Source organism: Corvus moneduloides, chromosome 25 (assembly GCF_009650955.1).
Source record: "Corvus moneduloides isolate bCorMon1 chromosome 25, bCorMon1.pri, whole genome shotgun sequence".
Classification (NCBI taxonomy): domain Eukaryota; kingdom Metazoa; phylum Chordata; class Aves; order Passeriformes; family Corvidae; genus Corvus; species Corvus moneduloides.
In genome coordinates, this window is record NC_045500.1 from 4,916,893 (window position 1) to 5,044,886 (window position 127,994).

Sequence of the window (127,994 nt, forward strand, 5' to 3'; positions counted from 1 at the left end):
GGGGCTTCTAGGGTTACTGAGGGGGAAAGTGGGTGCCCCGAGTGTCACTGAGGGAGACACAGGTGCCTGGAGTGTAACTGGGGTGCCAGGAGGGTCACTGAAGGGGAAAGTGGGTGCCCCGAGTGCCACTGAGGGAGAGGCAGGTGCCTGGAGTGTAACTGGGGTGCCAGGAGGGTCACTGAGGGGGAAGGTGGGTGCCAGGTGCCTGGAGTGTAACTGGGGAGGAGAGAGGGTCACTGAGGGGGAAGGTGGGTGCCCCGAGTGTCATTAAGGGAGACGCAGGTGCCTGGAGTGTCGCTGGGGTGCCGGGGGGGTCACTGAGGGGGAAAGTGGGTGCCCCGAGTGTCATTAAGGGAGACGCAGGTGCCTGGAGTGTCGCTGGGGTGCCGGGAGGGTCACTGAGGGGGAAAGTGGGTGCCCCGAGTGTCATTAAGGGAGAGGCAGGTGCCTGGAGTGTAACTGGGGAGGAGAGAGGGTCACTGAGGGGGAAAGTGGGTGCCCTGAGTGTCATTAAGGGAGAGGCAGGTGCCTGGAGTGTCGCTGGGGTGCCGGGAGGGTCACTGAGGGGGAAGGTGGTCACTGAGGGGGAAGGTGGGTGCCAGGTGCCTGGAGTGTAACTGGGGAGGAGAGAGGGTCACTGAGGGGGAAAGTGGGTGCCCCGAGTGTCATTAAGGGAGAGGCAGGTGCCTGGAGTGTAACTGGGGTGCCAGGAGGGTCACTGAGGGGGAAGGTGGGTGCCCCGAGTGTTATTAAGGGAGAGGCAGGTGCCTGGAGTGTAACTGGGGTGGACAGAGGGTCACTGAGGGGGAAAGTGGGTGCCCCGAGTGTCACTGAGGGGGAGGCAGGTGCCTGGAGTGTAACTGGGGTGCCAGGAGGGTCACTGAGGGGGAAAGTGGGTGCCCCGAGTGTCACTGAGGGAGACGCAGGTGCCTGGAGTGTAACTGGGGTGCCAGGAGGTCACTGAGGGGGAAAGTGGGTGCCCAAGTGTCACTGAGGGAGAGGCAGGTGCCTGGAGCGTAACTGGGGAGGAGAGAGGGTCACTGAGGGGGAAAGTGGGTGCCCCGAGTGTCATTAAGGGAGAGGCAGGTGCCTGGAGTGTCGCTGGGGTGCCGGGAGGGTCACTGAGGGGGAAGGCGGTCACTGAGGGGGAAGGCGGTCACTCAGAGGCCTTGGGGCTGCCCTGAGGGACACGGGGAGGGGCGGGGCTGTGCCGCTGCCGCGTAGCTTTTTCCGCGCCGCAAGGGGGCGCCTGCCGCCTGTCCCCTCAGCGCCCTCAGATCCCTCAGCGCCGCGGTCCGTGAGGCGGGCGCAGGCGAAAGAGGCTCCGAGCGGCTCGAAAAAAGGTATTGCAGTGGTCCTGGGGCAGACTGGGGGCTCTTGCAGATGGAGGGAATGTTGAGCAGCGGCGTCAGAAGGCAGCAGGGTGTTTCGGTGGAGTTGCCGAGGGAGAAGCTTAGGTAGTTCAGACGGGACGCAACATCTTCGCCGGGGGAAAGCTGAGGGAACTTTGAAGTGAGAGCCAGGGGATTTTTGAGGTAAAATCTGTCAGGGAGAGAATAAAGATTCTGTATGGGAGAGCTGAGTTACTCTGTAGGTGACATTTTGGGGATAAAATCTGAGATAATCTATAGGGGACAGAATGGGCATTTTGGGGGCATAATCTGAGGTAAATTTTGAGGGACAGAATGAAACTCTTGGAGGGAAAAGCTGAATTACTCTTTAGGGAATATTTTGGGCATAAATCTGAGATAATCTATCGTGTACAGAATTAATATTATGGGGCGAAATCTGAGGTAAATTGTGAGGTACAGGAGGAACATCTTGGAAGGATGTTAGCATAGGGTGAGCATGTCTTTTTGCCCTGCTCCTTTAGGCTTTTTGCCCATCTTGTTTAGAGAAGTGTGGTGGTCTTGTCTCTCAACCTGTTTTTGTTTTTTACAGCATTTTTACTGGGGAGAAAACATCTGGATTTCAGCATCCACAAAATCTTTCTTTTTTACTCCCCAGGAACAGCAGCTGTGACTTCCATTTTAGCTGTTCCTCCATCTTCTTTTCCATAAATAAAATGCTTTTTCAGTCTCTGTTTTACAATTTTTCATACACCATTTTTCTTCTCTCATGCTTTTACAACTGTCTTGTATTTCTTTAACATTTTCCCCTGCAGCTGCAGATTGTGATGTCAGAGGTGTCTGTCCATCCTTGGTGCTCCTAAATGCAGTTGTGTTACCATGTTCTGGTGTCCAGGTAGGTGCCACTGCCCTGCTACAGCTGACATCTTATGGCAGATCTCCATGAATTATTTGAAAAGGAGAGTGAGTTGTAATCAGGTGTTGGCTGGCAGGATCCCAAACCCCTTAGGCATAAATGTTACACCGGGTGCTGTGTAGCTTCTGCTTTGGAACATGCTCAAGCTCCCTCATCCATAGGGAGAAATTTCTTCCATTAAACACAGACAGGAGGTGTTTGCTCTTTGCAACGAAGACTTTAACATTTAAGAGAGATTTATTAAGCATGTGTTGCCTTTATTTGTTTATTCCTGGGGTTGGTACAGGGCACCAGCTGTGAATTCCTCGGCACCAAGAGAGTAAAACCTGGTTTTGCTCATGTCTGTTGTGCTTCTTGGCCAGACTTAAAGCATTTTCCAAGCGGCAGGGCCTTTGCTTGCTGAGTTTTAGGTACTGTAGATAATAAATAATAAAGAGATAAGTAATTGATAATAATAATAGATAATAAATAATTAATGATAATGGATAATAAGTAATAGCTCAGAGAGATGAGCACTCACCAGCACAGTTCTTTGTGTGCCTGGGTAAATTCTCACTGCTACAATCCTGATGTTTTTCCCCTTTCATTTCTAATTGTTTTCTAACATTGGGCTTCTCCTTTCTAAAGCTCAGTGCTTCTTTATGACAGTGCTGTCTATATCCACAGTCTTTCCTACACTAATATTTCAAATCAGAGCATTGGCCTGGACTAAAAAAAAAAAAAGAAAGTAATTTCTTCAGGGTGTGTTTTTCTGTGGCAAGACTGCTCCCCAGTGATGTGAAGAGACCCACTTGCTGTCCCTGAAGGAGACAGCAGAAGGGATGGGAGACTTGGGCTTCCAGCTCTGCTGTGAGAGCCCAGACACTTGTGCGTTCTCCAGGGTTCTCCAGCCTAAGCAGGAGCAGACAACAAATAGGTATTGAGCTGCCTGGGAAGCACTTGAAAATCCCCCTCTGCTCCAAACAGTTTGTCCTTATGGACTGGGAGGAATCCCTGAGTGACCGTGTACAGCAGAAGAGGTTGATGTGGCTGGAGGGCTGCCGGTGTTTGGGGTGTGATGCCGAGAAGGGAAGCAGCAGGGCTGGCCGAGTGCCTGGAGAAGCCACAGCCCGGCAGACAGGCAGGGCTGCCTCCTCCTCTTCCAGGCACTCGGCTGTGGCTGGGGCAGGAAGCTGCTCGAAGAGCAGGGGAAGCCCTTTCTCCCTCAGCCCTGCACATGTGCCATTGTCCCTGCTAACAATGGGGAGAGGAGGGAGCGCTGGAGCTGATGACACAAACCCCAGGGCAGGAGCAGCTGGTGGCTGCTCAAGGGAAGCTCTGTGTGTGCAGCCACAGCCCCTGCCCTGCCAGCACTGCCCAGGTCCCAGACAGGGTTCCTGACAGCCTCAGGGTAGGACTGAGCCCTGTGCAGTGCCAGAAAGGGGAAAAACTGCCTTTGTTTATCATGGAATCACGGAATATCCTGAGTTGGGAGGGGTCATTGAGTCCACACAGCACAGCCCCAACAATCCCGCCCTGTGCCTGAGAGCGTTGTCCAAACGTTCCTGGAGCTCTGGCAGCCTTGGGGCCGTGACCATTCCCTGGGGAGCCTGGTCAGTGCCCCACCACACTCTTTTCCTAATATCCAACCTAAATCTCTCCTGGCACAGCTCCAGCCATTCCTTCAGGTCCTGTCCCTGGTCATCAAACAGCAGAGATTGGTGCTGCCCCTCAGGAGGAAATTGTAGACTGTATTTAACTGTAGACTGTGTTTAACCTGCCTCTCTCCAGAGTCTGGAGCTTCCCAGATGGCTCAGAGCATAGGGAGACCCTGCAGGCAGCTGCTCCCTGTGGTTCCTCTCTGGTGCTATCCCTAGGAACCTGTGTGGTGAGAGTTAAGCAGCCCAGCCTAATGGTTCCTTCATAAATAAGGAATGCTGTTAAACACTTTCTATTACTTAAGGTCCAACAGATAGGAAGAGAATAATCAAGGAAGCTATTTCCACTTTCTGTAACTTGCATTAGTCATCTCTCCTGAGACAGAGGGGAAAGCTTGGCTGGGGATGGGCGGCAGAAACTGGGCTGTGCTCCACACCTCTCTCTGTCCAGCACCTCCTGGGAGGTCCCCAGCAGCTTCTCCTTTCCAACATGAGTAAATGTCCCTAAAACAAAGGGGCTTAAGGTTTATCTGGGAATCAGTTCCCTCTCAGGGTTTCCAATGCTGCACAACCTGTATCAGCCCCCACAGGTACTCCCAATTTTAAAGGGAGTGGGGGTGGTGGTGTCACAGGTGTTCGGCAGGTGGAGGAGGAGTTTCACCATCTGAAGTGGCAGCTTTTCCCAATTCCAACTCTGCCCATGTTCACTCCCATTGAAAGAGCCCGTGGGATATGGCACCTTGCAAAGAGCTTGGAATACAGGCCCTGTGGCCACTGACCCTGCAGGTAAGAGACAGGTCTGCAAACTGAACCAGGAGTTACCTGCCAAACCTGCCTGGCTTAGCTGGCAGAGATGCCTCTCCTGCCCCCAGGGACAAGTCTCCCAGCTCAGCAGAGATCAGGTTTGCAGGGCATGATGCAGAAAGCAGCTCTCCCAAAAAAACCCAGCCCCTGCCAAGAAGTAACAGGATGTGATGGGAGGCAGTGAGGAGGAGGCTGGAGCAGGCAGCCAAGCACCCTTCCCACTCAGTCTGGAGAGCAGATGGAGCAAACTAAGAGTTCTCTACCTCAGTCAACCTCCTCTTCCAGGCTGAGCTGGCTCCTCGTGTCCTGGCTGGCTCCCACAAGGATTCCCAAGACTCTTGCAAAGAGATTTTAGTAGCCTTGGGCTGGAGGCAGACAGAGATAGTCACCCACTCCTCCAGATGGATATCGGGCTGCAAGGAGAATGGCTCCGCTCTGCTTGGGCAGGAGAGCTGCACTGCTGGGCTCTTGTCTGGTGGATGCCAGTAGGCTGGGAAGGCAGCAGTGCAGGCGAAGCAGGGATTACTGTGGAGGATCCTACGCTGTAGTGAATGCTCACTGCTGGCAGCCTCCCAGAGAAGCCCCCTCGACAGCATTCCCACTTTGGGCCACTCGCGTGACTGAATGTGAGCACAGAGCCGGGGGCTACAAGGCAGCTACAGGATAACAGTGTGCAGCAAACAGAGAGGAACAGGGGGAAGGGAGGGATGTTCCTGCTGGCAGCCGTGTCTCATTGCAGGGTTGGAGCTGATTGCTCACAGGCACTCCCTAGCCATGATCACTGTTAGACAGAGATCTTCAGTCTCTGGGGCTTCTCTTTATGCAGGACACAGGCACAAAGCAGAGGCACTTGGTAGCTCAGGCTATCAAGGCTGGGGCTCTGTGCCAGCCATCTCCTTTGCAAGGCTGACATGACCCCAGGCCAGTGCTGCAGCAGGAGTCCTGCCTGCCCGTTTTCCCTGGCTCTGTGCTGCCTGCAGGAAGCAGGGTAGCACCGTCTCCTCCACCCCTGCTCTGTGCAGCACCACCACAAAGCCCAGGGGCTTCCTATCTGGGCCATGCTACATTTAGCATCTGTGGGGCCTCGCTGGGCTCCCGAGGGCCATTCCGTACCTCCAATCAAGGGCACAGCTCTTCTGCAGCCTCCCTTCCTTGTCCCTCAAAGATGGGGTGAGAAGGGCCTGGGTTTGGCTTAGTGCAGTGAGGAGTAAACCCTTTGCAGCCCTCCTGTGTCTGGGGCAGGGGCTGAGCTGTGAGGCGAGCAAGTCACTCCTAGGGCTGTGATCTCTGCAGATCCACCACTGATTCCCACATGCCCTCCGTTACTCCTCCATGCTGTAACTCCCCCGCTCTAATGGCCTTGGAGAGGGTGTCAGGGGTCTCTCCACAGCACTGCTGCCCCCAGGTCCTGTTGTCCATGTCCTCACATCTCCTCTCCCCAGCAATTGGCAGTGTGGGAGCAAATGGTTTCTGTGTCAGCATTGTTTTGAGTAGGACCCAGGGTGTGCTGCTGTGCTGTGATTCATGAGCAGGAGGGAAAGGGAGAGACTCTCCAATTCCTGTGTTTGGGATAGGCTGAGGGCAGGGCAGATATGTTCCTCTTGGGAAGGATGTGCATCCACCTTTCTTCTAGAAGGGTGTCTCCTGCAGCAGGATGTCCTTGGGCAAGGCCAGGTTTTAATTGCTGCAGCATCACCAGACACCCGAGTCATGGTGCCCCTCAGAGCTTCTGCTCCCAGCCTGCCTCCTGCAGCTACTGAGCTACTGGGAGCAGTGAATCTCCCCCCGGGGGCTCCCCTCATGCCCTGGTTTTCTCTCCAGAGGGGATCCAGGGGCAGCTTGGCTGATCTGAGCTCCCAGGGGAGCTGTCTGTGCCCTGCCTCTTGCCTGATGGTCGGTCTGTCCTGCCGCATCCACTGGCTCCTGCTGGTGTCTGCACTGCTGTGCTGCACTGTGCCTGTTTGGCTGCCTCCTTGTCCCTCTTGCTGTCTGTCTCCCTGACTGACACCTGCCACGGCAAACACTGCCTGCCCCCCTCTCCATTGGTCTGTCATTATTAGGTTTTCTCCTCCCCACCCCTTTCCTCTGGCCGCTATCTGGAGGCCTCTGCATTAGGTATGACTTGGGTGCTTTTCTCTGGTTTGTGGATAGCAGCCAGGCTGCAATCTGCAGCAAAAGGACTATCCAGAGGGAAAACCTCTGCAAGGAGCCTCCTGCAAATACCTAGGCAGGACAGTGGCTGTCAGCACTGCCCAGAAACTGCACACTCACACCTGCCTCCTCAGCACCGCAGCCAGAGACTGATACGAAGCCCAAATCTCTCGCAGTGGGTCTTGGGTCACTGCATCCCTCTAAAAGCCAGTCCTTGGAGCTTGAATTCCCTGGTTCCCTGTGGGATAGCTGGGAGTGAGGCTGGGCATGTGAAGGAGATGCAGCTTGTGGAGATGTGAGGCTAAATGTGAAAAGGACACGTGTGTGTGTGTGTGTGTATGTGTGGTTACATGTACTGCCCCACATCACAGCTGTGTTTGGACATAGACCTTGTGCTTGCAATTTTTCCACCCTGACAACATTGCAGCATGCCTCGTGTCTGTCTCTTTGCCTTGCATCCATCTGCTCCCAGTCTCGGTATCTTTCCCTGTTGTTTTGCCATGCCTCTCATCCCATCCATAGCCAGCCCTGCCAGCCTGAGCTGTCCTGGGCCAGCAGTGTAGTGTGTCATTGTGCTGCCACAGTGCCTTCAATACCCCCCAGCCACCTTAGGGGGCTGTCCCCATTTGGGCCAGCACACCTGCAGCCCATGCAGCAGCCTGAGCCAAGCTTTTGTAGAATTAGCAAAACCCCCTGCACAGCCAGCTTGCAAAACCTCAGCAGTCAAGTGTCACCTGGGATCAGGTTCTGCTGGAGCAGAACATGACTTTCATATCAACTTTCCCAGTGTCAGCCCTTTTAGCAGAGCCCAGCCAGGGCTGTGGGAGAAGGTGAGGGCAGGGCAGGCCATCCTGTGTGTCTCTGTGCCTTCCTGGGATACCTCTGGACCCAAACTCCCAGGGAAAACAGCTCCCTGATGCTGCCCTCCTCTCCTGTCATGACCTTGCCAAAGAGCAGGGAGGAGGTCTTGTCCCAGGCTTCTTTCTGGATCCAAAGCCATTTTGCCTGTGCAGAAGCAGCTCTGCTTATCCCCTTCCCAAACATGCTGATGGGAGCCTGTGGGGAGCAAAACCTTGGTGTGTCCTCACTCTCACCAGACCTGGGCCTAAAACTGAAGGTCTGTGTCCAGTGATATCACAGACAGAGCCTGTAGATGTGACACATTAGACCATGGCTTAGTGGTGGATTTGGCAGTGCTGGGTTAGCAGTTGGACTCGTTGGTCTCAAAGGCTTTTCCCAGCTTAAATGATTCTGTGATTCTTTAATTCAGCTGTGTGTCCTGCCATTGCCACAATGGTTTCCCACATGAAGGAGAGCTGTGTCACACAGGCCTGTGGTGACTTGGTGCAGGGTGGCCTCTCTGGGCACCTGAGCAGAACTCATTTGGTGGCAGAGGATGATACCTGCCCCCTCCTCAGCAAAGCCCACGCCAGGCTCCTTTTCCCCTTCCCAACCCATCCTCCTTTCCCAGCAAAACACCTCCCACGCTGCCGGGGAGGATGAGGGTTGGCAGCTCTTCCACAAAATGATGTTCCCATGGCAATGGGGATGTGTCGCCCTTCCTGGGGAACATAAGGGGGGCGAGTGGGACCTTCCGCACCAGTGCGCACCCCTTGTCCGGGGCGGGGGCGTCCGAGTCCCGCAGAGGCAGGGCCCCCCCCGCACCGCCCCCCGCCGCAGGGCCGGGGGCCGAGCCTCAGTGACGCCTCCCGGTCCCCATTCGCTGGGTCCGCCCGCCCAGCCCTGCCCAGACTGCGGGAGCGCCGCGCCCACAGCCCGCCGGGCAGCCCCGGACAGCGCCGGCAGCCCCGCAGGCAGCGGGCAGCACCGGACAGCGCCCGCAGGTAGGCACCGACCGCCCGCAGCGCCCCGCGCCCTGCCGGGCCGGGAGCAGCCGCTGGGCTCGGGGCACAGCGCGGGGCTGCGGGCGCGGGGAGGGTCCGCAGCCGCCGGGCGCGGCCGTGGCACCGGGAGCATCTCGCCCCTCGCCCGGAGGATGCTCGGCCGGGCGGAACGCGCTGGCGGAGGGGACGGGCTCAGCTTCTCGCCCCGCTGCCGATACCCCCCACCCCCGGCTCGGGACTGCGGCATTCCCGGTGGGCGCGCCCGCGCGCACGCCCGCACCGCAGCCGCGCTCCCGCTCCGCGCTGCTGCAGGGGGGGAGCTCGCCCACCCCGAGCCCTGCTGCCCCTCTCGAGGGTCGCCCGATCGTCTTCCCTGCGCACCGCGTCCCCGTGCATCCTCTTTGCTGGCAGCCACCCCCTGGCACAGCCGGCTCCCTGGGGCTCTGGGGTTCTCTCAGCTCACCAGTCTGGCTCTGCACGTCCCCGTCCCCATCCCCGCAGCTCGTTTGTCACCCTGAGCCTGTCACGCTGGTAGGCACAGGGGGTAGGTACTGCCGTGGTGTGACCCCGAGCAAGTGGGGACCACGCCGGGAACTTTGCCCTGTAAGAGCTGGAGCCCCTCGAATGCTGCCATCCTCCTGAGCCCTGTCCCTACGCCAAACCCCTGGGAACATGCAGGAGTGAGAGTTACCTGGCTTGCTCTGCTCCCAGCACTGCTGTCAGGAGGAGAAGAGGGGTCCAAGGGCTATCAACCCAGAGCCTAGAAAATCTGAGTGCTTGGGCACATAGATGGGAGGAAGACCCCTTCTCTGGGAGCTTCTTTGCACTGATTTTCTGGAGGAAAGCCAGGCTATGACCTAGATAGTGTCCCAGGACACTCAAAGAGGAGCAGGTTGGTGCTGGGAAATGACAAAGCAAGGGACACGGGGGACAGTTTCTAGGAATCCAGAGGTTCAGGCATGTGCCCCATTTGCAACCTCTTGGTTGTCAAGATCAAACAGAAGGGAATTTTTCTTCTTGGCCAACGATTCCCCAGAAGGGAATTTTTCTTCCTGGATAAAGAGATTTTTCAGAGCTTCAGGGTGAGCAAATGGGTTTGGTATTTCCTCCTAGAATGTTATATGAAAGACCCAAAATTTGCTAAATAGAAAAATGCAGCTGGCTGTGGTACAGGCAATTCCTAGCTCTTCCCTGGATGCTTTGCCAAGCTCAGAGGGAGCAAACTGAGGGTCTGTTGTCCCCTCTGCCAACCCAGAGTCACGAAGGGGTGGTTTATCAGCTCCCCCTCTTGGACCTGGCCCCACATGGCCAGCCTGGAGGGCTGACTGCAGGGTGCTCGGTGTGTCCTTCAGCCTGGCGGCTGCCTCACTGCTGCTCCCCCACCCTGTCCCTCCATTCCGCATGTCTGTGGCTGGATTCCCCATGCGGCTGCTTGGCCAGGCTGCAAACCTTTAATTGATTCCTTGTGGCTGCATTGGGCTGCCTGGAATCAGCAGCCCTGGTGTTTGGATGGCACATCATGGGTCCCTTGCCCACACACAGCCTGGAGAGAGACAGGCACCAGGCAGGGACCCAGAAAGTGGATGCTGCCACTCAAACCCCTTCCACCCTGTGGCCAGGCAGGCTGAGCTCAGCTCTTAGAGGCTTCGTGCCATCCTTTGGTCGTCTTGGCTCCCTGTCCAGCTGCTGTGTCCCTCTTCCTCACTGCTCTTGGCCCCTTTCCCTCACTGCATCGCAGTGACTCATCCTTGCTGAGCTCACCCGCTGGAGCTGCGGGAGGACTGGCAGGACAGGCGCCTGCCAGCCCCAAGAGAGAGTCCCTCACCTGGCAGCTCCCTCTCCGTGAGCCACAGACCTCTGGTCAAGGTGTGCAGGCACTGGGGTGCAGCCTGATTTCACCTCTGCACCTTGGCTGGCCATGGGGCAGAAGGGGGAGGAGGCAGCGCACACAGGCCTTGCTGCGGGTCTGGCCATGCTCATTTAATGTCTGCTGGGAGGATCTGGACGAGGAAAACAAAGTGTGGATGGGGCATTGCCTGGAGATGTGGAAAGATGATGCTGGGCAGACACACAGTGCCTGATTCCCCAGCTGGTTGCAGTGCCAGCTGGGCTCTGTGCAGTGAATCAGACGCCATGGTGAGGAGGAGCAGGCTCTAGAGCATAGCTTGTGCAAGAAGGGCAGCCTGCACCACCGAGTGCCCACATCCATGGGGCAATGGCCTGGCTAACTGCCTCTCTCTCCCCCTGCCCAGGTTCCCCTCTCAGAGACAGCCCCCACTGGGCACCTCAGCGACAAGATGAACCCTACCGTGGGCATCGCTGTCATCCTGACAGGTACATCCCTCCCTGCTCCCTGCTTGGCCCAGAGCAGCCTGGAGGCTGCATGGGCACCCCCAGAGCTCTCTGTTCCCTGTCCAACCCTTCCTGCCTCTCCCAGTGCTCCAGGCCGCCCACTGCCAGATGATCAAGGACCTGAGTGCCTGCCTGCTGGGCCAGAACCTGCGCGTGGACTGTCGCTATGAGAACAAAACCGACAACCCCCTGACCTACGAGTTCAGCATCACCAAGGACAACAGGAAGCACGTCATCCACAGCACCATCAGCGTCTCTGAGAACATCTACCGGAACCGAGCCAACGTCACCATGCACAAGAACCTGGTGTGCCTCCACCTGCAGAGCTTCACCACCAGCGATGAGGGCATCTACATGTGCGAGCTGAAGGCCACCAACGACTACACCGGCAACCAGATCAGGAACATCACTGTTATCAAAGGTGAGACAGGCAGTGGCACCTGGCCTCAGCCAGCTCCTTGGCTTGGCAGGGCCAGCAGAGAACACCACAACTCCCTGTGGTGTCCCCAGATCTTCCCTGAGCTCCATAAATGTGTCCCCACCCTGACATGCCCTTCATGCTTCATCCCACAGATGGGCTCACTCTGCCCCATCTCACACTGCTTTTCCTGCCTCTCTTGGGTCCCACCTGAGGCACATTGCCTCAATATCCTCCCATAGAGAGGACAGTGGGGAGTCTCCACACCTACATCGCACAGGAGCAGTCCTCCAGGTGCAGAGCCCTTTGTCTCACCTGGTGCCCATCCCCTTGTCGCCTCAGTCAGGCACAGGCAGGGTTATGCTTCTCAGTGTCCCTGTGACCCCAAAGTTTGCTGCTACATGGTGGGAGGGAAACAGTCAAGGGGCCAGGATGGGACTTGCTGCATTTCTGTGACAGAGCAAAGGCAAGAAGCTGGGTTCCAGCACCATTAGAACACCCAGCCTGAGCCCCGTTCCCAAGGGATTTCATGGCCTGTCTTCTCTCCCTCCCCATTCCTTCTCCTCACAGACAAACTGGAGAAATGCGCCGGCTTCAGCCTCTTGATCCAGAACACCTCATGGCTCCTGCTGCTGCTCCTTTCCCTGCCTCTCCTGCAAGCCGTGGACTTCGTGTCCCTGTGAAAGGCGAAACACACACACACAGCGCTCGCACACGCACGCACACACCGAGCACCCCAGCCACCCCGCCTTCCTCGCAGCCCCTCGAAAGAGAAGCTGAAGCGTCTGGAAGCCGTGAAACCTCTCTGTGTTATCTCTATTTAGCCGTATATCTAACGCTAACCACCGTCCCGTGCCGAGGCCACCATCCCACGCACACGCGCCCCGCTCCGAAGCATGGTGGCTCTGCTAGGCAGCGTTGCTTCTCCCATCGCGCCTCCCCGCTCCATAGGCTGGCTGGTTTGCTTGTGCTGGGAGCACTGGAGGCCTCAGCCTCGCTTGTCCCATCCCTTTAACTCTTGGGGTTTGCCTGTTCTCAACTGGGGAAAGACAGCTGGATTGGCAGGTAAGAGAGAGGGGTGACGGGAGAGCGTGCAGAGGATGCCCGTGGTGGGTGCTGTGCCCACAGCCCCTGGAGGTGACAGGGTTCCTAGTGTCCCCACCTGCCCTGCCTGCCAGCCAGGTGACCAATGCCTCACCCTGAGCTGCCACAGCTGGGAGAGGGCACAAAATGACTCCTGTCTCAATGAACAGCGGAGCCATGGGATGCTGCTGGGCCTGGCAGGAGGGGAGGAGAGAGGGGAGCAGGTCCAGGAGCCACCATGAACTGAACCCCCCCTGCCTCCTTAGGGCTCCTCTGGGGCCCTGGGAATGGGGTCAGTACAAACGTGCTCTGGCAACAAGTTTTTCCTAATCTGTTTCTTACAGCTGAGCGGGAAGTGAGGCCTCCTCGACACCATCTGGTACCTTTGGGCTGCCCGAGCCAGAGACACCCCTCGCTCTCCCCGGGGAGCAGCCCTTAGCTGTGACGAGAGAATTGCTGCCAGCACCAGTGGAGGCAAGCAGAGCCTCTCTGAGCTAGCCACAGCCCCACTGCCCTCCCCAGGGGCCCCTGAGCTGCACCCAGGCTGGCTGGTGGGGAGGGGGCTCCCCTCTGGGAGTGTGACCCCAGGGTCTCCGCAGGGACTCCTCTGCACCGGCATCTTGTCCTCATAAGGGAACATCTGGGGACCCCAGTCCTTCCTCATGAAGAGGCAGAGCAGTCTTCCTGGAATCCCACTGTGCTCCTGGGAGGAGCCCGTGTGCCCCCTTCCTTCTCCCTCCTCCCTTTCAGCATTTCCCTGTCTCCCTTTAAGAGCAGGAAAGGACCTAAGGGCAGCCCACAACCTCGGTAAGGCCAGGATGGTGCCAGGGGTTGGCGAGAGCAGGGACAGGGATGGCCAGCACAGCTCAGATCCGCCAGCCCGGGGCTGCCCCGATGCCCACGGGACCCCGAGGAGCCTCGCCGAGGGGAGGGCACGGGGAAGGGAAGAGGCAGGCAGGAGCATCCAGGTCCATGGGGTGAGCCCCAGCTGTGCTACCCGTGCAGCCTGGGCTGTGCCACCACAGCTTAGAGCAATACACAGCAGCTGCTCCCCACTCCTTGCTCTTCTCCAGAGCTGCTTCCTTCCCCCGTGCCCATCCCCTGCCCATCCCTGCCTGCTTGCTTGCTGTCTAGTGCTGCTGAGGTCGTGCCCAGCTGAGGCCTGGCTGTGCCCAGCTCCCTGGGCGTGCTGGTGAGCGCCGGGGCAGGCACAGAGCCCAGCGGCAGAGCACGGACGCAGCTCAAGTCTCATTTTTTTGTGAATATTTGTAGTTGTTTCCACAGCTTGTCGTCAAAGAAATTCTGTTAAGGGAAAAGAAAAAAAACAGAAAAAAAAGAACCCTATGAAAAGCAACAACAAAAAAAACCACCTTATCATCCAGGAGTGTTCCTCTATCTGCACAATAAAACCCTACCTAGGTTGTGTGTTGGAGCCACAGGCGCCCATGTGTGCGGCAGTGGGGACAGGGGCTGTGTGGGGCTGGGCTCCAGGACCCTGCTGAGCGGTACAGCCCCCCAGGCAGCCCCCCTGTGCCTCCAGCACCCCAATGCCTGTGGGAGAGAAGCAGGCGGGGGGAAAGACTTGAGTTTCCTGGGCAGGGCAACCCCCTCCTGCTCACCCGGAGCATGGCCCCCGTGCCCAGACCCTTTGTCCCCTATCCCTGTCCCTAAACCCCTGGCTCCATCCCAGAGGCCACCTAGTGCCCACGGCGGTGGCAGGGAGGCAAAGCAGGGGACCCCAAGTCTGGTCCTGGCCCATCCATCCTCTGGGGAGGGAATTACCAGGGGTGGAAGTGGCCTTGCGGGTGGGGCTGGGTGTGCACGTGTGTCCCAAAGCTCCTGTGCCGGTCACACCAGAGTCCCGCCGGAGCCCGTGTGCCCACACGCTGCCTGGAGGGCTGCCAAGGGCTCCGGTGTCCTCTGGAGCAGCCACACGCTGCCCTGCCCAGGGTCAAGATGCCACCCCGGCACCAGGAACCAGCGGCAGGACCGTGCCACCACCCCCTAACACCATTGGTGACCCTGCGCCACCTCCCAGAGTGACGCCCCGACGCGTCCCTCCCTGTTTAAGGGCTGGAGCCAGGCGGGAGGGAGATGCCACCCTAATTACATCCCTCCCCATTATCCTCGGCAGGTGCTCGCTGAGTCACGGCCGCGCAGGTGCCGTACCCTGGGCGGGTCAGGCGTCCCGGAGCGCTGCCCCGGTGTCCCCACGAGGGGTGGCCACGCCACGCCAGCTGCCCCGTGCCCACCTCTGCTGAAGGTTTAGGGGGCTTTTCTCCCTACAGCTCGCCCCAAGGGGGGCAAACCCCAGTCCCACTCCTTACCTCACCCTCGTGCTCTACTCCAGGCCTTTTTGTGCCTCCCTGCCCCCCACACCAAGTTGTGTCCCCCCCGCTCCCTCCCTTAACCCTTCCTCTATCCTCTCCCTCCTGGACCTCCATCTCCCTCCCTAAATCTCTCCGTTCCTCACGCTTACCTTCAGTCATCCCTCTCCATTCCCGCTGCCCCCGCAGCCTCCCCTCCCGGCACCCCCTTGCCGCGGGCCACTGGCCCCCCCGGTTCACGTCCCCTTTAAGCCTCCCCAGGCTGGAATGCGAGAGGAGCATTTCAGCGCCCTGTGAGGTCAGATAAAGACACTATATTTATCTGGCGGTAACCTGAGCCCTGAATTTCTGCGGTGGTGTTTTTACGTGGCCCCACAGCCCTCGGGCTCGGCCGCCTCCGGCCACCGCGCTGCCTCCCAGGGCGGAGGGGCTGAGACCGGGGTGTCCTGTCCCCTGCAAAGGGCTCGGCTGCTGCCCATCTCCACATCGCCCATCGCCGGTGCCAGGGGGAAGCTCCCCAAGGAGGCAGGATCAGCCCCGAGGGCATCACCAAATGCCGGGCTGGTCGCCCCTCGCCGTGCCCTGAGCAGCCATCGGCCACCCGCGGCACATGCAGGTGAGTGCAGGGGGTGCCGTGGGGACACCGCCCCGGGGAGGGGGACACGGAGACAGAGAAAACTGCCCCCCTCTTCCTTCACCTGGATAAAACCAGGGGGAGAGGTTTCTCTCCAAGGAGCGGGTTCAGAGTTCACACACAAAATCCCGGCTTTGAGCCGCCCTCCCCGGCACCTGCCTTGTCCCCCGGCGTGGGCAGAGCCGCCTGCCCGGGGGTCCCTTCTTTTTTGCCACCCACAGACCTCAAAGCAGTAACTCATGCCCTGGGTTTTACGTCAGGGTCCCCCGTGGGTTTGGGGTTTTGCTGCCTGGGGGCTGGCCCCGGAGCAGTGAGCAGCAGGTTCTGCAGCAGGGTGGGGATGTGGCAGCAGCGCGGAGCGAGGCCAGGGCGATGACTCCCGGCCATGTGGTGTGAGCTTGGAGGGTTCTCAAGCCCAGGGCTGGCAGGGGAAGGGCCCTGGCCAGGCTGGTCCGGGCTGGATGAGTCACCTTGGGCAGGGCCTGTCACTTTGGGGGGTGGGAGTGGTGGGGGGCAGCGCTGGAGCTGGGCTGTGACAGAGGCACTGGGGTCCCCATCTGTCGACAAGGATGACTCCTGTCCCTTACAGGCAGCAAACATTTCATGGCACATTCCCCCCAGGGCTGCTCGTGGTCACCCTTCCTAGAGGGAAATGGGTACCTGGAGGAATTCTGTGCCTTGTTCCCCTTGGGGAATTGGCAGGAGGCTGTCCCACCCTGCTGGCACTCTCAGCTGGACACAGAGCCCCTCAGCCCCAAACCATTTGTACTCTGGAGCGTGTGAAGTGCCTCACACAGGGTCCCCTCTCTGCATCCACCACTGCGGAGTGCTGGGAGCTCCCACGTAACCTCCAGGCTGGGACATTGTGTCTCAGGGGACAGGGGACACAGCTCCGAGCCTGCGTAAGCGAGAAGCAGCTGTGCTGTGACACCTTGGATGGAGCCAGCGCTATGTAAGCTGAGCTGAGCCTGCTCTGGGGCTCCGTGGCCACTGAGGGGGACAGCTGCCACCGGGCACGGGCAGGACAGAGGGGACACCTGCCACTGGGCACGGGCAGGACAGCAGCTGGGGACAGAGCAGGGGCTCTGCTTCTCTGCCTCAGCAAGTCTCCTTGCTTTGAGCTCAGCTTCCCATTGGGAAAGCTGCTGGAGCTGGAAGCCAGGGCAGGACTCCCCAGCACCCTGAGCAGCCCCACAGTGTCCCACTCCCATGTCCTGGCGCTGCTCCTGCCTGGCCACATGACTGCGGACCGGACATTCCTGTGCCTCAGCTTCCCCTGACACCCCGGGAGGATGATGAGGGTGCAGGAGGCCTGACTCAGCCGTGCCGGCCCCAGGGCTTTGCCAGGCAGCAGGAAAGCTCAGCACAGTGACGGGCAGGGAGGGGCCAGGCAGCCCAGGAAGCGCTGGGAGGAACCGGGGTTTTCTCACACCCCCTCAGCTCCTCTGGCTCCTGGCACGCTCCGCTCTCCCGCCGTCCTGGGGTCCACTTGGATGTGACATGGGGACTTGGAAGCACAGGCAAGCCTGGCAGATGTGACACTCCTCCATGGTAAGGCCTCTCTTCCCAAGAAATGGGGTAGCTCATGTGCCTGGGGCCAGTGCCCACTCCCGACCCTGCATCCCTTCATCGGCTCCTCCGCATCCCCAGGGCAGGTGCTGCCCTGTGGAGACCTGTCCTGCTGCCAGGAGCACCTGCTGCCCTCCTGTTCCCAAACTGCTGCTCTCCTGGTGCTGCTGGTGCCAGAGGTGCCGCAGTGGGAGAGCGTGGGCACCTGGCAGGGGACGATGGCGTGGGGCTGTCCTGGCACTGTCCCAAGCCCAGATCATCTCTACTGGCGAGGAGGATGGCAAGCAGGGGCAGTCCCTGTGCCAGGCTGCTCCGTGCCCCAGCAGGGCAGACAGCCAGGCATGTGCTCTCTGGAAGCCCAGGGGCTCCGTCACTCTCATCCTGGCACTCCAGTGCCAGTCCCTTGGCTGGGGTCCCACTCCCTCTGAGCGAAATTCCCCGCTGTCCGTGTCAAATCCTGACTGGCAGAGCCACTCTCCTGATGAGGGCGGCCGCAGCCAGGCGGGGCAGAGCCGGGTGTTTCGTGGAGCCCTTGCCTGGGAGCAGATTATTCACTCTTCAGCCTCCGTCCCCAAACAGGTCCGTGCGCTCCACCTCGCTGCTGCTTGTAAATAGTTCCCTCTCGGCTGCGGGACGGCTGCTCCCTGGGCAATAACAACAGCGCCGCGATGCAGCCGGCTGGCTGCAAAGGCAGCTGCCAGCCAGGAGCCCACGGGGCTGGCTGCTGTCTCTCACCACCCTCTCCTAAAAGCATTCCCGGGGCATTTCCTCACTGAGCCTCCGGGGCTCTGAGCAGGAGGCTGGGTCCCCGCGGGGCCAGGCGGGGAGTGCCGCCGCGGCGGCTCCTCTTGCCAGGGTGCAGTGCCTGGCCCGTTCCCAAACCCGGGTGCCCCTTCGGTGCTGCCGGGGCCGTGCAAGGGACGGGCCAGGCACAGGCTCCGGCACCTCCTGGCTTGGAGCCGGGCCAGAGCCCTCCCCGGCTGGGCTGGGAAAAGCCTTTGAATCAGGGTCATCTCCCGGGTGACTGGAGACTCTCGGAGCCGCATGAGCCACTGTCCTGCCAGGGAAGGGACACCAGTCACCCCGGGAGCTGAGCACCAGCAACGCCAGGGCAGAGGAGCTCGGCTGGGGTCCTGCCTGCCCCAGTGCCACCCACAGCCCCAGGACAGGTAGGGATCCAGCCATCAGCCTGGCAGCGTGGGTACTGAGGGCAAACTGTCCTCCAGCTCCAGACAGCCCGTGTTGGGGGCTGTTGGCTGCCGCACTGCCCTGTCCCTGCTCCGGGCTGGCTCTGTGTGTGCTCTGGGGACCTCTGTCGCTGTACCCTGTATGCTCCTCTCCTGCCCTGTGCGGGTGCCACGGGGCAGAAGCCACCAGCTCCCCGTGGGGACCGAGTGCTGGCTCTGGCTGGCTGGCAGGGGCACAGCTGCCACCTCACCAGGAGGACTCTCGGCTTGAATTACCGATGGGGGCTCACGGGGCACAGCCATGGCAGGGAGACAGGAAAGCTGCCCAGATCCTGACCTCGCCTCAGTTTCCCTCTCGCTGAAATGCCAGCCCCCACCAAGCCCCAGCGCTCACTGTGAGTAACCAGGGGAAGGTGCTGGGCTGGCTGGATCGGTCCATCCCACCTGCCTGTCTCAGCCAAAGCTGGGCCTAAGCCCTGTGACCAGGCCACTGCCTCCCACCTGGAGGAGGCACTGGGGACATCTCTCCAGCCCCAGGAGTGGGACAGCCACTGGATGGTGTGGCAGGGATGTCAGGGCTGGGGCAGAGGTGACTGCTGCAGTTCCTTGGTGTATATGGGGATGTTGGGTGCTTCTGGCTGTGCCCTTCTGCGATATGAGGTCCCTGGGGGCACGGGGGTGGCAGTGCCAGCTGGGTCCTGCTGTCCCAGGCTCTCCAGGAAGGCTGGCAAGTGGCAGGAGCCATGGCAACACTGTGGCCAACAGCCCCTGGATCCCCTCTGTCACCTTCCTGCCTCTCCCAGGGGGTCTCCAGGGGAGGCAGGAGCTGCTGGGTGGGAGCTGCTGGGTGCCCTGCTGTGCTGACCAGGGCCTGTGGAAGCTGATCCCTGGGCTCTTCCCTTGCAGTCGATGCCTCCAGGACAGCCTGCTGAACCCCAGACTCCAGCATGTCCCAGCTCTCCTCCACCCTGAAGCGGTACGTGGACTCCTCCCGCTACGCCGAGACCACCTACAGCAAAGTGCCCAGCGGCTACAGCTCCTACAGCTCCTATGGCTCCACGCTGTCCACGACCTACGCAGACAGTGACAAAATCGGCTTCAAAGCCAGCTACCTGCCCTCCCCCCGCTACCACCATGCTGGGGGGCTGTCCCCCACCAGCGGCTATGACAGCAGCCGGCTGTACCCCGACCCCAGCATCCGCCTGAGCCCCTTGTACCTCCGCACGCAGCCACGGCCGCCCGGCGCCGGGCTCAGCGGGGGTGCCTGCTACACCTTCAGCGGGACCCCCGGCAGCCCCACAGGCTACCTGCCCTCCACAGCGCCCCTCAGCCGCCACAAATCCATCAGCCACTCGGACCTGGCGCAGGAGTTCTCGGGGTTGCACACCTCAGACAGCGCCTACCTGCCCGCAGCCGGCACGCTGAGCGCCCGCACCCGGCCAGAGCTCGGCAACCTGCAGGGTCTGTACCAGGCTGCCACGCACTCCGACTACGTCCGTGGCTACCTGGAGAGCTACGGGAGGAAAAGCCACCACAGCAGCCTCTCCACCGACCACCTCAGCTCCTCTCAGGCCACCCTGCCGCCTTCGGGCACCCGCTGTGCCAGCCAGCCCTGCGAGGGGAGCGATGACCACTGCGACGTGTCCGCCCAGGACCCCATGGTACGCGGAGCTGGCTGGGGGCGGGGGATAGAGCTGTGCTGGGGGGGATGTGGGCCGTGCTTATGGTGAGCCGAGGAGCCCGAGGCACCCGTGCTCTGCCTGGGAACGTGGGTGTGCTGCTCCGAGCCTCAGTTTCTGTGTGCGACCCTCCGAGATGCCCTTGCTGGCGCAGCAGTCCTGGCTGGAGCTGCTGAGGCAGCCGTGTGCGGGCAGGCGGGTGTCCTCTGAGGGGCTGCGCTTGCAGGGGACACTCCCCAAGGAGGAAGGATCAGCCTGTGCCCAGGATTGTGCCCGCTGCACTTTCTGCATGCATGTGACAGCAGGTGATGGCTCTGGCCCCATGTGGGGCTGACGGGGATTTCCTGCCGCCTCATCCCAGATAGGGAAGGTGACATGACCAGGCTGGGCACTCATCCTGCTGGCACAGCTGGTTTGTCTGGTGCTGGCTCTGCCACAGTGACTCGGTGCCCAGCGATGCCAGTTCCCTGGCACCATCCACTGCTGCCAGTTTGGGGCCCTGTGCCCCAGCCTGCGTGGCAGCAGCGGGTTCCCTGTGGCAGTGCTGCTCTGGGCAGCACCACACGTGTTGGCAGGTCCTCGGTGCCCCAGGCCCCCGTCAGTGCTGCGGCATCCCCAGAGCCCCGGCCCGGGCCGGGAGCAGGCGCCGCACACGCAGCCCGTGCAGGGGAGCAGCCTGGTAATTTTCCACTCAGGTTTCCTTCCAAGATCTGGCCAGGCTCTGCCTGCATTGTCTCCCGCTGTCTTTCCAGTGACCCTCCATTCACCCATGGTCTGACCTGCCCTTTGCTTGCCTGCGTCTCTGTCCCACCACCATCAGCCGAACCGGGAGGAAAAGTCCTGTCCTGCTCGCAAGAAAGCAGGAAAGAATCCCCCAGCAATCTTTCCCTTTGCAGCCAGTGCCCCCACATCCCTCCCTGTGCCCCTTCCCCCACAGAACCACCTTCAGCAGTGCCCTTCCGTGGTGTGGGACCTGCTGTGCCCACCTGCCTCATCCCTGGCCCCCAGTCCTGGGGGGAGGGAGCGGGCTGGGGAGTCAGGAGAGTGCAGGATCGGTGCTGTGGAAGGGAATTCCTGCCTCCATCTCCCACACCAGGCCCTGCTGGGGGGGCACCAAGGGGGGATCCAGCAGCTGCTGCAGCCACTGGCTCTCACAAAAGCCCACACTGCCACTGCCAGGGCAGGCTGCCCGCCCCATGTGCCCACACACTGCTGTGATGGGGTGCCAGCCTGATCCCATGGGATGCCCACAGGGCAGCAGGGGCTGTGCAAGTCCCAAACCACAGCCCTGTGCTCTGTACATGAACACAGCCAGGGCTGGTGGGTGGCAAAGGTGGCACAGGGCGCTGGGACAGACACCCATGCCAGGACAGGCAGGCTCAGTGTCACTGCCTTAGGTTTCCTTGCTTTGATGGGCACACCTGCTATTTTCCACTGCTGTGGTTTTTTCCCTCCCTTTCCCAAGCCGGGAAGCAAATGTCCCGATCGTAAACCAGACTTGGGTGCCTGCGGCCGTGCCAGGTGCCGGAAACAAGCGCAGGCTGCAGCCCCGGAGCTGCCATCGGTTCTGCCCCGTTGCCCAGCCCCGAGGGCAGTGTCAGCAGCACCCGCTCCCGACGCAGCCAGGGGACGGCGGGGCTGGCCCTGCGCCTCCTCCCATCCCTTTTTCCACCGCCGCCTCCTGCCTCTGCGCCACAGAAACCGCCCCCCAGAGGGGTTTGCAGCCAGGAGTGGGGGTGTCTACGTATGACCCTACCCTCACTGTCACTTCGAGCCTCAGTTTACCACCCTATGGGCAAAGGGAGGTGTGTGCAGGTGCGGTTTCAGCGAGGGGCTGTGCCTGCGGAGCTGCAGGGCCGCGCTGGCTCCCGGGAAGGGCAGTCTGGTAGGGGGCAGGACTGGAGCTGTGCCGCCCCATTAACCACCCCGGGTGTACATAGGGTCAGAAGGCCAGGGCCACCCACAAAACTGCCGGCAGCTCTCCACAGTCCCATCCTGAGCAGCTGACGTCCCTGGCCCTCAGCCAGTGCTGGCCCTGCCTGCCACCGCGGTGCCAACCGGGCCTGTGGCAACCTCTGCCCGCGGCAGAAGGTCACCGCTGCAGAGGGGCCAGCCGAGGGCAGGGATCTGGCTCTGGGTGATGCCGTCCCACCGGGTCTCCCCTTCTCTCTCCCACTCCAGCCTCAGAGCCCGCGTGCCGCTCTCTGGCTGGCGGGGAATTTGGTCCTTGGCCTGGGGCGGTCCATGCCACCGGGGCACGAGGTTCAACACGGGATGTGGCTGAACCACCCTCTTGCCATGGAAGAACCGGCTCGGCCGGCACGGTTCATCCCCACGGGGAGAGCTGCCCCAGCTCCCTGCACAGCGTTCGGGGCAGGCTGTGCACCGGGGCCATCCTGCCCCTGCTGTACCCACCCGCGCTGCCGGGCAGGGTGGCAGGAGCCCTGGATTTCAGGGAGCTGTGCCACAGCCCGGAGGCCCAGCCTGGGCACAGCAGGGCACCCACACAGGCTGCAGGAGGGCAGTGGGGCGTGTGCCCCGGCGTGCACAGCGTGTCCCCGTGTGTGTACACCGTACACAGCGTGGGGTGTGTACATGTACACACGTGTGAGCACACGCAGGCCCCGGTTACGACAGGCCTCCGGTTGTGATGCAAAAGAGCCCTGGCCCTGCAGATGAATAACACTGCAAGATGCCTCCTCAGATATTTTTGCTGGTGCCAAAAATAGTCTCCCTCCCTTCCTCCCTCCCCCCCGTCCCCAGCCAGCCCCTCCGCTGGCTGTGCCGAGCTCCGCCATGGACAGGGGAGGCTGCATCTGCAGCCATCGGGATTCAGCAGCCCCCGCCGCTGGATGGGGGTGCTTTGGGGGCTCCAGGGGAGGAAAGCAGGTTCTGCTCGGAGCCCTCTCGATGAGGCTGGAGGCTGTGGCTCTGTCAGAGCAGCCCAGCCGCACTCCCTTGCCCTGGTTGCCCATGGAAATTTCCCTGAGCAGGCAGAGAGACACCTGGGCACACACAGCAGGCGCAGGGCTCCGGCGCTCGTCCTGCCGCGGTCAGAGGGGTGAAGCAGCGGGAGACGCAGGACTAGGACGCAGGACACCCGGGCTCCCTGCCAGGCTCCGCATCTGCCCTTGCTGCAGGAGAGGAGCTGGAATCCTGCCCGTGCCGTGCCTCAGTTTCCTGAGGAGAGACACCAGGTGGGGTCTTTGCTCCACATAGGAATTGCGGGGAGTTTTTCCCCAGAGCAAGGCACTGAAATATCCTCTGAGCTCAGTGCTAATGCATCCCCCAAAGAGGGGGGTTCCCCCAAAATGTCACTGCCTGGGTGCCTGGCATTGGCACTGCAGGGACGGCACATGACCGGGAGCCTCACAACCCTGTCTGGCAGCCCACAGCCCCTCTCTGGGTACAGACACCCTCTGCACCCACATGCTGTGGGACCGTCCCACTTTTCCCAAGGCAATTTTGGCGAGTAACCCCCAGCTGGGGAGCCCCGCTCCCTGCCCAGTGCCTGCCCGGAGCACAGAATGCCCGGGGCCGGACAACCGGTGCCACCAGCCCTGGGCACGCCGAGCTGGGAGCACGGGGGAGCACTGGGGGGGCAGGCGCTCCTCCGGCTGCCTCCTCGCCCCAATTCCCCATTGCCTCCGCGGTGCGCGCACGGTGCCGGTGTTGGGGTACGGGAGCGCGGGGAGCCCCGCTGAGAGAGATGCCGAGGGGGCACCGCGGGTCCCGCAGCCCCCTCGGAGCCGGGGCGGTGTGGCCGCCCCGTTCCGGAGCGTGTCCCCGGGGCAGAGCCGCCCCTCGCGGGCCCCCCTGGCTCCCGGCGCGCTGTACCACGCGGTGCGCGGGGGCTGGCCGTCACCGAGCCGTCACCGAGCCGTCACCGAGCCCGGCTGCCGCCTCTCCACCCATTTGATGTCAGAGCCGCTCAGGTGCCGTCAGCCCCGCAGCCGGCACCGGCTCCGGCCCCGCACGCCCAGCACGGGGGGCTCCGCACCTGACCCCGCGCCCCCGGCTACAGCCGGCCCCGGGCGAGGGCGGCCCGGCCGGTGTCCCCTGGAGCCCCGCTGCCCGCGGCTGCTCCCCGCCGTCCTGCGGTGCCCGCCGGGGCCATCATGAGGGACTCCTACACGGTGACGCTGCCCGAGGAGCCCCCCGCGCTCCCCGACCTTCACAAGGACCTGCGGCCCCGCACCTCCATGCCAGGGTCCCTGCTGGTCTCCACCTTCGTCGGGCTCGTCCTCAACAAGACCAAGGTACGAGATGCCCGCAGCCGCCGGCCCCCGGCTTGGGGGCAGAGAAGGGGGCACCCCCTGCCCTCCCTGGGGAGCGTGGGATGCCCTGTGCCATCCCCCGTGCCCGAGGATGTGATGCCTGGGGTGAGTGTGCTCCCGGCTGCCCGTGGGGACAGCGTGTCCCAGTGTCCCACAGGATGGCAGGGGGCAGGTGAACTGCACGTGTCAGGACACCTGGGTTCCTCTCCCAGCCCTGCCCTTGCGGTGACCTTGGCCAGGTCCCCGTGTCCCACCGCAAGGAAGGGTCTGCTGGCCACACTGAGCCCCTTGGCAGCGTCACCAGAGTGAACTTGGCTCTCCCCAGAGCCACGGTGCTGGGGCAGATCTCTCCTGCAGGGATGGCAGAGCAAGGGGCAAAGAGGGCAGGGTCTGGTCACTTATGTAAGTCTGGCTGCTCCAGCTCTCCTGCTGCCCCAACAAGCACTTGCCACGCGGACCTGGATGGGGCAGGACAGTCCGGATCGTGTCCCTTGTCCCCATCGCCTGTCCCTTGTCCCCGTCCTGCAGTGCAGCCTCGGGGAGTCCCCAGCCGCGCCGCGTGAGCCAGCTCTCCTTCACCGCCTCTGAGCATGTCGTGTCCTAGATAAAGCCCTGTACGGGAGAGGGGGATTAGCTGGAGTTGAGTCACCCAGGGGAGGGAAATCCAGGGGGGGAAGTAACACCTCGGTGCACACAGGGCTTGTGCCACACTAGGGGAGCACCTGACACCCCGTCCTCAGCTCCAGCCCTCCCCAGGGGTTGTTCCAGGCTCTGGGAGGGCAGCCTAGGACCTGGCTGTGGGGGAATGCAGGATCTGTGGGGAGGTTTGCACCCACATGGGCAGGACTGTCCGGTCCCTCCTGCACACGGCGGGAGCTGCCCAACCAGGGCAACTGGATGAGCAGTGTCCTGCTGGGGATGGCTGGGGCACACTGGGGCACTCCCAGGGGTTGCTGCTCACCCCTGGCACTGTGACCTTCCCTGGGATAGGTGTGGGGACATGAGCAAGGCCTTGGGGTTCAGATCCTCCAAGGGATGGATGTAAGGTGTTGGGACACAGGCCCACCTCTCCTGCTGCCATCTGCTCGGGGACCAGAGCCAGGCCAGCTCCTCCAGCCGTGGTGTGGCACTGACCTGTCACATCCTGCTGGCACCCTGTGCCCATCCAAGCCTGTCTGCACCCAGGAAGAAGCCAGGGAGTTGCCTGGCACTTTTGGACAGTCACCCCCCGGCACTGACAGCCACAGGCAGCCACATCTGGGGATGCCCCTGTGCTCTGGGCACTGCAGGGGCACCCGATGGCACAGAGGGCACCCGGTCAGTCTGGCAGAGCCGCACGTGCCCACGCAGGGCAGCCGGGTCCCCACTGGTGCCGGTCCCTGCGGCGGTGGGTGATGCCTGTGCCGTCGCTAAGGAGCACGTGTAACTGGATCTGGGTTATTTTGGGCTGCTGTCAGGGCTGGGTGCTCAGCACCTCCCACACACACACCAGCTGCTGCTATTTCGGAGCTGCTGGGCCCCCTCCCCTCCTCTCACCTCCTCTCCTCCTCCTCAAGCCTGGGGTGGGCAGCTGGGGTGTTTGCCTAAGGATCCTTAAATCCTGGGCATCTGGGGGAGCACAATCAGCAGGCTGACCCTGCAAGCCCTGTCAGACCCAACCCTGCTTCAGGGAGGTTCATCCTGCTGCTCCCCTGTGCAGGGAGTGTCCCCCATCTGCCCCCTGTCCTGCATGCTGGGAGAGGGGTGGTGGCACCCCTAAACCCCTCTGTGCTCTCGGTCTCTCCAGCAAAGAGTGGTGATGCCTTCTGGCCCCAGCGCCCAGCTGCCCATGCCCATCTTTGCTTTTCCCAGCTCAGGGAGCACCTGGATCACCTGGAATTGCCACCCCGTGGCACAGGTGCAGCACAGCCTGGGCAGCGAGCGGCTGGGAAGGCACCACCGGGCACACAGCCCTGTTCCCCTGTTCGCTCGCTGCCGCAGGGCTGGGCTTGCACTTTCCCAGGTGGACTTTATCCTGCAAAACAGCTGTGCCAAAGTCTGGGCTGCGCTTGTGCAGGGTGTCCTGGAGGGGATGGACACCTGGCATGGACCAGATGGGCAGTGACAGGGCACTGTGCTCCTCCTGCAGCGTGGGGCAGGCACAGGGCACTGCCACCCCCCAGCGTCCCCAGGGGAGGCAGCCCAGGCTGCCGGCCTCACCTACAATCCAGGGCATGGGGCAAAAGTGCTGCCAGGCAGAGAGAACTTTGAGCCCTGTGCATTGTCCTGGGCCAGCAGGACGGGGCAGGCCGGCCGTGGTTTGTCACCAGGCCCTTGGCCCAGAGAGCTGCTCGGTGCTGGCTCTGCCCATGATGTCACAGCGGGATGGGGCCTCTGCTTGCCCCTGAGGGTCTGCTCCACCGGCAGGTCTGTGGCACCATGGCCTCGCTGGGCTGCCCACAGGCATGGCCAGCCCACCGTCCCAGCCCTGTTCCCTCTCTCTGCAGAGCTCCAAGGCCGTGCAGGGGCTGACCGGCCTGCGGAACCTCGGCAACACGGTGAGTGTGTCCCCAGGCCTCTGGCTCACAGCGGGCACATCTGTGGGGCAGGGGGAGCCCTGTCCCTTCACCTGGCCCCCAACACCCACACCCTCACCCTGGCAGCTCCCTGCACCTCGCTCCCCACGGTGCTGCCTGAGGAGGAGCTTCCCCTGCTCCCCACGGCTTCGTCCCCATCCTCTGCCCGCCCGCCCCAGGTGTCCCCCTGCCACGGCCTGCCTCCCTCTGCTTCCCGTTGCCATGGTTTTCTCTTCTGCCTCCCCCAGTGCTTCATGAACTCCATCCTGCAGTGCCTGAGCAACACCAAGGAGCTGCGGGATTACTGCCTGCAGAACCAGTACCTGCGGGACCTCAACAACAACAGCCGCATGCGCACGGCGCTCATGACAGGTAATGGCCGGCCCCGGGCCTGGCGGCTGCGGAGCCTTCCCTGCAGCAGCTCCCGCAGCACATCCCTGCCACATATCCCTGAGATACCCCACGTCCTGCGGGACCCCCACCCAGAGCTCGGAGCTCCTCTCTGGGCTGCCCAGCCAGGGGAGGATCAGGCCCTGAGACCCCAGAGCGCAGCCCTGAGCTGTCCCCTTGGGCCGCCTCCCCTGCTGAGCTGCCTCCCTGCCTGCAGAGTTTGCAAAGCTGATTCAGCTGCTCTGGACCTCGTCCCCCAACGAGAGCGTGAGCCCCTCGGACTTCAAGACGCAGATCCAGAGATACGCCCCACGCTTTGTCGGATACAAGTAAGGGGGGGGTGTAGGGTGGTGGGGGGAGCTGAGCCCCCTGCAGCCCCTCACTGGCCGTGCTCCGTGTCTTGCAGCCAGCAGGATGCTCAGGAGTTCCTGCGGTTCCTCCTGGACGGGCTGCACAGCGAGGTGAACCGTGTGCTGGTGCGGCCCCGAGCCAGCACCGACACCCTGGATCACCTCCCGTAAGTGCTGGCACTGCACAAGCCCTGCAAGAGTTCACTGCCCACAAGGCCAGCCCAGGGCCAGTGACCACATGGGTCCCTCTGGGCTCGGTGGCAGTGCTGGCATCCCCCAGGCCATGCTCAGTGCCCTGCTGTGTCTCCATCCTTGCAGTGATGACGAGAAGAGCCGGCAGATGTGGAGGAGGTACCAGGAGAGGGAGGACAGCCGCATCAGCGGTGAGCAGGGCTGGGGGAAGGAGGGCAGGCCTGGGCTGGGAGCAAGGCCGGGAACCAGGGGTCTCACCCTGCTCTGTCCCACCCCGCCAGACCTCTTCGTGGGGCAGCTGAAGAGTTCTCTGACCTGCAGCGAGTGCGGCTACTGCTCCACAGCCTTCGACCCCTTCTGGGACCTGTCCCTGCCCATCCCCAAGGTGAGGGAGCCCCAGTGATCCCTGTCCCCCTGTCCCACGCTCCCTATCCCCCTGTCCCATGCTCCCTGTCCCTGACCCTCACTGCACTCCCACAGAAAGGCTACGGGGAGGTGACGCTCATGGATTGCCTCCGGCTCTTCACCAAAGAGGACGTGCTGGATGGGGATGAGAAACCGGTATGGGGCAGGGGGGCTCCTTGGGGCAGGCTGGGCCCCTTGCCCTCCGCGCCTGTGTTGCCAGGACTGTGGGCTCAGTGCCCCTCACCCTCCTGCTTGTGCCGTTTGCCTCCCACAGACGTGTTGTCGCTGCAAAGCCAGGACGAGGTGCACAAAAAAATTCAGCATCCAGAAGTTCCCCAAGATCCTGGTGCTTCGTATCCTTCGGGCAGGAGGATGAGGACAGGGGGTGCTGGGGGGGGAGGCAGATGTGTTATTGCAGGCTCCCCTTTGTCCCTTGCCTCCTTGACGGGACCCTCCAGACCTGAAGCGCTTCTCCGAGGCCAGGATACGAAGCAGCAAACTCACCACCTTCGTCAACTTCCCACTGAAGGACCTGGACCTCCGGGAATTTGCCTCGCAGAGCTGCAGTGAGTCCCAGTCCTGAGCTCCTGATGACTCCTGGTCTCCTCGTGTCCCCGGGTGGTGGGGGGCAGAGGCGTGAGGGGTGGGAGGCACGGAATCCAGAGTGCTGGAGCTGCTGGTGTGGTGAGGGGCTCTGTGCTGGCACTTTGGGGGGCAGCAGGGCTGAGCAGCACCCCTGCTCCCCACAGACCACGCTGTTTACAACCTCTACGCCGTCTCCAACCACTCGGGCACCACCATGGGGGGACACTACACAGCCTACTGCAAGAGCCCCTTGTCCAGCGAGTGGCACAGCTTCAACGACTCCCGGTGAGCGTGGGGTGGGACAGGCGAGCAGGGACCCCCTGCTCTGGGCATCCCGTCCCCACTGCTCACAGCTCTCCTCCTCCCCTCCCCGCAGCGTCACCCCGATGTCCTCGAGCCACGTGCGCAGCAGCGATGCCTACCTGCTCTTCTACGAGCTGGCCAGCCCGTCCTCCCGCATGTAGCCAGCCCTGCTTCCCTGGGGACCCCCTGTGCCATCCCTCAGAGCTGGCTCCGCCAGGATTCGGGCATTCGGCCTCCCCAGAGCAAGAGGGAGGCGAAGAGGAGACACCCCTGAGGTGGCTGCAGAGGGAGGCTGAGGACAGCCAGGAGCAGAGCCCGGGCAAGGATATCCCAGCTCCAAACTGAGGAGGGCAGCTCGTGTCAGGACAGGGCTCAGGCAGCTCAGGAGCCTTCTGGTTGCTGGCATTTGGTTCTTACCTCGGGGTTTTAGTTTCTTTTTTTTTCCTTTTTTTTTTTTTTTTTTTTTTTTGGTGTGTAATAAAAATCCTGAGCAAGGGACTCTACAGGAATGGGGCCACCTGTCCCATTGACTCAACCAGGACCTCTGCTCCCCTGAGACAGCACCCAGGAGAGCCTCACACATCCCTCCTGGCCTCTTGCCACTCCTGTATCTGCTTGGCCGTCCCAGAGGATTCGTGAACTGCTCCCGATCTCCTCCCGGCACTTCCAAACCTCCTGGCAAAGGACTGCAGCCCTCCAGTGGCCTCCGTCCCGTCTCAGGCAGCACATCCCCAGCAGCTGCCCCACACACACTCCTCAAAGCAGCCCGAGCCCAGGCCCAGACTCACGGACCGGAGGGAGGAAAACCTTTTGTGGAATTTATATGTATTTATAGTGGACTTCGTTTCACCTGGAGCCCCCCGCCACTTCCTGCCTCTCCAGGGACTTGTGCCGGGAGCTGCTCCGGGGTGGTTTTTACCTGCCTCCTCATACGACGGTGCCTTAAACCATTTAGGGGAGCGGGGGCCGTGGGGGTGCACAGGAACCTGTGCGGAAGAGGGAGGGGAGGACAGCGGCTTGCCGGGACCATCTGCAAACGGGGCTTTTTTCTCCCTGTGATCAGGAGCCCCCCTGGGTGCCCGGGGACCCGCCCTGCTGCTCTGTCCTCCAGCTAGCAAATGCCAGTGGCCTTTTTAGCCTTTAATTTATTCTCCTCCCCGTCCTGCCTTGCCTGAGGTGCAGCGGGAGGAGACACGGGCACCATCCCAGCCCTCGGGGCAGCTCCATCCAACCCACACCCGGCCGGCTTTGCCGTCGCTGCCCTGCGGGCACGGGCTTAGCGCTGGCACCAGCATCCTGCCCAGCCTGGGGTATCGCAGCGGGGTTCGGGGGGGAGCAGGATGGGAAAGGGGGGCTGCCCGCGCCGGGAGCTGGGCTGGGGCAGCGATGCTGCTTGGCAGGTGGCTTGTTTACTGTGTAAGCAAGACGGGTGGGAAGTGTCTCATACATGGGAGACTCGTGCAGGAATAAATTTGAGCTTGAACAGGGCGTTGGGTGCGCGTGTTTTGTCTCTGCGTGGTCTGGCAGAGGGTGGGGAGCTGCCACCGGTGGAGACCCAGGAGCATCCACGGACCAGGAGCACCCAGGGCTGGCCTGGAGCGAGGGAGATGTGGGTGCAGGTGCCAGAAGGAGCCTTTCCAGCCCCACGGAGTTCCCTGGTGCCCACACTCTTCCCTCAAAACCGCTGAACAATGGCCCCTTTCTCCCCTGCTTAGGGACGGAGACGGGCATTAAGGGGCAGCGGGAATGCAGGTGGCAGGGCCCAGGCGAGGGAAGGAGGGACACGCTCAGCCCGGGGTCCCCAGCACAGCCCCTTCAGTGCTGCTCTGAGCGGTGAGGAGCCTGGAGGCAGCTGGAAAACCAAGGTCCCTTGTGGGGACCCCACCACAGCAGGGTCCCTTTGGGATGGGCTCGCAGCGGGATGGGCTCGAGCACTCATTCCCCTTTAAGACGCTGGTTCTCCGTGCCAGAGCCTGACCTCGGCATCCTCAGCTGAGCTGGATTAACGGGGCGAGGGGGAAGGGGCCTGCAGAGGGGACTGGGGCTGCTGCGTCTCGGGGCCCCCGCACTCCCGGCACGGCGGGCATGGCCCTCGGGTGGGCTCCGGCGCTGGGCTGGCACGTGTAGAGCTGGCACTGCCACCACCCCCGCCCCGGAGCCCCCCGGGGCTCATGGGGGCAGCTGGGGAGGAGGCGGCGGTGGGGCTGGGGGGCACAGGGCACTGGGCAGGATTTTAGCCAGGCTGCGCCGGGAACCGCCCGCTGCCATGAAAGACTTCACCGAAATCACGCTTTGCCCCGAGGCTCTGGACCGCAGCAAGGTAGGGCTGGGGCTGTGGGTGCTGCTGATGGTCCCCACCCACGGGTCCTCAGGGTGCCACCCGCGCTCTCTGTCCCACAGACCGAGTTCTGCAATCCCGTTTTTGAGGGCGAGGAGCCCCGGGCGGCACCGAGCGCGGAGAACCCTCCAGACAAGGATGGGACCGGCCCCGCACCACGCCGGGACCGCCTCGGTACCAGCCCGGGGGTTTGTACACACACCCCTGGCCGTGGGGCTGCCGTGGGGCTGGGGGCGGGGTGCTGGGCTCTGGGGCTGCCTGGGGACGCGTTAGCACCGCGGGGACGAGCGGTGGGGACGCATCCGGCCAGGGCTGAGCCAGCCGCGCAGGGAGGTGGGGGGATGGCTCAGCAGCACCCCGGCTCTGCCCGCTGTCCTCGCCTCCAGGCCAGCAGCTCTGGGGACAGGTGGGCTGGAGGTACCGCGCCGACTGCAAGTTCACCTGGCTCTGCGTGGCTCTGATGAGCACCATCCTGCTCTTCCTCATCTCCCTCCTGCTCGGCATCGTCATCCACCGTGAGTGCCGAGCCGGGAGGTGGCTGTGACCGGGGTAGGGGACACAGAACCGGCTCAGAGGGGGAGAGGGGCACCCAGGGGACACCCCGGGGTCTGCCCGCTATGGGGAGAAAATGACCCCACGCATAGGAGCAAGGTGGATTTCCACGTTCCTGGGATGCGGCAGGATCACTGCCCCTGGGAGAGCTGCACACCTCTGGGTAGCGTGGGAGCACAGGGCTGGGTGGGCTTCCTAAGCCCCTTCCCTGCACCGCAGCCGTCCCTCCCCGCTGGGGCTGAGCAGTCCCTGCTCTTCCCTGGGCACAGAACTGACGTCCCCACACCCACCCGGCGCCCCGGCCACAGCCCTGCCCGCCCGTGGCACTGCCACCACCACCACAGCACCCCCCCGAAGGGACCCTCCGGCCCCCGGAACAGCTGCCAGCCCAACCGAGAGCTGGCTGCCCACGGCCCGCGCGGCAGTACCGGGTAAGTCGCGCGTGGGGCGGTGTTTTGGGATGGGGGTGCCCCGCTCCAGCTCATGCCCACACCGTTGCCTCGTTCAGCCTGCGGAGGGACCCTGCGGGGCCCGGAGGGCTCCTTCAGCTCGCCCAACTACCCCGGCCCCTACCCCCCCAACGCCCTCTGTGTCTGGCGCATCGAGGTGGGCGCCGGGCTCGCCATCCAGCTGCGGATGGAGGCGTTCAGCGTGGAGGGCACCGCCTCCTGCCTCTTCGACCGCCTGGAGCTCTACGAAGAGCCGGGCTCTGGCGGCACAGCCCCTGCCCCAGCTCGGGGGGCCCCGACCAGGTAGGGCCCCTCACACCTGGGGAGCGCGGAGGTGCAGCGGGGCGGGGGAGCGAGCGGTGCCAGCCCTCGCTGTGCCCCCAGGTTTTGTGGCAACGTGCCCCCTCCGACCTTCAACTCCAACTCCGACCGCCTGCGGGTCACCTTCGTCTCCGACAGCAGCGTGGGCGCCCAGGGCTTCAGCGCCCGCTACCGCGCCGTGACCCCGGCCGAGAGTGAGTTCCCCGCCCCAGGGCACTGCCAGGGTCCCTCAGCGCCGGCAGGGCGTGGGGAGAGCCCGCGGGGAGGGGAGGGTGCCCGGTGGAACCCCCCCACCATTCTGGGTGTCTGGCTGCGTGCAGAGAGCTGCGCCTGGGACGAGCACTTGTGTGACCAGGGGCTGTGCCTCCAGCCGGGCTTTGTGTGCGACGGCTTCCACGACTGCACGGACAAGAGCGACGAGGCCAACTGCAGCCTGAAGCACAGAGGTGGGCGGGACAGACCCCACCTGCAGCCCCCAGCCCCCGCGGCACCGGGCGGGGAGTGGGGAGGTGGAGGGAGGAGAGAGGGGCAGCGGTAAAGCTGTGTGTGTGTGTGTGTGTGTGTGTGTGTGTGTCCGTGTGTCCCTCCAGAGTGTGGGGGGCCGCTGACCGCCTTGGAGGGACACTTGTCCACCCCAAACCACCCCCAGCCGTACCCGCACCAGCAGGTGAGAGAAGGGGTGCTGTGCGAGCACGGTGAGGGCGAGGGGGGTAGGGAGGAAGGCAACCTCCCCCCGGGGAGAGCTGGGGGGTGCCCCTGCCCAGCTTCACGGGTGTCGCCGGCTGCCCCCCCGCCCCGCAGCTGTGCCTCTGGCAGATCTCGGTGCCCCTGGGCCACGTCATCGACCTGCACTTCCACAACTTCAGCCTGGAGTCGCACGGGGACTGCAGCTTCGACTTCGTGGAGGTGCACGACAGCGCGGGCACGGGGGCTGCCAGCCTCATGGGCAGGTACAGGCATCCCCGACACCCCCAGTCCTGCTGCGCCACCCTGGGGACACCGATGTCATGGCTCAGCTGGGGAAACTGAGGCACGGGGCTGGCTGGTGGGGAGGAGCCGCCAGAAGGCAGGGTTTGGGGAGGTGCTGGTCAGCCCCCTGACCCCATCCCTCGTCCCATGACTTCGGCAGGTTCTGTGGCCACCAGCTGCCACCCACCCTGACCTCCTCACGGCATGTCATGACCGTCCTCTTCGTGGCAGACGAGGGAGTAGCAGATGATGGGTTCTTTGCCACCTACCACGCCCGCAATGCCACAGAGAGTAGGTAGCTAAGGGGGGCACAGGCTGCCCAGGGGGGCTGTGCTACCGCCATCCTTGTGGGGCTACAAGGCAAGGCTGGATAAAAACCTGGGAAAAACAGCTCTTGTTCCACAGCTGACGCTGCTTGGAGCAAGAGGTTGGGCCACGGGCCCCCGGGGTCCCTTCTCACCTGGTTTACCCTATAACCCAATAGCCATGGGGTGTGACCTGGAAGGGTCACCTGCACACAGGCGTGATCCATGACCTGAGGCCTGCCCCCAAATAACCCAGGGAATTTGGGATCTCCCCAAGCTGGACCTGCCAAATCCCCTAGCCAGTGACCAAGAAGAGCAGACAGGGGTGGTCAGCAGGCTGACTGCCAGCCATGCTTGCCCTCTCACCTCCCAGAGACCTGCAGCCCCGCGGAGTTTTCCTGTGGGAATGGCGAGTGCCAGGCGCTGGAGTCCGTGTGTGACGGCTGGCACGACTGCCCCGACGGCACTGACGAGCTCAACTGCACCGGGGTGTCCTACCCGGCCTTCGGTGAGTGCCACCCCTGGGTGCCCCACCCAGCACCCGGCCCCCCCTGAGCCGGTCCCGGTGGGCAGCACTGTCGCTGGCACGGGTGAATCCCCTCTCCCTGTGGCAGGGTCTGTCTGCGAGCCCGTGGAAGTGGAGATGTGCCTGGGGCTGGGCTACAACGCCACCTCCTTCCCCAACATCTGGCTGGCCATCCCAGACCAGGAGGGAGCCGCCGAGGTGCTGCAGGACTACCAGGTGAGCTGCCCGGGGCTGCCCTCGGGGCTGCCCTCGCCACACCCCAGCGGGCTCACGCCGCTGTCCCCGCTGTCCCGCAGACGCTGATGGAGCTGGCGTGTTACCAGCACCTCCGCCTGCTCATCTGCAGCCTCTTCGTGCCCAAGTGCACCCCAGACGGCGGGGTGCTGCAGCCCTGCCGGGCCGTGTGCCTGGCGGCCGAGCTGCGCTGCCAGCAGTCCCTCGGCCTCCTCGGCATCCTCTGGCCCATCAACTGCAACATCCTGCCCGATTCCAACGACCCCGTAGAGTGCTTCCAGCCCTGAGCCGGCAAGAGGAGAGGAGCAGGGGCTGAAGCCACCCTCCCCACCCCAAATGTCCCTCCCGTGCTCTTCCTGTTGTAAATACCCAGCTGCTAGGGTGGCCCCTCACCTGCGCCGGGTCAGCCCCGCTGCCCAGTGCTTGGTTCGGTGCCTGGATACCACGGGCTTGCCCACAGCTCCAAATTCCGAGAGAGCAGGTGACATATCCCACAGGGAAAGGCTCGTGCCGGAGGGGCTGTGCTGGGGGCACCAGGGAAAGGGCGAATGCTCCCCAAACGGAGCAAGGCTGGGCAGAGGTGAGCCAGGCTTGCAGGCACAAGAGCCCAGGGCTGCCCGTGTCCCACAGCCCCAGAGCCAGCAGAATAAACAGTGTGAGCAGCTGACAAACCCAGTGGAGCAGGTGACTCGTCTGGGGGGAGGGAACTGTGTGTGGATGCTGCCAGATCCTAGGGGAAACTGAGGCATGGGCCAAGGGAGGGAAGCCAGGGATGGGGTGGGGGATCTGAGCAGGGATGGAGGGGCACAGGGGAGAGCTGGCTGTGCCCTCACAGGGCTGGGGCCTTGCAGGGTCCCAGGGAGATGGATGGGTCTCAGAGGGGGTCCAGTTGGTGACCTCATGGTGCAGGGAAGGGACCCACCTGCCCCACCAAGAGCTGTGGCCCTGCTGGCTGTGCTGGCTGGAGGCCACCCTGGTGGCCACAGGCCTGGCAACACCCGTGGCCACAAACCAGTGTCCAGCTGGCCAAAAACAACAGTCCCTTCACACCTTGGGAGAGAGGAGACGGGCAGCTCCCTGCCAGCACCCAGCCTGGCCCCGGGCATCCAGGTCAGAGAGGATCAGCCAGCAATGTCACCTGCTCCACTGCAGGCACAGGGAGGAGAGAGCCAGCAGTGCCACCGTGCTTCCCGCTGCCCTGAGCGTGTGGGGAAGTCCCCAGCCTGGCTGGGGTCACTGAGAGCAAGACCCACTCATGCCAGCACGGCTCTGCCCCTGTACCCAGAGCAGCACTGCCACTGCCACCCAGCTCTGGGGCTTTGAGCCCACCCAGCTCCTTCGCTCCCTGCATGTCCCAGCTGCTGCCGGGCATGGGGACATCCCCAGCCACAGGCCCGCCCCGCTGGCCAGCGTGTCACTGTGTCCCTTGGACGCACCCGGCGCTGGAACAAGTTAAAGGCGAGCTGGAAGTGCCTCGAAAGCTTCACCACGTGCTCCGCACTCCCTGGGGCCAGCCCTGCCTCCTGGCACGGGCACAGCGCTGCTCTGCCTGCGCTTCCACCTGCCCTGCACGCTCAGCCCAACGTGCTGGGACTGCCCAGATGGATCCTGCGGCTTCCCCTGGATGCTCCCAGGGCTGGCACTGCCAGGCTGGCTGTGCTCTGCCATCCCCTTTGCCTCAGCTCTGCTGCCAGTCAGGGCACCCGCACAGCCTGAGAGCTCCCTCTTCTTTCTGCCCCTCCATCTCTCTCTGCCTTGCTGGATTTCCCTCCCTCAGCTTTTATCTTGTTTCCTTTCCCTCTGCTGCCTGTTTTCCCTGTTTTCCTGCCCTCCATCCTGCTGCCCACGTGCCCAGCCGTGCCCAGCCGTGCCCAGCTGAGGTGGTTCACAGCCTGTGCCTCCTCTCCCTCAGCCAGGCTGTTTGCAGAGCTCTCCCTTCCCCCTGCTTACAGCACTTCCGACATCATGGGATTATTTTTCTTTTTCCCCTTGTCTTGTAGCTTTTGGCTCCCAAAGCCCTTGATTTCCTTTGGAGTTTGGGAGGAGAGACGTGGGGAGGAGGGGGGGTGGAGAGGCTGCCTCTCTTAGGGCCTTCGTCAGAGCGAAGTGGCCAGGAAGAGCCTCAGCCCTTCCACAGCGGCGAGCAGCGAGGTCCCGGGACAGGAACCGCGGGATCACAGTGAGTGGGGATAACCAGCCGGGGGCAGCTGGGACTCCCTGCCTTCCTGGCTCCGGCGCCTGGGCGGAGGAGAGACGCTTTTCTCCTCCTTTTCCTCTTTGTTGCCGTCGTGGAGAGGGAAGAGAGCAGCTTTTCTGGGTCAAGGCCACGGGGAGGGGGCCAGCGCTGGCCCTGGGGCTCAGCCCTCGTTGCGCTGCTGTGAGAAGGGCTGAGGGCAGCCCGGGCAGGGGGGTGGTCCCGGCGGAGGGGTGGTCCGGCACGGCCGGGGATGCTGCAGCCGCGGGCAGCCGTGCCCCGGGGAGCCGGCCGGGGCTGGAGCGGAGCCGCCGGCAGCCGGGATGCTGCCAAGGGCAGGGCCACGGCACAGCCCCGCGTTCCCCGAGCTGCCGCCCCACCACGCACCCCCCAGAGGCAACAACCCCACCCCAGGCACGCTCACAGCTCAGCAGCTGACAGCCCTAAATCCCCCTGCCCGTTCCCCCATCGCTGGGCACGATAGGGCAGTGCCCACCCCAAAGAGCCCCCAGCCACAAACAAAGCCACTGGCACAGTCCCTGGCCCTACAGCCACACCCCACACACATCCTGAGCTGTCCCGGGGGCTGCAGGGTGGTGCGATGGCACCCAGGCCACGGGGATGCTGTGGCAGGTGCAGACAGCACTGGGGCCTCGCTGAGGGGAGCAGCCCAAATTGTAAAGGGAAGAGAAGAGGGGAATGTCCCCTGCTGACCCCCTGGCACTCCCTGCCAAGCGCTCCCAACCCTCTTCACTGCGGTCCCCAGAGCTGTGATCCTTCTCTGCCCCCTTCCAGCCCCTCCAGGACAAGATGAAGCAGCTCTTCCTCCTCTTCCTCCTCGGGCTCATCATCAGGTCCTTGCAGATTGAAGACAACAAGATCCCTGGGCTGTGCTCAGGGCAGCCAGGCATCCCGGGGACCCCAGGCTTGCACGGGGGCCAGGGTTTGCCAGGCAGAGACGGACGAGATGGCCGGGATGGGGCCACGGGGATGCCAGGGGAGAAGGGCGAGATGGGCCCTCCTGGTAAGCTAGGAGAGATCCCAGCTGGGGAGGGGGATCTGCCATTCCCTGCCCATGGGGAACGCCCTCGTGCCAGGGGGGGAGTCCTGCATGCTGGCACAGATTGCCAAACTGAGAGTGGGTCCTGCAGAAGTGCCCCTCCCATGCCACCACCACCCCTCTGGCCCTGCCTGTGGTGCCCCTGTGTTCCTGTAAAGGGCAGCAGCTCCCTGTCACTGGCAAAGCTGCATTCGCCCCCATCCCTGATGCCACCCCTCTCTTCCAGCCCTGCTTTAGGAGAGATCACCAGGAATAGGGTTTCATCATCCCTGCGATGGCTCCTGAGCTGGGCTTTCTCCCAGCCTTTGAAGTTTTCTCCAACGATTTGTTGATGCTGAGCTAAATTACCTCGTGCACCCAGCCCTCCCCATTTGTGTTGCTTCCCCATGCAATGCCCTGGCCCTGGCAGGGAATCCCTGGTGGGACTGGGATTGGGCAGGAGGGGTGGAGGAGCTGTGTCGGTGACTTAGAGGTAACCCTGTCCCCTCCTGCCTGCCCCAGGAGTGCCCGGTCCCCGCGGGGAGATGGGCAGCCCCGGTGTGGACGGGCTGCACGGTGAGAAGGGGGCTCAGGGTGAGTGTGCCGTGGCCCCTCGCTCGGCCTTCAGCGCCAAGCGCTCCGAGTCCCGCAGCCCTCCCCTGGCTGACCAGCCTATCCTCTTCGACGTGGTGCTCATCAACGAGCAGGGCCACTACGACCCCACCACGGGCAAGTTCACCTGCGAGGTGCCCGGCCTGTACTACTTCGCCGTGCACGCCACCGTGTACCGCACCAGCCTGCAGTTCGACATCATGAAGAACGGCCACTCCATCGCCTCCTTCTTCCAGTACTACGGCAACTGGCCCAAGCCCACCTCGCTCTCGGGGGGCACCCTGGTCCGCCTGGAGCCCGAGGACGAGGTGTGGGTGCAGGTGGGCGTGGGGGACTACATCGGCTTCTACGCCAGCGTCAAGACGGACAGCACCTTCACCGGCTTCCTCGTCTACTCCTACTGGCAGAACTCCGCCGTGTTCGCCTGAGCTCGCCCTCGGCTGCGGGTGGGGCCGGGCATGTGCCCCTTCCCAGCCACCAGCGTGGTGGGAGCCGGGGCACCGGGACCCCCGCCCTGCTCAGGGCGGAGAAACGTCCCCCGTGCCGTGGGAGCAACCCTGGAGCAGCGCTGCTGAGCAGCTCGCTCTTCTTCCGCACCACGGTGCGCGCTCCCCGCTGCTCCCCGGGGCAGGGCAAGCCGGGCTGCGGGGCCAGGAGCCCGAACCGCGGGTCCTGCCCCATCCCTCCCCTCAATAAAGGGCTGCTCAGCCACGCGTGTGCCGCCTGCCTGTGCCCCCGTGGGACCCTCGGCGGTGCGGGAGCCCCGAGGGCTGCGGGGGCTGCGCAGCCCGGCCGGGGAGGACACCGGCCCGGGGCCACCGCGTCGGGATGTGCCCGCAGGACCAGCGGGAGCCGCTAGATGGTGGCATTGGCGTCCTTGGGCCACGAGCGCAGCTCTGCGACAGCCCCCGGCACCTCCCCAAGGCTCGGGAGCGAGGAGCGCGGCGGGAGCACCCTCGGGGTCCCCTCGAGGACCGACTCTCGCTGGATGGGAGGGTCCCGATGCTGTCAGGGCCACCCCGCGGGGAGCGGATTGCCCGGGGCGAGCAGAGCCACGAGTCCCGGGGGTGGCCCGTCCGTCCCCGAACGGGGCTTGCGGAGCCCCCCCGTGCCCGCCCCCCGCCCCAGTGTGAGCGCCGTGACCCGCCGCTGGGAAAGGTCTCTATTTTTAGCGGGGGAATGAAGAGCTTCCTCATTCCTTGCCCAAAATAGGTCCCTGCGGAGACCAGCCGGGGAGGGGGCTCTTGGCCAGTGGCCGAACCCCCTTAAAGGGCTTGGGACGCAGCCCTGCCCGGCCGTAGGGTGCCAGCTGGGCCCGGCTCTTCTCCTGGCCGTGCCAGCGGGACCTCGCAGCGCTCCCCAGCCCAGGACCCCCGTACACAGCTGGGCAGCCACCCCTCCTCTGCCCCGGATCCCCCCCTGCCCCCCGTCCGTGCCGGATGGACCCCCAGGACTACGGCTGTGCCCAAACCCCGTGTCCCTGCTCACCTGGGAGCTGCAGCAGCCGTGGGCACACCTGGGCACCCCTGTACAGGGCCAGCGGCACCCCCAAGGGAAACCCCCACTCCGGGACCGGGGACCATGGGCACATCAGCGCAACCTGCCTGGGCCACCCCCAACTCGTGGGGGCCTGTGGAGGTGCTGGGAGCAGGGGTGACATCTCGGGCCCCTTTGGGGTGCAAGGGGCTGTGCTGGAGCCACCCTGCAGGCCCCTCAGCCAGCCCCGGGGTTGGGTTGCAGCGGAAGCCTCTGTTTGGGTTGGAGATGGCTTTTTCTGTAAGCAGCGCTGCCCAGGGGGCAAACAACACCGCAGAGCAGATCGATGGCTGTTCTGGGAGGAGGAAAGGGAATTTTCTGCATGAAGTGTGTGGGGGCTGGGAGCATTCCCTGGTCGCTGTCACGATGTGGGGGAGCACGGACAGCAGAGGCAGCCGCAGCACTTGGCACAGCATTTTCTGGGCTCTGCTTCCTATGGGATGCTCTTGGTCGTGTGGACACTTTGTCTGGGATCGGGGGAGCTCTGTGAGAACGTGGGGGTGCCTGCTGCTGCCTAGGGAGGATGAGGAAGAGGGAAAGGAAAGGATAAGGGAAAGGGAAGGAGAGCCACAGGAGACTTTGACAGGTTTCCAGTGAGCTCCAGCTGCTTTTGATGAGCTCTGCCAGCTTCCCCCTGAGCAAGGAGAGCTTGGAGGCCCTGTTCCAGCTGAGGCCAGGTTAGGGAGGGGCCAGCATCCCTCAGCCAGGGCAAGTGAGAAGCCTATATAAGAGCCAGGCTGAGGCCACAGGTGCTGTGATACAGCTGACAGAGGCAGCATTTGGGTTGCTTTGTTGTTTCTTTTGAGGTTTTTGTGGTTGGTTTGTGAGTTTTTAGAAACAAAAATAAATGTCAGCACCTCTTTCCAGAGCAGCACTCGTGTCCTTGGCATCTGAGGTCAGCAGGCACCAGAGAGGGCATTAAAGAGATCAGCTGGATCATCTCTGAGACCCTACAGCTGCACAGTGCTTATGGTGCCAGAGCGTGGAAATGCCCCCAGAGGTGAAGGGTGTCCTGGTGACTCCTGGCAGCAGCAGGATGGCTCCTGCTCTGCCCAAAGTTTGGTTATGGCCCAGGTTCAGAGGCCTCATCGCTGACGAGGTGCAGGGAACACTCCCAGACATCTTCAGGACTGCTGACCTGGTAAGGAGCCCTTTAACCTGGGAATGGGCAGGAGAGGGGAAAGTCCTTGCTCATGTGGGGGTGGAGTGAGCAAGAAAAGGACCACAAGCCTGGATTTTAGGAGAGCAGACGCTGACTCCTTCAGCGATGTCCTTGGGAGAATCCCATGTGCTGGAGAGGTGTCCAAGAGGATGAAGGATCTGTTCCTCCAAACTCGAGTCCATCCCAAGGAGCAGGGATGGGAGGCGGCAGCTTCTCTGTGCTGATCAAAGCCTGGCACGGGCTGCTCCCAGGGGCAGCAGAGTTTCCCTCCACGGGGATATTGGGAGCCCCACTGTCCCCAGGACTGGGCAAGCTGCTCTAGGCTGCCTGACCTCGATGTCCCCGCCAGCCTCAGCCCCTCCGTGTCCCTGAGGCTGCGAGGCACCGGGATCGCTGCTGCATCCAGGCAGCTGATGAGTGCTGGGTCGCTAATGAGAGAGCCAAGCTGGTGCCGGGAGCAGCCCAAAGGCCCCCTGTGGTTCCGCTGCTGATCCTCACCTGCTCCCTCCCTCCCGGCCGGGTATCATTCCCCGCTCCTGCTGTGCCACATCTGCGCTCCCGCCTGTCCCGCCCGCTCCCTGCTGTCAGGCAGACCGTGCCTCTTGTCCCCAGGCTGCGACGAGCCGCTCATTAGGGCGGGGGAGTTGCAGCTGGGCTGACAAAGGGATTTTTCCCAGCGCCTGAGGGCTCCTGCTTTCAGCGGGCTGCCAGTGCCGACCACCGCAGTGCTCCTAAACTGGGGTCACCCGGCAGCATCGCGCTCCTCCCTCCTTGGGGAAGGGTCTTGGCGCTTTGCTGAGCTGAGAGCAGCCCGCTTGGCTCGTGTGGGAGGCTCCCAAGCACGTTCTGGAGCAGGGGATACCCCGAGGGCTGCAGATCCCGTGCCCTGGAGTGGTCTGCGAGCGATGCTGCTGCCCAGGCAGCGCAGCCCTGCACCAAGCACCCGCTGCCAGGGCAGGCAGGGCTCACGGACCTTGTCCATTAGCAGGGGGGTGGTTGCATTTTCCTCCTGCAATTGCTGGCTGCTTGAGCAGAGATGGAGCCAAGTGTGTGCAGGATGGCTCCCGGGGGAGGGCTGTGTCCTGCACATCCTGTCCTCCCTGGGAAAGCTCGGCCGCAGTGGCCTGAGGTGGCCAAACACCCTTCCCATCCCCTGCTGGGGGGGCTGGGCTGGGAGCATCCTGCCTATGCAGGGCATGGCAGACATTCCCCTGCTGATCCCACCCTCCTGCCCCCTCTGCAGCCTCCCCAGGTGCCCAGCCAGCCTCAGGTCACACCCTGGGAGCAAGAGAAGTGCCTCAGTTTGCCCAGTTGTCACCCATGTGCAGCCAGGTCCCCACAGGGCTGCCAGCACTGCCCTCCTCCCCGTGCCTGAGCAGATCTGGCCCCTTTCTGGCCTCCCAGCAGCTCCCATCTCCCCTCTCTTGGTCTCCATCCTGATTAAAATGAGCCACTTTGCTGGCACGGCCCTGCCAGGGCAGGGCAAGCCAGGACTCCTGGAGTCTCTGCCCATCAGGGTCCTGAGACATTTTTCCAAACAATTTACAAGGATGCTGGGGAAGCAGAAAGTGCTTAAAAGCACAAAGCAACCTGCCAGGAGCTCAGATCCGAGCCAGGGAGCAGCTCCTTGTGCAGCAAATGCATCTGCTCACGGCAACCCTGAGCCTGCCACAGCCTTTCTGCAAGGCAGAACCCAGCCCGGTGCTGGGGACAGTCTGACACAAGACACTGAGGCATCAGATACGTGCAGGAACAGGAATGAACATGTCCCAGCATGTTCCTGCCAGCCTGGAACACGCTGGGAAACCCCAGCCCCTCCTCCCTGTCCCCTGGTGTGGCATATCCACAACCATCTCCTCTCACCATGGGTTGGCAGAGCAGGAGTTGGGGGCTGCCAGCTCTGAAAAGCCCACCCAGAGTGGGTTTGGGTGTAAATTCATCTCCCGGGTGCTGGATTTTCCCTGTGCAGCAGCCTGGCTGCAGGGTATCCCACAGCACTGCTTTTCTGGGAGCAAACACCCCGGGATTTGCAGGTGGTGTTGACCCTTTGTGGGCTTCCCCTGGAGTCCAGGGGTGGATAGAGGAGACACAAACACACATTTTTCCCCCCTAAAAACCTTCCCAAGAACGAGGCAGCACCCAGCTTTTGGTAAAGGAGATTTTAATCTGCTCAGTATCTAGTCCATAGTGCAAAGAGTTAAATTTAAGGCAAAGCCTTCTCTTATAAACAGCAAACAGGCCCTAAACAAACAAGCGTGACTGCTATAATAATAATAATAATAATAATAGTAATAAAAAAAGGGGTTGAGGGAACAAACTGCAGTTTTGGGGAGGTCTCCTTTCCCCCCCCACCCTGTAACTCATGGAGGGAACGTTGCACCCCCTGATCCACGAGCTGGTCCCGAGGGAATGCTGCTGCCTGTGGCCAGAAGCACGGCCACAATCCCACTCCTGAGTGGCTCCAGGTGCAGGTCCCTGACTCCTCTGCAAGTGCCTGGGACAAGCCAGAGCCTGGGGTCACGCTCACTGCTCTGGCGAGGGTTTGGCTGCTCCCAAGTGTTGGTGGCTGGAGAGAGCCAACAGTAACAAGGGAGGTGTGTGGGGAGGCACAGGGACAAGAGGCTGAGCCATGGGGAGCTTTGCATCTCTTTGAAGTGAAGTGGAAGCAGCTGACAGCCCTTCCACCACCCATTAGTGCTCAGGAGCCTGGCTGGACCCAGGGAAACCTTCCAGCTCCCAGGAAATGTGGGAACAACCAGCCCTGGCAGTGCTATTCCGAGCAAAGCCTCTCAACAGGAAGATAGTTCCTTGCCACAGCTCAGCTTTACAGCTCAGAGGCATCTTCCAGCACGGCCTGGCCTCTCTGCTGCCTCTGTTTTGGCTTAAATTGCTAATCAAGAAGGAAAATAGAAGGAAAACCATGCCAGCTGCCCTCAAGCTCTTGGCTTGCAGTCCAGAGTCAAGACTCTCTCCGGTCTGGCTCCAGCCAAAATTGGCTGTGGCGTGTGGCTGACCTCAGGCAAGCAGCTGGAAAAGGAAAAGCTTTTTAGTGCAAGACCCTCCTGTAGCCCAGCAATTTCTTGGAATGGTGCTGGTTCCCCAAGCTGGGATGAGCCACCTCAGGCCTCCCCCAGCCAGGATGGGATGCCCTCGTCAGACTTCAGGGGACGCCTGTGAATGTAAGTAGCTACATTGGTGACAGATAAGAAGACAAAACAACAGTCCAGCCCTGCCCTAATCCAAGAGATCCGTGGTCCTGGTACTGCTCCACGCACACAACTGCAGATCCACAGCATGGATGTGCAGAAACTGTGCCTGGAGCTGGAATGTCTGCGAGCTCCCAGGAGCTTTGGGGTGCTCCCTCTCCTCCCAAAGAGTTCTTCCCTCTAGCCAGCCCAGCCTGGGAAGGAGCCAGCAAGCTCTGGAGTGACCCTCCCTGTTCCATGGCACTCTGAGCCATGTGTGGGGCTTGGATTCTCCAGCCTTGGCTCAGACCTGGGCTGCTGCTGCTGCCAGGGCTGGGAGCAGTGGCTGGATGGCCACTTCTGGGGATCCCCAAGCAGCACCACCAGCCCTGCAGAAGGAGTGACTCCCCCCCAGCCTCCCCGTGCAGGTAACCTGACGTGTGCTCGCTAGGCTTGCATAGGTGATGCGTGGAAGCAGCAGCAACGCTGAGCTCTGCAGGGAGCCCGAGTTCATCACAGCTCCACGCTGGCCTGGCAAGGGAGAGCCCTCAAAAAGCAAAGCCACTGGGGTGATGAAGTACCCCAGTAACCCTGTTGTCTAGCTGAGAGCCAGGTTCAGCAAAGACTAAAAAACTCGAGTGTGCTCCTTGCTCTCCCCAGGCCTTGCAAACAGGGCACTCTTCCCTTTTCCCAGGGAGCTCCTCCCCTTTGATGGTGGGAGGAGGAAACAGAAGCCTGGATGCAGCCTGCCAGGCAGTTTCATAGTGAAATCTTGGGGGAAAAACCTCCCTTGCCTTGCACCAGCCCCTGTGACTCCCAGGAGGACACAGCCTTTAACCTTTCCATCAGCTTTGGCTAGGAGGGAGCAGAGCAGTTTTCTGTGCTCTGCTTTGGATCTCAGGCTGCTGCAGGCTCAACGCAACCAAGAGGCCTTGAAACAGCAAAAGTTGTCAAAGAAAACAACAGGTAACTCTTCCAGCCTGCTGCAGAGATCAGTAATGTGCTTGCTAGCAAGAGCTACAATTAGTTACGCAGCAAATGTGACCAGCAGACACCCCACAGTGTTCTGCCCTTCCAGCACCATCCACAGTTCTTTGGAAACTGCTCCTGGCAGCCCTGGGAAGTGCAGACAGGGGTGCCCTTGACCTCCTGGGAAAACAGCCCAAGCCCCCCGTGGGCTCACAGGTACACGTTGAGGGTCTGCAGGATCATCTGGCGGCACAGGGGGCAGTTGCGCTGGTAGATGTCCTGCTGCAGGAGCACTTCTGTGCACTCCTGGCACAGGCACAGGTGCCTGCAGGGCAGCAGCAGGACTGTCTTGGTCTGGTCCTGGCAGATGACACATTTCTTACGCTCCTCTTGTTCTTTCAGCAGCACCCAGGGGTCGTTGTCGGGGGTTCCCTCAGCATTCCCGGCTGTCGCGTTCAGCTGCTGCTTCCTCGGAGCTTTCCACCAGGACGTGCCTGGTTCTTCCCTGGATGTCTGGTGACGTTGTCCTGCCCCAGCACGGCTCAGAGCAGGCCGTGGCTGCGGCCCCTGCTCTGCACCCAGCTGCTCCTCCTGCTCGGCCGGCAGCTGGCCCGGGGTCACCCTGCCGGGGGCCGGGGCTCTGGGGGCAGCCACAGCCCGTCGCTGGTCACTCCCCTGGTTCACCATCCTGCCTCCTCCCCAGCTCCAGTTGGTCACCTGCAGGCTCCAGTCGGTCACCTGCAGGCTCCAGTCCACCAGCCTGCGCCAGGGCTGGGAGGTCATGGCCACGCCCAGGGTCAGCACGGCCACCTGGTAGAGCCGCCACACGTCCCGCTGCAGGCGGCGGAAGGAGGGCAGCGTGTGGAAGTAGCCCAGCAGGTATCCCGTCACCGTCCACAGCAGCCCGGGGTTGAACACGAAGGCGCTGACCACCACGATGAGCAGCAGCAAGCCCAGGCCGTAGACATTGACAAAGAAGACGCTGATGAAGAGGTTGGTGGCGGAGCAGAGCAGCTCGAAGGCCATCTGGCACGGCGACCACAGCAGGATGGACACGGCGATGGCGCCGCTGGACACGTGCGCCAGGAACGCGGCCAGCAGGTCCGTGACCCTAAGGACGGGCCCGGCCAGCGAGTCCCAGAGGGCGGCGAGCAGCGTGAAGAGGTTCTGGGTGCCGATGAGACACACGTTGACCAGGCTGTTGACCAGGTACATCAGCAGGCTGGTGCCGATGGCCAGCGCCTCGCACAGCTGCCGGCCCAGCGCCTGCCCGCAGCCCAGCACGGCGCCCAGCCCGCGCTGCGCCAGCTCGCGGCCCCGCAGCGCCAGGTGCGACACCAGGTGCCCGGCCGCCCGCATGCCCTCCATGGCCCCGCAGCACCCCCGCACCAGCACCAGCGCATCCCAGCACGCCAGCGCCGCGGCGGCCGCGGCCGCGGGCAGGCTGGAGGCCGCGGCCAGCAGCCACAGCAGCGCGGACACCAGCGAGGACACCAGGAAGAAGTTGAGGTCGAGCACCAGCAGCAGCAGGTCGACGAGCAGGCGCAGCCCGCGGAGCAGCGCGAACAGCACGTCCATGGTCCCCGCGGGGCCCGTACGGCGGCTCAGCCGCGGGGCCCCTCCGCGCTGGGCGCAGCCATCTTGGCACCCGCCGCCGTGCGCGCGGGGCCAATCAGCGGCGGGGGCTCCGCCTGAACTCGCTTCCCATTGGTCGGTTCGCAGGACGCGGAGGGGGCGTGGCTTCCAGCAGCGGCGCGAGCTTGGCCGCGCCTACTGCCGTTCATTTAAAGGGCCAGCAGCTCCCGTTAGTCCGGACCGCTCCGCTTCCCCACGCGCGACGTCGGTTTTCGCAGTTTTTTAATTGCGGAACGAAGAATGTCGAGGTAATTCCCTGTCTCTTTGTGGAAGTGGATCTGCCTGACCACTACGGTAAGACGAAAAGCTCAGGGTGCAGGGATACTTTCCACTATCCCACGTTGCTCCAAGCCCTGTCCAACCTGGCCTCTGACGCTTGCAGGGATGGGGCAGCCACAGCTTCTCTGGGCAACCTGTGCCAGGGTCTCACCACCCTCACAGGGAAGAATTTCTTCCCAATGTCCCATCTAACCCTGCCCCTGTTAGTGGGAAGCCATTCCCCCTTGTCCCATCGCTCCCAGAGGAGGGCACAGGGATGCTTAGGGGGATGCAGCAGCTCTGCTCTGGAGACAGGCTGGGAGAGCTGGGAGTGTCCAGCTTGGAAAAGAGAAGAAGGAGGAGACTTTGGAGCCCCTTCCAGTACCTAAAGGGGCTCCAGGAGAGCTGGAGAGGGACTTGGGACAAGGGATGGAGTGATGGGATTGGGTTCAGGAGCCAGGACACGGCAGGCACAGTGCACGGGATGGACAGGGTTTGATATCAGCCCCCTCATCCTGGTTCCAAACGGTGCAGGAGGCACCCACCACCTTCAGTGTCCGTGCATGAGATGAGTTTGTGCCAGCCTCAGCCCTGGCACAGGGAAGGTGTGCACTTGCCAGCAGGATCCCCAGGGCCTGTTTGGTTCAGGATCAGCCCAGGGTCACCCGGCCAAGCAGTTTCCTGCAGGAGGTTCGAAAATAAAGCCATGGCCGTGGCTCAGACCAAGGTTACAGCCCTGGAACAGGTCCTGCCCTCCCTGCTGGCTCCCAGCCAGGGCGTGGGGCTGTCAAAACCTCTGGCCCTTGCTCCGCCGTGCCCCAGGGGATGGTCCAGCCCTGCTGCCTTGATGGTGATGACAAGTTCAGGAAAATCCAGCCCTGAAGCCCGAGGCTTTTTAAGGAAGGAGAGGGCAAGTGCAGTGGGTGATGACCCATGGGAAAGCCGTGTGCAGCCCAGGAGGCTCCGGCCAGTGTGGGGCCAAGGAGGGAAGCACCACACCCCGGGCAGCGAGGCTCCAAAGGGAGCTGGGGTCACCTTCCTGCAGCTGCCTCCCTGTAACACCCTGAGCGGGGCAGGAGCCGGGGTGGCACATCCGTGTCTGTCTGTCCTTGCCTGGGCTCTGTCCTGCTGTCTGGCCCCCGCCAGCCCTGTGGCAGCCGGCGCCTGGATCCCCAGGGAGTGCACGCCAGTGACGGAGTCAGGATGCTTTCAGCATTTATGGTAATGTTTGGATTTCTCATTGCTTTACCAAACAGGAGAATGAAAAGAGAGCCGAGCCAAGGGCTGGGCGTGCTCCACTCGTTCCCTGCCTCCAGCTGTGCACCTGCCTCGCCCTCCCCGCTCCCGGTGCCTGCCAAGCCCCTGCCATGCCCGGGGCACCCCGGTGGGCTCCTCCGTGCCGGGCTGGGGGTGCAGCGTTCAGAGGTCGTGGCTCCGTAGCAGAGTTTCTCTGTGCTCCGTGGGATGCAGGGGAGCTGTGCCCGCTCCCATTCCAGTAGGATGTCCAGCTGCAGGGCATCCAGGCCTGCAGGAGAGAGGCACAGGGCTCAGGCACCCCAGCACAGGGCGAGGAGGGGTGCAGGGGGCTGGGAACACCTGGTAGCAGTTCAGGTCGGGACAGTGATTTGGCTGGAGTAGAGTGGGGCTTTGGATGGAAACCCTTCCCGGGGCTCTGCAGGGGCACGGAGGCCCCTGCCAAGGTGCCTGGCAGCTGGGCTGTGGGTGGGACCCCTCCTCTCAAGGACAGTCCCCCCAGCTGTTCATGCACTTGATGGAGGTCTGGGATGATGCCACTGCGCTCCCAGCTGTGCCCGTGGCAGCTCTGGCAGCTCAGGACAGGGGGTACCCCGCTTGTGAGCCCCCTCCCCTCATCAGCCTCACTGAGTACAGGGCACACAAAGCTTTGCTGCTACCTGGGACCACCAGAGCCCACCCTGAGGGCACAGAGCCCGTGAGGTGTGTGACTCCTGCAGCTCTGCCCTGCACGGAGACCTAGGGCTGTGCAGCACCGGCTGCTGGCACCGAGCCCGACCACGGGGCTGCTGCATCACGGCTCCGAGCTGCCTTCCCGCTGCTGAGCTCACCGCGCATCCCAGAAAAACAGCAGCCAGAGGACGCCAGCTCCAGCACTGCCTCGCAGGTGCTGAGTCCTTCTGGATTTATCTGGAAGCACCGGGAGAGAGGGAGTAACTCCCGGGCTGGGTGTCCCAGTGCTTGAGGGGTTCTCTGGAGCCCAGCGTGCCAGGGGGGCTTCCCCAGCGCCAGCACGTTCCCTTGCCTCCCTTGCTCCTTGGGCACACCCTGAGGGAATTTCTGGAGTGTGGGTCCTGCTGGCATCACTCCCTCCAGCGCTCCCAGTGTGCTCCCAGCTGCCTGAGCAGCGGGGCCCATCCCCAGGGTGCCCTCCCCTGCAGATCCAGGGCCGTGGGGCAGCCCCGACAGCCGGGGCAAGGCGGCAGCACGGTCCTGCTGGGCACTGCCAGCAGCCTTACCTCGGGTCCCCTCAGGACGCCCCTGCCCAGTGCTCGCAGCCCAGGCGGGAACAATGGCTCATTTGGCTGCATCCGCTCCGGAAAACCCCCCGGCCCCACTCAGGCTCCGCTCCAGGATGCTGTGGCTCACTCTTCCTCTGGCCTTGCAGGGGCAGGTGATGGAATCCCCCCACGACTCGTACCCCGCGGGGGGCTGCTGGGGAGAGCCCTCGGGAGGGACCGGGAGCTGCAGGGAGCCCAGCCCTGTGTCCCCAGCAGCCGGAACCTTCCCTGCCTCTGCTCACCCTGCAGCCCTGGGCAAGAGGAGGAGCACAAGGGCTGCTCGCCGTGTTTCTGGAGGGCTCTGTGTCTCCCCACGATGGAAGCTGGGATATCTGTCTCCTCCTGGAGCCTGGCCAGACAGCCCTGGGAAAGGCAAGTCTTCTTCCATGGGAAAGTCCTGAAAGAAGAAATTCCTCTTTGGCCAGGCCAGCCCCACCATTCCCCTGGGCCCTGGTGCTCCATGGTGTCCCCAGTGCTGTGGGGCCAGTGGTGTGGGGATGTGACACAGGGACTGTGCTCTGCTTGCTGCCTCATCCCAGCCAGCCCTCAGCTGCCCTCACCCCTCTCCAGGAGGAACCTTCCCCAAAGGCCTCCAAAGGGATCCCCTGCAAAAGGGGCTCCCCCAAAGCTGGGCCTGCCTGGGGCTAATCTCTCATTAGGCTTTCTCACAGATGATCCTAATGAGCTGTCCTGGGGGAGCCCCAAGCCAGGCAGAGCTGGGAGGAAGAGATCCCTGCAGGCAAGTGCGTGAAGTGATGCTTTGTCCCCATCCTGGCTTCTCCCTTCCTTGGCAGGGAGCCGGAAAAGCCAGGTGACGGGGAGCACAGGGCAGGGCCATTCCTCCTGCCCACTCCTATGGGGAGCTGTGGCATTGGCTTGTGCTGGATGAGCATGGCCAGGACCCCTCACTATCCCCTGGGCAGCCCCCACCAGACCCCATAGCCAGACCTATTATCTCCCCCATTGTGTGGGCGAGTGCCCGGCCCTGTCCCGTCCGGCGCCAGCACAATGCGGTCTTTTTCCGGCCGGCGCTGGGGGGAGATGGACTCGGAAGTGCTCCCAAGGAAAAGGCCGGTTTATAAATAGTTCCTGGCTTCCCTTGGCTGCCCCATCAGCGCCTATCCCCAAATCCTGCCCCTTGCTCCATGCCCGCTGCGCTCCCAGGCTGGGAGAGGAGCCTGGGACACGGACGTGAGCAGCCCAGCGGGACGTGTGCGAGGGAGGGCAGGACGTGGCTGTCACACCCTGTCCCAGGGCTGCACCTGCTCGGGCCACGGGGCTCCTGTACCCCAGGATGTCGAGTGTCAGCCCAGCCCTGGGCAGAGGGCTCCTTCCCCCTGTGCCTTGGCAGTGGCTCTCAGCTGGGTAAGGTTCTTCCAGGCGTGCTCCAGCTGTCCTTGTCCATCCGCCCCACACACCACCAGGGTTGGGCTCCTAAGCAGGGAGCAAGGGAAGGGCTGCACGGCTCCACAGCCTTCCCTGCCACCCCTGTGCACCACAAAGCAGTCCTGGAGCCCTGGAGTGCTGGTTCTGTCCTCTGTCAGCACCACCATCACCAGGGCAGGATGTTGAGCTCTCTGCATTGGGCTGGGTGACCCTTGCCAGCTCAGCTCCTTTTTGGGGCTTTTCCACTGCTCTGCATCCGCTGATCCCCCAGCCATCCCCACACAGCTGCTCCAGGGATCGCAGTCCCCCGTGACAGAAATCCAGATGTCACCTTCCTTTCCCCCCCCCACCTTCCTTCCCCTCTTCCGCTCCTGTCCTTCCTTCCTCCACCCTCCCGGCTCCTCACCCCGCTCCTGGCCCCTCCTGAACAAAGGCCCCGTAGCCATGGTTAATAATCCCCACAGAAAGGCCCTGCACAAGAGGAGAGGAAGGAGAGGGGAGACACAAAGGAGCCTCTGGGAGCCAAGCCGAGGAAGGGGGTTGGAAGGAGGCGTTTTCCTGAGCTGGAGGACACGGGCCTCGAAGAGGGCTCCCAGAAGTGAACAGAGATGGGGCGTGGGTACCCCAAAGTGACCTCATGGCACCCAGGGAGCAGAGACCCAAAGGCTGGACAGCCCAGGAGGGTTCCTGTACTTAGCTCAGAGTGCAAAGCCTCGTGTGAGCCCTAGAGCCCCCCCAAAATGCAGCAGCAGGGACTGGCAGAAGGTGCCCCAAGGGTGAGGGGAGCAGTGGCAGGGGAGCAGCCGGCCGCTCGCGGGCCGTGTGGGAAAGCTCGGCGCTGGCCTGCATCCCGTCCCTTCTCCGGGGAGCGGGGCCCTCTCGGCCCTGACGGTGCTGTGTGAAGAGGTGCAGGCCTGGGTGGACACAGCCAGAGGCTTCCGCCCTGGACGGCTGCCCTCCATCCACCCCGGAGACCTGCAGGGAGCCGGGCCAGCCCCCCGCCCATCGGCACTGGCAGGGGTTCACTGGGGGCAGCCGGCACAGAGCGCCCCAGACCCACCCCAGCTGCTCTGGGCCCCACGGGCACGGCTGCGGGCTGCAGGGCTTGGGGAAGGCACCGGGCCCCCCGTCCCCACCTGGGACACGCCGAGCCATGTGTCAGGACAGGCACAGGCACAGCCCGCGCTGGGCCAGCTCCCTCTGGCAGCATCCCAAGGCCCTGTATCAGCCAGGATCTTGCTGGGAGCACAGGAAAAGGTGGAAGGGGCTGTGGTGTGTGCTGGGATGCAGAGCCCCAGGCCTGGCTCTGTGCTGGCCATCGCTGCCCTCCGGCTGCGGAGAGCCAGGCCCAGCGGGAGCCAGAGGAGGGAGGCAAATGCAATTACACACTTCCAGATCATTCCTGCAATCTGCGATGCTCAGATAACGCTGGAAAATGAGCCCTGCCCTGGGCAGGGTCCTGCGGATCCCAGGTTTCCAGCAGCTGTGCCAGGGACTGGCAAAGCCCCACCACTGCCAGGGGCGGAACTGCCTGCTCAGGCGCAGCCTCATCTGAGAGGTGGCAGGAGCGATGGAGCAGGAGAGTGCTGGGGGGCCCAGGCACCAGCATTCCCTCCACTGCGAGGGAGTGGGAGCTGTGGGAGCTGCTCTGTGCCTCAGGTGGAGCCAGACCTCTGCTCCCTGACTTTCCCACCCCAGCTGTGTGCGTGGGACTGCGACACCGGAGCCTCATCCACAGTTTGTGTGCATCACTGTGAGTGGGGACTGAAGCCAAATCCATTAAGCAAGCAGATAAACAAGGAGGCGTGAGATCAGGCAGCAGGGAGGGAAGATGAAGGTGGCCAGCCCGCCACGCTCCCCACGCAGAGTCCCCGAGCCTGCCGGGTGCCACACACAGCGCGGCGGGGCGATTTCATGCCATCTGTTCATGCCTTGCTTTCAAATCCTTCCCCTCTTCCCCAGAACCGTTCGTTTGTTGGGGGGGGGGGAAAAGTGAGTTTTCTTCAAAGTTAAGCAGGCTGAAGCCCAACCAACTGGAGGCAGAGCCGTGCAGTGAGAGCAGGGGGCTGTCTGAAGGTGGCACGCTCCCTGCCACAGGGGCTGGCCAGCCTGTTTTCCCCAGGGAGTGGCATTGCCCTTTCCAACTGCTGGGAATTTTCTGCAGAGGTTTTCTTAGCAACGTTCTGCTTTATTTTTAATGCGGAATAAAAGTTAGCCCCAGAACAAAATGCACCAGGGGTGTGTCAGCTGAGTTCTCCGGCTTTGTTTGTTTTACTTTGGTGGATGCTTTCCCGTGGGCCCGCTTCCCTCTCGGGGTGGCATTTGAGGGGTTTAAACTGTGGTGTTTTGTGCGAAGTGGAACATCCCTTTCCCTGCTCCAGGCTCCAGGGAGTGCAGAGCCTGAGGCTGCTCCAGTGCAGCATCCTGCCCTTTGGAGGGAGGGGAAGAGCAAGAACATTGTTGGGGAGTCCCTGAGCCCAGGGCACCCACTCAGGGGGTGGATTCCCCACCACAGACAGGGAGCTCCTGCGATGAGGTGTGAGAGCATCCCAAAACTGGGGCTGTGAAGCTGGAGAGCAGCTCCTGAGCATCCTGTGGATGATGGCACAGCTCCCTTGCACTTGTTCTTCCCAGCAAAGGGAGGAGGCCTCCCCTCTCCAGCAGCAGCGCGAGGGCTCTGAGCCTTATCTCTGCCCAGCATTGCCATTTTAAGCAACTGATCTCCTGGGGAAAAACTTAATCATTTCCGATGAATCACTGAGTGTGTTTGGCTGGGAAAGCCTTGGTGGGGGGGGGGGTGCTGGTCAGGCATGCAGAGGAGGAGGAGGAGGAGATGGAGGAGGAGGGCCTGGGAAGGGCCGCTGCATGGCATCAGCCGGGGAGCAGGGCTGGGGCTGGGGGCCAGCACAGGGGCCGGCGGTGGGAGAGGTGCCTGGGGATTCCCAGGAGGAATGCTGTGGCTCAGGGGACCCTGCAGCCCAGCCCTTGAGTGGCTCAGGGAGGGTGGGAGGGATGCAACCCCTGCTGCCAGGGGACAGGAATACGGCTCACACTGCAGGGAAGGCAAGTGGAGGAGAGAAAAGGATGTGCAAAAGTTCAGAGCCTCTGGGCTGAGAGCGGGAGGAGAGCACTGTCACAGTTCCTGGGAGTTTGGGGCAGGCCCTGGGTCTTTCCTCATGTGGGATGAACCTGAAACAGTGAGTTTGGGGAATCCTGGGAATGGGGAAGCAAAACGGCTTTGAAGGGGGAGAAAACCTTTGTCCTCCAACACAGCCCCTCCGGCTCCGAGTGACCCGGGGGAAACTGAGGCACGGAGCCAGGCTGTGACAGGGCAGGGACACTGGGGCCGGCTGTCCTTCGTGGCTGGCTGTGGCCAACTCGCAGCACCTGGCGGGGTTTGTTGTGCTCCTCGCGGCTCTGCCCCGGGCCGCCGGAGGGGCCGGGCAGTGTTGGGCTGGGTGATTACCCCTGGATAATAGGAGCCTTGTGCAGCCCCGCCAGCCCCCCCGCCCCCGGGCCGGCCCCTGGCCAGGCTGCTGCCCCGGCCACCGCGGGGGACGGCTTCTCACAGCCACCCCATTCAGCAGCAGCTGCGCTGGGCTCGGGCCGCCGATCGCTGTGCAGCCCTGGGGCCCCGCCTCGGGGACAGGACGGGGCTCCCGGCGGGGCTGGGGGACACCGAGGCTCAGCGAGGCTCGGGTGCCGACCCTGCAGACCCTGATGATCTGCTTGGGACAAAACCCCGCTCCGCCCCGCAGTCCAAACTGCCCCCAGGTGTCTCTCGGAGCCCAGGCAATGACAGAGAGTGTTCTGCCTCCTTATTTTGTGTCTGTCCTTGTTTGGCGAGGGTTCAAAGGTGACCCAGCAGCTGTGGCTGAGCTTTAGGGCAGTGCGGGGCTGGGGCTGAGCAGGGCAACAGGTCACTTCTGATTATCGCCACCGCTACCCGCACATTGGACTCTCAGGGACTGTCGCCGGCGTTCCCCAAACACTCTGAAAAACACATCCCACGCCTCTGGCCCCTTCCCTGGGTCTGTGAGCGATCCCACCTCCAGCGCCCGGCTGTCTGCCCGGCTCAGCCCGTGCACGCCCGGACAGGCAGGAGCTCGCAGGTCTGCGAGCCCCTCCGGCGCAGCTGGGAACGGCCCGAGCGCGGCGGGGGCTGGGCTGGGGGCCGGGCCGAGCGCTGCCCGCTGCCGTGCGGGGCCGGACAGGGCGCTGCGGGGCTGGGCGGCGACGGCGGCACCCGCCCGGCTGCTGCTGGGGGTGATAAGCAGCTGCGGGCGGTGGGCAGGCACCGCGCCTTCCTCCTCCTCCTCCTCCACCTCCTCCTCTCCTCCTCCTCCTCCGCCTGACGTCAGCCCACGGCCCCGCTCAGTCTCGGGCGGCCGGCGGCGGGCATGGCTGGGGGGCGGTGGCCGGCGGGGCTCGCCCTGGGCTGGGGCTGCTGCCTCCTGCTCTGCTGCGGTGAGTGGCTGCGGGAAGGGCGGCGCCGGGCGGTGCGGGGCCGGGCGGTGCGGGGCGGACGGACGCGCGCACCTGCGGAGCGCTCCGGGGCGCGGCGCGGGATCCCGCGGAGCCCTGGCAGGGATGTCCTTCGCCCCGGGGACATCGGGCTGCAGCGGGGGTTGCGGGGCTGGGTTTTGCCCCTGTGCAGCTCCCCGGGGTGGCAGCCGGAGGGGTGTCCCCGCGGAGCCGCGGCGGGGCCAGCGCCGGCAGCCGGGAGCGCTGCGCCCCTCGGGCGGTGCCTGGCGCGGCGCCGGGAATGCTCGGATCGCGGGGTCGGGGCAGCCCAGGTGGGATCGGCCCTTCCCAGCGTGTGTCCCCGCCCGGACGGCCCGGCGATCCGCGGCGGGGCGGGTCTGGGTGCCCCGTCCCGCTCTCGGGGCCCCTCTGCAGCCCCCCAGGGCAGGGCAGGTTGAGGGGTGACCCACGTGCGTTCAGCGCGCACCGGGGTGAACTGGTTGTTGTTAGGAAGCATCCACCCCTTTCCTTCTAAGGAGTTTTCCCCTGAGCGCTGTGTTTCTCTTGGCTTTTTTCGTGCCTTCTTTTTTTATCCACTTTCCAGTCCATTTTCACCCTCGGGGGGTGGCTGCGCTTCCTGCCCTGCCCTGCTCCCCGCATCCCGCTCTCCCCTCGCCGGGGGCCCGGGAGCGGTCCCGGTGCGCTGGCTGCTCCCTGCCCCGCCGAGCTGCGGAGGTGGCCTCGGCGCTGGGAACCTGCCCAGGCCGAGGTGTTGGAGCCAAAGTCAGGCTCAGACCGGAGTCTAGAGCAGGCTGCTCCCACCCCCGTCCCGTGCCGGGATCCCCTTCCCACAGCACATGTGCTGAGCCAGGAGTCTCTCAATGGTTGGCGGCGTCGGTGTATTTGGAAGCCTAGCGACGTGAAAGGCTTGATGCTTCCCAGAAGCACAAGGAGCCACGGCCAAGACATTCCCAGGCCAGCCAGCGCTGCTGGAACGGGAGGCTGAGCCCACCCCGGGGCTGCCTGAGCCACCCCAGCCCTTTGTGCACCGCAGTCTGGCTGTTAGAGAGGTGTCTGGATGTTGTCACCGAGCTGCGGGGTGGGGTTGAGAACTTTGCCTCTCCAGGTGCACATGGCGGGGTCCTGGCGGGCTGGTGCGGTTGTTTTGGGGTGCAGTGTGCTGGTCTGGCTGCAGCAGAGCCCTGGCCCCGTCCCCATCCCTGGCACGACGAGGGCTGGGCGGCGGTGGTTGGTGTGTGGAGGTGCTGGGCGCTGCTGGCCGTGCTGCTTCGTGCAAGGCTGAGGCTCTGCACCCTCTTTCTTCTCTCTGTGAAGAAGCCGGGGTGCGGGTGATGCTGTTCCGTGGGAGGTGGGGCGCCCCGGCTCGGGGATCCGTGCATCTTTCCCGGGGAATAGGAGGGCAGCATGTGTGGCTGTGCGGCAGCAGGCGGGATCTGGCCGCAGCTGGTTTCCCTGAGAGGGGAACACAAACCCACGGAAACCTCAGGCATCCCACGTGCGGCTCCAGACCCCTGTGGTGCCCCTCCTGTGCTCCGGGCCGGGGGCTCAGCGCCGGGGGCTCTGCGCCGCCAACGCAGCCGCACTTCTCGCCGTCTCCCCGCACACCTCGGCTCTGCAGGAGGCTGGCGAGGGACTGAGCTGCTCCCCACCCCCTTCCCCAGCTCTAAAAGCAAATCTTTGTTCTTGCGGAGCTCTGGCTGCCGGCCGGCTGTCCGCCAGCCAGATGGAAAAGGCGCGGGGGCTCTCCTTCCTTCCCCGCTCGCTCCCTGCAGACGCCCTCTCCAGATCTCGAGGTCTCCGCTGGAGCTGTGCCAGGCACTTGGGGTGGATGGAGCTCGGTGCTGCAGCTGGGCTGCTCCACGCGTGGCCGACGGATCTCCCCAGGTTCCATCACCAAACCTGCAGCTGCGCTGGGCACAAAGGAGGATCGCCAAGTTCCCAGAGTCTGCTGTGCCAGGCCGGCTGTGCCCAGTGCCTCTTTAGCCTGCCCACGCACATAGCAAAAGGTCTTGGAGCTGTAGAAGCGAGCCTTGTGTCCCCAGGGTTGTGGGGGACCTTGTGAGTGTCCCCTTGTGTCCCTCTTCCAGCCTGTCCTGGAGGAGATGGGCAGCAGCGAGCCCTTGTTCCAGGCAGTGTGGGGGCTGCAGCGACCGTGTCGGCCTCCTCAAGGGCAGTGGATGGCTGGGAGGGTTGTGTTCCTCATGCCAGCACCAGATGCCAGCCATTCTCCAGCTCTGAGCTCATGGTTTCGGTTGCTCCGCTGGCTGGTTGAGGGCTCTCATGCCGAGCGGGTCAGGGGGAGGACCAGCTGCTCTCCCAGGGGCTGGGTCTGCCTGAGGCCCTTGCTAAAGGTCTGAAAATGATAGAGAGGCCAAGTCTGGCCTGGTTGCCTGCAGTCCAGGGTGCCAGGGCTCAGCGGAGGGGCAGCAGGGACACATCCGAGCCCCAGGCTCGCCCAGTTGTGCAGGTGTCCTCCTGCAGCAGGCAGCCAAGTCGTGGCCGTACAGGTGGGCTGCTGCTTTGTACTCTCAGCCAGTTTCCTGTCCCCAGTGCGTGCTTATCTCTGGGACTTTCGCCTGTTTTTCCAGCACCTTCTTTGCCGTGCCGTGCTTTGCTCATCCCTCTTTGCCTAGTGCCAACTGCAATGCACTGATGGGATGGGCGAGGGCCAAAACCTGTGCTTTGGGGAGTTCTGAGGTGGCTGGTCCTGCACGCTGGGGCCTTTGCTGTGGCAGAAGGGCCCCTGGCTGCGTTCTGGCAATGTGCCACCCCATACCCACTCCAAACAAAGAGCGTTCTGTGGGCACGGCTCTGCCCTTTGAAGTCGCCTCGGTGGTGGCTGTTACAGAGCGGGCGCTATCAAGGGAGATGTTGACACAGCTGCTTCCTCCAAGCCTCTTGTCCCCAGCTCCCATACCTGGGCTGGCTCTGTTGCTTGGGGACAGACTATTGTCCCCTCTGCAGGGCCGTGTGCCAGCCCAGGGCGTGCAGACCCCCCTTTGCTTTGGCAGGGATGGTGGCAGTGACATTCCCAGCCTTGTTGTGATGCTGCCCTTATCTCTACTCTGCCCGGCTGGGGCTGCTCTGCTCCCAATCCCTTGGGAAGCTGCTCCGTTCCCTGTCCTGGATCAATAGCCATTACCTTTCCCATCCGCTCTGGAGCAGGGCCAGCAGCTCCATTACTGCTGCGGGCGGCTGGGCTGGGAGGAAGGTGGGGTGCAGGGATGGGCAAGCTCTGCTCACAGGGGTGCTGTGGCTGGGCAGAGCTGGGCAGGGAGCAGAGCAGCAGCGAGGGGACACCTTGGGAATGCTGCAGGGATGGATGTTTGACTGCCGGGCTCCTGCTGGGGCAGCAGGGTCAGAGCTGTGCCAGGGCCGTGGTGGCTGGGGACGTGCTGCCTCTCAACGGTGTCCTGGGGACACAACTTCCAGGGGACACCCCCCTGGTGGGGGCACGACCTGTCTTGTCCCCTCTTTGGGAACAGGATCGCTGGCTTGAGCCCATGGGCTCTCTGTGGATGCTGAAGGCAGTGGGGTCCTGGCTGTCACTCCTGCTGGGCTGGGACACAGTGTCTAGGGGATGCTGGCACAGCTCTGCCCCACAGCTTTTGAGGGATGGAGATGGGGACAGGCCGTGCTCGGACGGCCCATTCTTCCCCATTCATCCTGCCCCTAACAGCAAATTCTGCCCCACAGCTGCAGCCAGCAAGCTGGAGATCTCCATGCCAGCTGTGGTGGAAGTGGAGATCGGGGGCACAGCCAGGATCGAGTGCAACTTCTACATCCCTGAAAATGCTTCCTACACCTACATCGACTGGTTCTACGTGAGTGCTGGCCTGGGAGAGCAACTCTGGCTGGTGGGCTGGGGTGGCAACCAGCCCAGGGCTTCCTGCTGGGCTGCCCAGCCCAGCCTCGCCCCTCACCTTGCAGATGGACCGCAGCAACAGGCAGGTGAGGCTGTACCACGTCACGGCCAGCGGCGTCCTGGAGGATGACACGGACTACAAGGGGCGGCTGTCACTGGAGGAGGGCAAGGCCCTGTCTATCAGCTCAGTGACGGTGCAGGACGCCAGGACCTTCATGTGCCAGGTGGGAGCTGGCAGCTACGGCATGGGCGAGAGCAGCACCGAGCTCAGAGTCTACAGTGAGTGACAGGGCGGGAGGGCAGCATGGCTGGGCAGCTGCTCTGTGGGGCTGGCGGGGATCCCATCCGGTCCCTTCTAACACGTGTGGGGTGGCTTCTCTTTCCAGAGGTCCCCAAGACCCCTGAGATTGAGCCCAGCTCAGGAGGCATCTCCGTGAGGAGCAATGAGGTCCCAGAGGTGAGGAGAGGCTGCACACAGGTGACAGGGAGGCTCCCTGCTGACCCTAACCCATGCTCACAACTGTCTCTGCCACCACAGATTGCCAAGTGCTTGAGCAGAAACAGCTTCCCACCTCCTAACATCACATGGCACAAGAACGGGGAGCAGCTGCACCCAAAGGAGAACGGTGAGTTGGATGGGGATGGAGAACCGGCTCAAGAGAGGGGCTGGCACCCAAAGAACCCAAGGGTGGCTGGAACAGCGGCGGTGTCCCCTGCAGAGGTGATGATGCAGTCGACGCTGACGCGCGAGTCGAGCGGGCTGTACACGGTGAGCAGCGTGCTGTACGCGCCCGTCACGCGCGAGGACCGCCACTCCCGCTACCACTGCACCGTGCACTACTGGCTGCGGGGACAGCAGCACGCCCTGGAGTCACAGGAGGTCAAGCTCAACATCTTCTGTGAGTCTGGGGCTGGGGGAGCCATGCTGGTGCCCTGCAGCAGGGCTGGGCACTGACCCTGCCCATCCCTGCCCCCAGACTCCACCAAGCACTTGAAGATGCAGGTGGTGTCGTCCTCGGCGCTGGTGAAGGAAGGGGACAATGTGACGCTGGTCTGTGAGGCTGATGGGAACCCACCGCCTGTCTTCAGCTTCTTTAAGAAAAACGTGAGGCCAGAGGGGGCCGGGGCACCCTTCCCTTGGCAAACATCTCCTGGTTGCTCCTTGTCCCCTGCCCGGAGGGTTCTGAGGAGGGGGATGCAGTGGCTGGGTGGCAGGGGGCCTGTGTGGGGCTAAGGACTCTGCTTTGTGCCCACTGTCTGCAGCTGGATGAGTGGCAGGATCTGTCGTCGCCAGAGTCCGACGGCGGGGTCCTGAACCTGCACGACGTGAACAAGAGCAGCAGTGGCACGTACAGGTGCCAGTCACTGGACCTGGATGATTTGTCACAGAAAGAGGAGGATGTGGATCTTGTTGTGAACTGTAAGACGGGGGGGAATGGACCCTGTGGATCTCACGGTGGGTGCTTTGTTCCTCCTGCTCACCCTGCTCTGGTCTCCATCCCTCTCCTAGACATTGAAGGGGTCCGTGTGAAGATGGAGCCATCCTCAAACCTTCGCGAAGGGGATGACGTGAAGCTGAGCTGTGATGCCCACAGCCCCGTGGCCCTGAATTACCAGTGGAGTGATGGGAAGGTGAGCAGGCATCCCAGTTCTGTCGTGTTCAGGCTCAGCCTGGGCTTTGCAGCAAATTGGGCAGAGTCAGGAGCTTGCTCCATCTCCCCTGAGAGGCCAGGGGGAGGATTCCCTCTCCCATGGGCCTGCATTGTCCACCCCAATGTTATCACTTCCTGGCCAGTACTGCAGGGAAGTCCTGTGCTTGCAGCCTCCCTCCCTGTGCATCTGAACCCCTTTGGGATGTGGGCACAGAGGGCTCATTGCTGGGGACATCCCTTCCCAACAGGGCGAGAAGGTGGGGGAAGGGAACCAGCTCGTCCTGAGGAACCTCACCTTTGAAACCTCCAAAACCTTCAGCTGCAAGGTGATGGCCCCGAGCGTGCCAGGGCTGGAGCAGAGCAAGCAGGTGTTCGTGACTGTTGAGGGTAAGACCTGGTGTGGGTGCAGAGTGACCCCTGCCTGCCCAGCACCCATTCCCTGGGAGCTGTGGGTGCAGAGTGACCCCTGCCTGCCCAGCACCCATTCCCTGGGAGCTGTGGGTGCAGAGTGACCCCTGCCTGCCCAGCACCCATTCCCTGGGAGCTGTGGGTGCAGAGTGACCCCTGCCTGCCCAGCACCCATTCCCTGGGAGCTGTGGGTGCAGAGTGACCCCTGCCTGCCCAGCACCCATTCCCTGGGAGCTGTGGGTGCAGAGTGACCCCTGCCTGCCCAGCACCCATTCCCTGGGAGCTGTGGGTGCAGAGTGACCCCTGTCTGCCCAGCACCCATTCCCTGGGAGCTGTGGGTGCAGAGTGACCCCTGCCTGCCCAGCACCCGTTCCCTGGGAGCTGTGGGTGCAGAGTGACCCCTGCCTGCCCAGCACCCATTCCCTGGGAGCTGTGGGTGCTGATGTCCCCTGCCCACAGGGAAGCCGCGGATCGTGGCCATCAGCTCCCCGCTGTACGTGCGGCAGGACGAGGTGGTCAACCTGACTTGCAAGGCCATCGCCTTTCCCCGTCCCACCGTCCAGTGGAGCATCAACGGCACGGTGAGAGCTGGAAGGGGCCAGGCTGGGATGTCCCAGGGGCTGCCCAGGCACTGAATCCTGCTCTGCCTGCCCTGCCCAGGCTCACGAGTACATGGACAACCAGCACATCGCCAGCAACCTGACGGTGCGGGTGAGCCACGACCTGCTGCAGGCGGGAGCCAAGTGCCGGGTGTCCAACACGCTGGGTGTCAGTGAGAAGCACATCCAGCTGGTGGGTGAGTGTCAGGCGCTGTCCCAGGACCCCCCAGCAGTGTCAGTCCCGGCCGTGGCCCCGGTGCCGGCTGTGCCGTGCTGCCGTGGGGCGGCTGAGCTCGGTGCTTTTCTTTCCCTGCCTTCCTGCTCTTCCAGATGATTCCATCAGGAAAGGTCAGTCTGCTGATGGTGTCTGTCAGGACACGAGTTATGCTCACCTCCAGCCTGGGGAGGGAGCTTGGCTGCTGGCTCTACACTGCTGCTCTCCCTGCTCCTCTCCCTGCCAAGCCAGGAGGGAGGCGGAGGCTCTGGCTCCAGCGGGGGGGAAAGCTGCCTGCTTGTCCCCAGCGCGGCCACCAAGGGCAGCTTCTTTCAGCCCAGACCTGCTGGGCAAGGAAGCAGAGAGATGGCTGGTGCCTTGCAGGAATTCCTGATATCCACCCTGCTGTGGCACCGGGGGCATGGCAGCCTGGAGCAGAATTTCCGTGTTCCTACAGAAACTGCCCCAACAGAGCGTTTCTGTGCTGAAATCTGCATCCTGCAGGCAGCTGGGGAAGCACTGGAGCTTTTTTGGGAGAAGGGGCCCTTTCCTAACACACAGGGGAAGCTGGAGAGGATCATGGTGGGACAGGCATTAATTTCTTCCTCTCCTTGTTGTGTTCAGATCAAAAGTCAACAGCAGAGAGCCAAGGGGTGATCATCGTGGCCATCATCGTGGCCATCCTCGTGGTGGCCGTGCTGGGCGCTGTCATCTACTTCCTGCACAAGAAAGGCAAGATCCCGTGTGGCCGTGCCGGGAAGCAGGACATGTAAGCACTGCCGTGGGGCTGGGGGTGCTTGCCATCGCTCGTGCTTCCCATCCCATCCCATCGCTCCAGCTGCTCCCTGCCCAGCGCAGAGCGAGGCGGGAGCGCGGCCTCGGGGGCACCGCGCCGGGGGCTCGGTGGCTTTTCCAGCTTCCCACAGGGCACTGCCGTGCAGGGAGGAGACAGCAGAGTGGTAGAGCAGCCAGGGGGGCTCTCCCTGGGCAGCGGCTGCGCAGCCCAAAGCTTTCTGTGAGCTGGAGTCTCTTTGACCCCAGCGCTCTGAGCCCCGGCCCCACTGCAGAGCATCCCCTGAGATGGAGCCCCAGGGCTTGGCCGGCCACGTGCCCTCCCGGGTATCGCAAACGTGTCTCAAAAATTGTCACCTCCCTCCCCTAGCACAAAGCCAGAGGCCCGTAAAGACAAGATTGTAGTTGAAGTTAAGTCAGATAAACTTTCCGAAGAGGCGGGGCTCCTGCAGGGCGCCAACGGCGAGAAGAGAGCCGCAGCTGACCAGGTAGGACAGAGCGCCGGGCCGGGGCCGGGAGCGCAGCTCAGGGCCGGGGCTGCACCCAGGTAATGCTTCGCTCCCCTCCTCCGGCACTGCCCACCCTGCACGGGCCTCCATCATCCATCAGCAGCGCTCGGGGGAGCTGTGGGAGGGAGGGGAGGGGACAAAGCCGGGAGGGGACAAAGCTCTGCCCCGTGGCAGTGCCCACTGCCTGCCCTACTTGGGCTCTGCCTCCTTCTGTGGAGCAGGAGCCGGGCTCCCCAGGGGCCTTTGGGAGTAGGAAGTGAAATATAAAGATCTCTGGCCAGAAGTCAGGGCAGCGGCTGCAGGAATGGGTGCTCTCAGCCAGAGTTCTTGGGATGAGTCTTTTGGGCCATGTGCTTTCCCCTCACCTGGGATGGAGCAGCTTTTCACAGTGTCACTGCTGGGCCACCACTGTCCGTGCCAGCCACAGGATGCAGCCCCTGAGCCCACTGAGGTTATATTTGCCTTGGGCCGGGAGAGAGCCCCTGCCTGGCTCAGCCACCCTGGGGTGCCCCAGCTGTCCTCCACCCCACCGTGTGTGCCACTGCCCCACCTGCAGCAGAGGATTTGGTTCGTGTTCATCCCTAACCATGTGTTTTCCCTCCCCCTCTCTCTGTTTTGGCGGAACTGAAGAGCGAGAAATACATCGATCTGAGAAACTAGAGAGGAAACCTACTAAGTGTTTTCTTCCTTCGAACCTTTCCTGCTCTTGGATTGCCTTCTCCCACCCCTGCTCCAGCCCCTGGGGAGCACGGCCAGAGCCCACCCGTGTGTCACCGTGCTGGGCGTGCAGGGGCCACCTCCCTGACTCACCTGGCCATTACCTCAGCCCTGGGCTTGCAGGTGTTGCCTTAGCAGCAAAGCTGGACTCGCTTTACTACTCCAGAGAAGCCACAGCAATATTAGGAAGAAGTATCCCATTAATCCCTACTTGGTGGAAGGATTTGAGGCTCTTTCAGGTAATCTGTTCTGTACAGGTGTGGGAAGGTTTTGATGTGGTTTTTTTTTTTACCCCGACCTTGCTCAGAGAGGCTGGTGAAATTGGCTTTTGGGATGTCCGAGGCACCTTAGCTGTAGTGGAGTGCAGGTTGGAGGAGAGAGGAGTGGAAGAGGGGGTTTGTTAGAGAGCTGGTGAGTTGCTGAGAGGTTTTTGGTGCTTTGCTTTGCCTTTGAACTGTTCTGAGTCAGTTTAGCCCCGTGTATCCCGGCGGGGCTGTGATCCCGTGGGAGGAGAGGACCTGGCAGAGCAAGGAAGGGGCGCCAGTCTCCAGAAAGGCTTTAGGGTGTCTGGTTCGGAGCTGTGCTGACCCGAGGGGCAGGGCTCCCCTCTCCCCTCTGAACTGGGTTTATTTTAGGGACACTGCACAGCTGCTGCACCAGCAGGTCCCAGAGCTCCCACAGCTTTCAAATCAACATTAGCCAGAGCCAGTCAGTGACGTCTCAGGGGTTTTTTTGTGCTCAGCCATTGCCAGCCCCAGGTCCAACTCCCCTCTGTGCTTCGGTGGCACCTCTGGCCCCACGCTGGGGCGGGGCCACGGGCAAAGAACCTGCCTTGAGCTTCTGACCCAGCCCTCCCCTGCCTCACCCCAGAGGGCTCAGCCCCTCCAGCCTCTCAACCACGGCCTCTGAGCTCTGCTGGCCACAAGCCTTTGTCCTCCGGGTGCCCCAGCGCTGTCCCCAGCACAGCTCTGACCAGAGGGGAGCCGTCCCCACCTGCTACACGTGGTGTCCAAGCAAAAGCTTTGGTTTATATATATTTTTGTTGGATTGTGTGTACATTTCCAGGAGTATTGTTTGGTTTGGTTTATTTTTTTTTTTTGTCCGATACTTGCAAGGTTTTTTTTTATATATGTGAAAATAAAGTACGGATTCAAAGCTGAGTGCTGGAGTTTGTTCCCACAGGCAGAAGGGTGGGAAGGGCATTCCATAATCCCACGGAGGTTCCAACAGGACACATTTTATTATTATTATTATTATTATTATTATATTATTGTTGTTATTTATTAATTATATAATTATATAATAGATATTATATATAAATTAAAAATATATAATAATTAATAATTATTATTAATAATAAAAATAAATAATAATATTATTATTAGCAGCAGCCCCTATGGCTGCTAATACTACACTAATTACTACCAATGCTAATAAATCTATTTATTCTAATAAATAATCCTAGTTTTAGGTAGTAATAGGTGATTACACCACTGGATCTTACAAGATAATATTGTCAATAGAATTTAACAGTAGAATTTATTGATAATTGTACTAATAGCTAATGCCAATACTACAGGAGATGATAATAAACACTAATATACTACTAATTAATGCAAAACATTGATGAAGCTAATAACCAGCCCCCTGTCACTACCCTGAGAGGACAGCGGGCAAATGATGGGTGACACTGGAGGCCACTGGGTGACCCCAAGGCCTTGGGCTCCCCTGGACTGCACTGGCTGGTCCATTACACCAAAGTTGTCCCAGCTCATAATAATTAACCCCTGTGTCCTCATTTGACCCCTGGATCAATTAACAGAGACAAAAATGACCTCAAGTAACCCCTACGACCTCAAGTAACCCCGATCAGGCCCTCAAATGACCTCAAATGACCCCAATGACCTCAAGTAACCCCGATCAGGACCTCAAATGACCTCAAGTGACCCCAAACAGAGACTCAAATGACCTAAAGTAACCCCATTGTAACTGTGATCAGAGATTCAAATGACCTCAAGTAACCCCCGTGTCCTCATTTGACCCCAGATCAATTAAAAGAGACACAAATGACCTCAAGTAACCCCAATGACCTCAAGTAACCCCGATCTGGGCCTCAAATGACCTCAAATGACCCCAATGACCTCAAGTAACCCCGATCTGGGCCTCAAATGACCTCAAGTAACCCCTGTGTCCTCCTTTGACCCCAATTACCCTCATTTGACCCCACGGTGGCTTCTTTGAGGGTTTTTTCCACCTTCACTTGGCTCCCCGTGGCCCCAGTTACCCTCACTGACTCGTTTTGGGTTCCCACTTGCCCCCTGTGTCCCCCTTCGTCCCCAAGTGGGGTCCCCTGGCCCCCAAATGTCCTGGGGGCTCAGCTGGGCCTGTGTGTCCCTGAGTTTGTTCCATTTTTGGGCCCCTCCAGGCTCTGGAATGTCGGAGTGTGTGGCAGAACCTGGGGTTATTGTATCTCCTCCATGTGCAAAATATTCATCTATTGGTAGATATGAATAGGTACCAATGAATAGTCAATGAATATATTCATATATTCAAACATATTATTATTTTCTTATCTCTATTAATAGCACATAATAAATTCAAATAATTTTATTATTTTTCTTATTTATTTATATATTTTTATATATGTATATATATTATTTATATATTTATTATTTCTAGAATTGTGATGCCTATAGATACAATGTGTGATTATACATAGTTTCAGGATTTCTATGCAGTAACTGTAAAAGTCTGCAGAATATTCCCATGGATTCCCTTGGGTTCTCTCCCTGGGTGGTAACTTCATGTCTTTCTTGGTCCTGATGGATTCGAGCCTTTATTCATTGATTCTCCCAGAATATGTTTAATTTTGTATAAATCTTTCCTGGCCTCTGCCAGCACCCACAGTATAAATCTGAATTTAACAGGTAATTGTGGTAAATAATTATAAAATAACTCCAAAGTCAGACTGCAAAGGATCCAGGAGGCTGAAATCCTAAAATATTCTTTTTCCAGCACTCCCAGAAGCACCACACCACACACACCATATGCTACAACAAAGGAAATTTTATTTAAAAATAAAACTTTGTTTTGTTTTCTTTCTTACTGACACAGGTGAATGAAATCCCAAACAAAGAAGCTCTTAGTGGGCAGCATACAAGGATGGAAACAATTAATAAATAACATTAGTATAACCTCTAAACATTAACAATGCATCTGCAAACAAAATGAGGACTTTAAACCAAGTGAACCTTAAAGCTCAGCTACTCTCTGTAAGAATATTTACCTTCTGTTTTTCCTTATTCTTTACAGATCTGAAAGGATTAAATACTGCTATTATAATTTTATATTAATGACACTATTATACTTTTTTTTTTTTTAAATATTTCGTGAAAATCTCAACATTTTTTAACACTGATATTTTACAAATTGGTATTTGTCATCCGTGAGAAAGAACAACAGTAACAGCAGCTCCTCCTCCACTGGGAATTTCAAACAAAAAAGATTTCTAGGAGGAACTTTAAAAATAAATGTCCTTATTCCCCACTAATCTTTAAAGTGGCACCTTTGAGAAGGTGCCCTGGGAGTTGCATTTTTTCTTGCTCAACTGAAAATAAAAAAAAAAACCCCAACAAACCAGCCAAGCAAACCACATTTACAGTAACGAGCCTGCCTCAGGATTAGCTACAGTAATGTCACCAGTGCGGTGCAGGAGGCCTCATGCTGGGCCCTGAGCATGCCTGGCCCCCCAGGGGAGGGCTGGGGCAAGGACATGCACTAAAAAGGGAAAGATTTGGGATTCCTGCTCGGCTCCGGTGGCGCTGGAAATCACCGGGATCCTGCTCAGGAGGGCACCTCCTGCTTCCCACAGCTCCTGCTCCTCTTGGGAGTGTTTCCTGCTCCTCTTGGGAGTGTTTTCCACTCCTTTTGGGGACAGCTGCAGGGCAAACCCAGCATTTTTTACCCCAACCGAGCTCGTCCCACAATGCTGACTTGGCCCCGAGCTCGGCACAGCACCAGTCCAGACTGGAAGCTCCACGGCTGAAATGCTACAAAACACAGTGTCAGAGTCCCAGTGACAATCACCCACCTCTCCTGCTCCTCCTTTTCACCCCTTCCCAAAGCAGTTCCGTGCTCAAAGGCAGCTCTGCTGCTTGTCCAGCTCTGCTCGTTTTCCCAGAGGGGCGGATTCTCGGATCCAGCCTGGCCATGCAGCATCCCCTTAAGAAAGGCACTAGACATTTGGGTTGTTTTTTCCTTTTTAAAGTAGCATCAGAAAGTTAATTTTCTTCAGAATAAAGAAGAAGGAGGTGAAGGGAAAGAAGAGCAATCAGTCTTGGGCTTAGAAAGAACAAGAAAATTCCACTGGGCAGTGCCTGGATTGAGCTGGCAGAGATGCCACAAGACATGGCCAGGACTCTGCTGCACTCAGTGGAATCAGCAAATTCTTAACGTGTCTAAGGAAGAAAAGGCAAGACTTAAGTTTCTTAAATCAGTTTGAGACATAAACAAGTGCACAGAAAGGACACATGCAGAGAAATCAGTGATACATGCCACAAAAGATTGCTCTCTCTAATCTCTAATACCCGGAACAACACCCACAGGAACATCTCTTGGCACATAGACCCCAAGGACAGGCCTGGAACAGCTCTGCCAAGCAAGGTTTCACTGAAATTACAGCCAGCCTGCCCTGAGGGGTTTGGAGGGGACAGGGAATCACTGCTCTGGTCACACACACGGGGCAGGACAAGAGTTAAGGCTTTGGAGCAGGCTGGACTCAGCTCTGCTCAGCCATAGCAAGAGTCACACTGACACACTGAGCTCACACAGCAGGGCAGACACCAAGCGGCTCCAAACCAACCCAGAGCCGAGTGGGAGTGTGAAAAAGAGGGAAATAAACCCCTCACTAAAGGGTTTTCACCTGCATCTCCAGGACAAGGGACTGTGTGGCTGCTCAGGGCCCCCAGTGTGACACAACAGCCCTCAGAGCTGTCCCCTGCTCCTGCCTCAGTAGCACCAGCGCTGCCCTTGCTTCTCCAGAGGCTCCCACATGCCCAGCACATCCCACAGGGAGCAGGGCTGGCACCCCTGGCAGCTGCTCCGGAGGCACAGGAGGAAGAGCAGCTCTTATTCCCCTTCTTCTTCCCCCAGGCACTGACCCCACCTTGCCCAGGGCTGCTGGGGGCTGTGCCTGAGCCCTGCACCCTGCAGAGCACCCTGCCCACTGCCAGACCTGAGCCCAAAACAGCAAAGGCTGCTGCTCTCTGAGCGTGGCAGATCTCCTCACGCTGTCTTGAGAGTGTTTTCTTCCCTACAGAAAGGAGGGGAGTAAAGAGACACAGCTCAGCCTGCCTGGAAGCCACTGCAGCAATTCAGAAAGCTGAAACCTCTGCTTTAATTAAAAACCCACTTTCTGCTCTGCTAACACTTGTGAAGGCCTCTCTGCCAACTGCAGCCATGTGGCCCAGCCTCTGGATTCCTCAAAAGGCCAAACTGCACCTGAATCACTCCAGCAATATTCCTTGGCCTGGTGACCCCTTGCTGACCTCAGGCAGATGCAACTAATGCTGGACATGCTCCAAAGGCCAAGAGCCTCTCAGGCTGTCAGGCTGTGATCTGTCTGTGCCTCCTGGATCTAAATCCTCTCCAAAGGAACCATCCACTCCTCCTGTATGAACAGAGTTAAGTAGCTGAGTAGGCAAGTCAGGTTTTTCCAATGTAACAGCTGAGTTCTGACCTTTAAAGCCATGTGATCACTTCACAAATACAGAATTTTTTCCCCCAGGTCTGGTTTAACACCAGACCTAGCAATACCTTAGAGAAATGGAAATGGAACAGAGAGCCCTCACGTTCTTTTGACAGCCATGCAGAGAACTGCTGCACTTCTGTGACTGCAAAGCAGGTGAGATACCAACAAACACATCAGCTGCATCTACCAATTCCACAAAACACCCTGGCACGATGATGGCTCCTGCAAAAGCTCTCTGGAGGAGGTGAGGGAATGTGTGTGAAGGCCACTAGCCTGCAACAGCCACCATGCAAAGAAGATAAATAAAACATCCTATTTACCAGGTGCAACATTCCTAGGGAAGAGCAATGGGAGTGCCCAGTGCTGGCTGCTCCAGCCCAGCAGGGCCACAATCAAGTTTGAGCACTGAAGCACAAAATGCTCAAGGCTAAGGGAGGAGAAGCAGCAGCCCCAGCTCTTTGTTCTTGCTCAAATTCCTTCCCCCTGTCCCACCCCTCAAAACCAGGCCAAGCTCCTCCAGCTGCTGGAATCTGGTGCTGCCAGTGCAAGAGCACACACACTCGAGAGAAATCCAACTGCCAGCACTGCCAGGATCAAAATCCCTGACAAAAGCTCATCCTGCTCTCTCCAGGCAGCAGGGGAGGACTGGAATCAGAAGCAATAACTGCTATTATTACAGACAAGGGGGACACGCCATGGCCAACAGGAAGCAATCAAATGATTCTTCCAAGGTCTCCTAAAAATTCCCAGCAGGAAGTGACCTTCCAGCTGCTCTAAAAAGCCTGAGCCAGACACACAGCAGCGAACAGACCCAAACCTAGTACCATGAACCACAGGACACACCACACCGACCTCGAGACTTTGTTTCTCTGAGCATCCACTTAAAATTCACAGCACAAAACAACTCCCCCCAGCCTCCAGGGCATGGGCTCGGGGATCCCTTGTCATGATACTTTCTCTACCAACACCCTGGAAATAAATCTGCTCTCTCAGACAAGAGGTAGGGGTAAAGGACTCCAAGACATACACTGTATAAAACACCGCTCCACTCCGTTTCATCCCACTGCTTTGAAATCTGGAACCACGAAAACCTGATAACTGATTCTCTTAAAGAGGCAGGACTGACCTCAGCACGAAGTCTCTAAAGGAACCCCCTTCCCCTTTGGTGCACAGCTGGGCAGCAGCTGCCCAGGCAGTTGGTCCACAGCAGCTCAGGTGTGGAGGTGGTCGTGTGCTATGTGGCCACGTGCGCCGGGGAGGAGATGGACACGAACTCCCGCAGAATATTCTTGGCCATCTCAATATTGTTATGTGCAATGACCAGAGCTTTCTGAATGTCCTGATATGAGTAGCCTTGGCTCATGAGGTTCTCAATCTCGCTGGAGAGGTGCAGGGAGGAGCTGGCCCCGCTGCTGGCTCCTCCTGCTTGGCAGCTCCCGGCTTTCCGCTCCGAATTTATCCGCCGGGGCAGCGGCTTTGGCGGCCGCTCCGGGACCTGGGAGCCGTCTGAAAAACCTGCAAGGAGAAACAAGTGCATCACTTCAGTGAAAAGAAGTGGAAATTTTGCTTGGAACAAAGCTGAGATGACATCAGGGGGATAAAAGGCACTTCAAAAAGCTGTCACCGAGCTCCGCCGCTTTCTCCAACCCTTTTATCCTCCCTCCCAACCTGCCCAGCTTCCCCTCCTGTGTGCAAAAACAGCTGTGGAGATTGGTTTTAATTAGCCGGTCTCATCAGGCTCATTTATTAAGACAAAACCTTATAAAAAATGACATAGGATCTATGTGTGTAAGCAGAGCTCAGATAGCAGCCTTAGAATCAGAAAAAATGACACCATGAATATTCAGTTCTTTACCAGACATCCCATTTCCTCCCAGAACCAGACAGAACCCCCCAGTTTAGCTGTCCAGTTTAGCTCCCTCACCTCTGTGTGCACAAACCCAGTCCCAACTCAGCCACAACAATTGCTTCAGCAACTGAATTAAGCTCTCTGAAGGGTCAGCAACTGAACTATGTTCTCCTTTTCCTCTGCTGAAGCTCTCCCTGCCTAATGGCAGATCAATAAAGCTCAGCCTGTTCTGCTTTTCCCTGAGTCATTCTGATGTGACACTGCCCTGCAGCCACATCATGCACTGCTGGGAAGAGGAAATAACAGCCAATAAACCAAACAAGTCACCAAATTCTCCAAGGAAAAACCACATTGTTCAATGTGCTCATCCAGCATCTGATCATTTCTGAGTTTTAACCTCCTGTATCATTGCAGAAAGCATTTTTCTGACAATCACAGGAAACTTTTCTGCATGAATATTTGACATCACCTTAAAAAAAAGATTTATTTGTCTCCTGGAAAAAATCCTCAGGGCACTCCACAGAGTTTTCTGGCAGCAGAACTGGAGTACAACAGACAAATCACGTCCAAACAATCCCTTTGTAAGAGTGGGCACCGCAGCCTGCTCAGAGAAGCAGCATTGTGGGGCCTTTCTGAAACACTTGCACTGAAAGCCCTGAGACAGAGAAGGCTCCTCAGGAATCAAATTCCCTGAAGCTTCCTCACCAACCACAACTCAGTCCAGCTCCCTCATCTTCAGAATTCAAGTTTCTCACGCATGAAAAGCTTTTTGTACGCGTGAGAAAAAGGTCTGCCCACTCCTCTGCCCCAAACTGCCTTCTGGAATAGCTGCTTCAGCTTGAGCTGGATCAAGTTTCAGAGACCACGGGTCAGTCTGAAAGGACAACTGCTAAGACAGTTATTTTGGTAAATCATTAATAAACCAAACTGCAGGGTCCAACTCCTGAGAGCATAAATCTGCCAAGATGAATCCCACACCAGTCAGGCTTGCTTGCACCAGTGCCTTGCTTCCCATTTTCCACATTTTCCATTTCCCTACCCCTAAAGCAGGACAACAGCAGTGTTATTTCAGGGCTGTAGAAACAAAGTGTCAGTGATTAAGTTCAGTACTTCATCTGTGATTTGCTCTGTTCCTTTTTATCCCTTTCAGCCAAATTCTACACACACAGGGACAGATTTAAAAAGAGAAACAGGGAGCAGGGAGGTGGGGCAAAAATAATGAACTTTTCTGCACTAGGAAACTCTTCTCTGTGCTGAAGAAGGTCAGGGAAGTGGAATGGTGAAGCATGAAAAGAGAAGACTCACTGGGGGAAGGGGTTCTGGGTACAGGAGGTTCTGCCTCCAGAAGGAACATGAAACTCATTCCTGTTCCTTGGCAAATCACCAGCACATTCAGACTGAAAACCCCCAGCAGGAAGAGTTTCAAAGCTTCCTTAAGAGCTGCTGAGCAGGGAATAAGTCAATCATTATTCAGAAAGGCTCTTGGAGACACGAGGCTTTAGTTCTTCCCTCAGAGAATGTGCCTTGCAGCCAGAAGGACACGACGTCCTCTATTCCCCAGGGACAAAAAGCTGACCTTGCTGAGCCACTGGTCCCCACTCAGAGGAGCTGAGAGCGTCAGGCAGAACATTCGTGCCATCTGCAGGGACTGACAGAGCCACAAACTGTGCCAGGCCAGCCCTGCATCTTCCACTTGGAGCAGGGACACAATCCCTGGATGGTTTGGGTTGGAAGGGACCTCAAAGCCCATCTCCTTCTACCCCCTGCCACAGGCAGCGACACCTTCCACTGTCCCAGGGTGCTCCAACCCCAAATGCAACCTGGACTTGGACACTTCCAGGGATGGGAAATCCTGTCTCATGCCCTAGTACACCCTGGTACAAAAATATTCTATCCCCTGTAGTCAGCAGTGGATTAAGGAATATACTTTAAGCTGAGAAAACCTTTTCCTAACGGTGATTTCAGTCTGATCTACAAGCTTAAGGATTAAATGACCAAGGCAGTGCATTCCAAGCTATAAATCAAACAAAAGCTAAAATAAATCAAACAAAATACCTAAGAATCAGTGTAATTCTGCCTCATAAACCTGATTTTACAGCTTACATCCAAAATCTCAAGTGAGTGACACAGGTTTCAAACCGGCAGAGCCAGCCATTGGTACCAAGAGGAGACACAAGAGCTCTCTGACCTGTGACAGGGTCATTTTCCAAGGACATTCGGCTGAAGGCAGGAGTGGCATTGGAGATATCAGACAGTGTGCGACGAGCAATGGCAACGGGGAGTGGTGGCTTGGGGACATCATAACCATCCTCTTCATTCTCTGACTCCTCAGGGCCGTTGCTGGCAGTGGCTGCTGCCAAGTTCCCTTCATCTGGAAGAGGAGGCACATTCTGAGCTCTGGGACTGAGCTGTCTGCCGAGGCAGACTCTGTTCCCCCATTTCCAAACACTGACAGGACACGGAACTAAAGTTTTGCTGCTAAAACCTCACATTTAATGGCAGCACTTTCCAAAAGGGAATATTAAGTTAAAAATACTGGACTATTTAAGTAAAAATACCTGCTTCCCCGAGGACGGCACGGGAAAAATCCGATTTTCCCCGGAGTACGGCATGGGGGAAAGTCCGGACTGGATTTTTCCGGAGTGCGGAATGGATTCGGTTGGGGGCAAAACCCGGACTGGATTTCTCCCGGAGTATTGAACGAATTCGGTCGGGGGCAAAACCCGGACTGGATTTCGCCCAGGCGTACAGAATGGATTCGGCTGGAGGGAAAACCCGGACTGGATTTTCCCCGGTGTACGGAATGGATGCAGGGAAAAACTGGATTTTTCTGGCGTATGGACTGGGAATACTTTAAAATGCATGCACAGACTCACATTTCCACATCCATCCCAGCTATTTTAACAACAAAACCAAATGTTATTCCTTTAGTTCAGCCTAAAATGCTGTTCCACTGGCACCAGCAATTCACTGTACCCCAGTTCCTCAGCTGTCTTTTAGCCACACCCACTCACCAGAAGTGCTGACGGCCTCGAAAGCAGAGGATGCTGCTTGGGAGCGAATGTTGTACATTGCTTCATACATGGAGCCCTCGGGCTGCTGGTCACAGTCCAAAACTCTGAGGGAGAGAACACATTCCCCTTCACACAGGTGACAGCGGCCACCACCTCCACCCTGTCTCTGTGACAGAGCTTGTGCACAGATTCTTGTTTGAAAGTGAAATCACCACTGCTCTGTGAAATATTTGTTCTGGAAAATGCTCTGGTAATGTTTACTGCAGCTTAAAAGAGTTAAAATGATACCATAAAAACCGATACCACCAAAAACTACATTTTAATAAGGGTTTTGAATTTTAGTTGTTTCTGCTCTCAAAAGGTTCCTGGCAAAGAGAGAGGAAAGGAAGGGGATATCTGAGTCCTTTAATACTGCACAAGAGCACCAGTCACATTTCCTTCATTGCTATTTTAGTCAAGATCTGGTGAATATCACTAGGGGAATTCAGAAATCTGAGCAAGCAAAATTCCCACCCTGATGTCCCAAATGTGCTGCCCCAGAGCTGGGAGGAGGAAGTGCAAAACCATCCAGAATCTCACCGTAAACTCTGAGTCATTTCCAAAGGCATTTTGAGCTCTGGTTTTTGCACAGCAGGACCTGGAGGCACCACAGGCAGAGAGGATGGTGACATGTACTCAGTGTCCTCATCGCTCTCAGACTGCTCCCCAGGAGGCAGTTTTGGTACAGGCAGTGGTCTGGAGGCAGGAGAAACAAGATATAAAACATTTACACCAAATCTAATTAATATCAAGGTGCCCTTTAAAATCCACAGTCACCTCACAGCAAGTCTGTCCAAAGAGATAATTTGGTTTTCAGGAAGCAGCCCACAAGGTCACACTGGCACAAGGTCATTGTCTCAGGTTACAAGGTAAAATGTAAACAAAAGTATGCATTCCATCACCAGCTGTTAAAACTGGGTGGGGCAATGTTTCTTATCTCTTCCATAACTCATCCCTGATAACACCCTCACCACTTGACCCATGGAATGACATCATCCCATTGTGAGAGGCTCCACCCAGGGGGAGGGGCCAAGCATTCCCACCTGGATATAATCTGGGGTTTGGAACAGCACACTCAGCCCTTACCTACTGGATTCCCAGAGGATAAGAGCTACACTTCCGGACCTTCTACAGGATCACAGCTTCAACAGGACCATTCCATCTGGACTGCTACCACCACCCTGCCTGACAGGGTGTCAGGTTGTGTGCTGCCTCTGTCAGTGTTCTTGTACTATTGCATTTATTTTAATTTTCCTATTAATTTATGCTATCTTCCACTGGTTTGTTTTCAAATTAGTACAGTCATGATGTAAAAGGAAGTGATGATATCATGCACTTTTACATCACATAAAGCCCCACTCAAAAGTGAATTCAATAAAGAGCTGATGGCATCTGGAGCCTGACTCCTACTGCCACAGCCCAGGGGAACTCCCACCTCTCCCCACAGCTCTTTGGGATGCTGATTTCAGCTGCTTTCTCTTAAACTGTGTGTTTTGAATCTGTCAGAGTTTAAGACTGAAAGAGTTGTATCAGTTCTGTCCCTGGCACCAACACCCTGCAATTCCCACTTTGTAAGTTAGAAAAAAATCCCAGCAGACCTGGCAGCTAAGGAGTAGATGGCATTGGCAGATGAGGAGGGTTTGATTTTGGGGTGTTCACACTCTGAGCTTGCTGCTGGACCACTGTTGGAGCTCTGGAAGACAAAATTCCAAAGCAGGAATCAGAAACACCACAGGTCCCAGTGTAGCTGCAAAGCCATTCATTGAACAGCCTCTGTGGGAATGAAGCATCCTCATTTATTCCACAGCATTTACAAACACCTCAGAAATCTAGGAATTCTCTGACAGCCTTCCCTCAGTGAGGACACTGCAGGGGTTCTCCCACAGGAAGAACTTCACATGTTTTGAGATTTCAGTGGTCTTGGCAAATTCAGCTGAAACAGGCCAAGATGGGAGCCAAGAGGAAAAGGATGCAGACAAGCACACACATTTGGAGACAGGATGACAACTGTGCACGTGCCACTTTCTTAGAAAATCTGGCTAAAAATGTGCTGGATTTCAATTGTAGCGAGCTGGAAGCATTAAAAGGAAAAATTAAGGAAATAGAATCAAGGAAAGCAAAACTACCTGCAATTTCTTTTAGAGAACAAAATGTTGGACTACTCAGTACACTGGTAACAGTATCCTGCACATGAATAGACCCAAATTTAACTCAGGTTTTACCCTGTCAAACTCATCACAGCTGATGTGTGTAGGTTTCTCAGGGCTGAAAATTGAGCAATCAGAATTTTTCAGATAACAACAGAAAACAGTCTCAGCTTTTCAACACTGAAAGGTGAACACTGAAAGGTGAACAATGATCAGGCAATTGTGGCTCATGACTGCTGAAACTGCGATTTCAACCTTGCTCCCAAGAGGAATGAAAGCACTTCCCTTGCCTGGCATCCACCAGCTTCTTTCCATCTCTCCCTTGACAAAATCCCACTCCTCAGTGTGATAAGAAGGTGCTTTTCTCCCAGATTACCTCCAGCCCCCCCCAGACCTACTCACCCCCGGGCTGTCCAGGCTGAGCGTGCTCCCAAGCCGGAGGCTCTCAGCCCTGGATTCCATCTGGGAGGGCAGGGAGAAGGGAAGCGAGTGCCGGTTGGACAGTTCTCTCCCAGCCCACACATCCCCGGGGCTCACAGCTGCCGCCGGGGCTTTGGGGATGGGCCTGGCTGGCCACAGGTCACCCTGGCGGTTGGAGGGCAGCAGGGGTGGCTTGTCCCTGGCAGGACAGTCCCCCGGGGTGCAGGGCAGGGGCCGGCGCTGCGGGCGCCCCTCGGTGCCCAGGGAGTGCGGCCGGTCCGGAGGCGGCGGTGGAGGGAGGTCCCGGAGCGTGGGTGGGATTGGCAGAGGTTTGTCCTTGTGCAGAGCACCAGGTGCGGCCTGCAGGGCACAGGAATGGAAAATATTGCTTAACAAAGGCAGCCCAGCCAGAAAAGATAAACAGGTGGGAGCAGAAGGGAGAGTTTCGGGGTGGTTTTATGTGTTTTTACAAGGAATTATCTCTGAGGATGTGGAGATATCTCCACACCTTCCGTACAGGCTTGAGGAGATAACAGGAACTACGTGCACTCCAGCCAGGCACTGAACACCCCAGATTCTTCTTCTTGAAGGAAAACATGAGTTTACAGCAGCCTTAGACTGGATTCCAAACAGAGCCCCCCCACTATTTAAAAAAATGATTCAATTGTGGGTTATTTGTACAAGTTAACATTCATCAGTCAGCAACGAGTATTCACAGAAATAGGTATTTTCTTCTGCTTGAACTTTCCTAATTTCATTATTTCATCCAAACCAGATGAAAAACTGCTGCTGCATCTCAAGAACCATTAACTTAATGCCACCAAGATCGTCCTACTGCCTTCTGCTGATCAATCAGAAAGCCAGTTAATTTCTCCCAGTCACACACATTGAATTCCTTCCTTCATTTTCTATCTAAAACAATGCTTGATGTAAAAATGAATGCAGAAAAGTTGGGAGAGAAATATGATACCTTCTGTCTTAGCTAGAACAAAATACAAGGAAAATCCAAAGGCTACAGGGAGCAGGGACTGAGGCTGAAAACCAGGAAATATGATGGTAGTAACAATAATTTGGTAGTTCAGGATGCCAGTCACTCTAAGGGAGGCCAGACTGAAAAGGAAGAAAGTACTTGGGGACGTCACAGAGAACACATTGGGGTCACCAGATTGTTGTGCTCCCTGCCTGCCCCACCCAAATCACAGCTGAAGGGGAGAGGAGTGTGTCTGACCTTGGAAGTGGTGCCAGGGCTGGAGGCCCCGGGGGGGTTGGCCACTCGCTGCTGCAGCAGGTCCAGGCGAGGGGGCACGGGAGGGAGGGCGGCCTGAGGAGCCACCGAGAACGGCGAGGGAGGACGCTCCACCTGAGAGGGGACAAGGGCACAGTCAGCACACGGCTCAACCCACAGAATTCCTGTCCTCTGGAGAGGTTTTTCAGCTGTCTGGCTGCAATATTGGTGATAAATTGCTCTGTGAGTAACAGCCATCCTCCAGGAATGCAGCCAGTTCCCAGCACTGCAGCACTGGCAGCAATCCTTGAGGAATGGGCTTAGCTGTGAGACACCACTGCAAATGCACACCTGGAAACATCAACCAAGCTGCTCTGATGGAGTAACAAACCTGCCTCAGTGCGCTCTGAGCAGGGAAAAGCTGCTTTTCAACACCAGAGGGCACGATCTGCTGCAAACCTTCCTGTCCCTGTGCAAACTGCCTTGACTACAGAGCACTGATGTGCACCAGACCCTCCAGTTTTGTCCCTGGAAAGCTGGTTTTCCACTTAACAAAGCAGAACAGTGCCTGTTCTTCTCTTTAGTTTCTCTTTTTTATAATCAAAGCTAGTGATTTTTAATTTTGAAAAGCTTCATGCATGTTTGAGCTCACTAAAGCCAACAGAGTATCAACATTGACAGGATGTCACACCAAGGAAATTGCTTTGCTTCCCCAAAATATGTATATAAAACCCTCCAGGAATAGTGTTTACTGATTAGTACACTATTTACAGGGTGGAAGATGAAGGGAAATAAGACTCTAGGTAAACCAGAAAAGATTCTTTCTGAAATGCAGCTTATTTTAGTTGATTCAGCTATTAAAATTAGCCAAATTCAAACCCAGTTCTTTATGCAGGAAAACAATGCAAGAGCAGCAATCAGATTTTGAAATGAAAAATGAAAATGAAATGAAAAAACCACGCAGGGATCCACAAAGAACACCTGTCTTGTACGCAGCTCCTGGAGGGAAGCAGCACTAAAGGCAGACTTATCACACCTTTATTAAACAAATTTATCAGCCACCATATGAAAAGATGACAGCCAAATTGAGTTCCTCAGCAGAACAGCCTGCCCTCTACCTTGTTATTCATCAGGACCTTGGGAAGGCTGTACCTGCCTGGCTGGATCCACCACTGGGGAAAAATGGACGGATTTTTGCTGATCTGGGTGAAATCTGGCTAGGAAATCAAAACCTAACACACAGAGGAGTGTTCCAAAGCCAGGTCTTCCAGCAGGTCAGGCCAGCCGTTTCACCCCTCTAGGGATTCCTCCAAGACAACACACAAAAGATCAAAAGCTTCAAAGTGTGATCCCAAACTGACAGTGTGAAGTGAGCTCACAAAACCAGACCTAAACCTCTGTTTTCCATCTTTTCTGTTACAAGGTCTGGGGACCATCACAGGCACAAATCATTAAGAGAAAACTGCTGGAGAAAAGGCACTGCCACATTAATCAGCACCCCTTCCAGTGACCTTACTTTGGTACCAGCGAGTTCTTTCATCATGAAGAGAGAATCATCAGCTTTGTCATCGTCGTCGTCGTCATAATTGGGAGAGGGGGTTCCTTCTGCCCCTTGCCTGGACAATCCTCCTCCTCCTCTGGGATCAAACGGATCCACCACGATTGGCTCCGTGCCTTTGATCTCACAGCGGCAGAAGGGACAACCTTGGCCTTCTGATTCCTGCAGGGGCCAGAAGAGATCTGTCACAGCAGCCTTTGGGGTGCACAAATCATCACCTGCTTCATAAACAATCGGCTTTTAACCTGCTTTTTGGCAGGTAGCTTTCAGCTGAGAGGAAGACAAAGGCAAACTGGGCTACAAATACAGAATATTTTCTCCTTGAAGTAGAAAATCAGCTTTTTAGCCAGTTCTCACAGTTTATGTCTGTTCCATATTAAGAGATCAGGCATCTAAACAGCTTCTGATGCAGTGACATTATGAGCTCAATGTTTCTGCTGCCTTCTCTCTACACCTGAACAGTTCTGAGAAGAGAATATATCTGTAAAAGAGCAGGCAGCTGCCCTCAGAGAGTTAAAAGAAGAGGCCAAGGCTCACCTGCCAGGCTGTGAGACAGGAGGTGCACATCAGGTGCCCACAAGGTTCGATCTTCACGTCCTTGTCATTCTCAGCACAGATTTTACACAGTTGGAACGTGGAGCCCATCTCGCAGTACAGCTCATATTGTTCCTGAGGGAAAGACAGCATAAAATCACAGGGAGAACAGAAGTCTGCAAAGATTTCACTGTAATTCCATGTGCTAGATGCATCTGTCAAGCTCTGAAAAAAGTAGAGTTCAAATTATCCACAATTTCCAGTTAAGTGTCCCACGAAAAGCAGGGTTCAAGACATGTTGAATGGCACAAAAACATCAATATTTGGCAGAATATTCTAAAAATAACCCCCTAAAATCTGTCTGTGCAATCTCCTCTGCCGTTCCCTATCATGAAAGATTTCTGTAGTTCCTCTAAAATACTGCAGCCTTAAAAACAAGTCTCGGGAATACCAAGTTTGGCAGAGTTGTATGAACAGCTAAGGAGGGTGGGAATTAGGGAGAAAGGCAGAGAGTTTGATGGGATGGAATATTTCACTCACCTGTGTAACTTTAATGTGGTCCTGAGGTGTGGGCTCACACAAGCCAGTCAAGTCAGGATTCTGATTCCGGCCGTCGGGAAATAAATAACTGGAAGCAGTTGGGAAAAAAATATCTCTATATGTGCATGAGCACACATGTATACACACACACACATATATAAGGCTGCTTTTGGGGGTGGCAACGAAGAAAGAATGAAGGGGAGAAGCAAGGGGTGGGAATTCAAGGTATTCTGAATTCTAAAGTTTTGGAAGAATTTTACGATTGGACCAAAATCAAACATATTATTCTTGAAAGTATTGGTTCAAATTAAGGGCTTGACAAAACAAGGGATTTATGAGAAGGGAAACACTGCTGCACATTTATCATCTGCTACTGCCCAGCTCTCCAGTGCAAAGACAGCTGTCAGTAATTCTTGAGTGCCAAAATAGTTCAGCAATGAGTTATTCTACTGACAGCAATGGGACTATTCAAGATTTAACTGCTTTGTTGAATCAAGGTCTTAATTTTTATCAAGTTACTTACAAGCCTTCCCTGAAGCCATCAATCAGTGCTTGGAAAAGAGGTTTGTTGTGGGGGATTGTCTGGAGAATGTTCCCATCTGCAGTGACATAGCCAATGGCCCACTGACCCAGGCGGGTACAGCTCAATCGGAAAATATAACTAAAAACACACAAAGGAAAGGAAACCTCAGTGTGGAACAGGCAGAAAAGATTAAATGACATGTAGGCAGCCTTTGTCTGGCCATATCAAGACAGCAAATAAAAATTAGTAGGAATGACTTGATGATTTGTACCAGCTTTCCTCAACTGATCCCAGGCAGTTCAAAGGGAAACTTTGCAATACCATACAAAACGAGAAAAGAATCCAAGCACTGGCCTCCAGGTGAAATGAAACCCAGAATCCAGAGCAAGAGAAGTTAATATCCTTAAAATCATTTGTTCCAAATTAACTTTCAACAAGCCAACAACAAACGGACTACAGGAGGTTTTCATGTTTAAAAGCAGCCCAGAAGTAATAACATAACCTCCAGAAAGGACCACAGAGAATCTGTCAGCCCTGCTGCCATCAGTGGCGTCAGGAAGAAGCTCCCAGCAGGGCCCTGCTGGCTGAGCTCTCTCTCACCTGCCAGGTTTGTGAATGAATTTCTGCAGCCGGGCCTTCACCTCGTCATAGGTGAGGAATGCCATATACCCAGGGTGAGTCACTGCCAGGCTGTTCCAGTTCCTCAGCAAAGATGACCAGGGCTGCAGCAGCAACAAAGAAACAAATTAACCACACACTTCTGAAAAGGGTCAATATTCCTGAATCAAAGGGTTCTTCAGTTAGAGAAACATTTTCTATTCCATCACAAATCCAGTAGAGAGACCAAAACACTCATTCCCATGCAGCACTTGGCATATGAGTTCGTCACTTGCTGGGGATAAAATCATCACCTAAGACAGACCTTAATCAAAACTCCTTTAATAAATACTAAAGGAGAAGTCACTGAGGTCACAGCTCAAGAATAGCCATCAATTGTGCTGCTTCTGCAGAGAAAATGACTCATTCCCCAGACAGGGATGAAGGCAGGAGTTTAATGAGATTATGCACAGGCCCAGGAACCATGACTGGTCTGCTCTCCAACACCGACTTTCTGCACAGCCTCGGGACAGTGACCTCCCCTGTGTGTCTCAGTTTCACTGTCAGTAACTTGTGACTATTCCTCATCAACCCAACCTCACCAGGGTGTGGCAAGGCTGATCTCAGACCTGAATAAAGAAACCAGCACATACATCTCAAATATTCTTTCAAATGATGCCCCAAAAGTCGTAACAATCGTTTGAAAGCTCTCGACCCTGAGAAGGGCTTGGGTGTCTAAATCTCACCTGATTTTTCCAAGTTTTTTAACTTGTCTACAAAAAAATACCAGCACTCCCTAAGAACTCTGATTCCCCTGGAATCTGCAGTAGCTCTTGACTTGTTCTTTATGTATGACAGCTGGAAAAAGTGCTGAATGAGATCAGCTACATTGCAACACCAAACATGGGAATTCTTCATCTAGATGTATCTTAATTACGACCCACCCTATCACATGGGAAAAGGCAAGTCAGAGCCAAAGAAGTAAGTGATTGTTCTTGTAAATACCCAATTGTACCATCAGAAGCTGTGTTTTTGAATTTAGCAGTACTAGAGACTGTGGGGAAGAATTTTACCTACTATTAATATCACTTCAGTGATACAGAGATTTCTCACACACACAGACCCGACCACAACATCCTGGCTGGGTCAGTTCAAAAGATAGAAAGCCCAAATTCTCATGCTTGAGCTCCATCCTGAACAACCCCCATGGAAAATAAATCTGACAATAAAGAAAGGGACAAGAGAGGACAGAGTGATAAACTAAGCTTCGCATTTCCTGGCTTGCAGAAGCTGTGTCAGAACTTCAGTCTCAAAGTGACCTTTGAAAGGGAAAACCTGATTCACGGCAGGATGCTGAATGTGCCTGGGAGTTGCAGTGTATATTTAGGGAATCTTTTATCCTACAGCCAGAAATATTACCTGCTTTTACTGCAATGTGGGGTCTGTTTAAGGGGTGGAGGGCAAGACAATCAAATCCCATACAGTATAAATAATGTGTGTAAAATATTGGCCTGGAAAAAAGAGTTTAACCTGAAGCACTGAGACACCTTAAGTGATTCCCCTTCCTCAATTCTTACCTGGAAGAGCCGTGTGAAGATGTCAAACTCAAATACTGAAATGTAGTCATTGCACGTCAGGTCGATGGTTGACTTCAGGGCCATGGCCTCCAGCCCTGAGCTGATGGGATGCACCTCATGCAGGGCCTGGCGGAAGCTTTTCCAAGGAACAATGGTCCTGGGGAAAACCAGGGAATGGGATATGGCTGAGGACCCCCACCATGTGCACACCTACACATTGTTTTTGTGAGTATCCATGTTGTGATGACAGAACAGAGAAAAATCAAAAACACCCACGAGAGATTTATTCATGTTACACAAACACAGATTTCTTGGGACAGCAGGAAATCAGCAGACAAATGAACTTAAGACAATCTTCTCTGTACACGCAAAAATTTGGATTTAGAAATCCCCCTCTGCTTTCTCCTTTCCCTCTTTCTGCAGTCCTATCACAGCATCACCTGATAATAATTTCATGATGTTGCAGCTGGTGGAGGAGTTAAATCTAGATGGTTAAAAAAAAAAAGCTGCAAACAACTGTCTAAAGAAGGATTAACTGGAGAAGGAAGATAATCAGAAGCCAAAACACAAGCTCCTGTTTAAAGGAATATTTTCCTTCTTTTAATATATCAAGTGGAATAGAAGCATAGAAAGAAAATGCCTCACTTCAGACAACTGTGCTATTCATGAGTAAATATATTACAGCTTTTTGTTCTGACAGCTACTAATTAAACTCTTTAGGTGAAGTACCTCAGTTCCCTCAGTTTGAAAGCAGTACCCAATCCATTAACTTTAATCCCCAAACACTGCTGTGAACACCTCCATGGCTCATTTAGTCAGAGTTTCATTAGATAGAGAAATTAAACCTGACATTTCAGCAGTCTGCACACAAAGATTGTTGCATTTCCCTTTCCCCCTCACTCCTAGCAAAGCCATTTTGAAAACAGAAATTCAAAGAAGAGAGGTGAGTAAATGATCGGAAAGACTAATTGGAGGGAAGATGAAAAGAATATAATAGAATGGCTTAGCTAAAGAACAACCCATGTTGGGGGCATGGTAACCTTTAGAAGAAGAAAGGATTATTTTGCATAGCTTGTAGAGCTTACTTACAAGTTAAAGAATTAAATCAAGGAGAGGAAAATTTAAGCTGAATAATCAAGGGAAACACTGTGACAATACAAGAGTCTCCTGGGGAAAGTGGGGAAAGACTCACCACTTGACACATTTAAAACCATACAGGACAAAAACTGGGAAATTTGAAGTATGAATAATTCCTTACCTCACCCCAGAGAAGGACAAATGACCAGTAGGTCTCTTCCATCATTTATTTTAACCTGACCGAGCCCTTTGTGGATGGCCAAACAGACTTCTTAAAAAACACTGCATGCAATTTGCTCCCACACTTCTATTTTTAAGATGAGTTAGGAACTTACTTTTCACCAAAAGCCTTTCTCCAAAACTCTGCAGCATCTGCCTTGGTGATCCGGAACGTGTCTCCCTGGAAGAGGCCACTGGGGAAAATGCCTTTGAGTTCTGCTAGCATGTGGCTGAATATCAGGGACAGCTTGGTCAGGTTCCTCCTGCAAAGGACCATAAAAACAATTGTTTTTCAGAAAAAAATAGAGTTTATCACTCTGAACAAAGCAGAACCAGTGGTTATTGCAATTTAAGAATGATCCCAGCACGCAAAACTCTTATTTGGGGCTCTCTTTCAAGTGTTTCCCCAACATTCAGAACATCCAAAACACGGGAATTACCAGCAAGGCCTGTGTTTGTCAAGACATTTTCCACAATGACAAACTCCGTACAATCTCTTTAAGGTGGGCAGGCTATTTCCAAGGCAAAAATCCTCCCGTGGAAAAACACATTCACAGAAACTGCAAAACCAATATTCAGACCTCACCTATTGAGTATTGAAGACAAAACCTCATCAGCCCTCTTTGGTCTTGGGTCTGAAAATTCCTTTTGAGAGCACATAAAACTACTACTGCGCCCCAGACAATGGAAGCTGAATGTCTTCCCAGGTCTCCAGAGGCTCCCAACACAATAGGTTTGCTCAGGGAATGTCTAACTGATAATAACAGGCCCAAGCTCCCAAGGGAATGCAAAAACACCTGCAGGTTTTACCTAAAATGGTAATAACTTCCACACAAAAGCTTCACGGTCAGGGCTCTCAAACATTTTGTGTTTAATGATCCAATTTGAATTACAGCTGGTACCCCAAGTCCCTTCTCTGCCTGATGACGCTCAGGTATCAGGAGTGCTCTATCCCTCAGCACATGCCCTTTTTTAAGCTGGAGCAGGAAAGCTGCAGAAGACAATAGATATTCTCTGCTATTCTGTTCACCAGAGGCACTTCTTTCTCTCACTCCTTTATCCAAATAAAGGATGCCTCTCTTCTCCTCCACTCCATCGCTAGGAAAACTTCCTGAAGAGACAGGGCTATTTCTAGGCCAGAGGGTTTTTTCACCCCCACATCACGTGCTTGAAGGTAAAAGAAGGAATTGGCATCATGTGGGAAAGAACAACTTGTGAGCTCTGCCCAACACAGCAGAGCTGATCAGAAAACTGCATCCACCACCCAGGCATTGCACAGGCTCACTTATGGCACTGATTATTTAAACACTGAACCACAGAGAGGGAGCACAGAACATCCCCAGTCACGTTGTATTTTCTCATTTTCCCATCTTTCTCCCTGAGTTTGCTGCTGTTGCAGAAGACACCTGTTTTTGGCAGCAAACTCTGCTCCCCCAGGCTCCAGCCTTTCACCAATTTTGGTTCCTACCCACTTCATCTTTGATGTTTTTCCAGATACCACTTGCTCCAGACATGCTATTGCTGCTTGAAGGACTTACCCTGCTAATGTGCCTGATTGCAGAACTGACCTCCAGCCTTTCAGCAAAAATTCCCTGGACATTTGGGACATTTTTCCACATTTTCACAGAGTCTAAACTCAACTGGAAGTGACTCTATTGTTTGACATATATTCCTGTATTTACTCAGCCCCACACGAGCCCTTTCTCCACACTCTGACACAGTCTGGGTAGATGAGAAGGGCCCAAAACTCTACATCTTCTCTGACAGCAGTTCTCTCTTACCCTTCTTTATTCAGCTACATTTTGATTTGTGTGCAGCAGTGAAAGCTGCTCAAAGTGTTTATGGAAGGCACCAGCTACACAAAGAATTCTGGTTTTTGTCATTTCATACATGTCCGACCACAGCAGGTGCTTGGGATTAACACAAGGAAAAGCCCCCAGCTGCTCTTCCACGAGCTGTCCCATTCCCCAGCTGTCTCTGGCTGTGCTACACACTCAAAGTGGGTATTTTAAAGCAGTTCTGCAGTTTGCTTTGTGCATCTCCCCACCCTGGTGGCACGTTAAGTAATCCAAAGCTGCGTATTTCTCTTTGCATTTACCAGGGGAAGGCTCCGATTCTGAGCTCGTGGTCCAGGGAAGATGATTAAACTGTAAATTCACACCCAGCTCCCTCCCTCATGGACATTCCCACTGTGTCCCTGCAATGCCTTTGGCTCACAAACACTGGAAAATTGCGAATCAGCGGTGTGAGCTGTGGACTTCTGAAAGTCCTCACTCCCATAAAGTGACAAAAAAAGAGGACAGTTTGTGTTAGCGCAAGAAGAAAAAGCAAACACCATGCTGTTATCAATCATTTAATCCATCTACAATCCGAGCAAAATAAACGGTAATTTTTTAACTGAGTTCATAAAAATGGAGGCTTTAATGAACCTGCTAATGATTTTGTACTCTCCTATTGCTGCCCAGTGCAATGTGGGGAAGTTTGGGTATGACAGACAAGCCTTTGGTGCATTTCTGACCCTGAACAAGTGCATGGTTTAAATAAAACACTGCAAGAAGCCAGGGAATATTCCTGTGTCCAGTTGTTTATCTCTTCTGCCCAAGAGCCTTCTGCCTCAGCTGAGCTCCAGGAAGTGCTTGCACTCAGCTGAGCACATCAGTTAATGAGAGAAGTAAGAACTTCCTCAGGCTTAAGGATGGATAAACAAATAGTTTTACACACACACATTGAAGGACTCCGTTTCCAAAAACATTTCTGAGAGCTGAACATTTTAAATTCTCAAGATTATCATATTTTTGAATAAATATTCAGCTATATTGTAGGTAAACAACAGGAAAAACCACAGGAAGTGAACATAAAGAGCAGCAAATTGCAAATTAGTTTGTGTTAGTGGCTTTTACATACAGCAAATAGTTACCAATCCTATGCTAAAAGGGTTTAAATTTTAATGTAAAACAATTTACATATTTGTAAATTTATACAGACCAAACAAACATTTGCAATTCTACAGAATATTTTTATTGGTGTATCAAAGTTTACTGGTGATTGTATTTTTAGTAACATCAGAACTGTTCTTATGGCCATTGCTTCAACTAAACAGATGTGAACGTACTCCCAGAAAAAGGCTCATATATTCAAAGAATATTTAAGTGTCTTAGACGAGAGATTCCCAAACAGTTTTGGCCACAGACCTCCAGCAATGTCCCATGATGGCCCTCTTTCAAAATTTTAGCTACACACAGTAATCCACACAAAACTGTCACCAAGGGCGGCACCAGAGGTTGCCAAGCCCAGTTTGGGAAGCACCGACTGCAGCACCCAAACCCTGCTGCTGGGGAATTTAAACACCTGTCACCCCAGCACTGCTGAAAACGTTACCCAGGGACCACAGGCCACATCAGTGAGCTCTCCCCGGTGTGTGCAGCCAGCTGGAGGCAACACCTGTGCCAGCTTCAAAGCACCAGAGCCTGTTTCTGTTCCGTGGTTACAGCCAGAGACAGCAACAGCCACAGCCGAGGTGGGATTTCACATCCCTGAGCGCTTTCACACGTACGCGCAAAGCTTTCAGTTTATTACGGTCAGAAATAATGAATCAACAAGTGAAAATGTAAAAAGCCCGATATTTTTCCACTGTATACAGTAAACGAGTGTTTCACTCGCGAGGAACACCTGCGGCTGGAGCATGGAGGCATCAGTCCCTGTGCACACAGAGTGAGCTGAGAATTGTTCCCGTAACAAGGCAGCAGCAGCTCCAGAGCCTGCTCAGCTGCAGTCCCTGCTGCCAAACCCTGCTGCCTCCACACTCACCGGGCTCTAAAGACACAACTGCTTTGGGGAACCAAAACCAGCATGAAGCAAGAGCTTTTCCTCAGTTACCCCGTGCCCCGCTGGCTCCCCAAGCCCACAGACGGGTCCCCCCCTCCTTCCTGCTCCGAGCCCCTCCGCTGCGGTTCTGCTCCTTCCTTCCTGCCTCAGGATGGGTTTGCTCCACACATCTGTGTGGAATTCAAGGGGCCGAGGAGGCCCCTCCATGTGCAGCCCCCCATGGCCAGCTCCAGCTGGGGGTTCTGGTGCTGTTGTCTCTCCCCCCAGACTCTCAGCAGATTTTTCTTCCCCAGTTTCCTGGAGAAAAGCGTTTTTCCACCGTATGGGCTCCGTCTTGGAAAGCCATTAAGGGCAGAGGATGGTTTAATCAGGGATGTCTCTCTCAGCCACGCTGACACAATTAGTTAAATTAATGCGCTTTGTGACTAAATGCCTTTTCCCCTCAAGGCAATGTTAACGTGGCTGGTTTCTGCCACTGCCAGCTACAGTTTTTTCATTTTCTTCCAGTATTTCTCACCTCCTTCAGAGCTACCCAGCTGACACAGTGTAATTTAGTTCCTCACACGTAGCAAGGATCAGCTCGCCAGGCTGATTTAGTCACAATATTGTGCTCACATGCCGTAATTTGACGTGCACATACTGTCGTGTCTGCAAAGCTCCTTCTGCTTTGCAGGCATGCTACAAACACAGAGGAACTATGAGCTGGAGCACAAGAAAGCAACCTCAAAATGCTTCACTTCTCTGTAATTATTGTCCTCGTTTCTTATTCTTACACTCTTTACCACCAGATTCTGTTTAGGGGACAAGGTGAGCATCCACTGGAGTTAAGTGCAAGCTTCACTACTTAAAATAAACCAAACCACAAACCCACAGGTTTTTTCCTATAACTACATCTTACGATGTTATACTTGGAGAGCTAAAAAAAATTAATTAAAAAAAAAAAAAAAAACCAAACAGCTCTTTTAACGACTTTAACAAGTGAAATGCACCTTTCAGAAACCACAGAGATGTGAGAGGTTCTCATGCCACAGAGGCCTTCAGATGCACCAGGCAGGAGCAGTTTGATTTCAGCAGAGAGTTTGATGTGCCTGGCTTCCAAAAGAACTCTATCTTCCATTGTGCTCCCAGCCCAGCCAGGAGTTTTCTGTGCGTTCACGTTCACAGAAGCAGTGAGTGGAAATGCTCGAGCTGATCCCAAGCTGTCTTTTGTAACCCTGAGACAGCTCGGGCGTCCTCTCCACGCAGAGATCGGGGTTAAAAATAGAAACAGCGGAACTACTTTCAACAAAACTTGCAACACAGGAAGTGAATGAAATTCCTCTTAACTATTGCTGGCTCAACAGAAGGCACCTTACAGAGTCAGGCTGGGCTGCAGCTCTCTAACATTGACAGATTTCCTCAGGACAACTAAAAGAACAACCTAATATTAAATATTTGCTGGTTCTGTAGAATTTTTCACCCTCAGCTCGTTCTTTTTCAGTGCTTTAGGTATTACGGGACAGTTTCCTTACACTGCTGAATCCTGGCACTTTTCAGCTCACATAAATATATTTAAACACCTTCAGTTCTGTGAGCAGAGCCTGCCCATCACTTCAAAGTGCCACACAAAACACCCTGCAAGCCACAAACCACCCAAAACCTTTATATTCTCCTATCAGTATGCAAATGGCTGCGACTGATGTGAAGAAGAAAGGACATCAGGCCACTGTGCTGACCACAAGAACCAAACCTACTGACTTTTAAAGGATCTGGACTTATTATTTTAGGCACAAATGCTGGTGCTACATTTTTTTTTTCACTGTTAAGAAGCTAAAAATCCATTTTTAAAATTTAAATTTTAGAGAAAAAGCTTTAAAGAGAAGAATACATTTGATATGATTAATGGTCTTTAAAGAGCTCAACATATACTCAGAGGACTGACAAGGTAAAGGATAAAACTCTCACTTAGGTAACAGATTAACTTACTTTACCAGATTCCAGGGGATTACACAGCAAACTCACTGCTCAGGACACTTCTCATTAAACCTAATTTTGGGTTCTCTGCACTGGAATCCAAATTCGTATTTCAGCGGCTATTTGCAATAGTTAAAGAGAAGAACAGAGCACAAAAGCCCTGCTTCTACACCAAGGAAGACTCCGTATTTCATGATTAATCTTCAGCCACCTCAAAATTCTCTTGGCTACCAAGTGGCAATGACAAGGAACCGGGGCAGGTTCAGAATAGATATTAAGAAGTTCTTTATTCTAAGGGTGGGCAGGCCCTGGCACAGGGTGCCCAGAGAAGTTGTGGCTGCCCCTGGATCCTTGGAAGTGCCCAAGGCCAGGCTGGAGCACCCTGGGACAGTGGAAGGTGTCCCTGCCCATGGCAGGGGGTGGGATGGGATAAAATCCTACCCCAGAAATCCCAAATGTGTCATTCCAGCCCTGAACACACCAGCCAAGCACCCAAGAGACATGATAGAGTTGCCAAGTAGCAGCAGCAGCACATTTTTGCCAGCATGGAGAAATCCATCACATTTTCAATGATAATTACTACAAACGAACCAACGTGCTTGTAATTCCACCCACAACAGAAAGTCCACAGCCTCCCATAAAACTCTACAATTTTATAGGCTCTGAGAGGAAAGAATAAAAATCTTCCTTCCTTATTATGCAATCATCTGAAATCTTACATTTGTCCACAAACTGATTTTCAAGACAGTGGTCCAATTTTAGACAGAAAGAAAACTATAATGAATGCAAGCTTAAGCCAATTATGCTAAGTGTTACTTAAGTTCCAAAACTATCACCTAAACTGCAATTTAAAACCAAATTAAAAAGAAATAATTCACATTCCTCCCCTCCAACAACATTTACATGATAATGAATTTCTTCTTGGGTAATAAGTAGTTAGTTAGTGTTCATATGCTGGAGCCTGGCAAGGAAACCTTTCTTGTGGGCAGCTTTGGAGCCTGTTCTTTTCTTTAAGATGCTCTAATTTAAATGCAGATGTAGACTTCACACTAGTGGGTTTTGTTTAAAAAAAAAAAAGGAAAAAAAGTGCTGCTGTATTAGAAGGAAGTGACAGAAAGAGGACTCACATGCACCATTTGAGTTCCACATTTTGCACTATCTCGTTTTCACTGGGCAGGAATGTGTGCAAGAGGTCTCAAAGATGAGATTAGAGCACCAACCCCCCCTCCCCCAGAGGGTTTTCTGGTTCAGGGCTTAGCACAAGTGTTTTCCAACTTCTTCCTCTTTAAATTCCAACATTTTTCTTTTTTTTTTTTTCTTCTCTAAGTCATTCTTCATGCACTTCCTTCCCCTTTAGAGATATGCATGGTCATTTCCAGGAGACATTAAACACTGGTAGCTTTTTCCTGTGTAAATTAGTGAGTCTTAACATTGGAGCTGGAGAAGAATATGAAATCCTGCTGAGCCAGCATCCCCTAAGCCGTTGTCAGAAGAACAATTAAACATGGACCAGCTTCCCAAAGCTTTTTTTCACCTCCATGCTAGATGGAAAAAGTTTATTATATTCTCTGCCTAACCCCATTTTCTCTACAGATATATTTATTTTGTTAACTGGGCTTGTTAACAGTTTGTTTCCCACAGCTGAACTAGAAAAATAACTTGTGCTATTCCTTAAACATCCAGTCCACATCCTGAGTAATTATTTCTGCTCACTCACCCTGCAGCTTCCACAGCTGTGTTCTAATGTGGAAACATTTGCAGTGCTCTGATTTTATTTAGAAAATAACCTCTCTGAATTTTCCTTCTGGTTTAACATAATCAGTAAATTTGATTCTTTGGTGAAAAATGGACTCTTCAGCCTAATTAATCCTTTCCCAAGAAACACACAATTCCTCTACCTGTCTCCTGATCAACAAGCTATTTTTCACTCCTGTCATGTCAAGTGTAATCTATTTACACAACTGCAAAACCACTGCTGCAATAAGTAATTGATGTAGTGTGGAAGGCTGACAAATTGCAGCTCCTCTGTGAAAGCAAGAGAGCTGAGAAGTAAAAGCTTTCTGCAATGGAAACAGAAAAAAAAAATAGTCCAGCAAAACCACTGAGCCTCTAAATGAAACTGAAATCAAGATCTGAGGCAGGTTCAGCATGTTCAGAGCAAGAATGGCACTGTCAAGCAATGGAACCATCACACTGCAGGGGAAAAAATACGTTTATTTAATATTTTTTTTTGTTATCACTGGTTAAAAAAAAAGCCTCAAGAAGTTCACAATAGAGAAGTCACATATTTACCTCTGGATCTATAAAGAAAAGGAAGCAGCAGCTCTGAATGGGCTCAGCCTCAAAAATTCCTGTTAATTACCTCACACAACCAAGCAATTATTGCATGATTTGCCTTTACCTTATTACAAGCATACAACAAAATATCCAAAATTATTAACTCTAGAAACACTATTTAATTTCAAGCCTGCAGATGTTACTTTTAGCTATCAAAGCTCAGAGGAGCAGCACAGCATCTCCACTAAAAACCCACAGCTACTCACAAGTCACCAAGTTGCATCTGATCCACTCCCTAAAATTCAGTTTTAAACAGCAACCAGAAGTTACTGCTCGTACCTATCAGTCAGGAAGTGCACACAGAGCTTTAAAAGCACCCTCAGCAGCATGAATTTTTAAACAGACATGGAAGTGAGCTAAAGCAGAATTTAAATAGCATCTTGAAAGCTCTCCTAATAAAACAAGTGAGGTCTCCTCACAAAAATCACAGCGTGAGTTTAGGCAGGAAAGGAGCAAGCATGGTTAATTTATATATTTATAGTCTGAACCACTGTACACCAAGACCACAGAGCTACAGGGACCTCCCAAATGCCTGAGAGGAAATACTCAAAGAGCAAGTTGGAAATAATACGAGTAGAAGGGTGATGCTCAAGTGATCAGGGCAGTTCTGATCCTGCTTCAGTCATTTTTCATGACTGGTCTGTAGGAGCAAACACCTGCACAGCTTGCACACTGCTCACACAAATGTCAAAATAGTGCATTTTGCTCTACACCAGCAGCCATTTGGGGGAGAAAATAAGGTGATACACAACAGGAAGCAAAATGAATGTGAAATCTGGAAGAAAGGAGGAAAAAAGCTTCAAGAAATACAGGGGGAAAAGTCAGCAAAGGATTCAAAACAACACATTTATGGAACTTTTAAAGTCCTGTTCTCAAAACACTGCAGACTAATGGCCACAAACCTGCATGAGATCAAGGGCAAACTAGATTTTTCATATATGTATATATACATATATACAATGCCATGAGTACATTCCCTGTGAATACCAGATTTGCTTTACTGACCATCTTCCAGAAAGCTTCTCCCACGCTTGGAGTATTTGGATTTATTAATTCTTACTAAAAAAAAAAAAATTAGTATTTTTCTTCAACTCCTAACAAGTGAGAAAATTTCAGTTTCTTCATCTTAGATTAGTATATATATTTTATATTTATAGGTGCATTTTTAGCAAAAACTCATTTAATTTAATTAACAAATAGCACTTAAGTGATTTGGTTCCAAGAGCTCCCACAGCCATGGAATCTGGCAGTGGCAGTGCAGCATTTAACAGAATCCCCCAAAACCCAAAAGCCCCATTCTTTGTGTAGGTATCTCTTGGACTGGTACACAAATCACATGCACTGACTGCTCTGATCTTGTCCTTTTTTGTGACAAATTAAAGAATTGAGGAAGTTCCCAAGCTCAGCACCAGGAAAAGGCTCTCTGGTGTTACCCCTTTAGGACCAAACAGTCCCTGCTGCTTCCTGGGCTGCTCCTAGAGCAGAGGAAGATGCCATCAGAGTGGCCAGGATGTGATGCTGTTTTAATGCCTGTGTTTAACACAAGTCTCACCACAGTTCCTTCCCTGCTAAGCTGTTTATTCATAAATGGGACAATTAGCAATTCCCCAAGGACTCCCGTGCCTGCTGTGAGAACACCAGCCTCTGCTGCAGTCCTGACATTCACATCTATCAATCTGCATTTCCCCTGCTCCCTCCAGTCAATTAGCTGGATTACAAACCAATGAGGATGATTAACCCTCTGGAATGATTTCTCTTTGCTTCTCTCTGAAAAACCAAGGCACTGGAGGAGGGATTTTGGATTCATGACTGACACAGCCATCATTTACTCATCAGATATTCCAGATTTATGACAGATCACAATACACACACAGTTAACAACACTCCAGAAAGAAATTTCCATTTCTGAACTCATTCTTCAACACAGTCAGCAGCAATCCAAACAGCACCAGCAATGCCTTCTGGAGCCACTGCCACAGCCTTTGGTTGGAGCTCAGTACTATGGAATATGCTACACAGAGTTCACTATCAAACCAGAAACATGTGCCAGCACTTTTTCCCCCTCCAGTAATTCCAAGTTGTTGCCAGGGAGTTGACCACATTCTCCCCAGGGCAATTACACTCAGCCACTGGGTGGTTTTCACTTTTTTTTTCCCCCCCCACCATTTTTTAAAAAAAAATTCAACATCTACTTTAAAAACCTGAAATGAGTTTAGTGTTACAAATGTATGCCTCGTATATCTCTGCCTGTTAGACCTTACACAAACTTGTAAGATTCATTTTTCCCAGAGCCTTACTCTACTCTTAAATCACCTTGTCTTCCCTTTCTTAAAGCTGGGTGAGGAAACACCTTCTCAGGTACATTAAATTCATACTGTTTTGTTCAACAGAGCCTTATATTCAGCAAGTGCAGTTTCTACCTCCACCTATCTTTTTTTTTTAAGTGCTGTTCACCTTGAAGATGTCCCTTGACCTCAGCTATGCCTTTGTACAAAATGAAAGACGAGCCGACAACTGATCTACTTTAAATACAAAGCTTCCGACGCATTTAATTCCTACAATAAACACTTAAAACCATTTCTCTGCATTACCTGGGCTGGGAGTTCTCCTCATACATCCGTTCCTTCCCTTCCTTGAAGAGGCTGATGGTCTGCTTGGTTTTTTTCATCAGGTTCTCCATGAAGACCCTGAAATACTCGTTCTCGCCCAGGGTTTCCATCTTGCCCTCGTAGCGGGACAGGATGGTGCGCAGGTGCTGGTAGGTGTCGGGCAGCAGGTCCAGGATGTAGGGAGGGCTGTTCTTCAGGGCCAGCTTGGGGTTCTGACACAGACGCACCACCTGTGGGTAATGGAGAAAACACCTTTGTGAGAACTCGAGGAGAGGAGCACGATCAGGGATTAAACACAATTCCCTGTCGCAAACGCGACGCTCCAAAACGTTCACTCCAACAAAGCCCATTTGTTGTTCAAATTCAGATGGAATCACAGGATCCCAGAATCACTGAGGCTGGGAAAGACCTCTGAGATCAAGTCCAACTTGTGACCGATCCCCACCTTGCCAACCAGCCCAGAGCACGGAGTGCCATGTCCAGTCCTTCCTTGGACACCTCCACCACCTCCCTGGGCAGCCCCTTCCAAAGCCTGACCACCCTTCCATGGAAAAATTCCTCCTGATGTCCAACCTGAACCTCTTCTGGTGCTGCCTGAGGTCATTTCCTCTTGTCCTGTCACTGCCTGCCTGGGAGCAGAGCCCAACCCCAGCTTACGGTAACTTTCTTTCAGGGAGCTGTAGAGTGATAAGGTCTCCCCTGAGCCTCCTTTTCTCCAGGCTATTTTCTCCAGATAGTGAGCCCAGCCACCATAAAAGAATGCAGTTTCTGGGCTGAAGTGCATGTGGACTGATGAAACTCATGGTAATAAATTTATGTGACAGGGGAGGGGAAAGGAAGCCACTTCACCATCTGCCACAGACAAATTTTTCCATTCTCTAAACTGAGGGAATAAAAGGGAGAGTTGATGGCAAAGCTGCAATTTTAAAAATTAAGTAGTGAACTTTCAGTTATAGAAAGGGCAGGAATTAGAGTTGTGAGGTCAGTTTTGGATCAAGTTTACAAGGTAAGAACCAGCAGTCCAACACTTCTACAATCTGTGATTTCCCGCAAACTTGAGTACAAAATGTAGCTACACTTCCCTAAAGTTCTTCCCTATAATGAATATTATCTGGCTGCTTAACATCCCGCATATAAATGAGGTCTAAACTCATGACACTGCCAGGTAGGAGGGAATTACAGATATCAAACAGTGCAGAGTGCAAAGCTTAAGTAAAGTGGATAAGAAAAAGCAAAAGAAAAAGCAAAAGAACAACTTAACAACCTTTTGCAGTATCTCATTTCCACAAAACCTTGTGAAACCTTCAAGAGGAATTGAGCAGTTCCCTACAGCACACACTAAAATACCTACTTCCCTTAAACATGGATGGTAAACAGAGCCATTTCTTCTGAAATGGTGCTTTAGCATTTAACTTTGCACTTTATGGCATGTGCAAAAAGCAACCTTGTGAAGTGACATCTCCAATTTTATCTGACTTACAGCAGTGCCTGTACCAAGAGCTGACTGAGAAAGGTTTGATTTCAGCCAAGAGAAAGGCACACAGTGTATCAAAACTCAAACCAGAAAAATCAGACTGCCAGTAAAAACAAAAAAAAAAATGAACACCTAAAAAAGCCTCTGCAAGAATACACGGGAAAAACAAACTACCAAAATTTTCCCTCCATTTTGAGGAGGTTGCCATGGTCTTAAGATAAAGAGATGGACAGGCAGACAGCTGACTTAGTCAATTGATGCTGATGCCTCAACTGCTGCTTCCTTGGAGCCTGTGAACATTGTACAATGAACCATATCAACAAATTAAGTCAACACATTTGTCCCCTGAAAAAAAAAAAATAGTTTCGCTATGAGCATGAATAGGTTCTAAATACGCTCCTCTGACCCAGCTGAGCTGTGCTCTGGGCAGCAAAACCTTTTCTTCAGCAGAAATTGTTTATTATACAGTGGGTTTAAAACCTTAACAAACACTGTCAGCTCCGAGGAGGAAGCCACACTGAGCAAGCAGAGTCTGCACTGCCCTCAGCCAGCTGGAAATAGAGAACCATTTGGCTGTTACCCTTTGAAAATACCCAGCTCTGGGAGCAGCAGACCTGCTGCATTTCAGACTTTGGTATCAATTAGAACAATCTCCCCACAGCAGCAGAGAGTTCTGCAAACTGCTCATTCTCAGAGCCCCTGTAAAATGCCTCCCAAGAAGTGACTTGTAGATGCCTCAAACAGTCAAGGGAAAGGTCAAAGCTGCTGGTATTTTATTATCAAATCAGCTTCTTTATTTACCAAGCAGACCAAAATTAGCTAAGATAAGCAGTTAAACAACACTGCATAATTAGGAACTGCTGCCTCCTGAGCAAACTTGGTGGTTTCATAACACAGCAGCAACAAAAGCAGGGGCATTTTCCTTGTTTCTCTACGTGTGCACTTGCAGCATCATGACAACATCCAAAGGAATGTTCCCAGCCCTGGGAACAGCTGCCCCTCAGCAGCCTTCCACAGGGACCAGCAACGTGGAAGGAAATCGAGCAAAAAGCAGCAAATTATTTTTTGTTTAGGTGTGATGGCAACGAACAGAAGCAATCCATGGTTTTAAATTATCATCTAAAAGTTTGCATGGCTTATGCTTTGTTGTTTCAGGAACAAACCTTTTAGGGAGACATTTCTGGGTTTTTAGGCACACCAATAAAGTTTAGCATGAAGAGACGTGGGTCTGTGAAGAATCCAAAAATTGACTTCACCCATTTCCATTTTCCAAACGCAAGAGGAGAAAGTAATCAAAAACAAGTTTCCCCAACTCAGTTTTGAGGAAAGAATCTGTTACCTACTCATTCTAGGACAAACAATCTCATCTAGATCTTTGAGGCCTGGAATTGAATCTTTCCCCTCAACAATCTGCAGCTTGCCTGGACTAATTCTGGATTTAAGAGTCCCAGGCCTGACGAGCATCCAGGGGCTACTCCCAGGTAAAATTTTCTCTTCCAGGGCAGTTCTGAAAACCCATTTTTCTCCTTCCTTTAGCAGCTGAACAGCCAACTGTACTGAGATCACACCTCATTCCAGCTTCAGCCAACAGCAAAACAAAACCTACTCAAGCATCTCTTATCTCTTGCTGGATTTGTGTTTGGCCTTTCTTCTACTCACAATGAAGGTGACCTGCAGTGGCACTTCTCTGTCTCAGTTCTAGGAACTGAATGGTATCAGGAAACCCTTTAGAGAAGCTTTATCTCAAAGCTCCTCTTCCTCCTCCAAGCCTTCCCACATGAATCCCACCATTCCTCTGCTCCATCCCAAGCAGCTCATGACTAACCCACCTATTCCTCAAATGCCACCCACAGCAGGGAACTCCAGGGGGCTGCATTTAAATCTCTGTTCTGCAGAGAAATGCATAAATATCACCTCATTCAGCTGAAGGGGAACATCCACAGGGATGGAAAGGGTATTTTATGTCCATGCTCTGTGTGACCACGTGCAGCTGTGGGAGGAATGGTACTGACAAAAAATTAGGGCTTCAAATGAAAGAATCTGAAAGACATAAATATGTCAGGCAGCTTATGGAGAGCATTACAGGGGAAATATTTGGACAAGAATCAACTTGCATAGGAAATTCATCAGTCACATCCGAAAGCAGAGATGCACGAATGCTTTGACAACACCAGCTAATTATGCAGACTAACAAATGAGGTCGTGAGTGTAGTGTACCCACACAGACACAGCACGCAGCTCTGAGAGGCAAAAACATCATCTATTAAACATGCACACGAGCAGGTTTTTTATCTGCACCTGGAATTTCACATTCTTGGCCCAGAAATCTAACCCATTTTCAACACCTTCCATTCATTTAGCCCTTCTCACCATGAGCTTCACTGGCAATTTGCTACACCACTAAAAAGATTTTAATTCAGATGTGTTCTCCTGAGTGTGCAGAAGTACAGCTGAAATCTAACTGAAATCTGAAAGGCTTTTCAGAGCCAGATCTTTCCTTTTGTACAAATCAGACTGAACAAGACCTTAAGCCTGAGAGCTTCTGGATGCTGCCTAAGAGTAAACCTGAAGTCAAATGAGGTTGATGTAACTTGTGACAAATACAGCACCAGCCTTGGCTTTTCTGTCAGTGGAGGGAGCACACATCCAACCCGCTCTAAAGACCTGAAGCTGTGAAATTTCCCCCCACAAAACATCCCACTGCATTTCAAAATATAATCAAAATATAATTTCAGAATGATAACTAGCTTTTTTTTTCAGGCCAGTCTTCTCCTTTGAACAGAGCAGGTTAGGAGGTCAAATACAAGTTGCCATCCATATCTACATATCCTATACATGAAGATCAGCATTCTTACAGGTTACACTTATTTAGGATCCTGTTTCCATGCCCAAACTGCCTTCCCTACATTAGCACTTGTGCTTGGCCCTCAGTGTCTGTAACAGAGCCAATGGCACTTCTCAAAAGGCTTTTTTTCTTTGCCCCAGTCTCGCTGTAGGTGATCAAAGCTCATCACAGGCACAGCAAGGCACAACTATAAACCCTGGCTTTTGTTGAGCCAGCCAACACAGAGTGATTTCTTGGCAGGAATATAATTTAATATGCCTTTAAAGAAGTCATTTGCTCTGCCTGCTTTTAGCACTTACTGCAGGAGGTTCAGACACTGCATGGATAAACAATGCAGGGGAAGGAGAAGGAAAAGTGGGAATGCATAAGCCTGAGGGGCAATTGGATGAGGGATGCCCAAAAGCCCTGCCTGCTCTGCTCCCAGAGGGGAAGAAGGTGGCCAGGTGACAGTCCCCAAGGCCTGGGGGCAACTTGGGTGATGCTCTTACTCTGCACTACTTTTAAGGTGCTGAACCCAGTGCCATAAAATGCACATTTCAGACTGCAATGTGTCAAGCTTAGCCTTGATTTCAGGGCTGAACAGGAAGTATGAATGAAATACAAGAACGTTAGATTTTTATTTTGTGCCCATTTCTGTGTGCCTGCACTCACTCACCACATCATTCCCTGACAACTCTCCAGGATTTCTGAAAACTCTGGATTGACCAGCACACCTAGCCAGGCCAGTAAATCAAATATCCCATCACACCAGCAGGCCAAAAGGTCTGGTGCCCTGCCCCCGGCAAAAGCCATTTCCTGGCATTTTAAAAGGAGGAGGAGGAGGGGAGAGTCTTAATGACCCCAGAGAGCCGTGCCCCTCCTAAAGGTGTGGGACTGGAAGAAGGCCTTTCCAACTCCCACGCCACAAGTTTTTCTTGTTTAACATCAGTTAATACTTTATCTTTCTGTAACTACATGTACTTATTGCAGAAGGGTTTCTTTACAGGATTTTACAGTTTTTCCTCACTTCTAAGGAAAATATTTTGTCCTGAGAGCAGCAACACATTCCTGCTCATTCCAAAAGGAATAACCGGACCTGCCACAAAGCTTCACTATCCAGTACCCACACACCAGCCTGTATCACAGGCCCAGGCACACCTTGCAAGGAGCAAATCCTAGATTTCTCCCTTGTCCTGCTGCTGTCACCCCCTGCAGCTCCCCACCAGCCCCTACCCATTCCCAGAACCACCAGTGCCCACCCCAGCACCTGCAGGATTATCGTCATCTATACCTGTATATGATATACAGATATCACAGAATATCCTGGCTTGGAAGGGACCCACAAGGATCATCCAGTCCAACTCCTGGCCTTGCACAGGACACCCCAACAATCCCACCCAGTGTCTGAGAGTGCTGTCCAAATGTTGAGCTCTGGCAGCTTTAAGGCTGTGACCACTGCCCTGGGGGAGCATCCCAGATCCTCTTAAGCAAGTCTGCATCCTCCATCCCAAATTGTCCCCTCTTCCTCCAGCTTGTTCCTTGCAGAGCTGCTGATCTCTCTTCATACTTTCCCATCTTGGCATCCCATTCCCATCCAGCCTCTGGCCTCTCCTCTATCGCTCACCTTTCCACCAGCTTCCACATGGAATCACAGAATGCTTGGGGTTGGAAGGACCTTAACGCTCATCTTGTTCTGGCCCCTGGCAGGGACACCTTCCGTATCCCAGGTTGCTCCAAGCCCTGTCCAACCTGGCCTTGGACCCTTTCAGGGATGGGGCAGCCACAGCTTCTCTGGGCAACCTGTGCCAGGGCCTCACCACCCTCCCAGGGAAAAGTTTCTTCCCAATACCCCATCTAAGCCTGCCTTCCATCAGTGTGAAGCCATTCCCCCTTGTCCTGTCACTCCATGCTCGCTACATCCTTCCCCCAAAGCGCTGCACCCCATTTTGTGCCCACACACCTCTCAGCCCCCCAAATATTTCTCTTTGAGCCACAGACAGCTCTCTCCCAGCCAACCCCACGGCTCCAGGCTCATCCCAGACCCCCTCTGACCCCAGAGTCCCATAGCCACCCCAGCCCCCCACGGCCGCTCCCATCCCACCGCCCTCCCCACCTTATCCATGAGCTTCCAGCACTTCTCCACCATCTTCTTGTCCACGGCGCCGGGCTGGTGCGGCCCGAGGTGGTGGTGGTGCGGCTGGAACGCGTCCTTCATCAGCCCGATGAGCCCGCCGGGGCCCTTCTTCAGCGGCGCCGACATGGGGGCGCCCACACCCGGCCCGTGGGGCCCGTCCGGCACCGAGGCCGCGGCCCTGGAAGGGACCGGGCTGAGGGCGCTCCGGGCCGGGCCGGGCCGGGCAGGGCGGCGGCGGCGGCGGCGGCGGCCGTGGGCGGTGGCGGCGGCGGCGGCGGCGCCCGGTTCCAGCGAGGCCCCGCCCTCCTCGCCGGCGCTGATTGGCCGCCCGCCCCCCCGCGCGCCCGGTCACGCCCCCTCCGCCGGGGAGGAGCCGGCGCTGATTGGCGGGGCAGCGAGGGGCATGCGCAGTGCGGCGGCGTGAGGGCGGCGCGGCGGCCATGGCCGGGGCGGGCGGGGCGGGGCGGGGCGCGGTCGCCATGGGAACGCGGGGGCCGCGCTCGCCCCGCCGCCCCCGGGAGGGACCCGCGGCCTTTCGCCGCCCTTCCCGCGCCGAGCTTGCGAAACAGGATCGCTTCCCCTTTCCTGACGGCGCTTTCCCTTTTCTAAGAACGGCCCGGACGCGAGGAAGCGGCGGCGCACCCCCCCCTCTCCCGGGGAGGGATGTGCCCGAGGCAGGAGCAGCATCGGCGTCCCCATGGCAGGGAGGGAATGGGAACAGGAGAGCGTGGCAGTACATCTGGCAGGTACCTGAGACGTCTCCCCGCAAGGGCAGGGGAAGGCAGAGCCCACCGGGTGTTCCCGACATCCCGGCTCCAACGGGAGAAGGAGCAGGACCGGGGCAGCGAGAGCAACAGGGAGAGAAAAGGGGACCCGGGAGGGAAAAGGGACCAGGGGCAAAAAAGAGAACCAGGGGGTCAAAAGGAGACAAGGGAGAGAAAAGGGAACTAGGGAGTGAAAAGGGGACCAGGGAATCTAAAGGGAACCAAGGATTGAGTTTGTCAGAGCTGACACCACCAAAAATTTCAAAAAATTACAGCATGGGCTCATACTCTGTTTCTTTGCTGCCTTCAGATCCTCTTTTCATCTCCTCTCCAAGGTAGAAGGACACATCCTTTTGCAAAGAACAGCTGTGGCTGGTACCACACGGCAACAGCCTCACCACAGGGGCTGCGACAGGAAACCAGGCAAAGGAAAACTGCAGGTGCTGCAGTTTGGCTACATCACTTTGGGGAACACGAGCACCCCAAACTCGGGCCTGGAGGCTGGACAGCACAGCCTCAACCAGCCTCCTCGAGGGAGCTTTGCTTCCCCTGTGGCAGCCACTTGCTGAGGAGCCAGATCGACAGGCCAGCAGGAAGCAGCACTAAACACAACAAGGGAGCACAGCATGGATTGGTTATAAAACTCCCTGTCTTCATTTTATTGCCTTTGGTAAAGCTTGGTAAATATTTCTGGGACAGGCAACTCCTTGTCTGGCTTTAATTACCTGGGTAAATTTTCCTAAGGATTATATTGACCTCAAATATGTCAACGTTTATTGAGGCCGTGTTCCTGAGGCTTTTCCCATTAGGTGCTAATGGATTCTGGCTAATAGTCAAGCCGGACTGACCACCAGCGGGTGCCCTGGCCAGCTCCACGCTACCACAAGTACCTGGGGAGAGAACTGGGGAGGGCAACACTAGCTTTGTGAGAGCCAAGTACAAAAATCACCATGGCTCTGATCCAAAGAGATCAGGGAACACGCTTGAGCAATTGCATTCCCGACTATCTGCTTCCCTGGGCATGATTCACTCCACGTCGGGGCTGTAGCTATGTGTGAGACTTCAAGCAAAGGTTGGTTTTGCTTGGGATTGTTCTGACTGTCTCACTTGGGACTCCTGGGAGGGTTTCACTTGGTACTGTTGGGACAGATGCAGGGATCCCACACCTTGGTGCTGCTGGGGGCTCCCAGCCAAGCTTATCCCACCTCTCCCTTGACTGTTCAGCCCCAAACCACCCTGCAGCTGGTCAGCCCTGCTCCCTCCCGAGCTGTCAGCTCCCAAAGGCTCTGGCCAGGAACTCCTTGCACCCCAGATGTCTGCACTGAGCTCAGAGGAGACCACAGAGGCAGCGACTTCCCTGCCTGACGGGGTGATGCTCCATTATCGCGTTTCCGTTCGTGCTCGAGAAGGGGCCGAGGTAAAACCTCAGCCAGAGGTTTGTGGTTCTTGGCCACATGCAAAACTCCACGCTTATTTTCACTCTCCCACACTCGGCAGAGAGGTGAAACTTCCCCTGGTGGGATCCCCCCAGTCCCTTTGCCCCCAGCATTGTCAGAGCCCTGGCAGGGCATGAACAGATGCTCCTGATGTGTCACCTGCAAGGGGAACCCTCAGGAATGACCCTTGCCGTGGAGCACAAGGGATGCCTACAGGAGATCGCCCTCAAATCCCAGGAGATCCAGTGCCCAGGGGCTCCCAGGATGGCTCTCAGCTCCTCCCTCCTCAGCAGCACACCTGGAGAGCTTCCCAGATCCACTGCCCAGCTCCAGGCTTGGGAAGAGAGGATGGATCTGGCCCTGGGACGCGCTGCCAAGTCACAGTGCTGTCCATAACATCACCCACACAAACAGCAGTGTGGATTTGTCCTTTAATCACACCCCAAAAGGGTGGTGCAGGGACAGTGTGGTGGTGGGTGGTGGACACTCACTGCCCACGGGTTCAGGGAGAGCATGAGAGGACAAGCACAGGGGAGATGTCCATGCGTGTGCAGATCTGAGCCAGCCCTCAAGTCCCCTGGGTCACAGTGCGGAGGGCAGTGCCTCAGCTCTCCTGGGAACTCCCAGAGCCTGGAGCTGGGTGAGGACTTCAGTGCAATGTCCTGAGAAATCCCTGGAGGTAGCTGGGCAGGCAGAGACACAGGTCTGCGGTCAGGTTACAAGGAGCTGCCACTGTGGTTGATAAAAGCTCGGAGCCATCCTCGGTGAGCAGGGACGAGTCCCTGGGAGTGTCATGCTGAGCCAGGCATGGAGACACAGGAGCTGCGTGTGCAGGGTCCATGCTGAGCAGTGCTGCAGCCCGAGGGGCTGGATGTGGCCTGGGTGGAGGTGCCGTGTGGGGGAGCCTGTCCAGAGGCTCCTGGGCTGTTAGAACGCCTGGCACAACTTCGTCTGTTCCTCCTGGCGCTGGCTCTGTGGGGACACAGGTTGGAGGGGTCTTTCTGCCTGGCCCCCATGGCCAGGGGACCACACAGCCTCCTCCTGCTGGCACCACAGGTGGCAGGGAAATATTAGGATGGGCAGAATAGGAGGGTGGCAGGACTCAGAGCACTGCCACGCTGTGAGCACTGCCCTGAGGAGTTACCTGTATGATCTCTATACTGTTGGCAGCAGCCATCAGCCAGGACACAGGTCCCTTTGGTCCCACCTCAACATCACAGAGTGCAGGGGAGCCACTGCGAGAGGGCAGGGAGGGCGTGCAGGAGCCCGAGGCAGGGTCACTGTCCTCAAAGAACTGCAGAGGGGACAGCCCGATCTGGAAGAGCAGAAGAGGGATGGATGCACAGCCCCTGTGGAGGACCCCCATCCCACCCCAGGGCTCCCCAGCCAGGGCAGGACCATGCCCCCAAAACCTACCGAGTGGTAGAACTCGTCACTAGCGGGGTCGATGACCAGCAGCGTCACCTGGTCCTCATGGGCGCGGATCCTGTGCACGGTCTGCTCGTGGTCCAGCCCCGCGATGCTCTCCCCGTTCACCGCCAGCACACGGTCCCCTTCCTTCATCCCTGCCTGCTCGGCCGGCAGCCCCACATCCACATCCCACAGGAACTGGCCTGCCACAGCGGGGCAGAGGGAGGGGGGAGATGCTCGCAGGGAGGAACTGGCTCTGCTGGCCCCCGTGTGCAGGTGGGGACAGGGTCCCAGTTGGGCTCCTCCCAACCCTCACAAGTGCCTTGCTCAAGTACAAACTGCCCCCCTCGGCCCCCTCACCTACGCCCCCCGAGCTGCAGTCATCCTCCTTGAGCAGGAACCCGTAGCCAGCAGGGCCCTTCACCAGGTGCAGCTCCCGCACCTTGAAGGGGAGCCAGGAGGTGTCTGCCAAGGCAGCCGTGACCCGCAGGCCCCGCAGGCGGTAAAACTCCTCCACGGCACTGGATGCCACCAGCAGTGTGACCTTGTTGCCGCTCTGCTTAAGCTGGATGGGAAGCACGGGGTGCTCAGTGACATTCTCAGCCCCATCCCTCACCCTCCACGCCATGAGCAGGCACCTTTTTGGTGAGCTGTGTGTGGGAGTAGCTCTTCACGCTGTCCCCGTTGAGCTCCAGCAGCCAGGAGCCTGGTGGCACCCCTGCTCTGTCCGCTGGCCCGTCCTGCAGCACCGACAGCTGGAAGGTGCCCTTGGTGCCTGCAGGAGGAGCAGAAGGGGCACTTTGGGGTGAGGGGGGTGCTTCAGCAGGGAGGCTCGTGGTGCCAGCATCCTGCTTTACCTTCCGGACACGACACACTGAAGCCAAAGCCGCTTTTGTCCCTGATGACGTGGCACAGGCGTGGGCGGATGTCGTCCGGCAGCATCTGGGACAGGTCCCTGCCCAGGGATTTGGCGGCTTCGTAGGAGTCACCGTCCAGCACCGCCAGCAGGACCTGGTTCCCACTGGCCTTGATCTTCTGCACCACCTGGAAGGCCCCAGGCTGTGAACCCTGGGCAGGCGCTCCCCTCCGATGGGGTGTCCCTGGGGTCAGCAGGGGTCATGGACCCTCTGTGCCCCTGGCTGGGGGGATCCAGGCGTTCCCATGGGATGCTCCCAGCTTACCCTGACGTGGTCCATGTGGTCCACAAAGTGGCCATTGACCTGGAGCAGCCGGTCCCCGTCCTGCAGCCCCCTGCGCTGGGCCACCCCCCCCAGCTCGATCTGCCGGATGACGTGGCCCTGGCAGCCCAGCTCCTCGTGGAGGCAGAAGCCGAAGGTCTCCGTGTTGTCCTTGGTCAGGAGGTAGAAGCGGGGCTCCCCCACGCCCTCGCCGTCTGTGTGGGAGCACAGCCCGTGAGCAGGGCCCTGCAGGGATCCTCACACGAGTTCTCTGCCCCATCCTGGGCTGGGGATCTGCTCATCCCTCCTGTGTTCACCTCCCACAGGCCCCCAGTGTGAAAGAGCTCAGGACCCCAGCAGTGCCCAGGTGCCACAACCCCATGCAGACAGAAGGATGCCCTGGGAGATGAGGGTGTGTATTTACCCGTGTCCTCAGTCAGTGTCAAGGCAGGGTTGTCGATCCCAACTTTGGGATTAAATTCAAATTTTCTGAAATGATAAAGGGCAGGAGAGGCCACATTTAGTGCAGGACAGCCTTGTCCCTGCCTCCCCCAGCCTTGGGGAGCCTGTTCCTCCCAGAAAGGGCTAGCTGGGGCCTGTGCCTCCTTTTCCTTGGGGAAAGCCAGAGGGCATCTCCCTCTTGGACCATTCCCCACATCTCTCCTGCGCCCCAGGAAGGCCCTGGCCAAGGGGAGATCAGCACTTACATGATGGACATCTTGTCTCCCTCGAGCCCTGCAGAGGGAGAGGAGAGGTCAGCACAGGAAGTGGTGGGCTGGGAGCAGACCCCACACCCTCGAGCACTCAAGGCTTGTCCACTCGCAGGCTGAGCCTGCCATGCCAGGTGAGGGGGTCTGCCAAGCCCACACAGCCCCCGAGCCCCTCTGTCTCTCAGCACAGGTTGTTCCTTGGCCCTGTCACCACTGTCCTCCTGCATTCCCAAACAGCAGGACCTGCTGCTCAGGTCCCATGGGCACTCACTGCCCAGCCCAGTGAGGGAAAAGCAGGGCCAGGCAGATGGAGCTCAGTCCTGGGGGTTTACAAGGCTCTTCAGTGAGGGGTGAGAAGGTTCACCAGGACCCCAGAGAGCTGCTGGAGCAAGGAGATAGAGACCTTCCGTGGCACATACCTCCCCACAAAACCCCTCCCCACCTCTTGGGGCACAAGGCACCCCAAACCCAGGGAGAGGGGATTCCTCCCCGGCATCCCCACAATGAGACATTTTCCTGCATGCCTCCAGCTCCCTTCCACGGGCTGCCTGGGCTCTGGCATTGCCTTGCTCCATGCAGCAGCAGGGCCTGTGTGTATGGGGAAGGGTCTCCAGAGGATTCCCCGGCACGTACCTTTTGTTTGCTTCATGGCTGCAGGGATTGCAGGAGGGAGCAAGGTACAGGGTGAAGTGGCAGGGAAGTGTCCCCGCCTCTTCCAAGACGCCCCAGGTTTAATGGTTAAACAGCCCAGAGGTCTCCCCTGCCCTCCCAGCCCCAGGGCACTGCCAGTCAGAGCTGGGAGCAGGGACCAGCACCCCGGGACACCCAGCGTGTGGACAGCTCCTGGTGGCTTCCAGGGGGACACACAAGGGGAAGAGTGACTGGTTCAGCACTGGAGCAGAGGGGGGCTGCTCCACGCACACCCTGTGAGATGGGGAAGGGGCAGAACCCTCCGCTCCAGCTGCTGGAGGGGCAGCTCCACATTCCACCCCAGGAAGGGCCCGAAGAGCAGATCACGTCTTGGCACTAGTGCGCTTCAGTGGAAACAAAGTGGTGCACTTTAATGCTCCCAAAAGATTCACAGACAAGCCCCAGTCCTGCTGCCTGCCACTGCTCTGGCTGGGGTGCAGGGGCTGGGTTTCCACAAGCCCAGAAGAACAAGTCCCATTTGCTCCTGGCCTGGATTCTGTCCCATTCCCACACTTCAGCCTCGCCTGCAGAGGAGGCTGAGCCCCACAAACCCGGCACCTTTGACAGCACCATCCACTCAGCATCTCTAGGTGGGTAAGGGCGCAGGGAATGTGCTGCTAGGCACCCTCCACTGCCCCATCCCTGGCTGGTGGATGGGCAGCAGGTTAGAGGGTCCCATCCTGCAGTTTCCCCAGCATTTTCTTGACCTCGCTCTCGACTCGCAGGAATTTGGCTTTTCTCCAGGGATTGGCAGTCTGGCTGCGGCTGCTCTCCAAGTCCTGCAGGAGGAGGGCGAGGTGCTGCCGGACCCGCTCGCGGTCCCAGAAGGGCAGGTTCCTCTGCACCACGTTCAGGATGTGGGACCAGTAATCGGAGACATCAGTGCCTGCCGTGAGGAAAACCAGAGCCCTGACGCCATCCCGATCCATGCGCAGGCTGTCAAACGCCCTCTTGCCATCCTCACTGATGTCGTTGAAGTAGAGGCTGGGAAAGCAGCAGGAGACACCAGTGAGGGCTGAGGGGAGGAACAGAGGCAGACAGGACAGGGAGGCTGTGTGGGCAAAAGGGCAGGGACGTGGCAGAGTGGACTCACTGCACTTTGTCCAGCGTCTCGTGCCTCTTGGCCACCTCCACCACACGCAGGGCTGCCGCATCCGTCAGGGAGTTGTAGCCCAGGTTGAGCTCCTGCAGGTGCTGGTTCTCAGCCAGGTGCTGGGCGATGGCCTCGGCGCCGGGGTCCCCCAGCGCCGTGTGCAGCAGCGACAGCTGGGTCAGCGAGCGGTTGCCGGCCAGCGCCTCGGCCAGGTAGCGAGCACCCTGCTCGCCCACGGGGTTATTGGTCAGCCTGTGGACACGGGAGCTCAGGGAGTGCCGGGGCACGTGGTGGGCAGCAGTGGCAGTGTCATGCAGGGCGGGGGCCGTACTCACCGCAGGCTGCTCACCACACACTTGTCGTGCAGGAGCAGATCACGAATCTCCTTGCAGGCGTCGGAGCCCAGGCTGTTGAGCTGCAGACTGGTGCAGAGCAAGACATGGGGGTGACAGGAGCAAAATGGCTGTTACCTGTGAGCCTGGCAGCCCTGCCCGCTCCATTTTGCCCATCACCATCCTCCCTGGGCTCCCCAAACTAGGCCACTCCAAGCTTCCTCTGCCAAAGGGAGCACAGTGACACCGCACCGGAGCATGAGCCAGCAGAGCCAGTGCCAGCAGGAGCAGGGCAAGAGGAAGGGGATGGTGAAGTCTTCAGGGGGTGGGTGAAGGTCAGAGGAGGGATCAGGGCTCCATCAAGCCCTCCTGAGCATCTGGAGGAAGGAAGTGCGGCACAGCCCAGCTGCACAGCCCGATCCATCTGTGCTGAGCACGTCTCGCCACCACCTGGGCGACAGGAAGACCTGCAGCTCCACAGATATTCTGGAACGTTTGTGGGAACATCTGCACAGCCCAGACTCCCACCTTTGGGACACCAAACTCCTCACAGAGCTAACGACACGGGGATGCCGGGGAACTTCCCGTAGGGACGCGGGTCTGCCAGGACAGCTGGCAGCCTGCCCAGCCTGTACCAGCTGCAGGGAACTTCCCAAAATTCCTGCGGGAGGGTGAGCTGGGACTGCAAATCCCAGCACGCAGTGCCCTAGAAAGGCTGCTCAAGGAGTGTTGCATGTTGGGAGCTGTAGTTCCTAGGTCTGCACTGAGGATAAAAACGCCTATCCTCAGCTTTTCCATACCTGGGCTCCTAAAGCATCCCCGTGATGGGCAGAGGCGAGGAAGAACCCAATTTTTGAGCAGTGCCCAAGGGCAGGAAGAGGTGGTACTCACTGGAGAGCTTTACATCGCAGCAGGACAGGGAAGAGGGTCCTCAAGCCGCCGCTGTCCAGGTTGCAGGAGGTCAGCTTCAGCTCCTCCACCTCGTGGCACGTGGTGCTCATGACAGAAGCCAGCACAGAGCACTTGAGAGGGGTCATCTTGACGGAGGAGAGGTTGACAGCACGGAGGGAGCGGATGGCCTCGGCCGTGAATCGCTCGTTCTGGAACTCGTGCAGGAAGAACAGGTAGTCCATGAGCTCAGAGGGGGGCAGGCCCTTGCGGCCCTTCCTGATGACCGTCTTCTTCATGGCCTTAGCGATCTCGAAGGCTGCCAGGTTCTTGATGGAGCAGCCCAGCTGCTCCAGGATGGCGCGGTTGCGGCGGGACAGGATCCCACCCATGAAGATGGGAAAGAGCTCAAAGACCTCATCGTCGGGGGCCTCATCGGGGTGGCGCACGGGGCCCTCCACACCCAGGATGCTGGAGTTGATCTGGTCCAAGACATCATCATTGTAGTAGTCCTCCTCTTTGAACAGCTCCTCTGCCATGGTGTGAGCGATGGCATCCTTGTCCTTGCCGCTCACCCGGGAGAAGTAGCGAGGGAAGATCTTGAGCAGGTTGAAGAGCACGGGGAGGAAGCGCAGGGGCAGCACCTTGGAGATGATGTTCACAACCACAGCCACATCTTCACTCACCTTCCCGATGACCTCTGACAGCTCCTGCCCCACTCTCTGGGCCAGGGTCTTCTTCTCGCCCAGCACCACATACAGGGCTGCCAGGTACTCCTGCATGGCGGGGATGGTGAAGACAAAGGTGTGCTCCTTGCCTGGCTGCACACACGGGCTGAGGAAGAAGCGGAAGACATCGCTGCGGAAAACCTCCAGGAGGTTGAGCTCGCTTTCAGTCTTCATCTCCACCTCAAAGCACTGCTGCAGGTCTTCCTCTGAGAAGCAGGTCTTGCGGGACATCACCCCCTCGTAGGCCAGCTTGCCCACTGTCTTGGCCACATACTTCATCATGGAGATGTGGGTGGGGTCGGTGCTGTCCAGCACCTCCCCGCTGAAGTTGAGCCTCAGGAAGCTGGTGTAGATGCCAGTCAGGGTCTGGCTGGGAGGGACCGTCCTGGTGAAGTAGAGGAAGTGCAGGGTGGTGCACACCAGCCAGCAGTAGGAGGGCAGGAAGCAGGCAGCCGTTATTTGGTTGTGGCGCTCCAAGTTCCTCGACAACATCTCCACCAGGTTCTCCTGCTCTGCAGAGCTGCAATCCTGGCCTTTCTCTCCGGTGCAGCCAGGCTGGCTGAGACGCATCTGGAAGTAGAGCTTCTGCAGGTTGGTGTCGGAGAAGCCGCAGATCTCGGCGTAGCGTCCCACGTACTTGCCGGGGATGCGGCGCACGGCCGACGGGCGTGTGGTGACGATGATGCTGGCCTGGGGACACAGGGGTGGATGGGTTTGGGGCTGCTCACCAGGGCACAACCCACAGAGAGGTGCACAAGGAGCACCCCATCCACAGGCTGCGGTTCACAAAGCTGGTGCAAAAAGGGTGCTGGAGGGGACAGAAGAACTTTCCCCATTCCCTGCTAGACATAGACACAGTCTGGGAGTTCACAGCCTTCATCACCTTACCAGGCCTCCCCAAAGACCCCACCAGTGACATGAAGCCACTCTGGCAAGTCCCTCCACGAGTGGAGGCTGCCTGCTTGCTCCCAGTCAAGCTGGACTGCAAATAACTATCACAACAGCCCTCCCTGTGATGCCTCAGGGCTCATCCCAGCACAAAGGAGGGCAACACTGACCTCGGGCAGGAGGTATTTCCGCAGCAGGTTGACCACGATGGCAGAGGGAGGCACGGGCTCGTTGGGGTCACAGCACAGCTCCGTGCCAGCCAGGCGGAAGTCCAGGTTGAGGCGCTCCAGGCCGTTGAGGATGAAGAGCACCTTGAGGTTGGAAGCTTCCAGCACCGGCACCACATCCCGGAGGTGCTGGTACTTCTTGGTGATGAGGCGCCGCAGGGAGATGTGGGCGTGGCTGTGGGACAGGTCCTCGCAGGAGAAGGGGATGACCAGCTCGAAGCGGGGCAGGCGGCCGTGGCACCAATCCACCACCATCTTCTTAATGAGGGTGCTCTTGCCCGTGCCCACGGTGCCGTAGAGCACCACATTCTTCACCTGCCGCCCGCAAGCGTCCGTGTCAAAGAGGTTGTGGAGGCTGATAACCCGTCTGGAGGGCTGCTGGAGCTGGTTCTGGATGGTTAAGTCAGGGGAGGGCTTCAGAATCTCCTCCAGGGAGCTCTCCCGGATCACTGGGTCCACGTGGACGGCATCCAGAGAGAAGGAAGGGCCAAACTGCCTCTCCTCATTAGGCTGGTGGCTGAACCATGCAGACAGGCTCTTCTGGTGCTTCTTGATGGCACCTGGAAGGAGGAAGGTGTTGGACTTGACAAGAGCTTCTCCCTGGCAGGGGACTGGGGAAGTTGCCTGCCCCAAGCCACTGCAGAGAGGGGACAGCACCCATATGGGGAACCCTCACACTGCCCAGGACAGCAGCTGCCCCCACCCCGCTGTGTGAGACCCTCCCTCCCGCACAGAGCTGCAAACTCACCAGAAGAGGCCACGTTCCTCAGCTGGGACTGGGCATGGCCAGAGGAGCCGGGCTGAGCAGAGTTCTGCTGGGAGCCTCCCTGGTAGCGAACACAGCCCCTGCAAGAGGAGGGAGTGTCACGAGGAGCAGCTCCAAACCCTGCCTGGGGCAGGGTGGGCAGGTCACAAGCCAGGCCGTGGGAAGTGCTGAGAGGAGCCAGCTCACCCCTTCCTTCCCCACACCGCAGGAGAGCGCAGGGCCAGGGCAGGGGCACGGCTGGGAGGTGAAGGCAGGTCAGCAAGCCATGGGCTGTGCATTCCCAGAAAACCCGTGGAGAGGCAGAGGAGGTGGGCTGGAGTCAGAGCAGGCAGGGAGGTGGGTCTGGGTGTGTTTCTAGGTGGAAGCAAAGCAGTGTCCTGGTGCCAAGGCAGCCAGCTCAGCCACCCAGGTGCTCTGGCAGAGCCCCAGCCGTGTGACACTGACTGTACCTGGGGAGGGAGATGCTGCTTGTGCGAAGGATCTTCCTGAGGAAGCACCTGCCTGCAGGACCTGTGGGGAGGAAGAATGCACATGGTCAGGGATGGCCCTGTCCAGCCCAGCCCAGCCCAGCTAACCCCACCCAGCCCACTGGCTTCACACCTTGCTGGGGTGTCCCACATCCCTGCCCAGCTGGGGAGGGATGTCCAACAGGGACAGGCTTCCCTGGGGACAGGACAGAGTGCCAGAGGCACAGAGCCCAGCTCACCTGGCACTGCAGCAGCACGCACAGACACACTGCGGGTCCCCCTGCTCCCTGCCAGGGACCGAGGCAGCTGTGCCCAGCTGCCCCAGGGCAGGCAGCTCTGGCACTGCATGGCCCGGGACATCCTCCACCTGAAAGACAGGGGAGGTGGGTGAGGGGCTCCGGGGTGCTCTGCAGAGCACTGGGGGCTGTAGGTTTGTGCTGCAGCAGAGCCCTGCCCAGCCTTACCTGCCCCAGTGCAGTCCGGTCTGGCAGAACCGGCTGTGCTGGCACTGACTCAGGTTCCTGCCCCGGCTCACCAGGGTGATCCTTCAGGAGCTCGGGTGGTGCTCACAGCCCGCAACATCCTGGGAAACTGAGGCACGGGGCAAGAAAGATACAAGCAAACCCCATCAGAGAGGAAGGGACGAGCAGGGTGACAGCTTGCTCACACCTTCCACAAGCCACGCTGTTTACAGTCCCTTTTTATGTTATCCACATGGCGAAACTGAGGCACAGGGGCAGAGAAGCCGACCTTGAACACGGGTGTCCCGACCTCGCTGCCTTTGCAGGAACAAACCCCACTGTGTCCCATCCCCAGTGTCCAACCCCTTCCCAGCCGCTCTGCTGAGCCGAGGGCCCCGTGCTGCCCTCCTACTGCAGAGCCCTTTCGGGACCCTCTCGGGCCCCCCGTGGCACTCGTGCCCTCGCTCCCTGTGCCCTCCCCGCCGCACGGCCGGGGCCGTGGCGGTGCCGGGGCACGGAGCCCGGGGCACGGAGCCCACCCAGGGCACGGAGCCCAGGGCACGGAGGCCGGCACGGAACGGGGCGAGAGCGGCGGCGGCGCTGGAAGCAGCGGGGTTACCTCGTCCAGCAGGGTTCCAGCCGGGAAAGCCGAGCTCCCCGTGCTCACGGAGCACAGCCCAGAGCTGCCCATCCGCCTCCTGCCATGCCTGTCCCGGGCACGCCTCCGCTGCGGAGGCGGCTGTTCCGCAGATTGAATTTCCTGCAACGCCTTCCTGCCCTGTCCCGCCCCACGCCCGGCGCCTGCCAGCTCCCCGAGCAGGATGGGAGAGCGGCCGGGGGGAACATCCGCACTCCCTGCCCAAACACAGCCACGCGCAGGGCTGGGGGCCTGGGGTCTTACCAGATGTGCTGCAAGGCGGGGATGTCCTCCGGACACATCTGGCGGCTCTGCATCCCCAGCTGCTGCCCGGCTGTGCAACTGCAGCCTGCAAGGACGAGTTCTGCTCTGCCGAGAATCCCTCCCCACCGGGAAAAGGAGCTGGGGGAGGCTCTGCCGGCAGGGCAGCCCAGCACGCCCGGTTGTGCCAGTTTGACACACGTGATGCACACACAAACACGCACACCTGTACCTGCCTCTCGCTGCTGGCAGATCTGCTCTGGCCGCCCAGCAAGGGACAGCTGTGTCAGTGGGGCCACATGCACTCTTCTCAGTCCCTGGCTGCTCTCCCGGGAAGTGCCAGCCCACCCAGGGGTGCTGGGACTGAGGGGTCACACCTGGGTAAGGCTGCCAGGCCGTATTTGCATCCCAAATCCCTTGACAACAGCCCCCCCCCCCCCCTCACACGTGTGCCCTCGAGGCTCTCAGCAAAGGGAGACATCCAGGCAGTACACTATAAATATAAGTTTTATTGATGTGTGAAATCCAACAAGTACAGCTGGCATCTCGGAAACACCGACACAAACCGCAACATCTCCTCCTGCCCTACAGCTCCCGGGACCCTCTGGGCACTGGTGAGTGCCAGCAGCAAGCTGGGACCTGGCACCCCGTCCCTGCGGGGCACTTACCTGCGTGTGCAGCCCAGCCTGGAGAGCCCAGGGCCTCACCTCCACCCTGCCTGGTTCCTGCCAGGCTGCAGCTGTGGGCAGCAGTGCCCTGGTCCCACTTCGCAGCCCCCTCCCAGCAAGGCAGAAGGACCTGGGCAAATGCCACCTGACCAGCTGCCACAACAGAGCTGTGCCAGCAGACTCCCCCGGCCTTTGAGCTGTTACCTGCATTTATTTTGGCAAGCTGTCCCAGGGAGAAAGCAGCTCACGCCTGTGTCTTGTGGAAATGTGAGTTTCAATGGCTGCACTTCTCTGCATGGTTGCCCCCGGGATCACACGTACCCCGCACTGTCCAGCCTCCTCTGCACCTGTGGACATGGTGAAGGCTGGAAAAGCTCAGGGTCCAGCGTGGCAGGGACACACACAGAGATCCCAGGCTGCCCGTGGCAGAGGGACAGGACAAATGGTGTCCACACAGTGAGAAGGAAACACTGTTTTATTGCCTGATTTGGGGGAGGGGTAAAACCCTGGGAGAAGCCCCATCCCCTCCCTGTTCTAGCCCAGTCTCCCCTCCAGCAACCCCCAGCCAGGTGATGAAGCATTTGCTCTTCTTTTGCGTGTGACAAAGGTGGCCTGGACATGCATGGAGGTGAGTGGCCATACCTCTGCCTGCCTGCCTGCCATCCCAGCACCGGTGAGAGGCAGAACCTGATACAGCCGTGGGCCGAAGGGGCTGAAGCAGTTTGTGGTGGGTTGAGGCTTGACCGGTGTTCCCAGGGAGCCAGGGCCACAGCTTAAACCCCACCCTCATCCACGCAAAGTGCATCACAAGGGAAGGCAGGGGCAGGAGAGGAGAGGAGGTGTGGGGGAAGAAGCCTGCTCTCCTCCATCACGCTCCTAGTGATTATCCAGCTGCGTTCTCTCGTGGGATTCCTGCAGCCAGAAGCACCCACGGCTCTGCTTCCCTGCCCTGATAAAGTGCATCCTTGCTGCTTCCCTAAGGGGCCCCGGGAGCAGGACAGCTGCACCCCATCCCTCTGCCATGCCAGGGCAGAGACAACCTGCTCCTGCAGGGCAGGGACCATCCCAGCAGCAGAGGGACAATAACCCCCGGCTGCTCAGCCCAGCCCAGCCCAGCCACGCCGGCCTGGGGGCTCAGTGCAAACGTGCTGCTTTCCCTTTGCATTTCCCTGCACCTTCCACCACCTCAGGGACTGTCCTTGAGGAGAGGGAAAGGACAGTGGCACCTCGGCTCACTTCCTCAGGCAGTACCGAGGGTGCCTTTGCCCTGTGCCACATCCCTCACTCATCGCACCCCCTCTGTACCAACACATTCACCTGTGTCCTGCTGCTCCGGGGACGAGGGGCCTGCCCCATCACCCCCACCCCCCAGAGCCCTTGCCCAGATTGGGGACAGCCATCCTGCAGCTCCAGGGCTTGTCCTGGCCCTCTGCCCCGCAGTGGCCACGTACCTGGTCAGCTGGGACACTGCAACGCACCGGTGCAGGAGGCACAGGCTGTGCTGAGCCCTCCTGGACATCCCAGGGGTGCTGCCAGCTGCCCCATCCCAGACAGGCTGGGCCCAGCAGTGGGAGCCCTGGTCAACAAAGCCTTCCCTGTGCATGGGGGACACGGGCAGTGGCAGTCACTGGTGCCTGCTGGTAGCAGCCTTTGCTCCACACACTAGTCTGTCTTGTCCTGGTCCTCCTGGCAGTGGTGGTGGCCCTGGCTGTGGTGGCACAGGGGTGTCCAGGTGTGCTGGGTGCAGGACACAGCGCTGGGGACGGCCGTGCCTCCAGGGTGCAGAAGGCAGGACCCACCACGAGAGCCCCAAATGCCAGGGAGGACGCAGGAGCTGTGCAAAGCTGCCCCGCTGACACCTCCTGCACCTCGGGATCCATCCAGGGAAGAGCCTCAGCCCAGCAGAGCATGCTCTGTGCTGGGCCAGGCTTAACTAGTGCCAGCCCAAGAGCAGAACAGAAGCAGGACATCAGTCCCATCAGCTCCAGGGACAAGGAGATGGAGAAGGGTGACAGCCCCACCATCCCCCAGCTCCCTGCCCATCCATGCACCTCGTGACAGAGCAGACACAGGGACTGTCCCCCACTCCTCCGTGCCCCTGTGGCTGTGGTTGGCAGCACTGTGCCCAGGACCCTGCAGCCCTCCAGCTGCCACAGCTCCACTGCAGAGCACGGCACTGAAGGAAGATCCAGGAGCAGAGGGGAATTTTGTCAGGGATGGTGCAAAGTCAGACAATAGTCCCTGGGGAAAAGCCCAATGCTCTGCACAGAAAGGGCAGCAGGGTGTGTCCTGCTTCCAGACCCTCTGTGCAGGAGAGCCCCATGGCCAAACATTCCTCGATGCCCTCCAGGCAGGGGAAACTCGGCTTTGCTGAGTGCCCAGCATCAGTGTCAGGCCAGCCAGACTCTGCTGTGCAGCCCCAACCCGAGCCAGCAAAACCAAAGATCAGTCTCCAGGACTCTGCTGGAATCTGGCATTTGCCCTGCAGTCCCTGGCTGCTCAGAGTGCCAGGAGCAGCACCCCTCAGGCTGACCTGAACCAGGGCCAGCCTGCCAGGGTGGGGCAGGGCTGCCTCCCCCACATCTGTGCTCGCCAAAAACCTGTGGGTGACAAGTGCAGCCCGGTGCCAGCAGTGCCAGCGCACCCACGGAGCCTGTGCTGTGCAGGTGAGCAGGGTGCTGTGTTCCCAGCACGGCAGCTTGTGCAGGTGCCCCACCAGCCCTGGGCTCAGCTCAGTTCCTCTGGAGAGCCAGCAAGGTGCCGAACTGCCTTTCCTCCGCAAGGTGTGCCACTTTGGAGGAGCCACCAGAGCCGTGTGCCAAAAGGGATCTTTTAGCGGTACCAGTCACAAAGTGCAAAGGCCTTCCCAGCGTCCAGATCGCCCGCTGCAAACAAACCACTCTGGGATCTCACCTGGTTTCCAGTTCAGCACTGCTGGGACCCCCTTCTGCACAGTGTCACCCTGGGAGGTTGGCACTGTGACAGGCCGGGTGTCCCTGGCATCCCCTCCTTGCACAGTCGGTGCTGAGCGAGGCACGTCCTCCCTGTCCTGCTGAGACAGCCCCAGTGGTGCCGGGGGAAGGGAGGTTGTGGGAAGGGCTCAGGGCCAGCTCTCCTCCTGCAGCAGAGGCTCCTGTGATGACACAGCTGAGCCCAGCCCTGTTTTTCAGCCTCCTGGAACTGGCAGGGTGTGGAAACCTAAATCCTCCTTGCTCCATGCAAGCACTTGAAGGGACCAGTCACTTCCCTCCACGTTGGTTGGTTTGGTTCAGACCCTCTTTCTCCGACCCCAAAGACAACAGGGACTGAGCGTGAGACTCCCTAAGGTCTGTGAACACTGTCCTGTTCCCGCAGACCCTGGTTTGAAGACCCTGTCTCTGAGGATGGCATCCCAGCAGGAGTCTGAGACAGAGCCCCAAGTCCATCTCTGCCCGCTGGCTCCCTTTCCCCTCCGTGAAGACTGGGATGCAGTAGGGTTTTGGGGGGGGGGGGGGGGGGAAGGAAAAAAGAAAAAAGGGGAAAAAAAGGAGAAGGATTTTCACAGAAAGGAAAGGGGGATGCAGCAATCTCTGTGGCTACGGCGACAGGAAACACTAAAGCCTTGTGCAACTTCACCTATGGCATCTTTGGGCTCTTCTCAGCTCTGACTCACGCGCTGCTGGCCGGGATGAGGAACGGGGCCATGAGCTGCTCTTCCAACTCTGCAGCTCCCTCCTCCCAGCCCAGCCCCAGCCCGCTGCTCCCCCTGCACGGAGCAGGCTCCTCCCAGCCGTGCTCGGCAGAAATCACCTCCGCAGGACTGTCCCTGGTGTCCCCAGGGCAGCGCCAGGCAGGGATGACAAGAGGAGACCCAAGCTCCGCGGGGCCATCAGTCCTGGGGGGGAGGGTGGCACATGCCCGGGCTGTACAAAACGTTTTGCAATGAAGAGTGTGTGGAAAGGTTAAAACAGTTCCGAGATGTCTCAAAACCCTTCTCGACTGAGCCAGGCCTGGCTGGCACTTCCCAAAGCCTCCGCCACGGTCCGGGACCTGCAGGAGCACCGTGTCCGTCTGCAGAACATCTCTCACAGCAGGCCAGGCCCGGGAGTGGCACTGGGACCCCACGGCCCCTTTATCTCTCAGATTTGACCTTGTACCTGAGGACCAGGTAAGCCAGGAGCCGCAGGATGACGAAAAAGATGCCCAGGATGAGGAAGTCCAGGTAGAGCTTGGCCTCCTCCACATCCAGCTCCTGCAGGATCTTGATGGGCTTTTGGAAAGGGCAGAAGTCCTCGAGGCACTCCAGGTCCTCGCGCTCCATGGCGTAGATGGTGAGGATGACCCCCTCGAAGCCATACCTAGGGCAGAGCACACCTGAGGGTCACCAGGGGCCCCAGGGGAGCCCAGGACAGGGAGCTCTGGCTGGAGCTGGGGGCCCACCTGACATAGGAGACGTAGGAGCTCCACTGCAGGTAGGTGGGGATGGTCTTGAAGCTGACGAAGAAGCCCGAGAAGAGCAGCACGGGGATGGCAGTGACGGGTCCCACAAAGGTGGCCACCTGGGGAGTAGAGGCCACTGGGGGTCACGCCCCTGCCCACAGCTGCACCAGCCATGGACAGCACTTCCCTCCACCCCAAATTGTCATGGGACCTCTTGCAACTCTCCATGGAGCAGGCAAAGCCCCGTCTGACCTGCAGGGAAGTGGAAGCAGCTCCAATGAGAAGCCCGAGGGACTGGGCCACCAGGGCCGTGGCGGTGGCCAGGGCGGAGAAGAGCAGGAAGCGCGTGGCCTCGGGGGGCTGGCCCGTCATCCAGTACACGATGCTGCAGTAGGCGATGGGGCAGATCACCTGCACGGGGACAGAGACACCACCCTGCTGCACCCACGGCCATCCTCACCCCACAGAGCCTCCTGGGGGAGGCAGGGACCCCTCCATGGCCAGCCTGGGGCACTGGGGAGGAATTGGCTGTGCCAAGGGAGGCACCTCAGCATCAGGGTGGTGGTTAAATCCACGGAAAACTCACCTGGAAGGGCACATCTGCCATGGTCTTTGCCAGGTAATAGGCTTTGAGGCTGTACCAGTAGTTCAGGTGCTCCCTCAGGAATACGGTCATCTCCTGGGGGACTGCAGGGACACAGGGAGTGAGCAGCCAGCAATTCCCTGCCCTGGGGTGCTCCAGCCCCTCTCCCACCTTCCCTGGTGCAGGCAGGGAAGATGCACCAGGTAACCCCCTGCCTGCAGCATGAGAGGGTGCCCAAACCTTCATCGGGGAAAAAAAAATCAGTGCCTGATACGGGAAATTTCCTCATGGAAAAGTCAGCTTGGGTGGGGCTTTTTAAGAAAAGAGGCGAAGCAGAAAACACGGATTCTCAGAAAAAAAATAAATTGAAACCAAACCCAAACCTGCTTTGAGCCAACGAGGATATTATAGCCAAACGAAGGGCAAAGCTGCAGCACAGGCAAACACAAGTTTTTCCCCTCTTCTTTAATTTTTTTCCTCTTCTTTCTCATTTTCCCCCTTCTGCCCAATCCGTCTGGCTGCCCACACCCTGCCCAGCACACACACACGGCCACACAGCCGGAGCACCCCAACATCCGGGAGCAGCGAAGGGATTTTGGGGCAAGGAGCTCCTTACAGGTGAGGATGGTGGGCATGAGGGCGGCGAACATGAGGAAGAGCATGGAGAAGAAGAGGAAGCCGGTGTTGTTGAAGACCTTGCCCGCGTCGTTGCCGATGTGCAGGTAGAGCAGCCCGATGAGCACCCCGATGCAGATGTGGGACATGAAGCGCAGGTGGGTCAGCACCTGCAGGCACAGGGGGGCTCAACAAGGTGGGGCTGCACCCCAAAAACATCCCAAGGGAGCAGCAGACAGCCCATTTAACTCCTTGTCTCTGCCAGCCCCCAACAGAGCCCAGCCTCAAGCCCCGGCCCAGCCTCCCCTGCCCTCACCGTGTCCCTTAGGATGCAGATGAAGGTTCTCTTGAAGAGGATGCAGAACTGAGTTGAGGTGCTGGTGGCAAATGTGTGGCTCTCAATGTGGTCCACATCCTGCAAGAGCACAGGGACATGGCTCAGGGTCACACCACAGGGTCCCTGCTGGCACAGGAGGCTCCTCTGACCCCCCACTCACCGTCCCACAGGTTGGGCACGATGAATCTGCCTTGTCAGGGCTGCTCTTCTTCTCAGCCATGGTGCACATCCCATTCTGGACAGCACGGAACAGGACGGGGTTGAGGTCCCCATACTCTCCTGAGGCCACCTCGATGACTGTGGAGGAGGACAGGACCCCTGAGAGGTGCTGAGCCAGCCAGCACCTAACAGGAAGGGCACAGGCATCGCCCTTGGGCAACCTGGGGGTGACCTGGGCAGCTGCCAGGGCTTGGGCACTGGGTTTGGAGCTCGCCACCCTCTGCTGGGATAGGGACACTCACTGAAGTCAGCGGGGTTGTGGTATGTGGGACAGTGGAGGCCAAGACCCTTCAGGTAGGGGATGAGGTTGGTCACGACACCCTTGAAGATGCACTGGCCCTGGCTCAGGATGTAGAGCTGCAAGAGAAAGTTGGGATGTGGCAGGTGCAGGGCAGCCAGGGCACTGCCCCCTGCTCCTGCCCACCTCCCTGTGCCAGGGTGACACAGGCCACGCTTGCCAGACCCCAGCCACACAAGCCCCAGATCAAATGCCTGCAGCCCACCCCTCCCATGGCCCCTCTCCTGGGCCTTGGGGCCAGAGGGACCCCATCCCAGCCCAAACCTTGTCGAACATCTCGAAGAGCTTGGCGCTGGGCTGGTGGATGGTGCAGATGATGGTGCGCCCACCCTGAGCCAGGGACCGCATCAGGGACACCACCTGGAAGCAGGAGGCACTGTCCAGGCCGCTGTGGCCACGCAGCGTGGGGAGGAGGAGAGAGAGACAGCAGAGAGAGAAGGGGAGAGTTGAGAGGGGGAGAAGAACATCCCAAAGATGCCCCTGCTTGCCTCTCCTTGTGGGCACCCTCCCCACAGATTGATGCAGAAGAGCACCAGCCCCAGGGGGCACAGTCCCATCCCACACTCAGGTGGGCACCGGAGGGTTCTGGCCATGCCAGCCGGGCAGCCCAGCTGGGCGGGCAGCGCTGGGAGCCCCTGTGGCCTCACCTGGTGGGCTCATCGAAGAACATGACGGGCGGGTTGTTGACCAGCTCCAGGGCGATGGCCAGGCGCTTGCGCTGGCCCCCCGACAGGGAGCTGGTGCGGGTGTACGAGCACTCCAGCAGCCCCAGGGCCGTCAGGATCTCGTTCACCTGTGAGACAGCCAAGGGTTTTCATGGACTTTCATCCACCTTCCTTCGCCAGGAGTTCCTTGCCATCCCCTGCTCCCTTCAGCCCTGTCTTGGGGGGAGATGAGGGGGTCTGGGCCCACCCTCCTCAGCACTCACCAGCTCCTTCTTCACCTCCTGCTTCTCATTCAGCTTCAGGTTAGCAGACACCTGCAGGCAGAGGATGGCCAGGGAGACACAACTGTCAGGTGTCAGGAACAGAACCGGCTGCACCACGGCTCCATCCCTGCCTGCCCAGGAGCAGTGGCTCAGGACAAAGGCAGCAAGGACAGCAGGATTTTGTTCCCGTGTCCCAGAGCCCTTGGAAATGCCTGATGTCAGTGTGGGCTCAGTGCCCACAAGGAGACAGCCCACAGGATGACCCCAGAGCTCACCATCATGGCCTCGAGCACGGTGAGGTGTGGCAGCAGCATGTCATCCTGCATGATGTAGCAGGACATCTTGCGGAAGGTGCGCAGGTCCCGCGGCCGCCCGTTCACCAGGATCTGCCCCTTCATCCCAGTCTCCCTGCAGGAAGGAGGTGTGAGGGAATGCAGCACAGCCCTGCACCCCCAGCCCCGCAGGCTGCCCCCAGCCTCACCTGTAGCCAGCCAGGATGTTCATCAGCGTGGATTTCCCAGCTCCCGAGGGGCCCATGATCCCAATGAGCTCCCGCTGGCAGAACTTCCCTGACAGGCATTTGAGGAGAGTCTTGTACCCTGGAGGGAGAGAGCAGCAGGGGTTTGGCTTCCCAGGGCAGCCGTGCTATGGGGACTGTGATGCCACCCCAGCACCTGGGGCACCTCAGGGCCTTCATGTGCCGTGCCTGGAGGTGTCTCCATCAGCACCCCCAGGGCTATAGCCACAGCAGCTGCCACCTCCAGCATGATCCCTGCCCCTGGTCCTTCGCTGATCCCACTGATTCCCAGTGCCGAAGAAGCTCCTGACCTGGATCACAGCAAAGACCAGGGAAATCCCCAGGTCAGGGCACAGAGCTGCCAAGGAAGATTACCAGGCTGTGACACTGGTCCTGGGCATGTCTTCAGATGCTGATCCCTAAGGCCAGGGGACAGGGCCAGCGAGGAGCAGGGCAGCACGGGGCAGGCAGAGTTCCCAATCCGGCTGCTGCCTTCATTGGCATTCATGCTGTGGCACCCGGCAGCAGCCACTGCTAATCAGACCTGGAATTATCTCTGCTCTAAACGCGGCTGATTAGCATTTTCTGGCAGAAGGAACACGATGTGTCGGGAGCAAGGAACAAGCACAGCCTCAGGCTCTCAGGAGCTGCCCCTGAAATGGAGCCCTGGCTGGACAGCAATGGCATCGGGGCGATAACACCACGGACCGAGCCTGAGCATCCCTCTCATGGAAATGTACCCCCTCTGTGCCCCACGGGGACAGCTGGTGTGGGGCAAGGGCGACAAATCCAAGCTGGGGCAACCCCAGGGACAGACCACTCACAGTCCCACCTCCCTGGGGACCCCTCTGACTTGTCCATCCCCAGGGAAGGTCATCCAGCACCGCGAGCCCCCCGCTCCTCCTCTGCACCCCTCGGGGTCAGGAACGCTGCAGCAGGAGGGGGTCCCGCGGGCGGAGGGGCGGCCAGGGGAGGGCGGGGGGCTGCGCAGGGTGGCCGGGGCGAGCGGGGCCGGCAGCCCCCCCGGCAGCGCGCACGGCTCCGCACCGCGCATGCTGCTCACGTCGGCGCCACTGCAGCTTGCGCAGCGGTTACTCACGTTCATTGACTGCCAGTAACCTCCTGCCTCAGCACGGCGGGCCAGCCGGGGCCGGGGGCTGTGGCCAGAGCCACCGCGAGCCCCCGCCCGCTCCGCCAGCTCTGCCTGAACGGGGGGAAAAAAGCGCCTCTCCCAGCGCCATCCCCGCGACCCCCGGACCCCTCGCTTGCTCCCACCTGGTCTAGCTGCCCGAGCCTTTTCCCCTCCCTCGCTGCAGGGCATTGGCCCGCTGGCAAGCAGCCGGTTCCCTCCTGGGGGCTACAGCACAGTGTGCCCTGGCGAACCCGCGGCTGTGCCATGGATCCTCCTGGGATGCCTCCTCAGCATCCCGGGTAAACAGGGAGGCACCATCCCGGCAGATGTCGGGGCTGCTCCCACCGTGTTTCAGTGCCTCGGTTTCCCGAGCTGCACAGCCCGGGGACAGGGGCAGAGCTCCGTCCGGCGCTCCTGGCTGGCAGGGCGCCTCACCGGGCAGCCCTGTGACCTCGGTCCCTGCTCGTCCCCGCCTGCCTTCGGCTTCTGCAGATCAGCTCACCCTCCATCTTATCGGGCTGCCTGATTGGCATCCCATTAACTGAGAGCGCTAATTAAAGCGGACTACCACCCACCAGCCACCATCTGCCTCCCCTCTCCCCTCCCTGAGCTCTCGGCCAGAGTCGTACACAGGGATGGGAGCCAGGGCCTCGGCTGCACAGGGAGAGGAAATCCCCCCCAAACCACACCTGCTCCTCGCCAGGCTCTGAGCTGGGGCAGCCCTGGGGTCTCCTGCTGCATCCCACACAGCCATCATACCCCAAACAGCAGTGCTGGGGAAACCCATCCCATCCCATCCCATCTCATCCCATCCCATCCCATCCCATCCCATCCCTCCTGGCTGCCCCAGGATAGCTGCCCTGGCCAGAGGTTTCCCTGGAATGCGCTCGGCCTTCGCCCGGCATTGCACAGCACACGCAGGCACGCAGCAACTGCTGCGGGACAAGAGCCGTCCCCCTCCTCCCGCGGGCACCCAGAACAAACAAGCGGCCACAAAGAGCCCCTGGCACTCGGACAGACCAGGGTGAGATCATGGCATGCAGAACGGGAACGAGAACGGGTGTGAGAGCCCTGCAGGTCCCCTCCCCTCCCTGCCCTTCCCCACCCGCCAGCTCCTACCTCTCTTCCTCCACCAGGATCCCTCCCGCACGGAGTAGGACAGGTCGATGAACTCGATGTTGACAGCCGAGCGCTTCGGGAGGTGGGAGAACCTCTGGGCCTCTGTGATGTGGTTCTCCACCTTCTTTAAGTGGGTGGTGAGCAGCGGGGCGTCCGGAGGGCTGGCGTGGCACACCGTGTCCTCCAGGGCGATGGAGACGCACGCGGGATCCATGCCCTTCTCCGCCATCCTGCTGCTCTGTGGGGAGCACACAGGGATCGGCTCACAGCGGGCTCCCTCTTCCAGGCACTGCAGGGACCAGCCCACAGCGAGTCCTGTCTCTCCTTCTCCCGCTGGCTCCAGGCCTCGCTGCCCCCTCCGCCCAGCTGGGGCCAGCACCCACATCTGGCTGGAACGATGGAGCCGGCCAGGGATGCCGAGCCTGCACCGAGGGGCTCAGGGCGAGGAACAGCAGGATTTTGTGCAGCTCCACAGTCAATAATTCATGCACTTCCTGCAGCTTGGTCCAGCTCCGGCAGCAGAGCTGGCAGGGCTGCTCAGCTCCCCCGGCCCTGGGGCTGCTGGGGTCCCTGCCCCGATCCCATTTGTCACGGTGGGTGCAGGATGGGAGGTGGCAGAGCTGATGTTCTGCCCTGTGCCTGGATGTCCCCAAGGACTCACCAGGAACCAGCCCTGCCCGCCCTGGCCTCAGGGAACACAGGTATGAAATCTGAAGCAAGCAGATTATTCCAGCTGGTTTCTTGGACAAAGCACGCCGTGCTCCCGGGCCAGAGCAGTCCGGGATAGATCAGACCCTCAGCTGGTGCCTGGGGTCCCCCTGGGCTTGCTGGGAGAGCCTTAACAGAACAGGGAGGGGGCCCTGCCGGTGCCATTCCTTCTCTGCCTTCCTTGCCTCATCGTTTCACCTTCCGGGCTCTTACAGCACAGCCTCGGAGGCCAGGCCAGCCCTTAACTGGGGCCATGACGCTGACACACCTGCCCCAGCCCTCTCTTGCCTGCAGCGCTCTCACGGCGGCTGCAGCCCGGCCGAGCTCCTCGTGTCTCCGCTCGGCTTGGGGACTCTGCGGCGCCGGGGGATGCTGAGCCGAGCAGGGCGGGGAGCACGCTCACCCCGCTCTCAGAGGCTGGGAGGAGATCGGTGATCCCCCCGGCAGCAGGAAAAGGAGCTCGGGCTGTGCCTGAGCGGGCTGTGCCCTGCACCCATCTCGCCTCCCAGTCCGGGGTCTCACCGCCTCGCTAACCTACATTCAGCTGGGGCTGCGGGCAGTGGCTCGCTGCGGATGCCGCGCACAACCACGGCCCCTGCGAGGGGCGGCCGGATGCCGGGAGCTGCGGGAGATCCCCCAGCCCACTCCCTGCTGCAGGCAGATCCCGCTCAGTGCTGGAAGGAAGCCAGCCCAGCCCCGGGGAAGGAGGGGTGGGAAGGAGGGGTGGGGGTTCCCAGCCCGCGGGTCCCCTCTCAGCATCCGCGGGGTGCAGCAACGGGGGGCTCGGGGGTGGTGGTGGGGGGCAGCGGGCTCGAAGCGCCCTCGGGCTCACCTTGACT

General features: G+C 57.6%; 10 protein-coding genes and 2 long non-coding RNA genes across 19 annotated transcripts; 7 read left to right on the forward strand and 5 right to left on the reverse strand.

Annotated features, from left to right (window-relative positions):
* Positions 1-961: 961 nt before the first annotated feature.
* Positions 962-2,086, forward strand: LOC116455631. The gene is made up of 2 exons (XR_004244437.1): positions 962-1,343; positions 1,942-2,086. It is a non-coding gene; the product is annotated as an uncharacterized LOC116455631 (long non-coding RNA).
* A 6,506-nt stretch (positions 2,087-8,592) lies between these two features.
* On the forward strand, positions 8,593-13,986 carry THY1 (Thy-1 cell surface antigen). Its single transcript, XM_032133706.1, has 4 exons — positions 8,593-8,701; positions 10,954-11,035; positions 11,139-11,474; positions 12,042-13,986. Exons 2-4 carry the CDS (start codon positions 10,999-11,001, stop codon positions 12,152-12,154), a joined length of 486 nt encoding a protein of 161 aa, XP_031989597.1. The 5' UTR covers positions 8,593-8,701; positions 10,954-10,998; the 3' UTR covers positions 12,155-13,986.
* Positions 13,987-16,590: 2,604 nt separating this feature from the next.
* USP2 (ubiquitin specific peptidase 2) lies at positions 16,591-30,495 on the forward strand. 2 transcript variants are annotated; one of them, XM_032133704.1, is made up of 13 exons: positions 16,591-17,066; positions 19,178-19,932; positions 26,714-26,764; positions 27,031-27,154; positions 27,390-27,501; positions 27,579-27,689; positions 27,841-27,905; positions 27,996-28,099; positions 28,195-28,275; positions 28,394-28,472; positions 28,578-28,685; positions 28,869-28,989; positions 29,081-30,495. In XM_032133704.1, the coding sequence occupies exons 2-13, from the start codon at positions 19,219-19,221 to the stop codon at positions 29,166-29,168; spliced, it is 1,758 nt and encodes a 585-aa protein (XP_031989595.1). In that variant the 5' UTR covers positions 16,591-17,066; positions 19,178-19,218; the 3' UTR covers positions 29,169-30,495. The 2 variants fall into 2 exon arrangements, with proteins under 2 accessions (XP_031989595.1, XP_031989596.1); XM_032133705.1 differs by lacking the exons at positions 16,591-17,066; positions 19,178-19,932 and adding an exon at positions 19,996-24,209.
* Positions 30,496-31,036: 541 nt separating this feature from the next.
* Positions 31,037-35,372, forward strand: MFRP (membrane frizzled-related protein). The gene is made up of 13 exons (XM_032133972.1): positions 31,037-31,327; positions 31,408-31,519; positions 31,732-31,860; positions 32,167-32,328; positions 32,406-32,649; positions 32,731-32,861; positions 32,988-33,113; positions 33,258-33,334; positions 33,469-33,617; positions 33,797-33,927; positions 34,315-34,449; positions 34,556-34,683; positions 34,764-35,372. The coding sequence occupies exons 1-13, from the start codon at positions 31,274-31,276 to the stop codon at positions 34,986-34,988; spliced, it is 1,803 nt and encodes a 600-aa protein (XP_031989863.1). The 5' UTR covers positions 31,037-31,273; the 3' UTR covers positions 34,989-35,372.
* Positions 35,373-35,505: 133 nt separating this feature from the next.
* Positions 35,506-39,257, forward strand: C1QTNF5 (C1q and TNF related 5). Its single transcript, XM_032133974.1, is given in 5 exon segments — positions 35,506-36,762; positions 36,765-36,857; positions 36,860-36,880; positions 37,691-37,919; positions 38,457-39,257. Coding segments are annotated over 5 exon segments (957 nt in total). The 5' UTR covers positions 35,506-36,666; the 3' UTR covers positions 38,975-39,257.
* A 4,131-nt stretch (positions 39,258-43,388) lies between these two features.
* RNF26 (ring finger protein 26) lies at positions 43,389-47,058 on the reverse strand. Its single transcript, XM_032133845.1, has one exon. It carries the CDS (start codon positions 46,974-46,976, stop codon positions 45,609-45,611), a length of 1,368 nt encoding a protein of 455 aa, XP_031989736.1. The 5' UTR covers positions 46,977-47,058; the 3' UTR covers positions 43,389-45,608.
* An 8,373-nt stretch (positions 47,059-55,431) lies between these two features.
* Positions 55,432-65,612, forward strand: MCAM (melanoma cell adhesion molecule). 2 transcript variants are annotated; one of them, XM_032133791.1, is made up of 15 exons: positions 55,432-55,678; positions 59,393-59,520; positions 59,627-59,840; positions 59,948-60,018; positions 60,100-60,187; positions 60,281-60,460; positions 60,539-60,666; positions 60,825-60,981; positions 61,072-61,193; positions 61,462-61,600; positions 62,081-62,202; positions 62,282-62,417; positions 63,059-63,203; positions 63,597-63,714; positions 64,366-65,612. In XM_032133791.1, exons 1-15 carry the CDS (start codon positions 55,612-55,614, stop codon positions 64,393-64,395), a joined length of 1,845 nt encoding a protein of 614 aa, XP_031989682.1. In that variant the 5' UTR covers positions 55,432-55,611; the 3' UTR covers positions 64,396-65,612. The 2 variants fall into 2 exon arrangements, with proteins under 2 accessions (XP_031989682.1, XP_031989683.1); XM_032133792.1 differs by lacking the exon at positions 63,597-63,714.
* A 1,888-nt stretch (positions 65,613-67,500) lies between these two features.
* On the reverse strand, positions 67,501-102,992 carry CBL (Cbl proto-oncogene). Its single transcript, XM_032133721.1, has 16 exons — positions 102,656-102,992; positions 96,227-96,474; positions 85,637-85,783; positions 84,225-84,381; positions 82,651-82,772; positions 82,051-82,188; positions 81,528-81,615; positions 80,991-81,122; positions 80,412-80,615; positions 78,899-79,030; positions 77,653-78,030; positions 76,702-76,796; positions 75,644-75,799; positions 75,065-75,168; positions 74,239-74,421; positions 67,501-71,716 (listed from the first exon to the last, which is right to left on the reverse strand). Exons 1-16 carry the CDS (start codon positions 102,800-102,802, stop codon positions 71,436-71,438), a joined length of 2,712 nt encoding a protein of 903 aa, XP_031989612.1. The 5' UTR covers positions 102,803-102,992; the 3' UTR covers positions 67,501-71,435.
* Positions 102,993-103,157: 165 nt separating this feature from the next.
* Positions 103,158-104,143, forward strand: LOC116455647. The gene is made up of 2 exons (XR_004244441.1): positions 103,158-103,422; positions 103,751-104,143. It is a non-coding gene; the product is annotated as an uncharacterized LOC116455647 (long non-coding RNA).
* Positions 104,144-105,293: 1,150 nt separating this feature from the next.
* Positions 105,294-109,653, reverse strand: PDZD3 (PDZ domain containing 3). Of its 2 annotated transcripts, none has more exons than XM_032133744.1 (10): positions 109,572-109,653; positions 108,172-108,199; positions 107,889-107,953; positions 107,468-107,679; positions 107,144-107,330; positions 106,925-107,061; positions 106,647-106,851; positions 106,293-106,489; positions 106,021-106,191; positions 105,294-105,848 (listed from the first exon to the last, which is right to left on the reverse strand). In XM_032133744.1, exons 2-10 carry the CDS (start codon positions 108,180-108,182, stop codon positions 105,804-105,806), a joined length of 1,230 nt encoding a protein of 409 aa, XP_031989635.1. In that variant the 5' UTR covers positions 108,183-108,199; positions 109,572-109,653; the 3' UTR covers positions 105,294-105,803. The 2 variants fall into 2 exon arrangements, with proteins under 2 accessions (XP_031989635.1, XP_031989634.1); XM_032133743.1 differs by lacking the exon at positions 109,572-109,653 and adding an exon at positions 108,808-109,112.
* On the reverse strand, positions 109,210-115,746 carry NLRX1 (NLR family member X1). Of its 5 annotated transcripts, none has more exons than XM_032133736.1 (11): positions 115,616-115,746; positions 114,718-114,844; positions 114,493-114,620; positions 114,236-114,296; positions 113,973-114,140; positions 113,769-113,866; positions 112,964-113,580; positions 111,181-112,595; positions 110,293-110,379; positions 109,958-110,209; positions 109,210-109,848 (listed from the first exon to the last, which is right to left on the reverse strand). In XM_032133736.1, the coding sequence occupies exons 3-11, from the start codon at positions 114,611-114,613 to the stop codon at positions 109,530-109,532; spliced, it is 3,138 nt and encodes a 1,045-aa protein (XP_031989627.1). In that variant the 5' UTR covers positions 114,614-114,620; positions 114,718-114,844; positions 115,616-115,746; the 3' UTR covers positions 109,210-109,529. The 5 variants fall into 5 exon arrangements, with proteins under 5 accessions (XP_031989627.1, XP_031989626.1, XP_031989628.1 ...); XM_032133735.1 differs by lacking the exon at positions 115,616-115,746 and adding an exon at positions 115,334-115,450; XM_032133739.1 differs by lacking the exon at positions 115,616-115,746 and adding an exon at positions 115,334-115,450 and having other exon boundaries at positions 109,660-109,750.
* Positions 115,747-120,391: 4,645 nt separating this feature from the next.
* Positions 120,392-126,676, reverse strand: ABCG4 (ATP binding cassette subfamily G member 4). Its single transcript, XM_032133740.1, has 14 exons — positions 126,448-126,676; positions 124,161-124,278; positions 123,955-124,087; positions 123,680-123,730; positions 123,399-123,544; positions 123,016-123,139; positions 122,696-122,810; positions 122,395-122,531; positions 122,214-122,312; positions 121,899-122,067; positions 121,286-121,386; positions 120,952-121,110; positions 120,700-120,818; positions 120,392-120,617 (listed from the first exon to the last, which is right to left on the reverse strand). Exons 1-14 carry the CDS (start codon positions 126,674-126,676, stop codon positions 120,392-120,394), a joined length of 1,926 nt encoding a protein of 641 aa, XP_031989631.1.
* Between the last annotated feature and the right edge of the window lie 1,318 nt (positions 126,677-127,994).

Coding starts and splice junctions, on each gene's coding strand:
- THY1 (XM_032133706.1), top strand. CDS start 10,999: ATGAACCCTACCGTGGGCATCGCTGTCATCCTGACAG. Junction 11,036..11,138: donor CATCGCTGTCATCCTGACAG/GTACATCCCTCC, acceptor TGCCTCTCCCAG/TGCTCCAGGCCGCCCACTGC. Junction 11,475..12,041: donor GAACATCACTGTTATCAAAG/GTGAGACAGGCA, acceptor TTCTCCTCACAG/ACAAACTGGAGAAATGCGCC.
- USP2 (XM_032133704.1), top strand. CDS start 19,219: ATGTCCCAGCTCTCCTCCACCCTGAAGCGGTACGTGGACTCCTCCCGC. Junction 27,906..27,995: donor GGAGGACAGCCGCATCAGCG/GTGAGCAGGGCT, acceptor CCACCCCGCCAG/ACCTCTTCGTGGGGCAGCTG. Junction 28,100..28,194: donor TGTCCCTGCCCATCCCCAAG/GTGAGGGAGCCC, acceptor GCACTCCCACAG/AAAGGCTACGGGGAGGTGAC.
- MFRP (XM_032133972.1), top strand. CDS start 31,274: ATGAAAGACTTCACCGAAATCACGCTTTGCCCCGAGGCTCTGGACCGC. Junction 32,329..32,405: donor GGCCCGCGCGGCAGTACCGG/GTAAGTCGCGCG, acceptor TGCCTCGTTCAG/CCTGCGGAGGGACCCTGCGG. Junction 33,618..33,796: donor GCTGCCAGCCTCATGGGCAG/GTACAGGCATCC, acceptor TGACTTCGGCAG/GTTCTGTGGCCACCAGCTGC.
- RNF26 (XM_032133845.1), bottom strand. CDS start 46,976: ATGGACGTGCTGTTCGCGCTGCTCCGCGGGCTGCGCCTGCTCGTCGAC.
- MCAM (XM_032133791.1), top strand. CDS start 55,612: ATGGCTGGGGGGCGGTGGCCGGCGGGGCTCGCCCTGGGCTGGGGCTGC. Junction 61,601..62,080: donor GGTGTTCGTGACTGTTGAGG/GTAAGACCTGGT, acceptor CCCTGCCCACAG/GGAAGCCGCGGATCGTGGCC. Junction 62,418..63,058: donor GAAGCACATCCAGCTGGTGG/GTGAGTGTCAGG, acceptor TGTTGTGTTCAG/ATCAAAAGTCAACAGCAGAG.
- CBL (XM_032133721.1), bottom strand. CDS start 102,802: ATGTCGGCGCCGCTGAAGAAGGGCCCCGGCGGGCTCATCGGGCTGATG. Junction 82,773..84,224: donor TCTTCACACGGCTCTTCCAG/GTAAGAATTGAG, acceptor TTGCTGCTGCAG/CCCTGGTCATCTTTGCTGAG. Junction 80,616..80,990: donor CCTGTCTCACAGCCTGGCAG/GTGAGCCTTGGC, acceptor TGGCCCCTGCAG/GAATCAGAAGGCCAAGGTTG.
- PDZD3 (XM_032133743.1), bottom strand. Junction 107,062..107,143: donor CAGTGTGTCGTGTCCGGAAG/GTAAAGCAGGAT, acceptor CTCCTCCTGCAG/GCACCAAGGGCACCTTCCAG. Junction 105,849..106,020: donor ACAGTATAGAGATCATACAG/GTAACTCCTCAG, acceptor GTGTCCCCACAG/AGCCAGCGCCAGGAGGAACA.
- NLRX1 (XM_032133736.1), bottom strand. CDS start 114,613: ATGTCCCGGGCCATGCAGTGCCAGAGCTGCCTGCCCTGGGGCAGCTGG. Junction 114,297..114,492: donor GCGTGCTGCTGCAGTGCCAG/GTGAGCTGGGCT, acceptor TCCTCCCCACAG/GTCCTGCAGGCAGGTGCTTC. Junction 110,210..110,292: donor TGTGTGGTGAGCAGCCTGCG/GTGAGTACGGCC, acceptor CCGTGTCCACAG/GCTGACCAATAACCCCGTGG.
- ABCG4 (XM_032133740.1), bottom strand. CDS start 126,676: ATGGCGGAGAAGGGCATGGATCCCGCGTGCGTCTCCATCGCCCTGGAG. Junction 122,313..122,394: donor CGTGCCCAACCTGTGGGACG/GTGAGTGGGGGG, acceptor GTGCTCTTGCAG/GATGTGGACCACATTGAGAG. Junction 121,387..121,898: donor CATGCCCACCATCCTCACCT/GTAAGGAGCTCC, acceptor GTGTCCCTGCAG/TCCCCCAGGAGATGACCGTA.